The 144,179-nt window shown below is 50.3% G+C and overlaps 1 protein-coding gene across 2 annotated transcripts; it reads right to left on the reverse strand.

Annotated features, from left to right (window-relative positions):
* Positions 1-6,499: 6,499 nt before the first annotated feature.
* On the reverse strand, positions 6,500-110,737 carry Esrrb (estrogen related receptor beta). 2 transcript variants are annotated; one of them, XM_052739227.1, is made up of 8 exons: positions 110,415-110,518; positions 67,577-67,749; positions 57,710-58,113; positions 42,180-42,296; positions 22,545-22,655; positions 21,806-21,967; positions 13,491-13,760; positions 6,500-9,441 (listed from the first exon to the last, which is right to left on the reverse strand). In XM_052739227.1, exons 3-8 carry the CDS (start codon positions 58,098-58,100, stop codon positions 9,197-9,199), a joined length of 1,296 nt encoding a protein of 431 aa, XP_052595187.1. In that variant the 5' UTR covers positions 58,101-58,113; positions 67,577-67,749; positions 110,415-110,518; the 3' UTR covers positions 6,500-9,196. The 2 variants fall into 2 exon arrangements, with proteins under 2 accessions (XP_052595187.1, XP_052595186.1); XM_052739226.1 differs by lacking the exon at positions 67,577-67,749 and having other exon boundaries at positions 110,415-110,737.
* Between the last annotated feature and the right edge of the window lie 33,442 nt (positions 110,738-144,179).

The raw sequence follows: 144,179 nt of genomic DNA on the forward strand, positions 1-144,179 counted from the left end.
TTCACCGACACACGGCCTCACTTTTGCCCACATTCTCTCCAGCACTTGTTGTTACTCATTTTCTGCAGCGCTGCTGTTCCAACAAGGGCAAGATGGGATCTCAGTACAGCTTCAATGTTCATTTTTTGAGGTTTTTATTTGTTGTTATTTTATGTGTGTGAGTGGGTTTGCCTGAATGTATGTCTGTGAACCATATGTGTAGTGTGTACTGTGACAGTGAAGGCCAGAAGAAGGCACTGGATTCCCTGGGACTGGAGTAACAGATGGTTGTAAACTGCCATGTGCATACTGGAAACTGGACACAGGTCCTCTCAAAGAGCAGCCAGTGCTCTTAACTACTGAGTCATGTCCCCAGCCCTCCTGTATGTCATCTTTTGAGAATTATCTGTTCATTTCATTTGCCCATGTGTTGATTTGCTTGTTTGATTTCTTGGTGAGTTTTGCTGTTTTTGTTCTATGCGTGTTCTACACGTTAATCCTACAAAAGAAACAGCTGAGGTGGGCCACTCAGGAGAGGGCTGGCTGGCTGCATTCTATGTCAAGAACAGATGCATGGGAATGGAAGGAAGAGAGGGAAATGAGACCCTTCCAGGACGGAACAGTTAGACATGTGCAAAACCAAATGAGTACGTTCCAGAATCGGCAACTAGTGAAACCTGACCTTCAGATAAACCAAACATAAGCCCACGCAGCATAAGAGTACACTTTAGGAAAAATATACTCATGGTTTACCTGAAACGCAAAGTTAACTAGCCTCATCAGGTGTAGTGGCTCACGCCTGCAATCCTAGTTCTCGAGGAGAATGGCAAGTTCAAGGCTAATTTGTTGTGGACTGGCAAGACGGCTCAGGGGGTAAAGGTGCCTGCTGCTAAGCCTGGTGACCTACATTTTATCCCTGGGTTCCATATGGTGGAGAGAAGGAACAGATTCCCATAAGTTGCTCTCTGACCTCCACATGTATACAATGGCATGCGTGTGAGCGCACATGCAAACACATCTAATTAATTAAAAACAGTGAGTTGCAGGCAGTCTGGCTACAACAAGACCCTGTCTCAATAAACAAAAACAGGGCTGAAGAGATGGTTCAGCAGTTAAGGACCTCAGTTTGGTTCCCAGCACCCACCCTGGGCTGTGAGCAGCCAGTAGTTACAGCTCGGGGGAAGTCAGTACCTTCTTCTGGCCTCCAAGGTCACTGCACTCATATGGGTGTACCCCACTCCCCACAAACACAGTAATTAGAAATAAAGTGTCTTTAAAACAAAGTTAACTAGCCTTGTGTATTTCATCTGGAGAGGCTCCCAAGCTGACGTACACTTGTCTCTGAAGGTTGTAGCCTAAGGATCCGATGGTAGTAGGCTTGAGTGGAAGTGACCATTTCCCACAGCCAGGTCCTTAAATTCACCATTTTCCCTGGGCAGGTGGTCAGGGAAAGGGCATCCCCTGTACTCCCAGGGAAGGCTTCTGACTCACTGTCCCAGTCAGCAGCAGCTTATTTAGACCCTCACCTTTTAGTTGCCTACAATATCAGTTCCATCCTGTATCTAAGACCTAGAGGACCAGGGGTGCAAGTGACCACTGGGCATGGATGCAGACCTGCAGACCCATCCACCCAGGACAATCTCTCACTTTTTTTCCCTCCTTATCTAGTCTCTGGCTGTGGTAAGCTGTTGCCTGCCCTGCCCTATGCTGTTCCTTGTGCACACTGCTGTCACCCACACACACCTGATTAGGGGGATCGAGTGACTTACAGGGGCTTCTCTTCCCTAGGGTCGGAATTTGCATAGGGTGATGGATGCTGAGATGTCTTCTGAACACAGCTGTACTTTGCATATTAAACAAAGCAATTTCCAGGGGGAAGCTGGAGGAGCTTGGTCTCCTTCCAGGAATGTTTCCTCAGAGTCAAAGTCCCTCCCTTCCAGCCAACACTTTCCCCACTGGGGTCCCTCTCATCCATTAGCCTCCTACCCCTCCCCCATTGCAGGGACCCCAGTTTGGCCGCATAGGGCACAGAATGAAGAAGGACACAGGCCCCTGACCAGGGCCAGGCCAGGGTAATCCAGCTTTCCTCTGTACCTAATGCTAAGATCCCCTCCCCAGTCCCCACCTCACAGGAGCCCAATGACTAGAAAAGCAGGGGAGCCTTAGCTAGTGCCTGCTCCCAAGAGACCCGGCTCAAGGATCGCAAAATCTCTGCCATCTCCACCCCCATGCCGCAAGCCCAGGGCTGCCCTCTTGATCTGTCTGGGATGTCTGGAGACAGGTACTCCTGTCTGACCACTAAGCTTGGACGTTGCATAGTTGAGATCACTTTTGCTTTGAATGAATCTAAGCTTTTCCCCCCCAAGGACCTTTAGGATGATGGTTAAAAAAAAAAAAGTCACAATACCAACCACGAGGTTAGACTCAATGTTTTCTTTAAAGATGAACAGCAAAAAAATAAAATAAAATAAGGTTGAAAGTCTTGATATCTTTGTCCCATGAATGTGGGCTGAAGGCCACAACAGGGTTTGAACTTAGTTACTCCCATGGGGCATGGCTTAGGGTAGTCACTTAACCATCAAACCAGTATAGCAATGCCTCCTCCAGTGGCCCCACTGGTACACACAGGCTGTGTGGCACCTAGGGGTCCTCCAAGAAATGTTTAGAATCCTTCCCAGACACACTTGTCCTTATGGATATGCCTATGAGCTAGCCCTGGCAGGGTGTGAGCTGATATCTGTGGCTAGAGATGGCTTCTGTGGCTCCATCATAACCAAGGAAGATGTGAAGATGGAGGCATTTGTTGAGTGGCTACTATACACTCAATTCTTCAGTCACTAGCCAGATTTAGGATATGGGGGTTCAAGGGAGAGACTTGGTTCGGACTTCTACAATTCTGAGTGTGAAACTGTTCTCTGTAACCTTAAGGTTGCTGAAATCTTGTTCCCTATAAAGTAAAGGCTGTGGTCGCCGCATCAAACACATGTGGGATCCAGTGAGAATCCTGTCAACATTGGTCATGGTTGGCTGTGCCCAGTGTGAGGCTCCATTACCCAAGACTAAGGGGAGAAGGTATGCTGGCTCCTGGGATCCTGTCATCCTTGAACCAAAGGTCTTGCCTCGTTCCTGTAACCTGTGGTAGATCTGACCCATCACTCCATGCTCCGGAACTCGCCAATGTTTGCCGCTGTTCTTCCCACACTGCTGGACAGCCTCAAGGCTGACAAAGCCAGGACCCCTACCATATGTGGTCTTCTCTCTTTCCCATTCACCTGCTGCCATCAATCATCGAGATGGTTCAGCGGGCAAAGGCGCTTGCCGCCCAGTGATGAATGCCTCATGACCTGAGTTCAATCCCCACAGCCTATATGACGGTGGAAGGAGAGAGGTAATTCCATAAGGTTGCCTTCTGACCTCCATGTGCACGCCATAGCACGCACACCCACGCCCACATCTCACACCCACACACAAAATAATAACAATGCAATTTTTAAAAAATGAAGCTGGATATGGTGGCTCACACCTTTAATCCCAGCACTGGGGAGGCAGAGGCAGGTGGATCTCTATGAGTCCATAGCCAGCCTGGTTTATATAGTGAGTTCCAGGCCAGCCAGGGCTCTGTAGAGAGACCCTGTCTCAAAAAATAAAATAAAATAAAAACAAAATAAAAAAGCAATTAAAGGAAGTGAAAGTCAATGATAAAAAACAGAGTCTAGAGAGCTTCCGGGCACTCACACTGTTCCTGAGTCACAGCTCTGATTTTTCCCAGGAAAGATCTTTACTACAAGATGCCTTTGGGCTCATTTCTCTTGCTGGCAAATAATGATATACAAGGAGGCCACTGAGTCCTTACTTCTCTACAAAGCAGGGTTCAGAAGAGGAATTACCTTTATCACGGTCCTCTTGTAGCCAATGCAGACATGTTCCTCAATACTGTTTTTCTACACACACACACACACACACACACACACACACACACACACACACTCACATACACCCCTATGGTAAAGGTACAAGTAGTACTAATGAATACAACAATCAACAATACGATGCAGTAAAAGTTGTTTAAAATTGGGTGCATGCCTTTAGTCCCAGCACTCGGGAGGCAGAGGCAGGTGGACCTCTGAGTTCCAGGCTAGCCTGAGAAACCCTGTCTTCAACATACACACACACACACACACACACACACGCCCACACAGTTATTTAAAGCTTGCAAGCTGCTTATTGTTGGAATTTTCCATGTAAGGGTTTTCAGACTGGTAACTGGTAACTAACCTTGCAGCAGGTGGGGTTGGCAGAGTGGGCCCGTCTCTGCACAGTGGAGGTTGTGAGTCGGGCGGGGGTGAAAGGGAACCCACAGCCGGCAAAGGCTTTCATGCCGAATCTGTTATTGAGGAAGCTTGTGCCATTTCCTAGTTAGCTGGCACACCACTCTTTGCCCTGATGGTGTCTCCCTAGACAAGCAATAACACCTTCCACTTCTCATGGATTCCTCTACCTGGCCCTGAACCTCCCATCAAGTCTTCCCAACCTCAACAGATACCAGTCCCGCTCTTCCGCTCTTCCAGCTCGTGTGTGTGTGTGTGTGTGTGTGTGTGTGTGTGTGTGTGTGTGTGTGTGAAGAGAGAGAGAGAGAGAGAGAGAGAGAGAGAGAGAGAGAGAGAGAGAGAGAGAGTGAGTTATGGTCGATTCTTCTTCCTCCTCCACCCCCCTCCCCAAGGAAGCAGCATGGATATCTGTCGTGTGTGTCCCAGTGTGCTGGAATTAGAGGACAGACTGTGGTAGGAACCCTGTCGGTGGCTTTCGTAGTTCATTGAAGGCTGGCCATGCTCTGAGCTGTCCACAGGTATGGGGTCTGTTCCTCTGCAGTTGCTTAGTGGCATGCCCTTGAGTGGGATTCACTCACCCCCGGATGACTAGTGATTCCTCAAGGAAGGGGCCCCAAACCCTGGGGTTCAGGATGAGGCCCAGACACTTCCCACATTTGCAGTGAGATTCTCCCCACTCCCTCCCAGGGTATGAAATCAAAAACCCACAGCCTCTTGCTACCATGAAAGAGGTTAAAGAAGAAGACAGGATTGATTCAGAAAAGCTGAGCCACTCCCCAGGGGTCCTCCAGGCCATGCCAGCTTGGAACTGATGAGGCACCCAGCCTTGGGGACTGCAAAGTGACAGCGTCCTCTGTATGACAGCCCCTGTGTCATGTGAGCCAATCTAATAAACCTCCTTTAAAAAAAAAAAAAGTCGAACCGGAATTACATTGAATTTACAACTCTGGGTCAAACCTGATCCAATGTCCTGTCCCTCCTACTTCGGTGAGGGACACACACACACACACACACACACACACACACACACACACACACACATCTCCTCCCTCCCTCTGTAGAAATAATTCCCCATAAGCCAATTAAGATGGGATGTCTTTTACTTGTAACAAAAGGCATCCAGTTATAATCCTTCCAGGTTCTCCTGGTGTTGGCAGGCGAGCCTGGGGCTCTGCTTGGGTCAAGCCATCCACACTCCCCGCTCCCAACAAGCTGCAGATACATCCCATTTCAAACAAAGAAGTAAGCTGTTCCTTCCCTAGCAACCCCTTTGTGACTCCTCTTTTGTGGTCAGTGACTATTCAAACATATCCCAGGACCTATCTGGAAACTAGAGACCAAGCACCAATATAGGCTGAACCGGTTTTGAGTGCATACACCCTATTTACCATGTTATGCCTACGTACAGGTGAACATGCACATGATTAAAACCAGATGCATCACGGGCATATGAGCAGTGAGTGAAGTCTTACATAATCGATGTGTCAATGGAAACAGGGAACCACTCACCTCGTGCCCCTTAGCAACCATCTCCTCCTGCCCATAAAAGGAGGTCCTGAGCAGTCACCAGGGGCCTCTGAGTACTCAAGGAGCCTGCTGCAAAGCAGCCCTCTGCTCTGTACTATCACTTTGCTCCTGGGTGAAGTTCCTTCTGACTTTGCAGCTTGGGGGCACTTCAGTTCTTTGAACAAGGCACTGGGGACTTGGAAACATTCAGTCTAGGTCGTGACATGAAGCAGCCTAGGCAACTGCTGTGCTCCACGTGGGGCGGATACCCCACCTCTATGGTACCCGTGGAAAGGTGCCTCGCAGAGGGCAGTAGCGGGGCTTCCCTGACCAGCACAGATGTCTCAAGCCGTACTCCCGACTGCTGCCGATTACACTTTATGTCTTGCAATGCCAGGGATTGAATTGGTCTCTTGCATGCTAGGCTAAGTATTACTCACATTTACATTAGCCACGTTACCTGTCCCCCAGGCCCCCCAGGCCCAGGTACTTTGTACTTCTTCCCTGGCCTCTCCAGTTATCAACGCGAGTCCTAAGGGTGATGCTGTCCAGAGGGCAGTGTACTCCCACAGACAATGCATGAAAAACTCAACACACCTTTCCCTATTTATTAGATTCCAGATACATGGGACTGGATGGGAGAACCCCAGGGCATGTGATTTTACACGGGGGGGGGGGGGCGGCGGGGGCTGTGGGGGAACACATACAAGAATTACATACAGGAAGGTAAGGCGGCAGGAAGGACTGCCGGTTAAAAAATATATACATCTTAAGCCATTCCAGCCACGCTATCATTATCAGAAAATAAAGCAATCTCTCCACATAGTGCTTCTCTTTGGTGCTGTTCCACGGGCTTGGACTCTGGGCCCTCCGGTCTCCTCATCACAAGTCTGTCATCCTCGCCGGCCATCTGGCTCCCATGGGTAATGGAGTCTGGAGGAAGGACCAGGCAGATAGCATAGGCTCTGACCCTGCTGACCCCCAAACAAGAACCTCTTAATCCTTAGTTATGGCCCTGGAGTCATCAGTGTATGAAAAAAACCGGGAGGCATGACAAAACCATCCAGAACCTTCAGAAAGGGTAGGGGGGGACAAAGGAATGAAATCGATCCCAGCCAGTACCTCCTCCAAGATTGGTTTGATTTCTTGGTTTGAAGTAACCTGTATCTGAGGATACGGCTGTGAACGGTGATCTCTCTAAGCATTCCAGGAATGGTAGCCTGTGGTTTTGCTCTGAATAAGGGAGTTGGGCGATGGAGAGACGTCTCTCACTTTTCCCTGTCCTGAGCACCCTGGCCAAACAGATGTCACCCATCTGGCTAATCTTTGAACGAGTTGGCTCTCCCTTCTGACTCAGGTTCCCAGGTGACCCTGCTTTCCCACAGGGCACTCCACTGTCACTAGTATATTCTCTTTGCTTGTAAATACAGCTTCTATCTCGGGGCAGAGGGTCAGCAGCCCCCTCGGGTGAGAAGGGTTCCGTTTAGGGGGCAGTTGCATTAGTAGACCATGGACACAAAGCTGCCCACTTAACTGCTCCCAAGCAGTGTCCACTCAGCCAGCTGCAGGCATTTGTCCTACCTTGCTGGTATGGGAAGGAGGCCCAGCTGAAGTGCTGAGGACTAGGTGGGATCACTTTTGGGGTAACACCCTCTTTGCACAACTCTGGGACACAGCAGTGTGGCTGGGAGTGGCTGGGAGAGGCTAGGATCTCCAAGCCCAGCTCCTAAGGGTTAATCCAGTTCAGTACAAAAGTGTTATCTACCTTGGATCAGGGACTAGGAGAGCTCAGGCGGAGGCAGGGATGCCTGGACATCCACTCATCCAGTGGCTGTGAGATGCACTTCCTTGTAGGCAGAGGGACAGGGAGAGGGAGGCTGTCCTAAAAAAGTTTAGCATTAACTCTGGGAAGTGGCCAGCCTCTAATCTGGAGTCCCTGCAGCTCCTAGAGATGTCACCAGGGACGCAGAGCTGGTAGCAGTCGGAGGTGACAGAAAGCCTGAAAAAGGGGACTAATGCATTGCAGGAAGGGGTCAGAATAAGTGTGGCCTGGGGCATTCCCCAGAATGAACGCCTTCAGCTCTGCCAACCCCTAAACACCAGTGAGAGCTCAGGACTGCCCCTTGAGTGGGTGAATCAGAGGAAAACTTGGTCTATGTGCCCAGGACTAAGGGATTTATTAAGACAGAGCCTCTCAGGAAGAGTGGGATGGGTTGGTGGACCACCTTACACAACAACAGACCACCAGGTCTTGCCAGGCATTGACCCAGGAGGGCTACACCCAACAACCCCAGGTGTAAATGTCAACAGACTACCCTCCTGTGGCACAAAGCCTTGCCTTTCTGAGGTAAGGGAGGAGTCGGGAGGGGGGCCTTTAGAGCTCTTTCCTTTCCAAGATGTCATTCCATCTTCTTCCCTCTACTGATGGGCCTCTCTATCCTACACCCCAACCAAGGATGCTAACCTTGAGTGAGGGCCCCCGAGTGCCCTCTGATGGGGCCAGGTTCTGAACTTTCCACAGGTCTCTAGACTGGCCATGCCGAGGAAGAGGAGGAGGAGGAGGAGGAGGAGGAGGAGGAGGAGGAGGAGGAGAGGAGGAGGAGGAGGAGGAAGAGGCAACAGGAGCAGTGGGTACAGGACCCAGCTCTTTACTGAGCCAGTGAGTTCCCGGGTACATGTCCTGGAGTTACCTAGGCTGGCTGAGGTAGGGGCAGGAAGCAGGGGAGGGGCTTCTGGGGGGGGGCAGGTGGGATGTAGCCACTCGGGGCTGGCAGGAGCACCAACTGGACCCTAGGTGTAGCAGGACAAGGGGAAAGGTGGAAGGGGAGGGAGCCAGCTGGATCGAGGGGGTACAGAGCCTTAGGAGCAGCCACAGACCTCTACAGAAGCAGGGCCTTTGGAGACACTCCTGCCCCAAGGGACTTGCCCTCTCTGACACCAACACCTCCAGAAGAACCCACTCGAAGTCTTTTGGGTCCTGGACACTAAGCTCTGCTCATCCAGGTTACATCCAGGTCCTGAATGGGGAGGGGTCTGGAAATGGATGCGCTGCCTCTTGGGTTGTGGGGAAGGGTGCTTCCTCTGGTGGTCTCCAGCCCTAAGGGGAGTCAGCCCTGGCCCAAGCCTTAGCACTGCCCATGGAGAAGGAAAAAATACCAAAGAAAATGCGGGTGACAGATGAGCCCCCCGCCCCCGCCCTCCCATCCCCGTCTCCCCATCTGCTGTCCCCCAGGAGTCTGCACATGGCCAGGAAGCAGGAAACCTCTTCCTCTGGGACAGCTCAGAGCCCCCGATGCAGGTGTGGAAAGTCGAGGCTGGTGGCTGTGGAGGTCTCCACCATGGATCGTGTCCATCCATCCATCCATCCGTGTGCTGGTGGGCCATCACACCTTGGCCTCCAGCATCTCCAGGAAGAGTTTGTGCATGGGCACCTTGCCCTGCAGTTTCACGCTGTAGAAGTGCTGCACGGCTTTGGCCGCCGTCTGCCGCAGCAGGGGCAGCGTCAGCAGCAGCTTGCCCGTCCTCCGGGGCTCCTCATGGCGCTGGCTCAGCTCGTAGTCCTGCAGCGCCTCATGCAGCAGGTCCTGCAGCTTCTGCACAGCCTCTAGGTCCTCAATGTACATGGAATCTGCAGACACAGGAGAGGGTGTCAGCGTCAGCAAGGGTTTGGCTGCTCCAGGGCGGAAGGCACATCGGGAGTGGAAGCCAGACCAGCAGGCAGCAGCAGGTCTACCTTCAAAGACTGACTATTGAAGAATAAGGGTCTTCACTTTAGGGCTGAGTCAAGAGACCGATGATGGCACTGGGCTCGTCCCCAGAGAGACCACCAGGAGGGTACCGAAAGGGCTTGAACATGGGCAGATCTGTTGGATACCCTGGAGGTATCCAGGGGACCCTGGAACCTGGCCGGCAGGGTTAGAATCTTATGTCCCTCACTTCCAGGCTGTGAGACTTGGGGCGAGTTACTTAACTTCTCTATCTCCCATTTTCCTAGTCATACCTACCTCACAGCGTTAAGGGGGTTATACAGGCTAAGGGTTTGGAGCAAGCAAGTGCCCATGTCACAGGAGTCTCACCACCGTTACTACTGGCACCATCATGTCTTTATGATCTGCTGAGCCATGGGTATCACCCATCTGCGGTGTAGCCAACCTCACAACTCTGGCTGCAGAACATCTGATATAAAGGGGCAGAAATCAAGGTCAAGCTGCTTTGGGGGGGATGGTGGTGAAGGGAGTACAGGGTCATGGTGACAGAGGGCGCCAGTGGGAATACAACTCAGTGATGGGTGCTTGCCTAGCATGCTCAAGGCCTCGGGTCTGATCCCCAGCACTGCATTGGGTCAGAATGTAGCCCACGAACTCACCATCTGAAACACTGGGATAGAGTTGGGCTGGGTCTGAGCAGAACAAAGAGGATCTCCAAGAACCTGTCCTGTCGGGGAACTACCCAGCCACTTTCTGTTACCATCTTGTACGGCCCCCATGAACTGCAGCCCCAAAGCTTGTTGTATGGGCACAGGGAGCTGAGCCAACCTTGTGGATTCCTCAAAAGAGCAGGCAAGTCCAGAGCATGCTGGGTGGCCTGACACCAGACTGCTAAGGCAGCTGCACCAGTTGGCTGGTCCCAGTGATGCTCTGGATTCCCCTGGGTCTCCTTCCAGTCTGTACTCTCCAGAGTCCCTGCAGGGTTGGACCCTAGCCACCTCTGACCCCATTTCCCATCCTGTCACCCTCCCCACGGAGCCACAATTGGCAGGTGCTTTCAACCGAAAATGAAATAAAATAACACTGCAGGATCAATTTCTTCACAATCCATCAGCGAGTTTGTATCAATGGCATTGATAAACTGTTAATTACAAAATCAATAGCTATGAATTTTTTTTTCTGCTGTCAAAGAGCCCTAGAGATGGCGAGGATGCAGGTGAGTGACAGCGGGCATACTCTCAAGGGGCTGGGTCAGCCTCTGATGAGCTCTGTTCTTCTGCCAGGTCCCTGAGTCACCCCATCTACTTAGCCCCAGGGGCCCCTGTACTGATGCCAGGAAACCTCAGTGGTCTGGCTATCCCTTCTCCATCCAACATGCGCTGTAGGCTCCTGGGTGACTGTCCTGCCCTGAGGCTATAACCTGCAAGGTCCATGTCCAACAGCTCTTCCTTCCTGGACCACAAGGCACTAGGATCTTTGAAACCAATGGAAGATAGGAGTAAGGAGTCTCTGGGGGCAAGCAAGGGCCACTGCCTGGGTGGGTGGTATACACCTTCCAATATTAGAAGGCTGAGGCAGGAGGAGTCTTAGGCCAGCCTGGGATATACAGTCAGTCTCAGGCCAGCCTGGGCTTACAGAGTGAAATGGTCTCCAAACCCAGAGAGATGCCAATCATTATTGGCTTGCTAATTATAGCAAATTACCTAATGCAAGATATTAACAGTGGAAAGAGCATGCTGAGGGTGAGGAGAAGCGGGATGACATAGTTCTGATGCAGACTGCTGTGCTGTGCTGTGCGGAACCCACATTGGCTGACAATGCCTGGGGGGGTTGCAGGGGGGGAATTGATGACATCAGGAAAGGCACCAGAGGGGTAAGTCTGGGGAGCTAACAACAACAAAACCCACGTGGCTGAGGGTGAGAACGCTACGGAGTAACGTGGGTCTGAGCCATCAAGTGTCCCTGTATGTGCTCCAAAGCCACAGAGTGACCAATAGTCCCAGTTTGTCAGCCACTCAAGGAACTCCTCGGATATGAGACTTTCCAGGGAGAGCTTGGCACGCACAGAGAAGCAGCAGTCTGCCTGTGTGTATGTCTCTACCTGGGAGCCAGCTTTCCCTCATCTGTGTGCTGGGAACACTATTTCCTCTGACATTATAAGAGCAGTGACAATCGTCAATATTTACTGAACTTTCCTCTAGGCCAGGCACTGGGCTGCATTATCCTCGGCTGATCTTTAATATTCACAGGTGCTTGAAGGAGGTACTGGGAAGGCCTCCCACTCAAGGACAGAGCTAACCAAGGTCATGCTGTTAGTGTCAGGGATAGTGTATGTGTGTGTGTGTGTGTGTGTGTGTGTGTGTGTGTGTGTGTGTGCACATGTGTGTGTGTATGTGTGAATGTGTATGTGTGCATGTGTGCGTGTGTGTGTGTATGTACCACATGTGTGCAGTGCCAGTGGAGGCCAGAAGAGGGTGTTGGATCCTCTGGAGTGGAATTAGAAGTTTGTGAGCTGCCATGTGGGTGCTGAGAACTAAAACCAGGTCCTCTGCAAAAGCAGCCAGTGCTCTTAATTGCTAAGCCATCTCTTCAGCCCCAGAGATAGAATTTGAACTCAGGTCCATCTGGCCCAGGTCAGAGCAAGGAACTCTGCCACGTACTGCCCTACAGCAGGGTTGTGATTGTATATGCACATGTCTAGCACTATTCTCACCCAGACACCCTGTATTTCTCCCTGTCCCTAGCACCCAGCAAACGACCTCCAGTAGGACAGAGGCTCTAAGTGTGGACAGATCCACCCATTACCCAGTGCCTCGCCCAGGTAGTCTAGCTGAAGTTGTAGGAATTTTAGGAAACTGAATAATCTCAAAACTTTTTAATGCTAGACAACCATCCACATGGGAGGTTAGATGTCTGTGTACCCAGGTGATGTGATGGGAAGGTTCAAAGAGCAGTCTAAGACTGTGTTACCCGAGAATTCGATGACCTTGTCTTGGATCCTAACTCTGACACTTTTTTTTCTAATTTTTTAAAAAATATATTTTAGGACAGGGTCTCACTAATGTAGCCTGGAACTCACTATGTAGATCAGGCTGGCTTTAAACTCACAAGATCCTCCTGCCTCAGTCTTCTTAGTGCTGGGATTAAAGGCCTCTGCCACGACATCTGGACTAACTCTGACATCTTTAAACAGTGTGTGACTCTGGACAAATTCCCAGCCTCAATTTCCACATCTATAAAATGGGATTATAATAAGAATTAATGTGCATCATGTCATAGCCAACTTAGCAAGCTGAGCACTCACTACTGTGTGCTGGGTATGTGGTTAACATAATGATGCATAAATATGCTGTGGAGTGAGCACTGCTTATTTATGGTCACCTAGGCTCAGAAGGATGCAACATGCTCAAGGGGTAGGATGCAGACACAGCCCTTAGCGACGGACTCAGAATCTGCATCCTTTGGTTTCCGCCAGCAGAAGGCCTAGGAAACACAAAACCAGCACTGGCCTCCACGACGATCCTTTCAACTCCAGGCCACCCTTGCAGCGTGGGGTGGCTTAAATGAGAAATGTCCCCACAGGCTCATGTACGTGAATGTCCTGTCCCCCGGTGGTGGTGTATGGAACCTTCAGGAAGTGGAGCCTTGCCAGAGGAGCAGCTTTGAGGTTTATAGCCTCATTCCACTTCCTGTTCGCTCCCCCTGCTCCCTTGTGTGTGGATGAAATGCCGCCTCTCTGCTTCCTGCTGCCACACCAAGCCTTCTCTCCCCATTCCGGTGATGGACTCTATCCCTCTGGAGCCCTAAGCCCAAAAATAAACCCTTTCTTCTGTAGGCTGCTTTTTATCACAGGAAGAGAAAAGGACTAACGGGCAGTGTTCGCCAATGACAGCAATGTTCATCACCCCATACCCATCCCAGCCAGCCCCGCCCACAGCCTGAGCTTGCCAGGCTCCCAGGCCACCATTACCTGAGTTGGCTAGAGCCAGGGCCTTGAGCGTCACAAACTCCTCCTTCTCGACCTTGAGCTTCTTGTACCTGCGTACCAGCTGCAGGATGGCTCGGTAAAGCTCCAGCAGCCCCGCCAGTCGAGAGTGCTCCTCGTCCATGATATAGTCCTCCGCGTACACCAGCTTATCATCATAGGGCAGCGAGCGGTACACGATGCCCAGGATGAGGATCTCCATCCAGGCACTCTGCAGCAGGCTCATCTGGTCCCCGAGTGACAGATTCGAGAAGCCTACAGAATGGGGAGAAAGAGGACAATGATCAGAAGTGGGCCCAGGGTCTTCCCTGGGGCTTGCTAGAGGGCAGACTGGGGGAGGGGGTGAAGTGGGGAGACTGTGTCCTTGCATCTCCAGACCCTTCTCGGGGTGGGGGAACCATGTGATGCTGCTTCCACCCCCTGGGTAAATGAGTCACACCAGAATTCATGGGAAAGACCTTACATAATAAGACTGGGTCAATGTTGACAGTTACTATCACTATGCTTGTTGGTTCTAGGTCTTTCCCAGTATCTGGAGATTAATTAGGTGCATATGTCATGGAAGGAGCTGCTGAACTAATAGCAGGATTTGAGGGTGGCCTCCAACACTCTGCTCCCTCCCGGGAGTCTCTCTGTTTTAAAATAATTCTGATTCTAATGCAGTTTCCAGCCAAGAAGGAGGATTCAGTTGTCCATTGGCCTGGGCAGAAGCTCCTGTGACCAAAGGCAGAGGCTGCCGGGAGGGGAAAGCTCCATAGACAGACAACCTGTCAGCCCATGTGTCCAGACTGGCTGCCTAGACTGTCACTTAAGACTCAGCAGATACGCTCTGGAAGCTAGCACTCATGGACACTATGCACTCCCTCCAGTGAGGAGAAATGGGGGTTAAGAGGGCTCCACAATCATGACACTGCCTTGTCCAATGTGCTGTGGGAGATGATCTGGGCTTGACTCTGACTGCCCATGGTCAGCTGTGGGCTGACCATGAGGAGGCCATGCAACTTCTGCAAACCTTGACCTCCCCGATCTCTCGGTCCATGAAATGGGCCGGAGAGCAGAGGGCACTTCCGAGTGGCTATGAGCTACACGGATGGATGATGACAGATACGCGAGCTCTTATTAATGCTGAGACGAAGGCCTGCGTCTGCCAGATGACGGTGACATGCTGGGACTGCACTGTGTGTGGACTTGATTTAGGCAAAGTCAATTAACAGCCTGATTTACGAGAAGGCCACGGAGAAGAGTAAGCCTGCTAATTTCAAACATCATAACCACTAAACAGGAGGCAGTTAACTTCTCAGGGGGGCTCATCCAGAAACGGGGAGATTAGTCTTAACTCAAGCAAGCTAGATTTATTGAGAAGGAAATAGCTGGGCACCAGTACTTGGGAGGAGGATGTGGAGTTCAAAGCCAGCCTTGACTACACAGGACCCCCGTCTCAAAACAAACAAAACAGGGCGAGAAATACAGGGCAGTTGTGGAGTGCCTGCCCGGCATGTGTGACGCCCTAACTTTAACTCCCGGTGCCTGGGGTGGGGTGAGAGGAGAAGAGAATCCACAAGCCATCTGCACCATGTTCTGTGTGCAACTGAAATTAAGGAAATCTGTTTCTGGGCAATTCTGCTAATGAAAGAATTTGCTAACTTTGGACGAATCCCTGCCTACTCATTGCTTGTGATGTGTGGGTGTCGTGAGGATGAAAGGGCATGTATGAAGCAAGACCCCACACCACTTGTGGCGCACAGTGAGCCACCATCCCCCTGCCCAGGATGACTGAGGAAGCCGCCACTACCTTTATTAGTGCAGTCATTACTACTTCCTTCTCTTTGGACTTGCCCGGTTCCCGGATGGCCCATCTCTTAGGGCCAGTGGGGGTGACTTTCCTGCTACCCACCCAGGACAAATGCCTTTCCTCTTGGGGGGTACCCCTGAAGTTAAAGGCCAATGACCTCATCTTTATTTTCTAAGTCTCGCCATTATGAACCCTGAACCTGTCCATACATCCTGTGCCTTGGATCACACCACCTGGCTGCCAGACTCTAGAGGTGACCAATCACAGAGGAGGCTGTACCCACCACCTAGGGGGAACTTTGGTGACTGCGCCTCCTTGGGGGGACATGACAGGACACAAGGGTTAAGTTGTACGTCCGTTGCTACCCACGTCTCCAGTACCACAGAGGGTATGTGGCGGCCTGTGGGGGCCCAAGAAGCCGGAGGTAATAAAGGATAGATAGAAATGGACATTCAATTTCCCTTATCAGGTCCATGAGTAGGAGAGAGGCTTTGGTGACATTAATTAGCAGATACCAATCAGCCAGCATGGGAGGGTGTGGGTGGGGAGGAAACACACTGCACCGGGAGGGGATGGACGGGAACAGAAAGACCGAGGAGGATGGAGGCGGCACACGGGGAATTAACAGACAATGAATCGGAAGGCAGTGGAGAGGGTGTGCATGAGGCACAGCCAGGCTCTGGGGATACAAACAGCCTGCCAAGACTCATCCCTCAGGCACGATCTCTGGAAGAATGTCACAAGCAGGCTTCTGTCCCTCTCGGCGCCCCATGGAGACCGATGGTTTACTCAAACCATAACTCCCAGCCTCCGAGGAGTACCGTGGAGAAGATGTCACAGGTCACTAAATGTCATCAACCAACATGGTGGCGCACGCCTTTAATCCCACCACTTGGGAGGCAGAGGCAGGCGGAGCTCTGAGTTTGAGGCTAGCCTGGTCTGTAGTGTGAGTTCCAGGACAGCCAGGGCTACACAGAGAAGCCCTGTCTCAAAAAACAAGAAAGAAGGAAAGGAAGGAAGGAAGGAAGGAAGGAAGGAAGGAAGGAAGGAAGGAAGGAAGGAAGGAAGGAAGGAAGGAAGGAAGAAGGAAGAGAGAGAGAGACAGACAATGAGAGAAAGGAAGAAGAGCTGCAGTGACTGGAAGGTTCTGAGACCATGCAATGATAGAGTTGCTCAAGGACAGCCCAGGGAGACCCTGCACAGGTGACCTGGGGCCTGTGTTCTAAAGGGACACTCACCGGGCGTACAGACATGCTCCTGAGCCCTAATCTCCAAGAGCCTGGAATGTGCAGACACCAGACACGGGGCCGCTTGCCTTCCTGCCCAGGCTCTGCCCACCCAGCCTGATAAGTAGTCACAGCAGAGGACAGACAGACAGATGCCGTGGCCTGACCCTGGCACAGCAGGAAAACAACCTCAAACACTTGCTCAGAGTTTATACCCTGTCATGTAAGGGTCATGTAAGAGGCTGGCCTGCTCTAGGGGTTGGGGCGGGGCAGACAGCCACTTAGAAAATTCTTTGCTGCTGTGAGACAGCGCACTCAGAAGGCTAGCTTTCAACCTCTGGCCCAGCAGAGTGTGCCCTCTGAGCAGCGGGCTCACCTTCTGGGGAGAGAATGCCTTCTCCGTCCTGGACAGAGTTCTGAAACCATTTTAATGCTTTCTAATACTCGAGAAAAACACTAGAAGGGCAAACAGGAGTAGACATGATTAGCTCCAGGAGAGGACCGGGTGGCGGAGGAGAAACACGGCACTGTTAATCACATTCAGAAAGTATGCCAGGCAGAAAAAACGATGAAAATGCAATTTGTGATACATGTACTTATTACATAAACACAACAGTTAATAAACGAACCACCACAAAGTGTGAGGGGGAAACTATTTGTGTGGATGTGCACACACAGGCTGGAGGCACAGACTCCAGAGCCAACTGGTTACACCAGCCACTCTGCTGACCACTGGAGGTGACCCTAGGCAAGGCCGCCTCCGACCCGGTGTATCTACACTCCTCCGTAAAATGGGACCGAGGACACCACGTCACGGGGGCCGAGGTGAAAGGTGTGCACACACAGAACACTTCTTGATCTGCTTAGCACACAGGAAGTAGAGAAGTATTTAACGTCATCACATGATACAGTAGGGGAACAGAGTGTTAAAATGTGAGCCTGTGGGGGAGGGAACACACGGTGGCTGGCTGTACACACACAGGGAATTCCCGGAAGGCTCCCACACGGTGGGGCCGTGGAGGTTTTCATGTTCACTTCTGGTATTTGCACGAGAAGTAGATTCTCTGTCATTTAAAACCCAAGCAGCTGGTGCGCCCCTCCCCACCTTCGGGGAAAACACCCCCACTTGTATTTCCAATTGGGCTGGGCCTCCATCACCTGGGATCTGGGCCAGCAAGGCCCCTCCCTGCGGCAGACAGTCTGAGAGAGGCTCTGGCGGCCTGGGCTCCGGACCAGCAAGGCTGACCAGCTCTCCCTATAGCTCATCCTGGGAACACTGCCCAACCCAGGGCCCCTGGCTCACAGGTCTTCCTTCTAGGGCTCCAGGAAAACTGTGTTATCTACACCAGTGGGTCTAGTAACAGCTGGGCCCATCCCCCATGACACTATGCGCTCCTAGAATAAAAAAAAAAAAAAAAAAAAAAAAAAAAAAAAAAAAAAAAAAAAAAAAAAAAAGCAGGTAATTTGTGGCAAGTGGAGTTCATAATCTGCTAATTTATGATGGTCTCTGCCGACCTGGAGAGCCATTAGAGAGGTAATAAAGGGAGATGTAATTATAGGATCCGGGGCCACTTCAGACACAGCTGCTGTCACTCGGCAGCTCATCCTTCATCCAGCCAGACGGGCGGTTCCCCAGGAGCAGGCTGTCCAAAGAGCCTTCCTGAAGAGGCCTCTGGGGATCCCCTGCACACAGCACCCTGGGCTGGGCACTAGTGATGAGTCCCGTGAAGGCTCTCCTGGCCAGGGTGGAGCCCCAGCTGCCGGGGGGAGGCGAACAAGTGGCCAGTAACGCAGGGAGACCGCAACTCATGAGCACTACCAGCAGCCCGAGAGAGGCTGCTGCCAGCTGAGGCTCTAGTCTCTGGGTCACAGGGAGGAAGCGGTCGGTGCTGCCCGCGTGACTTCTAGGGCTTGCTCTCCAGGAAGCCCAGCACTTGGGAAATTCAACTCAAGCCCGAACTGCATTTCCAGCCCTGTAACCTCCAAGTGACCCAAGCCATAACTGAGCAAATTGCTATTCCGATGATCAGCCTGTGATCCCAGCACTGAAGAGGCGGAGGCAGAGGGTGCATTAGGATTCTGAAGCCAGCCAAGGCTGCTACACAGTAGCACCTTGTCTCCAAAACAGAAAATAAGCAGTAGTCCCTCTTCCGAGGTTTTAGTTATGCAAGGTCAACTAACCGGGTATGGAAATAGGAAGTAGAAGATTCCAGAATGAACGATTTTAAGTTTATCTGTGATCTGGTCCACCCTGCTCTACTCGGCTCCATACAGGAATCAGGCTGTTTTCTGGTGTATGGATGCTGTCTATGCTGCCCACCCGTCTGTCACGTGAAGCCACCTCAGTCGGGGTAATGCAGTACACCAATATGCTCAGGTGGTCCTCATTGCACTCACTAATGACCCCAGATACAGACACCAAGACATGAGTCACAGAAGGACAAATAAACTCCAGTGCAGTGATATTACGAAAATACAATATATATGGGTCTCAGACATAGCAACCTATTGGAGGTTTCAGGCTTCATGGGGTGGAGTCTTAGATCATCTCTGGTTAGTGGGCAGGGCACCCCTACAACTGTCTAAGCCACATACTGGGACAGACCCACTGTCCAGCGCTTATTCTGTAAGCATCAAGTACCCTCTGTGAGCCTGGTCATAGACCACAGACTGCAGACACTGTAGCCCGAGCCAATCCCCTGTCTAAAGACTGCTGCACAACTCTAGTCCTGGGCAGTCTGAAATCCTTCCTTCTGCGTGCCCCTGACCAGAATCGACACGACTCAACACGGTGTTGGTGCGGGCTCTAACATGTGAGCCCCCTAATCAATCTTCAAGTGCTTTCTTTCTCTCCGTAAGCCCGTCCTCAAATGAATTTTCCATCAGAAGTAGGATTAAGTCAATAATTTAAAAGTATCAGACACAAGGCTAGAGAGATGTTTCAGCGGTCACTTGCTGCTCCTACAGAGGGTGCAGGGTGGATTCCCAGTACCCACACAGAAGATCACAATCATTTGTGACTCCAGTTCCAGGAGATCTGACGCCCTCTTCTGGCTTCCTTGGGCACTGCATGCACATGGTGCACAGGTCTACATGCAGGCAAAACACCTAGTCATATACACATAAAAAAAAAAGGGGGGGACACTTGGTCTGTCCCTGCCCCTAGTGTGAGGTTTACAAATGGTGGCAGGAGACCCTTATTAATTACCCAAATGATTCAACATGCATATTTATGCAAAATAGTCAAGTCAGTGCATAAGACAAACAAGGGAGCCTCTGCTCACTTCACGTCCTCCTATTTATGGTTCTGGTTTCCTGAGACAGGGTCTCTTCTGCTAGGCAACCTGGCTGACCTAGAACTTACTATGCACAACAGACCGGCCTCAAACTGACGGCAAGCCCGCTGCCTCTGTTTTCGGAGTGCTGAGATTACAGGCATGAGCCGCCACGCTCACTCTGTTTCTCATGCACAGGAATCAGTCTTTGGAGAGGAAATGCTGGTGCAAAGTAGGCTTGTGTCACTACCGGTAACGGTGACAACCATGGCAGCTGTGGCAGTTTTGAGTGACGCCCTCCTGGGATTCCTAGTGGGGGCTTCTGGTATTCCCATTTTGAAGATGGGAACACTGAGGCTCAGAAAAACCTTACACAAGCCCCATAAGGCAGATCTGGGACAGCAGCCCTGCTGGTCTGGCTCCAAGCCTATGTCCCCAACAATCACCCTGCTTACCTGGCCCTCTAACTTGGCACAGATGTGAAAGAAAAATATACAAGCTAGGAGACTGAGTCTCCTGGACACTCCTTTCCCCCAGGTGTTATGAGGGCAAGGCCAACAAAAGGAAGATGTACTGATCCGGGAGACCACCAGGCGCCACTCCCGAGTTATCCCTCTGACACCGCACCTCTCTGACCCGGAACAGTAATCTGAGGGCTGGGCTGGGGTGGCTGTGCCCAATTTGGCTTGGGGTTAGTGGAGCAATCCAGGCTGAGGTGTCTTAAGCATCGGCCTGACGCCACATCTGTGCTGAGGCAGCACAGGGCAGATTTAAAAACTACTGAGTGTGTAATCCCAGGAGACTGAGCTCCTTACAAAGGACGCACTAGCCAGGTGCCTGGCCAACCCACCCAAGGCTCAAGAGTGCCAAGGGACCACCTCAGAATCCTCGAGGCGTGCCGCAGGTTAGTGTCGGCAACAGCATCTCCAACCCCTGTCCACAAGCCGGTGCCTTCCTGTGGGGCACACGTGAGTCTCACTCACACAGGGCTTGAATCACCTCGATCAACCGCTGGCACTCACAGGTTAGCACACCTCTGCTGTGGCGCCAGGTGTGTTATGGTCATCTTTTAGGGCCACGGCGGACAAAAAAAAAAAACATGTATAGACAGACAGACAAAGCCACGTATCATGTAGCTGGAAAGAGGAGGGGTTCACTGCCAGAGGTAGCAGTACGTCTCTGACTCAGTGAAGCCCAGTGCTGGAGCACAGGACAGGACCTTCAATTGTACAGAGAGAGGCCCCTGGCTGTGTGCTATATGGAATCAGACGGGCTCCCATTGTCCACCCAGACCAAGAGAGGCTCACAGTGGAGCAGAGTGAAGACTCCCTGAGGGCCTGAAATACACTGTGCATACACTTCCTGCCCCCGAAGCTTCGAGATCTCAACACTGAGACCAGGGAAAGCTCCAGCAGGTGACCATGGTGAGCTCACAGGTGACACTGGCCCACGATGGACTCCACACCTGGACCTCACAGCCTCATGTCACCCTGCTTAGTTTAACTACAAAGGTCGAGTTTCTCTCATACTCCCATGTCACAGGTCAAGTGGCAGGCTCAGGCCACACAGCTTCTGGGCCTAGAATCTGAACCTGACCCAACTCCCAAAGCCCTGCTCCTAACTAACCCCTTCTCTCTGCCCACAGCTACGGTAAAAGAAGGGAGCTGTTTTCCACTCTAATTCCAAAGAACTCTTCAGGAACAGCATGCTGATTTGACTTGTGGGTTCAAGGGACTTGTTCTTCAAATATTATCAATTCTCTACCCCTATTACAGGTCCTAATAAGGTGGCAGGTAATTCTGATGAGCCCCTGGCAGTTCATAAACATTACTGACCCTTCCGAATACTACTCCCCTCAATCCCATAGAAGAGAGAAGGGCCTTAAGTGGGGTGGCAAAGGTCTTCTAGGCCTCGTTGGGCCCGACACCAAACATCAAAGGCATATCTATGGGACTGGGGGAGCCTAGAGCCCCTTCCCACTCTTGCCCCCACCCCGCCATGACTCACCCGGGATGTGTTTGGCCCAGCCGATGATGACTACAAGCTCCCGGTCTGCCAAGTCACAGAGAGTGGTCAGGGCCTTGATATCTCCCTCAGGCATGCCAGGGGGAGGCATAGCGTACAGCTTGTCCGGTTCAGCCACCAGTAGATATGAGACGATCTTAGTCACTGTAATGAGCAAAGAGGGAGCACACAGTAAATGCCGGGGAAGAGGGGAAGGGTGAGGGTGAATGAAGCCCTGGGGGTCAAATGTGGCTGGCATCTGTCTGTCTCCTGACATCCCGAAGCTGCTGGCAGCAGTGATGAGGGCGCTGGGATGTCTCCTGCAATGGGAAGCCGCCCAGACGACCCTGGCATGGCAGTTCTAGAAGGGTGGGCCACGCATGGGGACAAGGTCTGGGTGCTGGGGCTCTTATTTCACATGGGGGCCAGCTCTGTGCCATTCCATACGGACGGGCCTTCTGATGAAGCCAGGCAATACCAGGCACCGTTGGCTGTCTTTAGATCCACACCACTCACCACCCACCAGAGGGAGGACAGAATAGCCCTAGAGGGTCGCCCACCAGCCCGGTGCTGCATCTGCCCAGGCCAGCGTGTTTCCCTGCATGTGCGGGATACCCTCAGGGGTGTCCCCCCCCCCCCCCCGCCAACTCCCCATAATAATTCATAACAGAGGATGCCAGGTATTCCAGGCTGAGAAGGGTAGGCGCGGCGGGGGGGTGGGGGGGCGCTGCCTGGTACACACTTGGCTTTTTAGCAGGTGGGGAAATCTGTAAGCTCAGGTAGGGTCCGTTCTCCGAGTCCAGCCGTCGCTTGTACTTCTGGCGCCCTCCACGCACTCGGTCAAGACGCACACCTGTCAGAGGAGAAAGATGTTGGTATCAAGAGCGGTTCCAAATCTCCAGGGGAGGAGGCATTGCTTTGGAACTGCAGCCCTGGCTGAGAGCTTCATGGCCATCCAGCCTCATGCCAGGAGGTGAGACATCATCTGAAGGAAGAGCCCATCTCCCATCCTGGTCCCGCCATCCTCCTAAAATCACCCCGAGACCTCTAGCCTCTGAGCCCTCACCTCTAAAAGCAAGGCACAATAAAGCCCTCTGCCAAGTGTCCTTATCTTGGTTCTGCTCTGTATCCAGGGAGGGCGGAGTTCACAAAGTTGGCAAAGAGGGGCTAGGGATGTAGGTCAGTTGGTACAGTGCAATGCCCAGCATATACAAAGCCCTGGGTTCGATCCCCAACACTTGCATAAAAAAAAAAAAAACACGAGTATAGTGGCATGTGCCTGTAATCCCAGCACTCAGGTGAAGACAGGGAGATCAGAAGTCCACGGTCAGCAACACAGGGAATCTACAGCTGGCCTAGGCTACATGGGATTGTCTCACAAGTAAAACGGCAGATGGAGAGAGAGAGAAAGCAGGGTGATTGCCTCGGCTTCTAAGTTCTTCTCAAGTTCAACCCCTGTTCTGTCCCCTAAAGGGAAGAGTACCCCCACCTCAAGGCCTGCCCTTCCCTTTCCCAGAAGACTTGCAGACCTGTTGGCAGTCTTGACCTGCCCACTCTACTCAGCCCATCCCAAGCTGCACGAGAGGAAGTCAAAATGGCCACTTGACAGACGGATGATTTCCATCCCATTCATACTCTTTGACAGTATGTACAACTAGTTACATCCAAACAGTCCTAGGGAAAAGAGGAAATTGCCTAGAGAATGATAGCAATTGAAAGTGACATGATTTTGTAGGTGGGACAATGCCTTTGGGGCACACCCACACCCAGTTTCAACAAAAGGCTACAGCTCACATCCTCTCCAGAGGGTGAAGTCCATACTGGAGCTTTGGAGGCAGGAGCCAAGCCCAACAAGAGGGAATTGATTCTTAGGGAGCTAGTTACTTCTCAGCCATGCCTAGTCCGTGGTCATCTCCAAAACTGGCCTTGAACTTGATCCTCCAGCTTCAGCCTCCAAGGGGAAGATTATAGGCCTGCGCCACCATACCCGGTCTACGCAGCTCAGGGGATGGACTGCAGGACCCCACACTCCTCTGTTCCAGGCCAACACACGCCAACACAGCTACATCTTCAGCTCATTAGCAGTCCTTTAATCTCACACTGGAACTTCTGTCACAAGCCTTGCTGCACAAGGCTGTGGGGAACACTACATGACGGGGGTGGGGTGGGGGGGGTGTGTGCTCAGCATCCCACCCCCGACTTCTACCTAATGGTTAATTCCCATTTGGAGGGGCGTCTTGTTGAGGTCCTGTGCTGCACTTCCCATGGTCTGGGTTCTTTATCCCCCTTAGAGGGGAAAGGATGAGCAGAGCCATCCCCTGGGAAGGAGAAAGGTACAGAATGCGTGGGCAGCCCTAACACAACATCCTGGTTACACAGGCGATGCTCCTGAGCACTTCCGGGATCTGCTGCTTTCTAAGCCTGGTCTGTGGACCTCTCGAGAAGCTGTCAACAATGCCCTACCTCTGATTAGATGGTCAAAGGGTCTGTGTCAGTTTCTCTAGGAACAGAACCTGAGCAAAGGATGTGCAGACAAGAAACTGTGAGGGAGAGAAGGAAGGAAGAAGGACTGTGTCAGCTCAACCTGCTGGTACTCCTCACACCCTGGAGGTCTGGTCTGGTTGATTTATCTCTCAGTCACTAGCAGAATGCTGCTCTGACGCTTTTGCTAGCCTGACTGGTGGGCCAGGGCTGACCCAGCTGGTGGCCAAAGCTCTGGGGCAGAACTGAAGTCACAGGATGTGACGAGTCACAGGATGTGACAAGCATGCGTAAGATGGCTGGTGATGGCAGAGGTGAGAGCGGTGGTCTTCTCAAAGTGCGGGTCCCAGACCAGTAGCATCACCATCATCTGGGACTTGTTAGAAGAGCAAATGAGCCTCTTCCTGCCTCCCTCTCCCCTCACCCCTCCACCCCACCCCCAGACAGTCTTATGTACCGCCAGCTGGCCTCCAAATCGCTGAGTAGCCAAGGAAGTTCCTGAGCTTCTGATTCTCCTGTCTCTTTTTCCTCAGTGTTGGGATTATAGGCATGCGACACCATGAGAAGTTTATGGGATACTGGGGTTTGAGCCCAGGACTTTGTGCACGCCAGACAAGAACTCTACTAACCAAGCTATATTCGCAGTCCCCAAATAAGCATCTTACCAAAATGAGCTATGAGATGCAGTCTGTGGACCTGCTCTGGATTCCACCTCCATCATCCTCCTGGCCCTTAGGGGACACAGGAGACAACTCAATCCCCCCAACACAGCCCTAACCCTTCAGGCTCAGACTGCAGCTCACATCTGTCCCTCACTCCTGAAATAGAAGCAGAGACACCCTAGACGGGAGACCCCTTGTTTACTGCTCTCCCAGCTGAACTAAGCTCAGGCTAACCCTTGAAATGCCAACACAACCTGGGGTGTAACCCTACTGCATTCCCAGAGGACAGTGAGGACCCATGGGCAGGCACCCTTATGTGCCAGAGGCTGATATGCGCTCTCATTCTTGAGTCCAAAAAGTGGGGGTTTCTTTTCCCCAGAAGTCCCTCCAAGGGACTCTCCTCTTTCCCTAGCCTACCTAACCCTAAGGCAGCTGTCAGCTAGAGAGACTTTTGAAACAGGAAGAAAAAAAAAAAAGGCAGTTGACGCCTCTGATGTCCCTTCTGAAATGTTCTCTGACTTGATTAAAGACCTTGGAGGGTGTTCAAGAAAGACATGATGAGTAAGAGCACACACGCCAGGTGTTTCTTCCCAACACCAGGGTCTTCCCTGCTGGCTTCATGTCCCTTAAGGTCAGGGGCTGCTTGTGGCCCGCACTGGGTTCTGGCACGGAGCCTGGTAGCCAGCAGGTGCTTAGGAAAACACTGTGTTCAACTTCCTGCTAAATCACCTCAGCTATGGTTAACAGCATGGTTCACAGAAGACTTTCTATATAGATTACCCCGTTTAACCCACAGCATATGGACTGGCTGCCATTCCCTCATTTAACAAACACGGTAAACAGGTTGAGGGGCTGGCTGGTTTGCCCGGGCAGAGTCAGTACCCAAGCTCCTTTGCCGTCCCAAGGAGTGACCTTCCAGGACACATCTCAAGTCCTCAAACTCTCCTCTGCATTTCCCCCTCCAGTCCTTCATAGCCAGGCATCAGGTGTCACGTCGGCTTCTCTGGTTGGAACTAATTAAGGACTGCACATCAAAGACTGGTTGTGAAACACATCTGTTCTCGGTGTTTCTAAGCTCTTGTTCAAATCCACACCCAGGAAGCCTCTGACCTGTGGCCCAGGGAACCCAGTGCTCATGTTCAGGCCGGTCTACTTCCTGACACTCGGAGGAGGTGGTTCAAAGCTTCAATGTCATCCTGGGGCTTGGGAGGAGACAATGGTCAGACCCACTCTGCTGGAGTCCGGGCTTTCCTGACATTTTAATGACCTTGAGGTGGGGGTGTGGCAAGAGGTTCCATCCATCGGGCCAGGAGCTGCACTTCACTTGCCGCTTCCAGAGCCACCCACCACAGGCGTGCTCCCATCATGCTTCTTGCTCTCCATGGCAGGAGGTTCAGTACTGCCTACAGCCCTGCCCCACACCGGTCACGATTTGTAATGATCATTTGGAGTGGAGGACGTGGGCCTGTGCATCTCACTCTGTGGAGCACAAATCCGGCACAGGGTCAGTGCCAACCTCCAAATCCAATGACCTCGCCCTCCCTGCCGACACCGCTCTGGAAAGAGTTACTTTTCTGGACCCTCCCCAGGAAGGCCTTCCCGGATCATGGTTTTTCCTGAGACCTGCCACGGAAGTCCAGACTTTTCTGGACTCCCTTTGCTCACTCCACGTGCCGCTCCGCTGCCTCCTGCTGAGTGTGCCCAGACAAGCCCAGGACTGAGCTGTGGTGGCCAACAGGGTGGCTGACGTGTTCATCTCAGACAGCTCCTCTCACGACATCCCTATGTCCCACCTGTCCACGGCAGGCCCTCCTCCCTCATGAAGTTCCTCCAGCTAATTCCTACTTCCTCACAACTCCCCAAGCTCCATCCCAGCCTTGCAGCCGACACTGACTTTCTCCAGGTCAGTCCTTCAGGCATCTGAACTTCTCCTGGACGCCCTTCTTCCAAGGCCAAGCAGTCTTTACCTTCTGCACCTTAACGCCATCTCTCCTGCCTCTTCTGTATCTTCCTGCCTTTTCTGCCTTTGCTTTTATTGCTACCGTCTGCTCTGGACTGAGAACTGTCAGTACCTCGAGGCCAAAGACAGTGGGTATCGGAAAGCCTCTGCACACTGCAGACAGTAGTCAACTGTGCTTATTCTCACTTCCCCATCGAGGTTTTATATTCACTCAGTAAGCTGCTTCTGTTTTTATTAAAACCAGACACAGTGGCACAGGCTGGCCCTCCTCCTAAGGGCTCCCACCACCAGACACTGAGTCGAAGAAGTACGTCACCTTGAGCGTGCAGGTGGGCCTTTCAGACCCATGTTCCATTCTGGGTTGTTTGCGGAAGCTACAGGTTCCAGCCAGTGCCAACAATTCCGCTACCTGTCCTGGCAGCTTCCCTGGTATTTGTGAGGACTACCTTGCAGTCAGCCATGAGGCAGCCACCCGAGGCCACTGAAAACACCGGAGAAAGAGGTGACACTTGATAACCTCAACTGCAAGGGAATACCTCTCTCAATTGTTACCCCAGGCTTCTTGCTGGGAAGAGAAAGCCAGTGCTTGGGAAGCAGAGGCAGGAAGATCAACACTTCAAGGTCATCCTTAACTATATAGCCAAGTTTAAGGCCAGTCTGGGCTACACGGGACAGAAAAAAATAGAAAGCAACTTCATTTGCTGATGCTTAAGCTACTGGCTACCAGAGGGTCTGGCAGTAAAAGTCATCTCCACTGATAAGAGGGATAATTATTCCTAAATTGAGATGTGACTTCCAAACACCAACTGGGGAGAGAGAGAAAAGGGAGTCTTGAAATAAGAATGCCTATGGTTTGTGTACTTATATTAGCAAAATACCCAAAAAAGCACAATCAGGAAATGCAATTAAAATACTAATTAACTTATATAGTTACTGTCTTGAGATTACGAGATCCTGTCGTTTCATGGAGACTTTCCAAACATAAAAAGGTATTAATAATGCTAATATGGAAATCATTGCAGATCTCTAAATACTAAAGAACACATGGCCCCTGTTTTAACTACTGTTGGATACTGTTTAACCCATCCACATGTACAGAGAAATCTAATGCGTCAATAGTATCTCATGAATATAAAAAGGATTGGTAATCAATGCAATTCACAACCCTGGGCAAAGAGAGTCCTTGAGTTTGGACCAGTGCTAGACACCCGGACAAGTGTGGGAACTCCTAGCATAAGCCGAAGGGATGAGCTGTGGCCTGGGGCAGAGCTGAGTAAACCAAACCACACCCAGCTACCGGAGTGGAACCGGGTAAGGGTCTTTACCTCTCTGTACCTCCACTTCTTGGGACTCTAAGACGGGGAAATGGTGCCTACCTCACAGGACTAACAGCTCATGTAATCCTATGTCAATTCATGTGAGCACTTGAAAAATCTTCGATGGCAAACAGTAAGTGTTAAATAAATGCTAACACCACTACAAAAAATACCTCATCCTTAAGGATGTTCTGTCACGCAACATCAGCATCTTGGCTGTATAGTGTATTATATTTTCAAGACACTGGAACAAGGGAACCGGGGGAAGGGTATGTGGAATCGTTCTGTATTTTCTCACAACTGTAACTCAGTGTTCTCAAAATGAAAAGTTTAAACACTTCTGTAAAATTCTGGTGACGGTATAGAATGCTGAAGTGTTGGTAGCTCAAAAAACCTACCCAGAATCACCACAAATTCTACTTCTAGGTTTTCACCCCAACTGAGAGCTGAAGGTGGAGACAGGCCAGTGTTCACTGCAGTACAGTCCATGGGAGCTAACTCACACCAGGGAGCAAGCTCAATGGCCATGAGAGGCTATGGGCGAACCAATGTGGCCTGGACACACACATTACTCAGTCATTCGGAGTGAAATGAGCCAGACACCAAAAGGCAGCTGTGGTCCAGCTCTACCTTTGAGGCTTCTGGAGTCCTCAAAGTCCCCAAGGTCAGACAACGAAGGCAGGCTGGATGCCATGGAGGGGGTGGGTAGGAATCCAGAATGAAGAGTTCGTATGCTCTAGGTCCCAATGTAGAGCAGGTTGTAGGAGCTTCCTGCTTGCAACCCTAGCGCTTGAAGGGTTGAGGCAGAAGGATTAACATGAGTTCCAGGTTAGCCTGGGCTTTAGAGTGAGTTTCAGGTTAGCCTTAGCTACAGTTTGAGACCCCATCTCGAAATAAAATAAAATGAATTTCAAATTGCTAGGCATGGCAGCAACAGAGGAACCCAGGGGCCACCTCCGTCCAGCCCAAGGACAGAGCTCTCGGCCTTGGCTAAGTCACACTTGCTGGACCCTTCTTCCACAGCCTTAGCATGCTAGCCTGGCCGACAAGGACTGGCAGGGGCCCTGCCTAGGGCCCAGGAGATGGTCCAGAAGCTTCATGGGGAGGAGGGGAGCGTCTCAAACCATGCCCCACCTGCTGGCCTCTGCTATCCACTGCAGGCACTTCAGGGCTCCCGATCAGGCACTGACTGAATGGTCACCATGATGCCAACGGGCCTCTTGCTCTTTCTTAATGGAAGAGCAGTACTTCCCACTTCTCGCCATCCCCCGCCTTGCCTCTCATTTGCAGCCCCTCCCCCAAGGCTGGACGGGATCCCAGTCTTTCAAAGCAAAAATAGCTGATTGTACTGGGGCGGCAGCCAGTTTAAGTTTCTTTCATTCGCACTAAAAATAACTAGCTAAAGCATGGTCCTGCACCTGGCCCCAAGCCTGTCCGGTGCTGACCTCCACTATCACGTGTCTCTCTGCCCCAAAGGGAGGTTTACCAAGGGCAGGGGGGAGGAAAAGCCTAGAAGCTAGGATCCTTCCTTCACTCCGGTCCCAGGCTAAAGCCAAGAAGGATCCCTTGTTGACCTTGCTAAGGTCATCAAGGTTGAGACTTTCCCTGTTCAAAACCCACCGGCAGCACCGACTCCACCACGCTCGGCCTCTTTATGAAGTGAGCAGGTCCTGGACTGAACAGGGCTCTGCTTACAAAGCTGAGCATGCTCATCTCACGTTTGAGTTGCATGACAGTTCTGAGGACAGAGAGAGTTCAGGGCTGTCATCAGGAGAAAACAGAGGGCAAGAGAAAGGTCAAGCGGGGTTGGGGATGTAGCTCAGATGGCAGAGGGCTGGCCTAGCGTGCATAAAGCCTTGAGTTCAATCCAAGGCCGCACAAACCTGTGTGGTGGTACCGGCCTGTAATCCCAGTACGCTGAAGGCGGAGGTAAGATGGTCAGAAATTCAAGGCTATTTCTAGGTTGCAGAGAAGTTCAAGGCCAGCCTGGTATACACAAGACCTGAGGTCACATAGCTAGAATGACAGAGGAAGGATCTGCATCTGGATTTGGGGTTGACCGAGTGTCATGCCATTTCAAAAGTTCTGCATGATGAGAACGGCCTGCCAGGAAGGGAACAGCTCAGAATGGAGGACTTGCTCCTTGAAGGCTCTGAGCCTGGGGTCTCTGGGGTCATACACTGTCTAGAACAGTGGTTCTCAATCTTCCTAATGCTGCCACCCTTTAATATAGTTCCCGTGTGGTGGTGACCCCTAGCCATGAAATTATTTTTGTTACTACTTCATAACTGTAATTGTGCTACTGTTGTGATCCATAACATAAATATCTGTGTTTTCTGATGGTCTTGGGCCACTCTTTTTATGGGCCACTCCATGAAAAGGTCGTTCAATTGCTGGGGGTCATGACCCACAGGTTGGGAATCTCTGGTCTAGATCCTTCTCTGTCTCTGTCTCTGTCTCTGTCTCCGTCTCTCTCTCTCTTTCTCTCTCTCTCTCTCTCTCTCTCTCTCTCTCTCTCTCTCTCTCTCTCTCACACACACACACACACACACACACACACACACACCAGGGTTTCTTTGTCTAGTCTTGGCTGTCTAGAACTAGCTCTGTAGACCAGACTGGCCTTGACTCACAGAGATCCACCTGCCTCTTCCTCCCAAGTGCTGGGATTAAAGGCGTGCGCCACCACCACCACCACCACCTGACAGATGAATATCTTATGACTATCTTTTCAAAGCTCTTCTTCGGTTATATGCTGGGTTTGGGTCTTTACGATATAGTTCTCTGTTCTGAGCATTCTTCCTGGGGGATTATGGGTTGGCGCTCACCCTGGTGTCCTAGTTTGTTTTCTTCTGCTGTGCTGAGCACTATGACTAATGAAGAAACTTCGGGAGGAGAGGGCTTATTTGGCTCACAGGTTATACAGTCCATCATTGGGGAGAAGCCAAGGAATGAACTCAAGGCAGAACTCTGATGCAGAGACCATGCAGGAGTGCTGCTTACTGGCTTGCTCCTCACAGATTGCTCAGCCTGCTTTCTTACAGCGCCCAGACCACTGCCCAGGGGTGGCACCACTCCCCGTGGGCTGAGTGCTTCTATATAAACAGTAAGACAATACATCCACAGGCTTGCCTACAGATCAATATGATGGAGACATTTTCTCGATGAAGATTCCCTCTTTCCAGCTATGTCCAGGTTTGTGTCAAGTTGACAAAAACCAACCAGTCCACCTGGTGATAGAGAGGGAGAGGATGGTGGGGGAGGAGGGATCTCCTATTGGATAAAAACAAAAACAAAAAAACCCACCTCTACCTTATAGTCTCAGGCTCCTGCCAACTGTTTATAGACTCGGGGTACCTGAATGCCTAGGGGACCCCAGTATTCTAGCTAATGAAGCAGGGTCCACTGTCACTCTTCCCCTCCTTGAGATCCTCCTGGCCCATGGCACCACACTACTAAGGACATTTCGCCTGTGTTACTCCTGTGTTCCCACGGCTGAGGTCTAAAACTACCCCCAACAGGGAAGAATCAGTCCAGCCAGGCCCTACTCGACTCCATTCTTGCTAGGGAAGGACCACAGACTTCTGCTGAGCAAGGAACCCATACTGAAGGCTGGACCGGCTTCCTACAAGGAGCCTAGAGTCCACCCAGCTCTGTCATGTCCTAGTTGGGTGGCCCTTGGAAAGTCACTGAAGCACAGCTGGGCCATATCAAGCATGGCAGGGTCCTGTCACCGGGGCCACCACTTTCCATTTCCTTGCCTGTGACAGACACGGCGAATCAATCATGCCACCACAGCCTGCTGGTCTCAGATACTCCACCGGGGCCTTTCAATCACGTGCTCTACCACAATACCACCCTGGAGCTGACAGTCCAATGGAGAGGCAGTGTGCCACCCTACTTCTTGAATTAAAAACCAGGGTGTCAGGCGATGGCACAGTACACAAAATAAGCCAAGCGCATAAATAAACAAACAAGGTCATTTCCCGGGTGGGAGAAGTTCGATGACAAGGTCTACAGGGGGCTCTGATAGCAAGTGATGGAGGAGATCACATCTACATCGGACCGAAAGGACGAGAAGCCTGTACTCAGAGAGAGAGGGCACTGTCTGGAATCCCTGAGGTGAGAATTAGGTCTGCCATGCTTGGAGACTGCAAGCAAGCTGATGAGGCTGGAGGTGAACGGATGGGAATGCAGACAGGAGAGGATGGCGGAGAGGATGGCGGAGAGGATGGCGGAGACGGGACGATGGCGGAGAGGATGGCAGAGACGGAGAGGATGGCGGAGTCTCAGAGCTGGCCTGAACCCGCAGTCAGATGTTCCAGGGTTTTTCTAAGTGCCACGGAGAACATCAAGAAGGTGGAAAACAAAACGACAAACTCTCATGGTGGCTTTTAAAAGACTTCTGAACTGGGCGAGGTGGCACACACCGATAAACCCAACTCTTAGAAGGCAGAGGCAGGTGGATGTCTGAGTTCCAGGCCAGCCTGGTCCACACATAAGAGTTTCAGGCCAGCCAGGGCTATAGTGAGAGCCTGCCTCAAACAAACAAACAAACAAATAAACAAGCAAACAACAAAGAGAGTTTTCTGGCTGCAGCAAGGCTGAGAAGGAACAGGGCCAGAGACATCTACTTAGGTCACTGTCCGGGTCCATAAAAAGATGACACTTCTTTGGACCAGTCTTGACTGTGGAGAAGGACGCAAGCATCACTCAACAGTGAGATCCTGCCTCAAGAAAATAAAGAAAAATGAAGCAGGTGTGGTGTTCCAAGCTTAAAACTCTGGGCAGTGGTGGCACACACCTTTAATCCCAGCACTTGGGAGGCAGAGGCAGAGGCAGGCGGATCTCTGTGAGTTCGAGGACAGTATGGTCTTATGGAGTGAGTTCCAAGACAGCCAGAGCTACACAGAGAAACCCTGTCTTGAAAAACTTAACCAAACAAACCAAAACACAGTACTCAGGGATAAGGCAGGAGGGAGGCCACAAGTTTGAGGCTACAAAGTAAGAACCTATCTTCAAAACCAAAACCAACCAACCAAACAAACATCTAAAAAGAGGAAGTCCAACATTAAACTCCCCAGGGATCAGGCTGCAGGGAAATGGCTCAGCCATTAAGAGTGCTTACTACTCTTCCAGAGGAACAGAGTTCGGTTCCCAGTACCCACGTCATAGTGGCTGACAACCTACCTGTAATTCCCGCTCCAGGGGATCCAATGCCACTTTCTGACCTCCAGGGCATCTGGGCTCACATGAACAGACCCTGCTCCTCCTACCTATACATAATTGAAACTAAAATACATATATCATTAAAATCTTCAAGTGATTGTCTGGTACATGTGAAGCCCTGGGTCCAACCTACAGGGCCATATAAAATCGCGTTTGGGGACTGGGGTGACAGCCCAGTGGTTAGGAGTACTATGCTGCATAGATGTGAGGACCCAGGTTCAAAAAAATATTCAGCGCCCTTGTAAAAAGCTAGTGTGTCTTCTAACATAGCACTGTGTGAGGCAGACAGACCACTGCAGCTTGCAGGGGTCTCCTAGAGCGATAGAGCAGGATAGCCAGTGGCCTCTTCTGGCTTGTGCACTGGCACCTATATACATACTACATACTACACACACACACACACACACACACACACACACACACACACACACACACACTGGTACCTATATACATACTACATACGACACACACACACACACACACACACACACACACTGGTACCTATATACATACTACATACTATACACACACACAGGTACCTATATACATACTACATACGACACACACACACACACACACACACACACACACACACTGAGCTGAAGACACGTATCCCAAACCCTTCTCCTGGGGTGCTAATAACTCTTGTGCATGTGCATCTGGGAAACAAGCATAAGCACGATGCTCCCTTGACAGCAAGAGCTCACAAGCCCCAAAGCCACCCATCAGTGGTAGAGAAGGAAAGGAATTAGTAGACTCCCATTCAAGGGCCAAGCCCAGCCTCTGACCTTTATGGAAACACAGCCCAACGTATCATTACATCAGTGGGGCTGAGTACTTATGGCCTGCAAAGCATAATGCTTACTGGCTTCTACGTTGAAGAAATGAAAAAATAAACTATGCAAGAAGCAGCAGCATCCACCTCAAAGCTACTACTGACTACAGCGGTCCAGAATCCTAGGTTTGGAGAGGTGCCTGAGCTGTTAGGAGCACCTGCTGCTCTTCCAGAGGACCCGAGTTCGGATCCCAGCGGCTGTGTCAGGGGGCTCACAGCGGCCTGAAATTCCAGCTCCAGGGAATCCAATGCCCTCTTCCGGCTTACAATGGCACCCAGGAACAGGTGGCACACAGACACACACACACACACACACACACACACACACACACAAATTGTTTTGTTTTTGAGGCAAGGTCTCAGGCTGACCAGGAACTCACTATGCAAACCAGACTGGCCTCACCAGTCTGCCTCTACCTCCCAAGTGTGGGATTAAAGGCCACGTGTCACTACACTTAGCACACATAAATAATTAAAAATTTAAAAAAAAACCCACCTCAAAAGCAGATTCCAGGGTAATTTCAGGGTAGCCAGAGCTACAAAATGAGACCCTGTATTAAAAAAACCAAACCCCTCCCACCAAACAACAACAACCCCCCCGCCAAAACCTCACAAGCATAATGTCATTAAAAACTGGAAAACAAAACAGCAGAATAAAACCAGAAGTTAAGTTTGACGGCTCCTCCCTGTAATTCCAGCCTTCAAGAAACCGAGGCAGGAAGAGGGTGAGAGCTCAGGTTATCCTGAGATACAAAATGAAACCCCGTCTCAACAAACCAACAAAAACCTCGATGATGAACCTACAGAGACAGGCAAAGAGAAAATAACACAAGAGCCAGGCAAATGGTTCCCTCCAAGAATGGAGGAAAAAAAAATGAAAGGGGGGAATGGCGCGGGGGCCTTGAAGAGTGCTTTCTGCCTTACTTCGGTGGAGGGGTCAATACTCCTGTTCCGCACAGGCTCTCAACCACACCTGCCCCGGGCTGCCGAGACGGCTCAGCAGGTAAACGTGTCTACTCTCCAACCTGACAACCCGAGTTCAGTCTCTGGGCCCCACATATGGGAAGGAAAGAACTGACTCCCAAAAGCTGACCTCTGACCTCCATGCACACGACGTGGCATTTGCACTCACACACTAAAGAAAGAAATGTTAAGAAAACATTTTTGGGTGGGCGGTGGTGGCGCACGCCTTTAATCCCAGCACTCGGGAGGCAGAGGCAGGCGGATCTCTGTGAGTTCGAGGCCAGCCTGGGCTACCAAGTGAGTTCCAGGAAAGGCGCAAAGCTACACGGAGAAACCCTGTCTCGAAAAACCAAAAAAAAAAGAAAAAAAGAAAAAGAAAAAGAAAACATTTTTGAAGATGTATATACTCTACACTCCCTTCTTGCATACCAACAGCGTTTTCTCCAAGCCCATCGCACCCCAGCTAAAAAAGAGCGACTCCCCCAGCCTCTTTCACTGAGTGGGGTACCCATGTGATTCGGCTCTACCGGAAGCCTGTGAATGAAAGGACCCCTTGTCCCAGCTAGCTGTGAGAACTGGGGTCGTGAGTCTAGTCGGTCACAGGCTGAGATGGTAGAGCTGCTACCCTATCCTAAACAGCCAGCGACCTTTGAACTACTACATTCTGAATAAAGAGAATCAAGAAATCGCCACAAGGGACTGAGGCAGAAGATGTACTCACCAACTGGAAGGAATAAAAACAACTTCTACTTGGCCCAGCCTGGTGGCATCCCTGCTACTCAAGAGGCCGGGGCAGAGAGCGTCAGAGTTCAAGGCCTGCCCAAGAGACTTAGTGAGACCCTGGCAGAGGACTGGGGTTCTAGCTCAGATAGGTAGAGCACTCATCTGGCATACGTGTGGCCCTGGGTTTGATCTCAGCCCTACAATTAATTAATTGAACATTTTCTATGTTACTGTTTTCATTTTCAAGACAATATGAAGCAAGACCATCAGCTAAGTATGGACAGACAGGTTATGGGGGACCCCACAGGGCTGCTTTCCGGGTCACAGAAGGGAAATCACCTTTAGGGGCTTTAGGAAAGGGGAGATGCTAATCAAAGAGAGCCCCATGAGCTAGGAAGGTTAAGTCTGTACCCCCCTGCACTGCCTGAGCTCCCACTGAACAAAAAGATGCACCACAGATGTCCAGACTAATACAGAATTGTAATTCTCACCACAGACCACCAAACAAACTGGTGATGTGGTATGTCCCGTTAACTTGACTGAATCTTCCTATAACATATAAAGCAAAGCACCACACTGTGCCCCATAAATGCAGTTACCGACCAGTTAAAAACAAAATGAAACAAACATCAATGCTATTACGTGAAGACTATCTCTAATCAATGATCAACATAAGACATGCCTGGAGATGGGGAGAACAAGATGACTATGGCCACTACTATGATTCGAGTTTTGCAGGAGGGAAGTGAAGTTTATGGAGGTTTAAGTAGCTTTCCCAGGGAGCTGCTAAATGGTCAAGCGGGGGTCTGACCAGATGGGCCGAACCTGTGATCCAATGTTCTGGTGTCGAATGCCTGGAGTGAACCGTAATAAGAATTCAACACAGCCAGAAGCAGCTGTCTGTCATTCAATCAACACTTGTCCAGGTAGGGGTCAGTGCACCTGAGTACTCAGGAGGCTTTGGGAAGATCTTGTGAGCTATCAAGAGGGGAGCGTGGGGCACACATGTGTATAGACTAGAAAGTAACTCAGTGCTGTCCTCTGACATGCTGGAGAGTTGGCTTGTTTCAAAACATTAATGTACTTTGGAAAAGCAAAAGAATTTCTCTTCCTTCATTCACAAGACCAGAAAAGTGGTATTTCTGGCATGGGCTAGAGGCAGAGCACTCTATAAATACAAAACCATTAGGTCCCATGCAGCAGGAACCTGATCAGGGCCTCCTTTTAATTTCCTGACGTGAGCTGGCCACTAACCCAATTACCCAGAATCCCTAGAGAAGCTTTCTGCTTTCCCAACATGCACGAAGAGAGTGAAAGCATATTGCATGGCCGTCAGCCCAGCTCCCGCTGAAATCAAGTATCTTTCAGAAAACACTTGGGAAAAGGCAGGCAGGGCTGAGGAGGGAGGGGACGGCAGGAGCGGCTGGAGGGAGGGTGAGTGAGGAGAGGAGAAGGTGGGGTGGGTAGGGGAAAGCTGGCTAGGGTGAAGTATTCAAGTCCCAGAGCTGAACTGAAGACTGGGGTCACTATATAGATGCAGCAAGCGGGTTTTCTGCTCTGGAGACCGAGTCAGTCCACACCTGAGATGCCAGGGACCATCTCATTCCATTCAGATTCCAGAACTCAGAGAGGATCAGCCTAGGGTAATGCCACCTCCTTGGAGTCCCACCACCAACTCCAGGAAGAAGATCAATGGGTCCAGGTTGCCTCACTCGACTCAGTGGGCAGCTGTAGAAAAGATGTGCGAACCTGAGTGAGTCTAACACGAGGTGAATGCTGCCATAGGGCTGCTGAGACCCTAAGGCAATGTCCCAGCTGTCCCATTGGGTCCTCACCTTTACCTGGTGATGAACAGCAGGTCTTGAAGGAGGTAAAGGAAGGAGGTCCAGGGAGCACTAAGTATGAGAACCACAAAGAGAATGCCAGTCGCCAGCTCTGAACCCACATCGGATTTTGAGTTCGATTTTGCACACAGAGAAAAGGACGCCTTTCCCTAAAAATGTGAGTTGTCATACAATGCATCTGCATAAAGACGCGGGGACACTGCCTTCAGCCACTGACTGCTCCCGTCATCCCAGCATAGACGGGACAAAGTCGAAGGGAGCCATGTGGAAAACAGGATCAGTCTCCAACCACTTGAGGCACCTGACATGCTTTGATCGTGAGTCGGAGGACACCACACATCTGACTTCATCCCTAGTCATGGCCGGAGCCCCTAAATCATGGATCAGCGGCATGGACCATTTTACTAAGAAACAGTTATTGGAGACATCTTGAGCCGCTAGGTAGAAGGGGGTAATGAGGTTCTGACACGTAGATGGTGGGGAGGAAAAGAGTGTTCACGCCCCCTGCTTCCCTGTAAGACTCAGGAACCCCTGTCGCCGCCCAGCCGACTGTGAGACCCTAACACAGGAAGCGGCACCAGGAAGTGTGAGATTTGTTTCCAGAATCAAGTCAGAGACTGAGGAAGATGGGAGGGGGGGCAGCCATGGAGTGGGCAGGGGGATGGGCGGGGCTGGCCCTGGGGACCAGACCTTGTACACATGGCAAGGGACACCCAAACAAAAGCAGGAGCCGGGACAGCCGCCAGGAGCTCTACCTGGCAGGGACCCAGACGCCTGCAGGCAGCCTGCTCCTCCCGGGAGGCTGGTCCCCATGGAGCTTCTGATGCCAGGTACCACAGAGCCCTGTGGGGATGCACACTGAGCCAGGAGCTCAGCTTCCCCCACACGCGGGAGGTTCCCTGTCCGTTTTTCCCTTTCAGATACAGGCTTGCCAGCACTGGAGGTAAGGTGGTGTGTGCCCTGATGACTTTCCCTTCCTCCTTCAGGCAAAGCTTCCCTAATGGCTGCATCAGGATCAGTACACCACCATCAGCCCAGGGGACACCTGGCTGACATGGGGGGAGCCAGTCCTGGAGGTGAGGCAACTCTGGGGATCACCGAGCAGGTCCTCCCTGTTGGACGGCGTGTATCCTTTGCTGCACCCTACTCCTGCCACTGGAGACGCCCATCACCTACTGGCTTCTCTTCCAGGAACCAGCCTAGGGATGTCCCACCACTGCCCTTCAGTGTGCTTAGTCATGCCTCTCCTGTCATGGGTGAGACCCTTTCTGGGGACCACTAGAAAGTGCCCTCCTCTTTCCCAGCGCTAGGTAACCCTGAAAGAGAATCCTGTGCATTGCGACTGTCTGGGGACTGAGTGGTAACCCCCCATCCCGTGCCTGTTATGGGGAGTGTGTGGGGGAGAGCATGCAACAGGAAGATCCAGATCTGGGCCCTGATCCTGTCAAGCTAGAGGGTGGCTGAAGGTGTGGCAGACACCTCGCTCCAGCCCCTGCAGGCCCCTTTTATCACCGTAAAGGGTTGCCTTTCCCTCTGATTCCCTGAGTTCGAGAAAGCAGGCAGAGAGGCATACTCCAGCCGGGGAGTCTCTGCACAGTGGGTTCCAGCCCGACCTGGTGTCTCCTCAGCTTCCAGAACAAGGCGGCAGCAGTTCCATCTCTGGGGCCTAGGAGGAAGGAGTCTCCTCGAAGCCCAGACACCCTCAGGTTCCCAGCACCGAGGACACTAAGGAGACCAAGCAGGCATACCTCTGTGGGCCTCCTCATCCAAAAACACCAAGAAGCTCGGCAACAGAAAGAGCCTGGTGTGGGAGGCAGGGGACCTAGTCCAACCTCTATTTTGGTCACGCCTACACACAACCGAGACCAAAACTGGACAGCAGAATGAAACACGGTTTTACATACAGCAGGCCCAACACAGCCCATTTCAAACCAAAAAGAGGCTGCTTCCTCCACAGAGCCCCTAAACAGCATCTGGCACATCCCCAAAGGGGTTAAGAACACACGAAAAAGGGATTTGTGTTGGACAGCTTGATGTCAAGTGGATACAAGCTAAAAGTGATCTTGTAAGGGTCCAAGGAAACGCTGAAGGAGACCCCAGGCCCCAATAGTATGTAAGAGCAAAGAACATTTATTAACATTCCAGCATGCAGGGGTCAACATCTGTACAAAATGGCTCCTTTTAAGCGCAGCTAAGGGGGGTTTTTAGGGACAGTTAAGTCATCTCATACATAATTGGTTACGCAAGCAGCGGTTATACTAGTATACTTATAATTGGCTGAGGTGGAGTCTTATCATTTTTGGACATCCCTGCACACGCTTGTGACTCGGAAGGGGGCTGCAGGGTTTGTCCTTGAGACACTGTGAGGCTGAGCTAGACCTTGTGTTTGTCCACCCCCTCATCCCAAATGTAGGGGCGTTGTGGACAAACAGCCCTCTGTGGGGAGAGACACCTGTTTTTGTCCTTCTCAGAGAACTGAAACCTAGACTCAGTTGAAAGAGTGGGAGAGTTGAACCCCTTCAATCTGAGAGGAGCGAACCTCAATTGAGAAAATGCCTCCATAAAATCGGGCTATAGGCAAGCCTGTAGGGCATTTTCTTAATTAGCGATGGGATGGGGGAGGGCTCAGCCCCTTGTAGGTGGTGCCACCCCTCGGCTGGTGGTTCTAGGTTCTGTAATAAGGCAGGCTGAGCAAGACATAGAGAGAGCAAGCCAGTCAGCAGCACCCCTCCGTGGCCTCAGCTCAGCTCCTGCTTCCAGGTTCCTGCCCTGTCTGAGTTCCTGTCCTGACTTCCCTCAGTGATGAGCAATAAACCCTTTCCTCCCCACATTGCTTTAGGGCCTGGTGCTTCATCAAGGCAACAGAACTGGAACCAAGACAGGACCTTACAGCCCAGGGCACTGCGGACCCAAGAGGCGGCTGGAGGCTGTCCTGATTGCGGCTTCCAGGTGCAGGTGCTAACTAAGCCCAGGTGAGGAGAGGAACCACCCAGAATGTTCCCTAGCTCTGTCCAAGCTCTCTCACAGGCACACAGCTCCGAGGTGGACACTTCCCCAGCAGGCACAGGGGAGGGAGGAGGGGGGAAGCTCCGGGCCTGCCAAAGGCTGAGCTAGGTTTGGGAGACCAGCCACCCCACCTTGCCCTTCCCCGGGAAGACGGCACCTCAAGCTGTCTTTGTCCTCTCCTTAGCTTGTCCTGCTCCTCATCCCCATAAACTTCCTGTTTCCTTCCACATCATCGGGAAGGATTAAGGCGCAGAAGCTGGTCTATTAAGAATTCGCACTGGCTCTCTGAGGGAGTCACAGGTGCAGACAGTGGTGTGTGTACGTGCAACTGTAACACTCATGCGCAAACCCACACACACACACACACACACACACACACACACACACACACACACCATTCCCAAAATGATACTGAACAAGATTCAAACCAGGCAGATCCAGGTAAGTGGTGAGGAAGGGCCCTGCCGCAGCCTTCCACACGATGAGCCCCGTCTCACATTTCCCAGTGGCCACTTTCCAAGTAAACAAGATGCACAAGATGCCACGATATTAATATCACCATGCTTTAGTCAATTCAATCTAGGACCGGGGTTCGGTTTCCAGCACCCACATGGCAACTTACAACTACTTCCCGGGCATCACATGCCTTTTTCTGACACCAGGTATACACATATACACATGTAGAAACTCACACACACATAAAAATTAAAAGCTAAATGGCCAACAGATTAAAAACAAAACAAAACACCTTTTGATGGAACTAAAAACAACCCAGTTGTCGCTTGTGACTTCTGACTGTTGCACCCAATGGAAACCTAATGCACCAAATGACTCTAGAGGAAAAAGCAACAGGGGGGAGAGCCAGAAGCCAAGACAGAAGAGAAACGGGGGTGGGTGGGGAAACACTTACCAGGCAAGAGACATGTCCTGAACTCCATCAGAAGCAAGGGTCACTCCTCATACTCCAGCCAGGAGTGTGCCATTACCCACCCCCAAACCCGAGGGAGCACCAAGAGTTCTAAGTCCTCCTGCCAAGATGGGGGAGGGGGACATCCTAGCCCAAATGAGGACTTCCCTGGGTGACAAGCTACCAGCTGAGACTCCGAATAGGATCCTTGGGACCTCCCGACTTCTACCTTACTAGCCCACATCTTTCCAAGAGAAGCCCAGCAGGCTACAGCATGGCAGCCATGATACAAGATAACACACACACACACACAAACACACACACACCCCTACACATACACTGACCTCAGGGAGGCCCTGGGCCTATAGGTATCCTCACACAGACCTAACACTCCCCACCATGACAAACCGAGCAGAGCCCTGGCCCTGGCAGTCGGCTGGGGGCCTCTTACCTTCCTTCAGCATCCCCACTTTGAGGCATTTCATGAAGCGGCAGGCCTGACAGGACTTCCGTCTCCGTTTGGTGATCTCACACTCGTTGGTGGCTGGACAGCTGTACTCGATGTTGCCTGTAACACAGAGAGGGTTGCCAGGTGCCTGCTGTCTGTCCATCCCGGACCCCAACCCCTTAGGCTGACTGGGGATTAGCTGGCCAGAGCTGATGTGCCCCACCCAGGGTTGCCAACGGAAGTACTGCTGGAAGCAGGGACTCGTAAGTGGCCCTCCCTCCGGGATGCGTCAATTCTCTCCCGTGCCGGTTCCAGCCTGGGAGCTGGGTGGCCCGAGCAGCCACCTGGGGAGGAAAAGATCATTCTCCTGAGAATGGTTCTCTAACAACCACCGGATGGGGGATGAGGGGGTGACATCAAAATATGCTGAGACAGCATCTGACGCCAGGAGAACCAGCAACGGTGCTGAGCTGGGCATCAGCACAGACCACCCCAGCTCTTCCAGCACCTGTCACTAGGAAAAGCCAGGGAAAACCTGGGCAGGGCGTGGACTCTGCCTCCCACTGGGGGCCGGGCCACCTAGCTCCCGACTTTGAGGAAATCTCTTTCCCATCACCTCGCCTTAGTTCTCTCAACTGCAAAACAGTTGTTAGTTCCTCAGGGAAGGGTTGAACAAAACCTTACGTGGAAAGTCACTTTAAAAAACTGTAGCCTAGGCTGGGTGAGGCGGTGCATGCTTTTAATCCCTACAGAGGCAGGCAGATCCCTGTGTGTTTGAGACCAGCCTGTTGTACACTGTGAGTTCCAGGACAGCCAGGGCTTCACAGAGAGACCTTGCCTCAAGATAGACAGAAAGATAGACAGACAGACAGAAATTAAAACAAACAAAAAAAGACCAGTTGTAGCCCAGGTTAGGCATCACAGTGCGCATTCCTATCACTTTATTTTTATTATGACTACAATTGTCTTTTCATTTATTTGTGTGTGCATGCATGTATACTGGGGGGTGAGGGAAGTATGAGTCCCCGTGTGTGGAGGTCATGGGACAACTTCCCGGGTGGGCGTCAGTTTTCTCCATCCACCATGAGGTTCATGGGATTGAACTTAGGTCATCAGGCTTGCCAGAAAACTGTCTGTAATCTTAGCACCTGGGAGGTGAGCTGGAGGCAGGAAGATCAGGGGGTTAATGTGGTGATATTGTGTTCCCCAAAATATTGTGCACCCTAATAAACTTATCTGGGGTCAGAGAACAGAACAGCCTCTAGATACAGAGGCCAGAAAATGGTGGCACTCACACCTTTAATCCTATCATTTGGGAGGCAGAGATCCACCTGGATCTCTGTGAGTTCAAAGCCACAGTGGAAACAGCCAGGCGTGGTAACAAGAGCCTTTAATCCCAGGAAGTGATGGCAGAAAGCAGTATGGTATATACGATGTGAGGACCAGAAACTAGAAGCTTTTGGCTGGTTAAACTTTTAGGCTTTTGAGCAGCACAGTTCAGCTGAGATTCATTCTGGATGAGGACTGAGAGGCTTCCAGTCTGAGGAAACAGGATCAGCTGAGGAACTGGCAAGGTGAGGTGGCTGTGGTTTGCTCTGCTTCTCTGGTCTTCCAGCATTCACCCCAATATCTGGCTCCGGGTTTATTCTTATTTAATAAGACTATTACATCTACAGGTTAAGGTCAGTCTTGTCCACAAATCCAGTTCAAGGCCAGCCTGGACCACATATCTTGGAAACAGAATGGGGCTGGAACGTAGCTCCATTGATATAGTGCTTGCTCGGTGTGCATGAAGTCCTGGGTGCTACACACAACAGCCCATAAACCCGGCCTGGTGGTGCACACCTGGGATCCTAACACCTGGAGGTAGAGGCAGGGGGATTAGAAGTCCAAGGTCATCTTTAGCTACAGAACAGTAATCAGAGGGCAGCCTGGGCCACAGGAACATAGTCTGTCTCAAAACACACAAATGCAGTGAAAGAAAATAAAGAAACTATCGCTTAAGGATGGCAACCCACTCAATTAGTCCCAGCACTGGAAATGCTGAAGCAAGATGCTCAACGGTTTAAGGGCAATGTGGGCTATGTGGCCAGACGGTCTCTAAAGATTAAGACGGAACAGCAAACCACTTCGGCACATGAGGGGCTTATTTTACAAAGCCATCGTCTCTGTGAAAACAGGGACAGTGTCCACCCTGAGTCCCCTCTCTTCATTTAACAAATGTGGACTGTGTGCCCACAAGCCTGGTATTAGAAAAACAAAAACAAAAACAGAAGGCACCAGGTCCTCATCTCACTCACAGTAGTAATAGCTAGGGTTTATTGTAAACCTACTATGTGCTGCCTCTGAGTCAGTTCTCGTGACTCTGAGCTGGCCTATCAGTGCCCAACTCAGAGACCAAGCAACGGAGACTCGGGAAGCCAAAAGGAACCACCTCATGCCCAGAGCCCCCTATGTGAGCTCCCCCGTACCTCACACGGAGCTTGAAGAAATCAGAAAGCGCCTCACTCACAAAGACAAGCTTCTGTTACTAACCCAGAAGGGGAGGTAAGTGTCCCAGGGCACCCATGCCACAGCCTCCCAGGGTGGGACATGGAAACGCTGCCAGGTCTCCTAGAGCAGAGCATGAACTGTGGGCCACCAATGATAAAGGGCTCTGAAGCAGTGTCACTGCTGGGCCCAAGTTACCACACTGCCACAGTCCCCAAGGCTCACACCAAGGGACCTCAGAGACCCTTGTGACCTCTCATTACACCTAATCAATCTTTTCTTTGTGCGTTTGTATTGCATTTGTGTGTGTGTGTGTGTGTGTGTGTGTGTGTGTGTGTGTGTGTGTGTGCATGTGTGAGTCCCGAGTGCCCACAGTGTATGTTCAGAGACCAGAGGACATCTCACTTTGTAGCCCAGGCTGGCCCCAAACTCGGGGATGCTCCTACCTTGGCCTCCTCAGTCTTGGATTACAGATGTCGTCCACTACACCTGGATGAACATGACAACATCAAAGATAAACAAGAGAGGGGCACACAGGCTTAGCGAGTGCATCTGTGCCCTGTGTGTGTTTTCTCAGAGGCTCTGTAACCTGTAACCTACCCCACCATCTTCACACCATCCACAGCCTGAGCCCCACAGCCTGAGCCCCTCCAACTCCCCAGTTCCTGGAACTGGCAAACACAGGCAAGTTCACCAAGTGCCCTCTGGGGAGGTGTTGCTTCTCTCTGCCAGCCACCCCATGCTGCCCTACCATCCATGTCCTGTCTAGTTCCTCCATGCAGGCCGGTTCCTCTTGACAGTCCAAATACCTGACGACCTGACTCACACACAGTAGGTTCCCGGAGCACACTAACCACTAAATAACCAAGCATTCAGTGATGCAGCTGCATGTCTGCTCAACGTAGATTAAGTCTTTAACTCAGCCAATTTCTCCCCATCTTACAGAGGAGAGCCAGGAATAATGGTGCATGCCTGTAATCCCAGCCACAAGGAGGCTGAGGCTTTAGGAAGATCAGAGACCAGAATGAGACGTGCTATACAGTGAAGGTTTGTTTGTTTGTTTGTTTGAAAGTTTTTACGAATGAGAAGGGATAGCACAACTCTGGCAGAAGCAGCCTGGGAATTGACGGCTGTGCTCTGCTCTCCGCTACCCTGCAGCCAGCCACCCCTTGAGTGAGGGTGAGCCACAGGTTATTCCTCAGAATGGAGGGGGGCGGGGTCACAGCATGGGTGGGTTTGGTCCTGCCATCTTCCTAAGCCAATTGGACAGGGCAAGAGTGCTTCCTGAGGCTAACAGTGAGTGTGGGACCATGCTCCTGACCTTTCAGGGTGTGCATGTGTGTGCGCCTGTGTGTATTTCTAATTTCACTTATTTATTTTGTTCCTTTCAATTTGTTTTATGGGCCTGGCGGCTGGCTGCCAGCAAAACCAGGCTGGTGGCCTCGCCTTGTAATTTCTGTAAGTGCCTCCTTGATAAAGTGATGAGATTAATTCATCACTGTTCCTGTGGTCTCAAGGGGAGTCCCGGAGATCTCAGCACAGGGAGCGGGCATCAGTGGTGTGCACACTCTCGATCGAGCAAGCGAGTGCGTGCTCCCCACCCCCCCACAAACAACACATACCCCATCAACTCAGGTGTGACCAAGTTAGTGAACAGGACATTAGACAAACAGCTAGCTCAGACTCAGGTCTCAACCCAGACGTTTGTCCACTGTAGACACAGGCAGACTCCACTTCTGGCAAGTTGAGTCACCTAATTTCTCTGAGCCTCCGTTTCCTCATCTATAAAATGGGTGCAGTTTCCATCTCAAAGTTGGGTGAATTCTGCACACCAGGACTGAGTGGAGCATAGACCTTGGCATCCAGGCAGTCAAGGCTGGCAAACTAAATCTTCCATCCAGGCAGATCCGCTGGGGTATCTGTAGAGGACGTAGCCTCCAGCCTGTCAGTGCCACACTGAAGGCTGTCCACCCAGGGACACTTGAGAGCACTATCACTTGTGGATGGTGGGACCTCAGCTTCTGTTCGTGCCTGAGGGAGAGGAAGGCACATCCAGAGTTGAGCTGGAATTGGGTGTGACCCTGAGGCAAAGAGGTCGTCTCTTTGATCCTAGGCCACCCTGAGAAGGGAATCCCAGAGGAAACCCCTCCAGCTGTCCGCAAGCAAGCCAGAAGCCCCAGCCAGGCTCAGGCACAGGCTGTTAGGCTAAAATAATTCCAAGGCTCCAGCTGACCTCAGAGGCCGTCGTGAGCAGCTGTGGTGAAGGCCTGGGCTCTTGTTTATCTCGGCCCTGGAGGACAGAGACATTCCCTTCCACTCTGTGGGGTCCAGTGTCCTCAAGCCTCTACCCTTCCCTCCTCATCCACTGCCAGATGATCTCACTGATGCCTCCGTAACTCCATCACACAACTGGCAGTGCCCTAGACTGGGCCAAATGGTCCATCCTGGGCCTGCTGCAGCTTCCTCCTGGAGGGTCTTTAGACTGCTCAGCTCTCTCAAACTGAAGCCATCCTCACGCGACATGCTCCTCTATACCCATTGTCATATCTAAGAGAATGATTTTCCAGCCTGCCACTTAGGTCAAAAACTAAGGAAGCGGTTGGATTCTTACACAACTTGTTTCCACGGCTCTTTCCAAAACAGGGCCTAGAGAGGGATGAACACACTAGTCCAGAAGAACCTCGGAAGGCTTCGGGCCCAGAAGATTCAAGATAATTCAAGAGATAGGGAGAGGTGTGGGCTAAAAATAGCTTTCCTGAAAGAGTATGTTAAGTGAGTGTGTCGCTGATTCAAACCTGCTCTGCAGCCCCCTGGCCACCAAGAACCCCTCCCTCTACGGTCTGCACAAGAGGAAGCTGACAGTCTGTGAAGAATGTGAGCAAATGATGTCCAGGGGCCCAGTCAGACAAGTGCAGCCGAGAAGCAGCAGCCCTCAAGATGAATGGACAAGTGGAACCACCCACCCCCTCCCTGAGCCAACTCCGAGGATACCCACACACACTAAGGAAGGAAGGGGTGAGTGTACGCACTGGCATACAGACCAAGATAACCAAGCGAGCACCCTTCCATACCTGTCTACATCCCCGCGCTGACACACTTAGACCCCCACACCAGTGAGATGGCAATCCGGAAATGGTTATCTGTAACCATTTCCAGGTTGTGCAAGAGCTGACACAGGTGAAGCTGGGCAAGGAACACGCCCAGTGCTCACTGTTAACTTTGCTCACAGCTTCATGGGATCTGTAATTATCTCAAAACAAATTAAAAAAAAAAAAGAATCACAACTCGGGTTAAATTAAGTCAGCTGAGAGCTCGTGGGAGGTCGCTGCAGGAGGATAGTGAAGGAGTTCACCACCAGCACAGGCCACATGGTGAGACCAAACCAACCTGAGCTGCATGAGACCTTGTCTCCAAAAAGAAGAAAAAGACGGGGAAGTCCTCTGGCCTCAACACAAGTATCTGGAACAGGCTTCCTGTCTGTAGCTCTCTACTTAGCAGCAGGTGTCCAGGTTAGACGGGGTGGGAGGTGATGGCTGTCAGCCAGAATTCCACGGAAGCCAAGGTGTGAAATAAAGTCCTTTCTGCACGCACGTACGCACGCACGCACGCACGCACGCACACACGCACGCAAGCACACACGCAGGACATCAGCAGCACTACCTCCCCAACATGCTCGTGCAGCCTGGGCTCCGACCCCAAGTGGAACAGGAGCACACCATGCGGAAGAGCCCAGAAGACAGGTAACTTAGATTAAACATAGAAGAGAAAATAGATTTAAACCAAATGTGTATATACTCTAAACATTTTTTTTAAGAGGGGATGAAGAGAGATGGATACAGGATAGGGACAGATAGTAATAATAACAACAACAACAATGGGTGTAATGTCACATACCTATAACTTCAGGGCTAAGGAAGGAGGCAGGAGTTCAAGGCCAGCCTGGACTACTGAGAGAACCCGTCTCTACCTCCAAAAAAAAGTGGGGGGAGGTTGTGGATTTAGCTCAGTGGTAGAGCGCTTGCCTAGCAAGCGCAAGGCCCTGGGTTCGGTCCTTGACTCGGGGGTGGGGTGGGGGGAGTCAAGATTGCTAAGCTGATAAGTACAGGTATGAAGTCATTAACATTAGTAACTAAGAATATGCTGGGTTTTGTTTTGGTGTGTGTGTGTGTGTGTGTGTGTGTGTGTGTGTGTGTGTGTGTGTGTGTGGTTAACTTTGGACTGGGGTCCAAGGAAAATGGGTAGGGCCAGAAGCTCTTACCTTTCCTTAGAAATTTTGCATTTCTAAGGCCAGTGAGATGGCTCAGTGGGTCGAGGTGTTGGTATCCAAGTCTGAGAACCTGAGGAGGACCCTAGGACCCACACGGTAGTTCTGACCTCTACACAGGTGCTGTCGTATAAGGGCTCAAACACAATGTACAAAGTGTAATACAAACTTTTAAAAAGAAAACCCATGTTTCTATTACAGTCTTTAAATTAGATGTATGCATTATTTTGATTTTAAAAAATTCTTAAAATTAGCTAGGCAATGGTAACACATGTCTTTAATCCTAGCACTGGAGAGCAGAGGCAGGTAGATCTCTGTGTTCAAGGCCAGCCTGGTCTACAGAGCAAGTTCCAGGACAGCCAAGGCTATACAGGGAAACCCTGTGCAAAAAAAAATACAACAAAAATTACTGAAATGATACCTTATTAAAATTTAAGAAATTCTGTGGGCCAGGGTGTAGCTCTAGGGTAGAAGCCTTGCCTTGCAGGCCCAAGGCCCTAGGTTTGATTCTCAGCAAACTCTTAGAAAGAGGACAGCACCTACCTCACCCTAAGTACCAAGAAAGAAATCCAACCTCCAGGGCAAGGCCCTTCAGGGCTGGGGTCTCTGGCCAGTGTAGCCAACTCTCCCACAGAGGCTCCAGTAAACCTGAATCACCAATACTGGCCCTGAGCCCATGAAACCCAGAACCATCAGCTCCCTCCATCCCAATCTCATCCTGTGAAACCCAGAACCCTAAGCTCCCTCCACCCCAAACTCCTCCTTTTGTCCTCCAGGCCATCTCCTCCCAGTTATGGGTCTGTCCACGTGGCCTGCTGGATGACACCTTCCTCCCTTGCATCCAACCCCACTGACAGCAACTGACAGTCTCTCAGTCAGAAGTCTGTTGCATTGTTTCCCCGTCTAAACTGTGTCCTTACTGAGGACAGACACCTTTGCATTATTCTGAGACAGAGTCTCACTTATTCCAAGCTGCCCTTGGAATCCCTGCAGCTGATGACCTTGAACTTCTGATCCTCCTGCCTCCACCTTCCAGATGCTGTGGTTACAAGTCTTCAGCACCACACACGGTGTATGTGAATACTGGGGTTCAAACACAGGGCCACTCTACCAAGCTGAGCTACATCCTTAGCCCATCTTCTCCCTGGTCACTCTGTAGCCAAAGTGGCCTCAAAGTCACTACATAGCCCAGGTTGGCCAGCAAGTCAATGCTACCCTTCTGCCTCTGCCTCCCCAAGTACTAGACTTTCAAGTGTGAGTCACCGTACCTGGCACTTCTTTCATTTACAAGTATAGTGCCTGGCACCTAAGTAAGTGTGTGTGTGTGTGTGTGTGTGTGTGTGTGTGTGTGTGTGTGTGTGTATGTGTGTGTGTGTGTATGTTGAGTTAAGGATGAAAATGTAAACGAACTGAAAGCTTGAAGAGCCCCACAGAGAATTCCCAAAGGATAACAGTGTCTGGCCAGTTGCCCTACACCGTGGTGTGCTCTTGGTCCTTCTCTGGGTTCTTCACGGGGGACCACACACCCATCACCACCAGCTTTAGTGAAGACTGATGATCACATTTCGTCTCCCTGCTCTCTCTGCAGAGGCTGTCAATCACTTCTACCTGGCAGGTGTACTTCATCATCTCTGAGAAAATTACATGCACAAGTGCATGTAAAAGAAAGAAAGAGAAGAGGAACCCCCACCCGCACCCCCAATTAAACTGCTACTTCAGATGGTGTGGTGGAGCACGCCTTTAATCCCAGCACTCTGGAGGCAGAGACAGGTGGATCTCAGGGAGTTCAAAGCCAGCCTGGGGGACACAAAAAGGACCGCCAGGACTATGTAGAGAGACCCTGACTTAAAAATAAATAAATAAATAAATAAATAAATCAATGCTGTTTTAGTATAACCAGTGTTTTCACATTTTTATTTAAAACTACTTTTAGATTTTAGTTAGATATAGACTTGATCACAGGGAATTCTGAGGTATGCAATATATATTTATATGTAAATGTGTGCATATATATAATGTATACACACACACACACACACATATATGTAAAGATTAGCTAAGAGATTCTGAAATGTTTTGTTGCCCTCTTCCTTCCTAACTTGGGAGCTAACAACCTGTTTCTTTACATGAGGAACCACGGCCATCTCAGGCTCCTCCTGGGCCACTGGCCCTGGCTCTCAAAGTTTTAATGTATGCACACGAGGCTTCTGACAACCACACCGTGCGGGCACCGTGCTGGTCAAGTGTGTGGGCACAGTCATAACCAGGGCAAATGTGCTTCAGAACTGATGGAATGGTGTTCTCACTTCCGTCCCTTCATCCCTCCGCATCCCAACCTGCCCAGGCTCTCACCTCCAGTGCTTTCCCCAGCCCTGCTCTCAACAATAGAGGCACCGAGCTGGGGGAGAGGGCAGGGTGTGGTAAACCAGACAGCTAAACTACCTGCCGGTCAGGAGTCTCTCACGTGCCGTTCCATCCAGGGGGAGGGCCCTAAATTTGCATTTCTAAGGAAATCAAGTAGGCTAGGTCACATTCTTGGAGATCTACAGCCACAGATCTCAGTTTACTTAAAACCCAGAGCCAGGTCCTGGACAACCAACATCTCTGAACTGATGAGATTCGGTGTGTCCAAAATTTCATCTACTTCAAAAATGTCCTCCCTCTTCCCCAGCCTGCTTCCACCATTCCACCCTGCATGTTTCCCCCACGCCCTTGCACCTAACTCCCACTAGTCACTGAGCTTTTAACACCCACCACCACCACACTCCTCCCTTCTAGACTAGATCTAACCAGATGGTACCCATTACCTAAGTCCACCCCACCTCTTTTCCCCCCCAGATACCCTTGGCTTCCAGATCCTTCCTTCCTATCATTGCCAAAATTCTTCTCTTAAGAGGGGAGCTACTTCCCGGCCCAGGAACCTTCAATGGCTTCTTTTGGTCAAGCATAAACAGCAATTAACTGTTTATTTCATGGCAATTATACCCCAGGCACTAAGTTACACACACAGTATGCGCATGGTTCAGTTTCCGCAAAACACTTGAGAGGAAAGAACTACTTATTAGCCACATTTTACTAAACGACTCAAAAAGACTCACTAGTTCAAAAGGATAGCTACCTACACCTACAAAACTGTCCAGGCATGATTCGATTCTGAATCAGCTTAAACAGGCCTCGGACTGCCACTGAGTCAGACCAATCATTTTCCGACTTCACCCACCCACCTTTGACGAGGTTTCAGGCGCCACTCTTCCCATTCTCCAGAGCATCCACTGTAACAGGCTCTGCTAACAGGGAAATCGAGGCCAGGGGACTCAAGTCCCTGCCCAAGGTCAGCCAGCTGGCTTGTCACTGGTCTACAACAAGGTCCTGACTCCTTCCTCTCCTGGGCTTTGTCCCCACAGCAGTCCTGGGTCCCCCAGGATTCACCAACCAGCCTCATTTCTCCAAGACAAAAGACCTGGAGGTGGTCCCAGACAGAACAACCCATCAGTCATGCCTCTGCCCTTCTCCTTGGGGACCTTCCCCCGACAAGCCTGCAGAAGGGCCTCTGGTGAGAGGGAACTCCATGCCAGGACTCCTCACTTGCTCCCTGTCACAAGTCACATATCAGGGAGGTGCTGGCAGGGTGTCTCCCACTTTCGCTAAATTGATCACCTCTCTAGGCAGTCAGGATGGGTACAGATTGACGTTCTTTTCCACACTGCCCTTCTTTTCTGTTCTGGGGACTGAACCCAGGCCTCACACCTGATAACTGTTTGTTCTAACACTGGGCTACATGCTGAGTTCCCTAACTACCACTCGTTATATATATGCAAATTGGCCGGACGTCTTTGGCTGGTCCTTACTGGGAAAATGAGGGACCACTTTTGTTTGGGGCCTGTCCCATGGTCAGACACTTTGAACTTCCTGCATGCCAGGAGCTTTGAGGGGCCTTGGGTTCGGGGAAAGGAAGCTTGTCCCTTCCAAGCTTATTGTCCTCTCAGGGATTTGAAGCTCTGCTAATAGTGTCCGTGACATCATAAGGGCTGGTGATGGATGAAGTCTACGAGCGTCATCACTGATAACTGTACCATCACCATTAAAAACAAGACAAAACAAAAACCACTGAGGAGGAGGGAATCAGGACCAGAGGGAGGTTTGAGGGGACTTTGTCTGAGGACTGGTGGCTCTTGATGGAAGGACCCACACCCAGTGGAAAGGTAGGTAGTCACTGTAAAGAGCGGCCAAGGTCAATGGACAAGACCCTGGAGTTTCTCCTCAGAAAACCTCACGCCTACCGCTTTCATTAGTGAGGAATCAGTATCACAGACTGGAAACCGACACTCAGCCCGAAGACCCCTAAAAGTCAGATACTGCCAGGCCCAGAAGAGGGCTGTCTGTGAGGGGCAGACCCCCTCCGCCCAAGTTCAAAGCCTGAAGCCCCAGAGATACCAAGGCAGAAAGAACGCCTGAAGAAATTGATCTGTCTACCCGACTGGCAAGTTCACAACGAGGTCATAATCAGAAAGCTATTAATCAGATCGGCTGGATGTTTAATCCCATCTCGCTGTCCCTTGCCTCAGCGTCCCTTTTCCTGGGCAGGTAGGCACCTTTGCCAGTTTCTCTGCTCCCAGGGCAGGCTTATCCTCCTGGAGAGTCCCAAGTCGCCCTTTAGATATGCTAAATAAATTCAATCAGATGGCTGTCTTCCCTGTGCCAGGAGCCTCCATGTCCGTCAGGAAGGTGCCTCTGTCTATCTCTGAGCTCATCTATTCTGGGCAAGGCCGCCACATCCCCCAGCTCTGCAAGCTCGCTCCACTAACAATGAATCCTGTCAGAGGCAGTGTAGACATCCCACTCACACCACTGCGGAAGCTGGGAGACTGATGGCGTATGGCTCTCTAAGGGGTGGGTAGGAAGTCTAGGATTTTGTGGCCCAACATCCAGCTGCCCTGGCTCAATCACGTGTTAGGAGCAGCCAGAGATGACAAGTACATGCTGGATTTGTCTGGGTCCCAGCCCTACTTGATTTACAAAATCTGGAGGCAGGCTGATTCGCCCAACACCTCACAACCCTCTCTTCTCCCCACCTGCTCGGCTAAGCTCAGAGAATGGACCTCCAGGGGTTGTCTCCAGACGACTGTCATGACATCCTAGTTTCTGCAAACTTCCTACATGAAGGAGCAGACAGCAATTTCTGACAGGAAGGGATGAACGCATTGGAAAAGCTGTGGCGCTCACAGCCTACAGAAGTTTGCCTGGGAATCGATCCACAGACTAAAAAACCTTTTCTGTGTAGCCCAGGCTGACCTGGAACTTGTTATGCAGACCAGGCTGGCCTCCCACTGCATCCCCAGTACTTCAATCACCACTCCACCCAGCCCACAAAACCAGATTTTTAAAAGATGGCCTGAGGCTGAGGTGTAGTTCAGGAGATTAGGTTCCAGTTTGGCCCAGAGGCAGAGGCTGGTGATCTGTGAATTCGAGGCCAGCCTGGACTACACAGCAAATTCTGGGCTAACTAGGTCTCAAAAGTTGAACAAACAAACAAACACACATTGCCTCATACCAAAAACACCCTCCCTGACCATACACATAAAGGAAAATGGCCCCATCTCCCTGGTTAGGAGAAAGATGCTCTGGTCTGGAGCCTACTGCCATGCCTGAAGACTACAGACCCCCTGAGCATTCAGCACCGAATTCAGCTTTTTTGAAGACATGATCTATATCCCCACCTCTCCCGTCTCCACTCTGCACCTTACACAGAGCAGGAACTTAACAAACCATTACTTCATTCTTTTGCTGTTTGACTGCATTTAGAAACAATGAAAACCAGGGTGGAGAATTCCTGTTACTCCAGTACTTGAGGGGTAGAGACCGGGGAACAGCTAGCCTGCTAGGGCTAGGCAATGATTGCAATCTTTGTGAGACAGAAACCCAAGAGTTACTAAGGAGAGCATCCGGCCAACTTCCGGCCTCAAGCTAGCTTTCCACTGTTCTGGAGAGAAGACTCTCCCACCAGGTAATGAGCTCAGACCTCTCCTGGAGATAAGGGCCACAGCATTCAGCCAACTTCTAGGAAGAGATCTGTATCCTTTTCATGGTAGCGCATAATTAGTACTGTTTACAGATCTTCCCGAAGACACTCCTGGCCACCTGGTGAGGGGGTGGCAGAGGCTCTGGGTCTGTACACACCAGCCTCAGCTTCCAGAAAATCTGATCTAGAACATTCCTACTCCGTTTAAAGACACCATTAAAAGAGGAGGGAAATGCTGTCTTCTAAAATCCCATTTTCAAAAAGCTGTGTCTAAAACAACGAGCCTGGAAGGCCACGTCCCAATTTAGGAAGAAAAACCTAGGGTTTCAGTAACATACGCTGATTTAAACATCTCTTCCGTGGCAAACATCCGCTGATCTGTAAGATTTCATTGAGCTGCTAGTTCTCTGCCATGGCTGAAGGAAGAGACAGAACTGTCTGCTACACAACGTATTTCATATAGAGCACAACGTATTTCATATACATCCCAGGTTCCTTCCATTTCATATAGAGCCCAGGTTCCTTCCACCCAAGGGCAGGGGGATAAAGCTGCAGACGCCCATATGCACCAGGTCCTGGGTTCCACCCCCAGCACCAAAGCAGGGAATAAAAAGCAGCCAGGCCTGGAGGCATTCATCTGTCTCAAAGCCTGATCTACAAGATGCTCAATACATTTGCAGCCGGGGAGGGGTGGTAGCGGTGGTGATAAGGGCTTACAAAAAAACGTGCCTTAACACTTTGGACACTCTCATTTTAACATGTTTTTAAAATGGGCTTGCTTAAAGTATTATTCACGGCCGGATATATCAGTGTATGCTTTTATTCCCAGTACTCCAGAAACAGACAGGTGGATCTCTTGAGTTTGGGGAGAGCCAAGGCTACATAGTAAGCCCCTGTCACAAAATACCAAATAAATATCATTATTCATGACTACTATAGGCTAATTACATTGTATTTACTTTGTGGGCATGAGTGTGGGCACGAGTGCCACAGTGCCCACGTGGAGGTCAGGAGTTACCCACCATGTGGGTTACGGGGACCGAGAGGTCATTAGGCTAGGCGGCAGACTCTTCCCACTGAGCAATCTCGGAGGCCCGAAAATAGTTTAGTCATCTAAATCTTATTAGATCAAAATAATTATACTACCTTATTGAAATATATGCTGATTAAAAAGTTTTTCCTATGTGATCCAAGAGATTACACTTGTTGTCACAGCAAAAGTGTGTATAGTAAAGGGACACTGTTCAAGTGAAAGTATAAGCTAGCAGCCAAGGCTGATGCCCGGAGTTCCATCCCAGGGACCCACATTGTAGGAGAGAAGCTGCTCCAGCAAGCTGTGCTCTGATTAGCAAGCACACACGTACACAATCAGTTCCTAGGTTCAATTTCCAATAGAGTATGGGGAAAAAAGAAAAAAAAGTGAGACACACACACACACACACACACACACACACACACACACATACACACGACACACACTAGCTGTGGTAGGGATAGAGCATGCCTCTAATCCCAGCAGGTGGACATCTGGGAGGAAGAAGCAGGAGGACCGGAGGTCAAGGCCAGCCTTGTTGACACACTGAATTGACCCTACGGAGGGCTGTCAAACCCCAAAGAGAAAACTCCGCCTCATACAGCGCACGAGGAAGCTGAGTTTGACCTCACAGGTAAGAAATAAATGGTTCAAGAGTCTGAGTCAGGAGCTTGGTGGGTTAGCCTGGGCTCTCAATGGATTAAGTAGAATTGTAAACATATCTAACCTTTAATGCCCTCAATTGGTCTACCAGATTGTTATCTGAGGAGATTAACAAATAAAAATCTGTTGAATCAATAGTTTCATCCTAGGGAAGCTTGGCCAGCTTCTTCCGAAGTGGTCAAGGGAGAACACTGGAACAGAACACCTTGGAGGCCGAAAGGCCGAGAACAGTCGGGGAGGGGCCAGACTGGGAGACACAGGCAACAACCCCCCGGGGTTTCCTCCAGCTGACTGGCGCTCTGTCCAGATGGGAATCAGCACTTTTCAATTACCTGTACAGACGGTGCTTCGTAGGCACTCAGTCAGGCTGACTGACTGAAGCGTGTTCTACACTTAACCTGACAGGATTAGAATCTCTCCCAGTCCCTCTGGGCCATGAAGGAGACTGCCCAGTGAGGGCTGGGCCACCATTATCCTCCACTTACCTACACAGCCGGAAGTAACAGGATTCCTGAACACCTTCATCAAGATGAAAGAGGTGTCTACCCCAGGGCTACCAGCAGGTGACCCAAGTGATATGCAAACGCACTGGAAAAACAGCCTAAGGTAAACAGAATAGCTGCCAGTTCCCGTCCACCGAGGACAGGCCTACCCTTTTACAATGAAGATAAGAACCAAGAGACCCTTTAGAGTTCTAGTTCACAAGTCTGGAACGGTGGGGCGAAGGATGCTAACACCTATCTTTTTCCCCACCAAAAAAATAAACTTTTGGAGGGAAGAGTCGAGCATTTGACAGTTCAGGACTGGGTATTGGCGTGGATTTTTCTTCGGTGTTTCAGGGGTGCAGCAGGGAGGTCCACGGTATATCTACAGTCTTACGGTTAGAACCCCCTGTCTAGAATCCCTGGGTGAGAAACATTGAGACACAAAACAGGAGTCCTCCAGAGCGCCTCTGCTCCCAGGGAACCCAGATTTGAATTTAAGAAAATAAAGCATGCTGGACCTTTCAGGACAGAGTCCCCACCCACAGCCTGAATCCAGGCCTTGCAGCGCCCACCACGCACCTTGGATGGTTCTCTTGAAGAATGCCTTGCAGGCCTCGCAGGAGGCCACGCCATAGTGGTAGCCAGAGGCAATGTCCCCGCACACGAGGCACAGACGCTTGGGGATGGCGTTGAGCACGTACTCGCACTTGATGTCGTCCACGATACCACTAGCACAGTCCTCGTAGCTCTTGCGGCACGGGGTGCCTCCCAGCCCCGCACCTGCGAACATAGGCGGCGAGTCCAGACCGTTGGCGTGGGTGCCCAGGGCCATGCCAAAGCCACCGCTGGCGTCCGAGGAGCCGCTGGGGCTGTGGTGGCTGAGGGCATCAATGCCCGAGGATGGGCTGGATGGCTCCGTCTTAATGAAGGAGCCGCAGCTGGAGCCCAGGTGCCGATCTTCGGAGGACATTCGGTTCAGCAGCCTGGGGACACAAAACGCGGGAGTCAGTCCCAAGCTAAGTGAGAAGGTGGGCGGGGCGCCGGCCTAGTGGGCGGGGCGCATGGGCGTGTCTACAGCTAAGGCGTTGGTGAGAGGTAAGGGTGGCCAGACCAGTGGCAGCCACCCAGAACAGCCTTCCGCGACTTCGGAGTGCTAAGAAACTTTTGCATTCGTATACTTCAAATCACACACCCTGTGCTTTGCAAATTGCTGGCCTAAAGGTGACAAGATGCTTTTAACCATCCCTCCTAAAATATCTGGCCAACCTTCCTACCTTGACAGTAAGTGGAGGCTGACAATGTACCTGTCCCAAGTATGCAGCCTCCCTCACCTCAGTAAAAGAGGCTTTTAGCCCCTTTCAGTCCCTCCAACCCTAATGAGTTGTGAAGTTCAAGCGTGGGATCCTCAGTTCTTCACCAAGACTGCCAAATCTTCTAACTGGAGCAAAGAGAGACAGTTTGACCAAAGGCACCAACCAGATAGACAGTTGTTGATTTTTTTACCTGAGGTCCAGGCTTGGTATTGGAGGCCCTATCTAAAGTGTGATTTCTGGACTCTCTATTTTCCCTTTTTTTGGGGGGGGGAGGGGAAGGGGTGGTCGGTTTTTTGAGACAGGGTTTCTCCCTGTCGCTCTGGCCATCCTAGAACTCACTCTATAGACCAGGCTGGCCTCAAACTCAGAGACTTCACCAGCGTAAGGAGTGCACCCCCCCCCCCACACACACACACACTGTTTCTATTTTCCCTTCTTAGCCCCTGAATAATCCAGCTTGCACCCGGCCCCCCAGTCCACCAAGGCAGTCTCCATTAGAACGCATGAAGGAACCGGGCAAACCCAATTCTACACAGCTCTCTCTTTTGCCTCCTACCTCCTCTCTTTTTGAGATGGAATCTGTGAGAGCAGCCCTGGCTGGTCCAGAATTCATTAGGTAGTTCAGTCTCACCTCAAGATCTGCACCCTACTGCCTCAGCTAAGGAAGGGCTGGGCTTACAGGCCTACACCACCACGTGACTTCACAGGGTTTCTCTGTGTAGTCGTCCTGGAACTCACTCTATAGACCAGGCTGGGCTCAAACTCACAGAAATCAGCTTGCCGCTGCTTGCCGCTGCCTCCCGCTGGGGATTAAAGGCCTGCACCACTAAGCCTTAACCAGAGTTGTTTTCTCTTTTAGAGAGCCTCATGTCAGCTAGGCAAGTGCTCTGCTTACCATATTCCTTTTGCCTGATTTTTTTTTTTTTTTTTAAGCCTGGACCAACCTCCAAGAACGCTTTGGAGTCTCACCAATATGGCAGACGGTTTGGGATCCCCAACAACTGTGAGATAATAGTGTATTTCTGGTTATTGGGAGCCCTGTCTCTCCAGCCAAGTTCACATGAAAGGGACTGGACTGATGGAGTGTTCAGGGCAGCCTGGTTGTTCACCAGGTTCAGTTAGGATCTGGTCTCAGGCTGGTGGCATGGGTAGATTGCCTCAAAAACTGTCCAGAGGTGCCAGGCATGGTGGCACACGCCTTTAATCTCAGCACTTTGGAGGCAGAGACAGGAAGATCTCTGAGTTTAAGGCCAGTCTGGTCTACATAAAGAGTTCCAGGACAGCTAGGACTACATAGGGACCTTGTCTCAAACAAACAAAGAAACAAAACTGTCTATAGAGACATGATTTCCAAAAGTGGCCTCATTCTCAGACCCGCCTCTGTGCAGGGAGAGAGTACGGAACAGCTTGTGCACCCAGAACAGGGAAAAGGCAAAGAGAAAAGTCTTGGGAAAACAACAGGAAGAGAATGACTCCTGGGCAGGAAGGAAGGAACCAGAGCCGGAGGGCTCACACCTCCAGTGTCACTTGAAGGTAACTTGTCAACTCTTTCCCCAAGGGGGCCTTTGTCATTACACCCACGTAACAATCCCTGGCCTAGTCGAACACCAAGGCCACGGAGTTGTTAATGTGACTGCCGAGGGGCTTTTGGTCCCACTGAAGCGCAATCACTTTCAGGACACCTCCTGGGGTTGTGACCCATCTGCACATAAACCTATCAAGAGAGAGGGAGCTGCAGGTACTGGATGAAAGACCCATGCAGTGGTCCTCAACCTTCCTAACGCTGTGACCCTTTAATACAGCTCCTCGAGCTGTGGTGACCCCCAACTATAACACTGTTTTCATTGCTACTTCACAACTGGAATCTTGTTACTGGGTGGTGTCTCAGTTCCTAACCATCGGAAAGACGGGTTTTTCCACGGTGGTGACCCACAGGTTGAGAACCGCTGCTAAAGGCTCTTGTTCTCCAGTCTCCAGGAATGTGGTTTGTAAAGACTGGGACCCTAGGTCCCCCTATGTTCCAAATGGAATGTTCCTTCAACCTGGAGATCCTCTCGTAAAGCTCCCTTCCCTCCCCCAACCCCCCCCCACTCCTCACCCCCAGCGGCTCTCTGTTCTTTGTAAGCAGAGAGTCCCTTGTTAAGGGGTCTCCTCCAGGCCCTTTCTACATCTCTGGCTGCTGTCCTGTCATCTTCCTGGGCACTGCTACTCAACACCAGCAAGGTATCCTGAGGAAATAGCAGGGTGCCTGCCGTCTGCAGGGGAGTTGGACTGAGCACATGGCCAAGAGCACCTCGAAACTCCTCCCCACATGCCCTTCCACACAGGAAAACAGCTGACTCCTTGAACTTATGATTCTTGCTAGCTCTTGGGCCCCACGTGACGCCCTGGGGGAGGACCAGAACTCCCAAATTCCCTAGTTCTACTCAGCCTTCCACAGACTCTGAGAGCACCAAAGACTTCCCAAGATACACTTGACGGGGCAGTGCCAACAGCCGCTTCTGTTGAGCATGGGCTGCAGGCCTCCTCCTTACCCTCTCTGTCTCTGGAGGCACAAGAAGCATTTACCCAGGAGGAGGCAGAGGGAGGCTGGAGCTTCTCGGGGAGGGTGTGGGCCACAGTTTTCCACTGCCCTCCCTGTCTTGAAGCTCAGCCTACCCTGGAAGACACTGGAGGTGTCTGGCTGTGCTCCTAACTGCTGGCTTCCTCTCCAGTCCTGTGTCTTGATTCAGAAGGCCCCAAGGCATCCTTCCGTGTCTGGGATCCCCCAGGGCTAAGAAACTGGATCCTGGTCTCAGTCAGATTTGGCTCGGAAGCAGCTAGTAATTTAGTATCTGAATCCCAGCCGAGGGGCATTTGGTTTAATGACGTTATTTCTTTCTCTCTCTCCCTCCACCTCTCCCTCCTCTTCCCTTCCTCCCTATCTCTCTTGAGCTCTTCTATTTCTTTATTTCTTCAGTGGTTTTTTTTTTTTGAGACAGGATCTATGTAGTCTTGTCTGTCTTGGAACTGATAATGCAGGCCAGGCTGGCCTCAAACTCACAGAGATCCTCTTGCCTCCGCTTCTGAGTGCTGGGATTAAAGGCTATTTTATTATTACTTTGTATGTGCATGTGAACGTAAGCACAGGTGCCCTTGGAAGGCAGCGGGGGTGGGGGGGGGTGGGGGGGGGGGGTGGGGGGGGTGGGGAGATCCCCTGGAGCTGGAGCTACAAGCAGTAGTGAGCAACCTGATGTGGGTTCTGGGGACTGAATTGAAATCCAAAGGAAGAGCAGTTAGTGCTCTTAACCTCTGAGCCATCTCTCCAGGCTGGACTTTAGCACACCATTTAGCACTGCCTTCGTCTCTCAAGTGCTGGGATTATAGGATTCTAAAGTGTTTACCCATTACCACATCTAATTTAGCTTCCTCATCTCTGGCTATTCCAGCCCTACCAGGATGCCTTCCCATGGACAGTCAGCATGTCTGGGTCCCTACTTCACACCAGCTACTGGCTGGTTCGGAAGAAGACAAGCATAACCCAGTCTCCGGGTCAGACCCCCCTCATGAAAATATCCCAGGCCCCAGGGGCAACGTGGTACACTACCTCAGGGGATACCCCTGTTTCTGGTCTTCTTTGGCTATATAAAGATGCCTGAGAGGCCTTGTTCCATTTCTTTTTCTTTTTCACTCTCAGTGAAAGCACCCTACCTGCCTGCTCCTCCACTCCAAGCTTGTTGACCCCAACTGCCATGCACCAAGATCCAGCTGTACTCTGGATCTTTGCTTTTGTGTGTGTGTTTGTTTGCTGGCTTGACTCTTGGTGTTTTGAGATGGGATCTTATTAGGTATCCTAGGGTGGCTTGGTTCTCACTATATAGCTCAAGCTACCCTTGGATTGACACCAGTCCAACCTCAGTCTTTGGGGGCTGAGATTATAGGCGGAAACCACCACACCCGGCTTTGGATCTTCGTCTGTACTGTTGTATTTAATCATCATAACCTATCTGCTAGGGACTGTCCCCCTACTTTACAGAATAGACAGCAGGGACTCCAAGCTCATTCAGTTTACCAGAGCAGTGGGAGAAGCCAGGGGCCCAGCTAGCGCTGTCTGCAGATCTGGTTCGTGTGTCAGAACCCCGTCTCCCTGATCCCAGGCATGAGGAAACCCACTCCACCCACTAACTTTGTCTTTACAGTCCCCCGAAATACAGATGGCATCTTACTGTCCCCAAGAGACCCGAAGTCCTCATTGTTATCTCTTGACCCCCAGAGTTAAGAGCAGAAAACTGGCAGGGCTACACCGTGACACTGTCTCAACCCCAGGAGAGGAAAAACAATGGAGAACTCTGAGGGAGGAGGGATGTCTTCTCTGGTCACCCTGGTTTCACACACTTGTCAAGGCAAAGAAAGTTACTGAAGACGCCAGACTCTCTGGGACGCTTGGCCACGGTCTCTGTCTGTCCCTGACTTCAGGCACTTATTCACAGAGAAGGAAGGACAGAGAGAAAGGAGCCCAAGAGGACAGCACCAAGCGAGGCGGCGCACAGCTGTAAACCCAGCAAAGGGGAAGCAGAGGCAAGGCGACTGCAGCAAGTTCAAGGCCAGCCTAGACTATATAGTGAGACCCTAAAGAAAGACAGGGGGAGAGGGAGGGATGGCCAGATGGAAGGCCAGAGGGATAGAGGGAAGACAGGGAGGAAGGAGCTTGGGGATGTGGCTCGGTCAGGAAAGTGCTTGTCAGCAACTGTGCAGACCGGAGTTCAGGTCCCCAGAACCCATGTAAAAAGCCAGGCACGGGAGCACGCATGCAATCCCAGCACTGGAAAGGCAGAGACAGAAGGGTCCCGGGATTTATCTGCCAGGGAGTCTTGTCAAATAGTGAGCTCCAGATTCACTGAGACACCCTGTCAAACAAACAAACAAACAAACAAATAAATAAATAAGGTGGTGTGGTGTGGTGGTACACGCCTTTAGTTCCAATGCTGGGGAGATAGAAACAGGTTATCTCTACGAGTTTGAGGCCAGCCTGGAATATGCACAGAATTCCAGGCCAGTCAGGGCTGCATAGTGGCAGACATTTTCATTCATTCATTCATATTCTCTCTCTCTCTGTCTCTCTCTGTCTCTCTCTCTCTCTCTCTCTGCAGGGTTTCTCTGTGTAGCCCTGGCTGTCTGGAACTTGCTATGTAGAAAGAACAGGCTGGCCTCAAACTCAAGAGATTTGCCTGCTTCTGCTTCCCAAGTGCTGGGATTAAAGGTGTGCGCCACCACACCCAGCTGAGACCCTGTCTCAAAAAAAAAAAAAAAAAAAAAAAAATGGAGCATGATTAAGACACCCAATGTCAACTCTGGCCTCTATATACATACAGGTGCTCCCTCCTGTATACATAAACATGCACATGCTTAAATCAAACACATGCACACTTAACTGAGGAGGAAATAGAAGTGAACTGAGGAGTTGAGAGAGTAAAAAGAGCCTGTCACAAATGTGATGATCAGAGCCATCTGGAAGGGAGGTGGATAGCAGATTAGACGCAGCCACCAAGTCAGATGAAGGAAGAAGGGGCCAGTGTCCACTGTCCTTAGTCATTAGGAGGTGGCGTGGCCCCAGAACAGGATGCGTTTATGGTGGGAATGGACACAACGTTGCAATGGCTGCAGGGGAAGTGAACAGTGACAATTCTTCCCGAAGTTTAGCTGCTGAGGTGGAGGTGGTCACAGCGGGCAAGAAGGTGTCCCGCCTGCCTCCTGTCAGCGCCATCTACAGGGCAGGCTCCCTTGGACTCAAGGATGTGGGTGTGGGGAAGGGACACACTTTCTACTGTCCTTGATCACAGGAGTATCTTTGATAAAGAGAGGCAAGTCGTTGAGAACGGAAGGTCTTTAAAAACAATCATCCACGCTTTCCCGTTTGCCCCAATCCATCCACACCTGCTGACCCACCGGGCACCACCAACTGCGCTCTTCATTTCTCTCCCCAACACAGACTGCGAATTAGAGACTGAGCAGTCCTCCACTGCAGTGCCTCAGACCAAAAGTATTTTGGATCCGAGAATTTGTTTTCAGATTCTGGACTATTTGCATAGCCATAGTGAGATCATGGAGGTGGGTCCAATCCTAAGCATGCAGTGCATTTGTTTTTCCCAAAGGTTACTAATCTACAGAGCCAGGGGGTCATTTTAAATTTTTTTTTTCAGTGCTGGGGATCAAACCGAGGGCCAGCCCCCCAAGTACAGAACTTTCAGAAAAATCACCCCAACACTACAGATCTGATGGTTTAATGACTACCAATTTTGAATTATTAGAGATATTTGCGTAGTACTGGGGATATGGGTCAGATGAAAAGCATGTATGATATCTTGGGTTCGATCCCAGCACTGAACCAAAAAATAACAAATTTGGGTTTTGGAGCGAATTTTGGATCTCACATTTTCAGAGTAGAGCACCCCACTTTACATCAGTTGCTGATGCTGGTTTTGTATGGAGGGTGATCGGGGCATCATAGCATAAACCCACAATTCCAGCTACTTAGGAAGCTGGGCTGACAGGGTCACAAGCCCCCCCCCCCCCCCCGCCCCCCCCGCCCCCCCCCCCCCCCCCCCCCCCCCCCCCCCCGCCACCACCCAGGCTACATAGTGGAACTCTGTTTCACAAACCAGTAAATAAATCATAAAGTGTAGGGATGGAAAGGGAAAGGCTAGGGTTGGAACATGTACAGTCCCTGGGTTCGGCCCCCAAGATCGAGACATTTTAAAATCCCGAGGAACTAAGTCAGGATGGGAAGGCAGGGCCTGGATGATGACCCACCAGGCAAAAGCCTGATGTGTGTTCGATCCTGGAACCCAGAACTTCAGAAAGCTGTCCTGTAACCTCCACATGCTCCCCAACCCTTCACAAACAAGCATGGAGGGCGTAAGCGGGGGATATAGGTCAGTTGGTAGAGTGATCACCCAGCTTGTACAAGGCCCTGGGTTTGATCCCCAATACTGCATAAACTCATTCCTGGTTGTGTATGCCAATAACTCCAGCGCTCAGGAGGTAGAGACAGGAAGAGCCAAAGTTCAAGGCTAGCCTCAGGTACAGGGCACAACGGTTGAGTTGGAGGCCAGCCAGGGCTACGTGCAACTCTGCCACAAAAAGGTGGTACACACACCTTTCATCCTAGCACTTGAGAGACAGAGGCAGGTGGATCTCTGAGAGTTAAAGGTCAGCCTGGACTACAGGCCAGTACCAGGCCAGCAAAGGCTACACAGTGAAAACCTTTCTCAAAAAAAAATAAATAAAACCATCATCTGGGGCCGGCTGGATCAATGACTATTGACTCTTTGTGGGAAGGGAACAGACATCCCCATCTCAGGGCCTTTGCAAGAGCAATCACTGGTGGTCGAAGCCCCTGAGGCATCATTTCTCTTTGATCTGTCTGGTAACTGGAGCTCAACAAGCCACCTTGGCCTCAATGTCACCACCATCTGACTAAAAGTAGCCTCCGTCTGGCTTCCACACAGCCCCAGCTCGACATCACTGCACAGAGCTGAAGACTCTTTAAACACAGAGCGACTGGGAGAACCTCAGAAGTTCTGAGTGAAACCCCAGTTTTGCCCCCAAACTCTGGGGGAAAACAATTCCTGGTGTCTCATAAATTCAGCAGGAATCCCAGGGGTCCCCATCGAGGTGACCTGCCAGCAGGTGGGCAGGCAGGTGTAGAACTGGCCCACCTACTTTCTACTGTGGGATGGGGTCTTTTCACCACTGAAAAGAATCTGGGTCACCAAAAACTGTTGTCCTCACTACAGCCATCTGGCTTTCTGCTCAAGCCATGCACCTGAGGGCAGGGCCAAACATCTGGGCCAAATAAGCCAGTTCTGCCTCACGGTACAGTTGGTTCTGAGTAGCCAGGTAGTGCCTTCTCTAGTGCTCATCAGTGGAATGGGCTCAACCACAAGGCTGTCTAGGTGACGGTGCTGAGGAGGGGACCAGCTCCAAACAGTGCTGGTCCCAAGCCATCTCTTAGTGGGTGCTGCTATTGTGATCATTTCCAAGGACAGCTTCCGGAGAAATCCAACATCGAGCTGACCTGGGGTGAACTGACAAACACCAGCCTCATCCAAAATCGAGGATAAAGTGCAAGGAATTTGCCAAATATTAGGAGGGGAAGGGGTTGACAAAGGAAGAGGATAGACAGGCCTGAACTGGGAATCCACTAAGGGGGGAAAAAGTCTGAAATACTGACCCACACATTTCCACAATCAGTGACCTAACCGGAAACCAGGGACCATTAGGTGAGGCAGACGGCTCCTCAGACCCTCAGGCACCCAGGGAACACACCTAAACTTGCTGGCAACCCAAACACTTGAGAAGCGGAGGAAGAGATCCGCGCCAGCCTTGGCTACATATGGAGTACCAGACCAGCCTCTACCACGAGAGTCCACCTTAACAAACAAAGCAACCGAAAGACTAGCACTTAAGGAAGGTTGGTCTTGTTGGTGCGTGCCTAAAATGCCAGCGCTAGGAAGATGGGAGCAGACGAATCAGAAATGCAGGGCCAGCCTCAGCAACCGAGAAAGTTCAAGGCCATGAGACTTGTCTAAAAAAAAAAAAGGCACACCTTAACAGGGCCCAGGGCAAGTCTGTGGCTCGATGTCAGAGTCTCAGCTGTCCTGGTGCTTACTACATTAGAGTAAGGGGAGGAAGGGGCAGAAGGAGAGGAGGAGGAGAGGGGTGGGCCAACGATGAGACATGTTAGGATTATGACAAATCAGGGTCTGTTCACTGAGGTCCATTAATTATAGATGCATTTTTTTCTTAAACGCAGAAATTTCATTAATTCAAACCTTTCCCCAGTAGCCTGAATTGCTCATTTCAATAGAAAACGTTTTTTATCATTCCTGTGGGGTTGACATCTTGCATACTTGTGTCTTTCAACCAGACACGCCCGCCCAGCTGAAGTCACTGACCCTCAGATTCTCAGGGGGCCTTCTGCCTAACTTGGCGACTTTTAGATTAGGGAACCATAGCCTGGGAAAATGATTTGCCCCAAGTCACTAGAGCACCAGACTGATTGGTGGACGGCATTCAGGAAGTACGTACTGGATCTAGACCCTGAGCTGGGGGGACTTGCCTGGGAGACCAACCTGATGGAAAAGCCACCCACCTGCCACCATCCCAGGTCACATTGCTCTTTCCTCTATGATGTCTGGGTTTTATCTGTATTTGTCTCTCTTGGGAATATCTTCGCTGGAACCCAGGACAAATGAGTGCTCAACAGTGTAACAGCCTCCTCGACAGCCTTCCTCCTCCTGCACGCTCCAGAGCTCAGGCAGAAATCTGTAATTAAGCACCATGTCGCTTGAAAGATTAGTCAAAACCAGGCTGATCCCAGACAACTGATGGAAATCTCATTGCACGCAAATTACGGCATGGAAAATAATGATAGGTAATTAGTGTCTTTCAATCGGGGCTTTTTATCCATCAGTTTTCAGGCTGCATACATGAGAGTGGGGAAAGGGAGAGGCTGTGCTGATGCTGGAAGACACCACTGGATGAAGAGCCGCTGCCTCGGGACAGCTGGGAAGTCCCAGTCTGGCCCACAGACGGCCACCACTAGCTTTATGAAACTTCAGCCCTGACCCAGAACTTCCTCAGTGAAGTCCCTCATTCCGGGGTCATCAGTACTAGTGGCTCTGATTTTAGTCCACTCTGCTGGCTCTGGGTTCCCCACACCCCAACAGAGGGTCGGGGAAACTGTCAAGAGTCCGAATAAACTGGGTGTGGTGGCACAAGCCTGTAATCCCATGACTTGGGAGGCTGAGGCAGGGGGATGACTGTGAGTTCAGAACAGCTTGTACTACTACATAGCAAGACCTTGACTCAAAAACAAGACCAAAAAAATAAAAATGACAACAACAACAAAATGAACAGGAGTAGAAAGATGGCTCAGAAATTAAGAGCACTGGCTACCCTCCCAGAGGACCAGGGTTTGATTCTCAACACCCACATGACAGCTCACATGATCTGTAACTCTAGTTCCACAGGGATCCAATGCCCTCTTTGCCCTCTGGGGACACCAGGCACACATTTGGTGCACAGACACACACGTGGGCAAAACACTCAGACACATAAAAGTAAAAATAATGAACAACAGACTTGAAGGAGCTAGCAAGACGAGTCAGTAGGCAAAGGTGCCTGCTTCCAAGCCTGATGGCCTGAGTTCTATGCCTGGGACCCACATGGTGGAAGAAGAGAGCTACGCACACTCACAGACGCGCGTGCGCGCGCGCACACACACGCGCGCGCACGCACACACACACGTAATGAAAGAAATGTAAAACCTCAGAACTTGTTTCTACCCCATCTCTCACATCCTACTGAAGGCGACATGACATTTGACTTTTGCCAATGATCACAACTGGTCTTGAGACTGTGTATTTCACCCTGTATCAGTCAGTCATGTGGCATAAATACCCCACAAACTGGTGCTGAGCACACTCAGCTGTCTCTGGACGGCACCCTGTTCTCACATGAGCCACAGGCACAGTCTTGGCACTTAGTCCACAGCTGGACCTCAGTTCTGCCACTCATGATCAGGGTTATTTCACCTCTAGATGCCTCTGCTTCCTCGTCTGTGGCACGGAGATGCCAATAAGAGTGCTCATCTCACAGGGCAGACTTGAGAATGAACACCTTGACACAGAAAAGGCCCTGGCACATAGTAAGTATTCATCCGTCCGAGTAACTGTTCTATCATCCTTGTTTGGCAATAAGGGGACGGCCTCTACTTAACCTCCACCCATGCATCTGTCCATCCACCCATTCAACTCACACACCTGCTACGTCCAGAGAAAGTTCCTGCTAGCAAAAGTTACCCTCATTCAGGTACTTTCCCTGGGAACGGACATCCAATCCCAACATACTTCTCTCTCACTCTCTTTCTCAGACAGGGGTGGGCATCTGACCCAAGACAGGCCATCAAGTCCCTCTCGGAAGATTTCTGGTGTTGGAGACGCCTCTCCTGGGCCAGGATCCGCAGGCTGCAGAGCTCCAGTGCTGAACAAGGTCATGCACCTCTCTAATGTGCCACGGAAGAGAAGAATATCGAAGCTGGCAGCAACATAGAGCGAGGGTCAGGGGCAGAGGATTCTGGGAGGCTCTGCTGGGGCAGTGGCCAGAAGCATCTCTGCTCAAGTCATTGAGCATGGCTGCTTCCCCGATGCCCGTGTCCACACAGAGGGCTTCAGGCACTTGAAGGCACGACTCAAGCGCCATCCCCATCACGCCCTCACACATTCATTCACTGGCTGTCCTTTGAAAGTCTTCAGTGCGATCTACTGTTCCCCTAGACAACGAAGTGGACAGGCCTCTGCCCTGAAGGAGACATAGTACTGTATCATGTTCATTCTGGGCAGCACACCTTTGCCCCTACATTTTGTCTATGCAATCCGAATGCATCTGAAATTGATCACAAGTGGTAGTTTAAATAGTAGTTTAGGAAATAATGGGGCCTTAACTCGAAGGTATCACCAATGCAATGAAACATCACCAGCAAGTACAGCTGAGACAGCCAGGAGTTCACCAGAGGCCGTTGCTTTCCAGCTGCCCCTGCAGTCAGGTGTGACCATGTGACTAGTGTCAGGTCCAAAGGAAACTCCAATTCCTCAAACTCCAAAAGGCAGTCCAAACATCCAGAAGTGAGCTCCGTCTGGACTCCAGGAGGATTTCCAGTGGGCAGATAAAAGCCAAGCATTTCTCAGGAATTTGTGGTGCCGGTTCCCCTCTACCAAAAGGAGTCATTGTCCTTACCTCCAGCAGAAGGGACATATGGCTATCCGTGGCCCCTACTAGCATGTTAAAACCCATGCGGGCCTCCAGGCTCCTTCTGATCACAAGCACTGTTACACATTTCAAAGTCCATGTTAGCATCCTAGACTTCTCACCTCCCCCCTCCCCTAAACGCCCTCCAGCTTCCTCCTCCCAGCCATTCTCTTCCTAACTCTGTTATTTCCCCTTAACCATACCATGGAGAGATCATGTCATTGGTTTATATAATCAGCCAATGGAATAAGAACAAGTAGATGTAAGCCACTCTCCTACAGGCTCACAAAAATCTCCCATAGCACTCCTTTCTTCACTCCTCTCTGTCTCTGCCCCTGCAGCACCATCTGCAGGACATAGGCAGAGGATCCAGAAGGGGACTCAGGAGATACGAGAGTCACAATGTGGAAGGAGCCTGGGACCCAGATCATCTGGTAAAGCCTCCCTGTCAAACACAATCTCTAGAGTGGTAGAGGGACAAGATGAGCTTCTTGTGGAGTTAGCCAATGCTGCCCCCTAACTAATACCAGGAGTAAGGCTCCATATGGTGCAAATTTAGTCAGTGATGAGGACCCTGCATAGCAGGGGACAATCTGAAACAGTGGGATGGGTGTGCCCTGATAGGAGACTTCTCAGATGAGGCCTTATTCAGGGAAAGCTCTGCTGGAGGAGGAGCAGGGAGACCTGTGGCTGAGAAAGAGGTGAGGTGGGAGAGCTCTCCCTGTTAGCTCGGACCAGTGCTGAACAAAGCAGCAATGGATGACAGACACCTTCTTCATCCTGGGCATTGTGCTTCTGTCTGTGCAATCCAGGGAGAATTGGCATTTAAGGTGCTTGGTCCACACTGCTGACCTCCACTCTCCTCTCAGCCAGGTGCCCATCACAAACCCAGCGCTCCTACCAGCTTATGCATATCAACAAAGAGCACCGCGTGGGAGCCCAGTGAGAGGACAATTCTACCCACTCTCTGGTTATCGAAGTGGCCCTTTCTATGTGGCCTTGATGCACAGCACAGGTGACACAGGCTGTTTGTGGCACTCAGCATCCTTTTCTTATCCTTGCTCCATTTTCCAGCTTTGTGTTATCTAGGCAGATGACAGGGCCATTTTCATTCAGTGAGATGGATGGGGACCAGGCCATCTGCAGTCAACTAGCACAGCTCTGATCTTGGTAGTGACATTGGCAATGTTACAAGGGGTTTGCTCTATGTCAGACATGGAACAAGTAGGTATGAGGTCGCTGATTCACTAAAATTTGCTGAGCTGGGCCCGATCATTCCCCTGCTGTGCCTTGTCCCCCCCATCCTAGGCTTTTTACAACTTTGGGACAAGATCTCACTCTATAGCCAAAGCTGGCCTAGAACTCACTTTGTAGAACCAGACTGGCCTGGAATGCATAGCAGTCCTCTAGTCTCAGCCTTATCAACTAGTGGGATTATAAGCACGTGCCTCTGTGCCTACCTCTTGTTTCCCCATTTTTCAGATGAAGACATTGAGGCCCAGAAGGGAAAGAGTCAGTATCTCGGCAAGGGTCACACAGTCAGAAAACGCTGTCGTGAGTTACTGTGTGAAAGGTACTGTCCTACACTCAGAAAGCAGGAATTCTACCTAGCCTGGGGCCTTCCAGGATCAGCCCACCACCTCTGCTGTTTCCTGCCCACTTTCCTCCAGGGTTGCACCATCACAGCCTACACAACTTCTGTTGTGAAACAAAACTTGTCCTGGGGAGACATGGCACGTGTCTTCTGACCCCAGACAGGGATCCCCACCAGACCAATGTGCAGATACCCTCTAAGTCCAACTTGGTAACCAGTTAGTTTTATCGGGGTTACTTACAGGCACAGGGATGACTCAAAGACAGCTGCATCGGCAAGGCCCACCCCAGCAGAGGGGTGACAGCTCATAAAAGCTGGGAACCCGGAGCACACGGCACAGTCTGCAGGCAGTTCAACAGGTTGGAGGATGTCATTTCCAGGAGGCTGTTGGTCTACACCTCTTCCAGGCAGCTGCTCTGGTCACCGAGTCCTCTCTGCAGCTTTTTCTCCTCCCGGAGTCTTCTTAAGAGCATCTCAGCTCGGCTGGGAACCTTCCTGGCAGTTTAGCTTTTGCTTTCTCACGAGCAGCTCTCAGCTTTTATTGTTTACTGGGGCAGGGCGGGGCCTAGTGAATCTGGTCAGTTTCGGGGAGTTCCTGGAGCTGTTTTACAGTTGTTTACCTCCTGCTTAAGGAGCTCCCCTGCAGGATGGAATGTTTTTTTACCTCAGAGGGAAACTTCAGACCACACCTCCTCCCTCACCTGTGTTGGGGGTTGGGGTCAAGGGCCTGCAGAATGCCAGTTGCTGGCTGCACCACTGCCCCAGCCGTCTGCCTGGCGGTTCCTTAACTACATTGATCCTCCATGTTACCAGGAATTCCATCTGGCTTCTCTCTTGCTTTCTGCCAGTGCCTACAACACCAGCAGGCTGTGCTGGCTAGTTTTGTATCAACTTGAGATAAACTGGAGTCATTTGGGAAGGGAAAACCCCAGTTGAGAAAAGTGGCCTCTGCAAGCCTCAGGTGCATTTTTAAAATTGGTGGATGGAGGTGGAAGAAGGGCCCAGCCCATTGTGGAGAGTGCCACCTCTGTGCTGGGGGTCCTGGAGTGTATAAGAAAGCAAACTGAGCAAGCCGTGAGGGGCAAGGCAATGAGCAGCCCTCCTCCATGGCCGTTGCATCAATTACTAGTCATCCTTCCAGAATCCTGCCTTGAGTTCCCGCCCTGACTTCCCTGGATGATGGACTGCAAGTTGTAAGAAGAAACAAACCCTTTCCTTCCTGAGTTGCTTCAGGTCACGGTGGGGGTAAGGGGGGGTTGTTTTGTTGTGTTTTGTTTTTGTTTTTTTTTGTTTTTAATTTATTTATTTTACATCCCAATTACAATTTCCTCTCCCTCCTCTTCTCCCATTCCCTCCTTCCTATTCCCCCCCCCCCGCCCGCCTCCCCCCCCCAACCCATCCACTCCTCCTAAGTTTCTGTTCAGAAAGGGGCAGGCCTCCCATGGATATCAACAAAACATGGTATATCAAGTTGCAGTAAGACTATGCATCCCACTCCCCCCACCCCCCCACCCCCGCCCTTGTATTGAGGCTGGGCAAGGGCAACCTAGTATGAGGAATTGGGTTCCAAAAGTCAGCAAGAGAGTCAAAGACAGCCAGCCTCTCTGCCCCCACTGTTAGGAGTCCCACAAGAAGACCAAGCTACACAACTGTAACATGTATGCAGAGGGCCTAGGTCAGCCCTGGTTGTCAGTTCAGACTCTGTGAGCTCCTATGATCCCAGGTTAGTTGATTATGTGCGTTTTCCCTTGATGTCCTTGACCCCTCTGGCTCCTACAATCCTTCCTCTTCAGCAGGATTCCCCAAGCTGTGGGTGTCTGGGCCTATTTCCATCAGTTGTTGGATGAAGCCTCTCTGATGACAACCGGGCTAGGCATCAATCTATGAGTATAGCAGAATGTCATTAGACATCATTATATTGACGTTTTTCTTTTCTCCAGTCATATTTGGTTCTATCCCAGGTCTCTGGGCCATCTACTGTGGGTCCTGGCACTCCAGGCAGTGTCCGGGGTGGGTTACTCTTATGGCGTGGGTCTCAGGCTGGACCAGTCATTGGTTGGCTACCCTTACCCCAGCACATGGAGTAGGCAGGACAGACTGTAGGACAAAGGCTATGTGGCTGGGTTGGCGTCCCAATTCCTCCACTGGAAGTCCTGCCTGGTCACAGGAGATGGCCAGTACAGGGTACATAGCCACTATTGCTAGGAGTCTTAGCTGGGGCCATCCTTGTAGATCCCTGGGAGTTTCCCTTGTGCCAAGCTTCTCCCTGACCCTGAAACGCCCCTGTCCCCCATTTCCAGCCATGTCTTTCCTGGTGTTTCATCACAGCAATAGAAACCCTGACTAAAACACAGACAAGTATCTGTTGAATAATGAAACAAAAAGGAAAAGCTGAGAGCTGGTTGTGTCAAACTGGCCTCAGATGGTCCCCGGGGCCATAACAGGACGGGGAAGTCACAGCCTGAGTGGCACTACAGAACCAGGGTCTGAAAAGGGAGGCAACCAGAGCTCTAAGAAGAGTCTGGACCAACGTCATCTGAGAGTGACTTCGGCATCGACCTCTCCATCATTCCATCAGGTTCCCAGTAATCTTGGTTTAGATGCTTAACGTGTGAAGGATATGTGTTTTTCTTTCTCAATTCTTTACTAACGTTTAGTGTGTGTGTGTGTGTGTGTGTGTGTGTGTGTGTGTGTGTGTGTACACAACTCAAGTCTCCTTCTATCATCAAGGAGACTGAATTCAAAACGTCCTGGTGGACATCATGGGACATCATGTGCCTTTACCTGCTGAACCATCTGTCTCCCCAGTTCCTGACTTTATTTTTTATACTACAGAGCCCAAGCTGACCTTGAACTCACAATGCCCTGTCTCTGCTCTTCCCTGAGTACTGGGATTATAGGTCTACTCCATAATTGCCTGGCTTCTTTAAAAGCAAGCAAGCAAGCAAACAAAAGCCCCTAAAGTTGGAGAGATGGTTCAGTGGCTAAGAATGGGTTTTCCTCTTGCAGAGAACCTGAGCTCAGTTCCCAGCGTTCACCTCCCAGGTGGATCCTAATTGGTTATGGCTCCAACTCTAGGGAACCTGATGCCCCCTTTTAGCCTCTCCAGGCATCTGCACTCATGTGCACACATACACCCAATTAAAAATAACTTTAAAAAACCCTGGAAACCATGACATGTATTTAGCGAGTATATTAACCAAGAGCTTGAGGTCTGCTTATGGAGAAATCTGGTTCCCAAATGCTATAAAGGAAGCTGGAGTTACAGGAGGTTGTGGCCACCTGACACCAGAGTTTGTTTGTTTTTGAGGTGAGTTGTAACTATGCACCTCTGACTAACCTGGAGCTAACTATGCAGTTATGTAGACCAGGCTAGCCTCCAACAGAGATGTTCCTGCCTCTGCCTCCCAAGTACTAAGGCTAAAGCTGTACACCACCACACACAGGCTTAAAAAGGCTAGTGTGTATGTGTGTGTGTGTGTGTTAGGTTTTTTTGTTTGTTTGTTTGTTTGTTTTGTTTTTTGAGATAGGGTTTCTCTGTGTAGCCCTGGCTATCCTGGAACTCACTTTGTAGACCAGGCTGGCTTTGAACTCATAGCCATCCACCTGCTTCTGCCTCCTGAGTGCTGTGATTAAAGACATGCACCACCACCACCACCACCACCACCACCCCACCCCTGGCAAAAGACTATTTTTAAAAAAAGAGATTTGTTTTTATTTTTAAGTGTGAGTGAGTGTGTGTGTGCGCGCGCGCGCGTGCACACGCACATGTAAGTACAAATGCCCAAGGGAGCCAAAGGAGTCAGATCCCAGTGGAGCTGGAGTGACAGGTAGTTGTGAGCCAGCCAACAGGGATGCTGGGATTTACATTCAGGTCCACTGCAATAACGGTATGTGCTCTTAACCACTGAGCCACCTCTCCAGCCCAAAGAAGGTTAGGCTATTTTAACGTGACATCATTGTGACTCATGGAAAATAGTGGGCAGTGGCTTAGAAAAGGGCCATATGACTTCTGGGACAGCAAGCATGTGTAAGAAAAAATGACCCACAAGGCTGCTGCTCCTGAGACTGGAACCCACAGCATGAAGGCAGACATCACCTGGTTCTGAATCCCAGCTTTGGTACTTGCTCACTCTGCAATCCCTTGCTTAACCTCTCCATGCCTCAGTTTTCTTATCTGCGAAATGATAATACCCAGCTCATGGAACTTCTTAGGATTAAATGTCAATAAGCAGAATGTATTAAGAGCAGCACATGCATATAGTAAATGCTCAGTAAACCTGAGCTGTTCTGATCTCCAGGCCCCATGGGTGCTGGGTGCATGTTCTATGACTATGTTAAGGCCCTCCCTGACAGAGGACCTCATCACTCCATCTTGTGAACCAGATGCAAGAAGAAAATGAGGAAAGAGTGTGCATACATGTGCACCATACTTGTCATTTTTATTTTTTGACACGGGAGCTCATGTAGCCCAGGCTGGCCTTGATCTATGCTATGCATGCTGTCTATTTGAGGATAACCTTGAACTTCTGCTCTTCTAGCCTTCACCTCCTGAGAGTTTGGATTTCAAGCTTGTGCCGCGATACCCATGTGACGCAGTGCTGGAGTTTGAACCCGGGCTTTGTGTGTGCTAGGCAGGCACTCTACCCACTAAGTTGATCCCCAGCCCCTGCTTTGTCATTTAGAAAAGGGAGGCAGAGGTGGAATCACCCTCAGCTTTTGGCCTCTCTAATCTATTCTACTGTGGGATGGGCTGGAACACCACTGACTGACCCCAGGCTTTGACTATTGATCTGATAAATTAACAGCTGGTTGGCTCCATCCAAGTGGTATTCTGCAATTCAGTTACTGCTCAGGACTGCAGCCTTCATCCAACCGGGATGCGCTGCCCCGGAGCTGGGGAGGTAGAGTTATCCTCAGGCAGCACTGAAGAAAAAGACTGTGGCTCTGTTTCCTGGGGAGTCAGCATGATGGGGAGGAAGGAGCGTGCCAGCCACGCCAGCAAGGATAGGACCTCTGAGCTTCAGGGAACTGGGGGTCCAGCCTCCGCTCCCAGCTTTGCAGAGAGACTTCAGATACCATCACACTCCACTGAGCCTTAGCTGCTGCACCGGTTAACTGGGTCCCAAGAAAAAACTTAATGGCATTGGGCCGTTGTAAGGACACCAGAAAAACAACAACCAACCAACCAACCAAACAAACAAACAAACAAAACAACCAGACCAGAAGCTCTCAAAAAAAGAAAAAAAAGAGGCTGGAGAGGAGTACCAAGCTTCCTCTTGAGCACCTGCCACCTGCACAGTGCTCTGTATACCCGAGCTTCTCATCTTCAGAATGACTCTGGGGACTGGAGAGATTCTCCACAGTTAAGAGCACTGGCTGTTCTTGCAGAGGACCTGGGTTCGGTTCCCAGCACCCACATGATGTCTCACAACAATTCCTAACTCCACTACCAAGGGACCCAATGTAGGGTTAGAAAGTCCAAGCTCACTTCAGGGTTTTGAAAACCCACCAATCCCTGAGCTCAAAAACCCATCAATCCCATGGCTTGACCCAAGCTCAGGACTTGAAATCCCATCAATCCCCATCCTGGAGATCTCTGCCATAGAAAACTCCGCCCCTAAGAAACCCTGTATGGGCCTGCCTTCCACTCAGCTCTTGGCTGTTTCTCCCCATGTAGAGGCAGCTACCCTTTGGTACCTTTCCCAATAAATCTCCTGTGTGAAGTTTGTTGTGCAGTGTGATTTTATGATAGTTCTTGACTCCTGACTGCCAAGATGCCTTTCCCTTCAGAGCTGCAATACTTGCTGGGGAAACCTTTCCCCCCCTCAGAGCAGTAACGTTGACATACAATGCCCTCTTACGAACTCCAGGGACCCAAGGCACACTTGTGACGTACATAATTCACGCAGGCAAAATATCCATATACATAAAATAATATAAAACAAAAAATCCGAACAAATACCTCTGCTATTTTTCTACCTGGCACTTGCCTCGCCGCCAGCGCTAGAGAAGCATCTGGAAGGTAAGGCTGGAAGGAGCTAGGTAAGGAAGACAGAACTCTGTCTGCTGGTAGATCCAGGCAGAAGAGCTGTCACGTAGTACCAAATTAGTATTCTGGGTGGCCGGCAAGCCCCGAAGTTAGAGAGCTCAGTGTGGGTGGGGTGGGAACTTCCAGTGTCAAGGCATGGCTAGTCTGGCCTGGTGGTGTAATTCCAGTTTCTAGGCTGCCCCACGGCGGGAGGATCTCAAATTCCAGGCCTGTCTCGTCCATAGAAGAGTGGGCGGCCTCGGGGCCCAGGAGCTTCCAATCCAAACCCATGTGACTTGGTTGATTTAATGGCACACTAGGCTATTCGGCCTGAGTCCAAAATTACTTCACAATGCATTGACCTAATCTCTCTCCCCTCACCTCCCTCCCTTCCTCTCTCCCTCCCTCCCTCCCTCCCTCCCTCCCTCCTTCCCTCCTCACACACTTAGATGGTAGCCTCCTAGCTCCCGTCATCTTGAAGCCTTACATCTCAGGCTTGAAGAAATCATCAACAGCACAGTCCTCTGAGCCTGGTGGGACGAGCCCAGATGCTGACCTGGCTTCTCTTGGCTCCAAGACTGGCCTGCCCTGCCATTCTACATCCCTTTCTAGAAAAGGGAGGCAACCCTGGCCATCTGCTAGTGGGGGCTGAAGGACGCAGGCAGCAGGAAGTGAGGTGCTCCACCCTGGAAGAGAGCTAGACCCCTGGACCTAGAGCTGACCTCAGAGGCTGACACTAGGTAGGAGCTTTTTGCTTATTGGCTCAGGATAATTTCACAGGGGATGTCAGGGTTAAAAAATGAAATCCCAGAGAGGTCGTGGAAATCCACGTAACAGCATAAAACACTGCCTGAATACAGTGGTTGGAGACCAATATGACAGACAGAGACTGGGAATCCATATCCATTGTCTTCTATCCCTGTGTCTGGCCAGTCAAACTCCCATGGCAGACATCCTGCATCCCAGGAGCTTGGGGCCAGGAAACCACGGGCTGAGAACCAAAGGCAGGACTTCCCCACTCACAACACCAAGGGACCTGCGCATGGGAAAGGAGGAGTACCAGAGTCCCCAGGCCAGGGGTTCAAATCCCAGCCCACCCCTTCTCCCTCTGTGACCTCCAGAAAGTTCTTGACCTTTTCCAAGCCCAGCTCTTCATTTCAAGCAGGAATAACCCATTTACTTAGCGCGGAATACGTATTCTGAGGATTGAATTATGATGTTATCTTCCAAAGCCATGCACAGTGACAGCTTCCCTTAGAGCTGCCCCACCCTCCCTGCCTTCCTCCTTCTGCATTTCAAAACCCCAGCTCCTGAGAGAGGCAAAGAACATCTCCAATGATTGCTCCCGGGACCCACAGAAGACACGGGAGGAGCCAATTCCACGTCGTACCCACAGCTCAGCCCCACCAGACCCCCAGTGAGGCAGAGAAGGCACCCTAATTTGTGTGACTCAGTGGTAGAAGGGTACCTGAAGCCAGTCCCCAAGCACCCCATTTCTGAACTCAACTTTGGCAGTTCACAGCTTTTCAACATCACAACTCCAAAAGAGAGTTGAAAAGGGGCTTGGCCTGCGTACCTCGAAACTATCGGTGTCACCAAAACTAAGAACTCGGGAAAGAATGTCACAGACCAGGGATTGACTCAAGAGGTGTGACAGCTAAACGTGGAAGGACGCTAAATTACATCCGAGAAGGGTGAGGAGTTTAGGCAGTTCACCGTGATGCGTCGAGGTCGGTGTCTTAGCTGTGACAAGTCTGATATTTACTATGGTGACGCCAGGCATAAAGAAACCCATGAGGGGTCCACAGGGGTTCGGTGCTATGTTGAGAACTGGTCTGTAATGCAAAACCTATTCCGATAAAATGCTTTTAAAGGACACTATAAAGACCAGGAGGGGGTGGCACCCACCTGTAATGTCAGTATTTGAGAGGTGGATCCAAGAGGGTCAGGAGTTCAAGGCCAGCCTGGGCTATATGAGACTTCATCGAAAGGAAAAAGAAAGGAAGGGAGGGAGGGGAGGAGGGATGGAAGGAGAGAGGCCAGTCTGGGTTCCACCCTGAGTCAAAAGCCAGCCTGGACAGCTTAGTGAGACCCTATCTCACTATAATAAAACAAGGCTCAGAGATACAGCCCCATGCTAGGGCGCTTCTCTTCCATAGCATGTTCAAGACTCTGGGTTTGATTCTCAGTGTAGGGAGGGTGTGCTAGATGAAAGCAAAAAGAAAAAAGTTACATTGGGGGGTCAGAACCATGAGCACCGGCTTTGTAGATGGGGGGACTCAGGGATAGGATTCCATAGGGGTTACACCTACCGGAGCAGAGCCTGGGTTCGCTTGGCCTTATGGGAGCCAAAGCAAGGTTCTCCCCCAGCATGCCTTGTGCTTCTCAGGGTACAGCATGTCCCTTCCACACGTAGGGAAACATACTTCCCTCCTGCGAATTGTAGATACTATGCATCTATCTATCTATCTATCTATCTATCTATCTATCTATCTATCTATCTATCTATCTATTATATAATTTGATGTACCAAACACCATTGAGTCAAATACATCAGACTCTGTACGTAAAGATATTCAGGGCAGCCAGGCATAGTGGCTCATGACTATAATCCTACTGCTTCAGCAGAGGCTGGAGGATTGCCTTGAGTTTGAACCCAAGCAATGTAGCCACTTAGTGAGTTCCAAGACAACCACAGCTACTTAGTTAGGCCCTATCTTCAAAAAAACCACCAGGTAACAAGGTGTCAATAAAGCCACTGGGTGGTAAAGTGTCCTAAAGTATCCGATTGGGTCACAAAGGCAGTCATGTTCACAGAGAAGCATCGACTTGCACTCCTGAGAAGTGGGTCGGGGAGACTTCCTGGAGGAGGTGAGGCCAGGCTTGAAGGATAAGAAGGTATCCATCCTTAGGTAGTAGGCCTAGCTGGTGATTGCTGCCTCCTCTCCTGAGGAGAGGGAGGCTCCAGAAGCCTATGGCTGCTCTGCAGGCCCCCCTTTTCTCTCCAGCCCCACCTTCCTCCTCCCACACCAATGCTTCAGCAAAGCTAGCTATTTAAAGGAACCCGACGCTAATCCTCATGCAAAGGGAACATCTTTAAGTAAAGCTAATAATCGCTCCATAACGCAGCTGTTACGTAATTCTGGATTTTACAGTACAGCCTGGGGGCTGAGGGGTTCCGGTCCCCACAAACCTTTCTTTGCAGGGGAGGATGGGTTCTGGGTAAAGGGTGGTAAAATGTGCAGTTTGGGGGAGCGGGTTGCGGGGGGGGGGGGGGGGGGGGGCTGTGGGTTACAGTAGGGTAGGGGCAGAGTGGGAAGCGTATGTTCCCGCAGGTCTATAAGCAAGCCGGCGGCGCCTACAGGCTCACAGGGACAGGGAATGGGGAGGAGACGGGAGGGGCTGGTGCTACTTGGTGGGAAGAACACTGGCTCGGTGCTTCCGGCCCCCACAAGACAGAAATTGTATCAGGCAAGTGGTTCCACATCTTCCAAATTCAAGGGACAAGAAAAGGACTCTGTTCCTCTTCTCAGAACGGAATACTGAGATACACAGCACAAACCCGCAACGTTCATTCTGTACTGCCCCTCCCCAGGCCCCCAAACCCAATCCCGCCCCTGCTGTTCCCCACAGGCCGACAGCTCCTCTTGGCACGCTCAGACTTTCCAGGGTAAGGTGCACTCAGGGACTGTTCAGTCTCGCGGCCCCACCACACAGCCTGACGCCGAGTAAACAGCAAGTGCTCAATTCTTGTGTTGAGAAGAAACTAAAATCAGCTCATTTTATGGGAAATTAGGTTTAGAATGAAAAGGAAAATTAGTTCCTATGTATTTATTTGTTGGTTTGTTTGTTTTTGAGACACAGTCTTACTGTGGAGCCTTGGTTGTCCTGGATCTCGCTCTGTAGACCAGGCTGGCCTCAAACTCACAGAGATCTGCCTGCCTCTGCCTTCTGAGTGCTGGGGTTAAGGTGTGCACCATGACCATCCAGTCTCTTAATTTGAAGCTGGTTAGGGAAGAGAACACAGGTGTGATCACTTACTGAATCTCTCCTACACCTTGGCATTATGCTAATTTTATTTAAAGTGATACTGTTTTATTCTGTAAACATTATTATTTTTTAAACATAAGCTATCAAAAGTAGAGTAATATAAAAACAATCTTAGGGCCAGGAGGTGATGGCTCACGCCTTTGATCCCAGCACTTGAGAGGAAGAGGCAGGCGGATCTCCATGAGTTCGAGGCCAGTCTGGTCTACAGAGTAAGTTCCAGGACAGCCAAGGCTACATAGAGAAACCCTGTCTCAAAAGGGTTGGAGAGAGAAAGTCTATTCTTCGTTTAGGATGATACAATCAGCACAGAGTAGGAAAGTAACGTACCCCCTAGCTGGCCTAGAACTCACAAAGATCTGCTTGCCTCTGTCTCCTAATGCTAGGATGGTAGCCCCGCACCACCCGGCCTGGCTTGCTGCTTTCTTTTATTTTGTTTACTGGAAACAAGGTTTCGTGTGCTCAGTAGCCAAGGTTGGCCTGGAACTTAGGATTCTCTTGCACTTTGCTGTTGTTTTTGGTTTTTTAGTTATCTCATGTATGTGTGTATGAGGTAGGTGTGCGTGTGTGTGTGTGGGGGGGTGGTACAGGGATGGCCACAACCCTAAGTGGGGTGTACTGAGGGCAGAGCGTGATTAAAATGATTGTGGCTTCAGAAACTAGGATCAGAGCATGGCTTCACTGCAGTCAAGAAGAAAAGCAACCTCCTAAGGTTCTTGGGAAGTCTAAAAAGCATGGTGGCAGGTCTGGCATGCTAGCTCACAGTGTTAGTGATTACTAGTGTGTGTGTGTGTGTGTGTGTGTGTGCGTGTGTGTGTGCGCGTGCACATGCATGTGCCATGGTGCATGACGGAAGTCAGAGGACAACTTGCAGGAGTAAGTTCTTTCCTTCTACCTTTCCAAGGGCTCCAGGGATCCAACCCCGGTCACCAGGCTCAGCTGCAAGCATTTTTACCTGCAGCGCCATCTTGTTGGCCCGGAACTGCCGATCTTCCTGTCTCGACTCCATATGGCTTCTAGCAGGGAAGCGGACAGATGTAGATAAAGCTGGCAAAACTCATCCAACTAACCTCCCCTCCTCCATGGATGCCCTCATCAAGGGCAGCTCCCCAAGAGGAGACCCTGAAAAAGAAGCCCTTGAAAGTTTCCGTCCTGTCACTGGGGAGCCTAGTCCAAGTCAACAAAGTGATAGCAAAGAGATGAACAGGAAGAGTCCAAGACGTGACAGCCAGGAGCCTCCGCCTGTGTACAGCAGAGGGGACATTATATCACAGAAAGATCCCAAGACCCAAAGCCACACCATCAAAATCTGGGCTCCCGGCACTGCTCCTAAGCAATTTTCCTAACCAACTTGAGTCTGCACTCCTCTCATCTGCAAAATGGGAACAGCGAAGGTTCCCTGATAAATTTACTTGGGAGACATTTTTAAACAGTTTTATTTTTAAAATATTTATTTATTTATTTATTTGTGTGTGTGTGTGTGTGTGTGTGTGTGTGTGTGTGTGTGTGTGTGTGTGTTTGCATATACACGAAGGTGCCCGCAGAGACTAGAAGATCTGGATCTGCAGTTACAGGTGATTTGTAAGGCACCCGCCATGGATGCTGGGAATCAAACTCGGGTCCTTTGGAAGAGCAGTGTCCTACTTGGCTTCTCTGTCGCTGTGGTAAAACACTGGCCAAAAGCAACTTGAGGAAGAACAGGTTTATTTCCTCTTATAGCTCCCAGGTCACAACCCAGCACTGAGGGAAGTCAGGGCAGGGACTCAAGGCAGGAACCTGGAGGTAATAACTGAAGAGAGACTGTGAACTAAGGCGGCATGTTCTCTTAGACAACCCAAGACCGTCTGCCTGGGGGTGGCAGTGCCCGTAGCGGGCTGGACCTTTCTACATCAACCATGAAGGAAGATACTGCCCCCACAGACAAGTCTCTAGGCCCATCTGATGGAGGCAATTCCTTAATGAAGCCTCCCCTTTACTGGTCACGTGACTCTGACAAAAAACTGATTAAGTATAAGCAGCAAAAGCTCTTAACTGCTGAGCCATCTCTCCAGCCCTTATTGAAGAGATCTACAAAGCTGCCAATGAATGCCTTCACACACACACACATACACACACACACACACACACACACACACACACACACACACACACACACGAGTACTGGGGGAATTACGGGTGCAAGCCACTGTGCCTGATTTTATGGGATGTTGGGTACTGAACCCAGGGCATTGTGCCATCGAGGCATGCACTCTACCAACGGAACCACAACCCTAGCCCTGTATTCTTTTCTTTCTTTCTTCCTTCCTTTCTTTCTTCCTTCCTTCCTTCCTTCCTTCCTTCCTTCCTTTCTTTCTTTCTTTCTTTCTTTCTTTCTTTTTTTGGTTTTTTGAGACAAGGTTTCTCTGTGTAGCCCTGTCTTTCCTGGAATTCACCTTGTAGACCAGGCTGGCCTGGAACTCACAGAGATCCACCTGCCTCTGCCTTCTGAGTGCTGGGATTAAAGGCGTGTGCCACCACCATCCAGCAAAAGATTTTACTGTATTGTTATGGGTATGGGTGTTTTGTTTGCATGTACCTCTGTTCATCACGTGCATTCAAGAGCCTTTGGAGGCCAGAAGAGGGCATTGGATCCCCCGGGACAGGAGTTACAGATGTTTGTGAGCTGTGTGGGAGTGAGCTGGGAGCTGAACCCAGGTCCTCTGGAAGAGCAACAAGTGCGTCACCTCTCTGGGCCCCAATATCACTTTATTATTATCTTTTAATGGAAAATGATAGACAGGAGAGTGCACAAAGGGGTCACTAGATGGAAAGCAATAAGCAAACGCCTCCTTCTATGATTGCTCCATTCTTCCGCACGGGGCCCCGCCTTCAGAAATACCGGGACAATGTGCGGCAGAGTTGGCCCCTCAAGACTAGAGCCACAGTCCCTTCTCTCCTTCGGGTGTGTGTGTGTGTGTGTGTATGTGTGTGTGTGTGTGTGTGTGTGTGTGTGTGTGTGCTTTGTTCCCACCCTCCCCAAATCCACTCACCTAAGGAGCTCCCTCAGCTAATGTATTCGCAAACCAAATTAGGGGACCCTGGCTCCAGGAGGCCCCCAGTCCGGTGGTTGCTCTATGCAGGGAATTAGATATCATCTAGTGCTCAAATGTGATTAGGCCCGCAGCCCGACCCCACATGCAAAAGCCCACTTTCTAATCAGGTTTATGAAGGGCCTCTGCAGATAGACACTAATGGTATTGAGCTGAGATCTTTACAGGGAGCCTGCCTGAGTGAAGTCTGTGGAGATAAACGGTCCATGTTGGATTAAGGCAAAAGGCTGTCGCCAGCCTTGGGTCCTTCCCCTTGCTATCCCCACTCCAGGAACATTAGTTACACCTTCTCTTCCTCCTTCCTCTCACCTCACCCACACCTAACTCCTGTCCCACCCTGTCTCTGGTCAGTAAACTGTTACCCACCAGAGACCCAGGAAGTGATCCAGTAACCATATATTTTTTGGTCTCATGATTATACCTGATGGCTATTTGCTGCCTGCGTGGCCTCAGATAAGAACTTGACTTTTCTGGCCTTGAAGCCGTGGAGCTGAAAACTGGGAATGTGGACAACAGTGTGTGGAGATGGAATGTGCTGGAACAACCCCTCTCCGCCAAAGTGACCTCACTCCTCTCCCCTACACCACAGGTTACAACGGAACTCCTTCTCACTTCCTGATGGCTACACCACAGGTTACAACGGAACTCCTTCTCACTTCCTGATGGCTCCTCAAAGCTGTCTGGTAACTGGGACTCAGGCACTCTGGAGATGTAAACAGCTGCAGTCTGGTGCTGCATCGTTGAAGATGGGCCCTGTCGTTGACATGATTGACAGGGCCTGAGCTGCTCCATGAGCTGTTAGCACCTGTCTGAGAACTGGACTGCCCGGAGCCTGTGGTCCTGCACCCACAGTCACTCACGCTGTGGCTAGGCCAGGCGGAGTCAGAGGTTGCTTACACAGACTAAGGAAGCTTCCAGGAGCTGTATTGCTTCTGACACCTGCTTGCAAGGTGGTCGGGAGATCAAGAAGAACCTCTGCCCTCCTAGAAGCCCCACTTCCAGAACAGCACAGTCCCTATCCATGTCAACTGCAAGGGTTTCAGACCAAGTATGAACTGGTGCCATGGTCCTACTGACCCAACAGGACCCGACTTTTGTACTGAACAGCCTGTGTGAATGGAAGTTTATGGACTAACAAACAATGCAGGTCATGTTCCACTCTCCTAAGCTGCTGATCTGTCTGGAGAACATTAATGGCTTCCTTTTTGTTACCTGTTTTTTTTTTTTTTTTTCCATCTGAGTGTCCTATAGGCCAGGATAACTTTAAACTTGCTGAAGATGACCTTGAACTCCTAATTCTCCTGTCTCAGTTTCCCAAGTGTCTAGGATTACAGATATGTGTTCTATATCAGGCTTCCACCCCCACCCCCCGTAAACAAGGGCTAAGGTACCCCAGGGTGAATTCAAACTTGATATGAAGGCTAGTCTTGAACTTCTGATCCTCCTGCCTCTACCTCCCAAGCTTAGGCTGAGTCACCACATTCAACTTAACATTGCATTTTAAAAAATTATGTAGATACGTTCGTGTCCACATATTATGTAGCTAGGTGGACATGCATGTGAGTAAAATTCCCTGAAGAGACCAGAGGCATCAATCAGACCACCTGGCGCAGGAGTCACAGGCAGTTGTGAGTTGTCAGACATGGGTGCTGGGGACTGAACTTGGGTTTTCTGCAAGAGCAGTAATTAATTTCTCTCCAATCCATACTGCACCCCACGTCAGAAAAGGCGGTGGGGGGAGGGGCGCGGGGTACGGTTTTATCAGGGTGTTCCTTGAGGAGCGTTTGGAATAAAGAGAAGAAGCTGTGTGAGAGCATGTGAGGTTGGGAGAGGCACTGGGGCAGCGGGAACACACGGTTCAAAGCCTTCCATGAACTCAGTGAACTGAACATCAGAGAGCAGAGGGAACTCAGTCCAGCTGCCTGGCCCCAGCCTCTCCAGCCACCTAGGTGCCCCAGAGACTCTAGGCTCCTCCAGCCAATCTCCCCTCTGGTTTCTCCACTTCCAACCCAGCGCCTCCCCAGGGAGAAGCAGGAGCAGTTTGTATACTCGGCCCTCCTGGTCCAGAGTCTCTGGCCTAGGGATTTCTCTAAGGACTGTACCATGCTAGAAACATGCAACAAGATATGCTTAATCCTTAAATGTGAAAAGAAAAAAAATGTAAAGATGTTTTTCATTTCTTTTTCTTGGTTTTGTTTTTTGAGATAAAAAAAAAAAAACCTCTCACTCTGCAGCTCCAGTTGGTCCCAAACTCAGCAACTCTGCTGCCTCAGCCTCCCAAGGTGCTGGGATTATATATGTGTGCTACAACCTCTGGCCTCTGAGATTCTTCCTAAGAAAATTTAAGCTACAAATGGCACTTTGGTAGAAGGAGATGTTTATACCTGTGTCATCATCCAAAACCTGTCTCAAAACAAAACAAAAATCAAACAAATGACAGTCTAGGAGGAGGGACTCAGAAGGCCCCGCCTTCCACGAGTGAGGTTAACGGTTGACGGTTTCGGGGGAGGGAGAGACATTTTCTTCAATGGGGTAGTCATTAGTAAGGTGCCATACTGTTGTAAATAACCCCCAACCCATGCTCCTGTAAGCAACTCTAATAAAACTGAAACAATAAATAAATCTGGTCCTGGTGTTGATCACCTGTAGCTCCATACCAGGGAAGAAGAGGAAGGAGGATCAGGAATTCAAGGTCATCCTTGGCTACTCGGTGAATTCAAGGCCAGCCTGATTCATGAGATTCTGCCTTTAATGTCCATTAAAAAAAAAAAAAAAGTTTTAGGATGTCCATGGTGACATGAAAAAGCCAGAGAGGCAGCTGGTAGGGAAGACGGCTAAACTCTATATGTAGCTTACATCCTGTCTACAATAAGCCTCCTGCACACACTGGGATTTCTTACTCTCTGTCATAAGAGTATGCTGCTCATAGAGGCCCTGTACCTCTTCATTTTATTTTACTTATTTTTTTATTTTTATTTTTAATTATGTGTATAGGGAATAGTGCACACATGTGAGTTGGGTGCTTGCAGAGGCTGGAGGCATTGGATCCCCTGGAACTGGAGTTACAGGCGATTATGAACCGACAGACAGACATAGGTGCTGAGGACTGATCTTGGTCCTCCTCGAGGGCAGTACATGCTTTTAATCTCTGAGGCATCTCTCCAGACCCATATACCTCTTTTGATCAGCCTGTAGACTCATAGGCCCAAGATAAAGTCCCATTCCTGCCCCAAGAGGAAACTGACATGAGACACTCCTTGTACTTATCCTAGGGTTGACCCAGCCTGGAGCACCCAATCCTACTACCTCCCTTCTGCCTCCCACTGCCAGACAACTTAAGCTCTCCTTAATGCTTCCCTCGCTTAGCTTGTTTTGGAGAACAGCGCCCCTGAGTGTCCACACCTGTTGGTATGTCCTCCTAAAGGCTTCCAGGAGTCCCAGGTTCCCTTCTGCCCTCATGCTAGGTCATACACGTACACACACAACTTGGCTACACATACTAACACACACAGGCTCACATACATAACAAGCTCACACGCACACACAATTGCACACATTCATGTGCACATGCATGCTCACACACATGCTCCCACGCACACCTGTACACACATGATGGAATGTTCTCATGCAAATCAGAGTCTTCAGCATCTAAGCAGAGAATGTGTTGGGTACTAGAGAGTAGCCAGACTTCTCTGAATTACTTACATCTATTACGAGATCAAAAGTTCCTGCTCCTAATTAGCTAGTCTTTCTGCTCATTGCCATGTTCACCTGACTGACACCATGAGGACTACCTTCAAGAGCACTGGGCCCTCACATGGCTAATGAAACCAGGACTGAGTGAGATCCTTCACCAGCAAGGCAGCAAGCTCAGGGCCACTCTGTGCCCGTGTTCTTCTGACAGTCCCCCTAGATGTGGGAACATTGGGCCAGCCAGCACACAGCCTCTCCTCCCCAGCAGCCCTGGGCTCACACAGCCTCTCCTCCCCAGCAGCCCTGGGCTTACACAGCCCTGACCTCCTCTCCTGTCTCCCTTCTGCTCTCAACAAAGGGCTTTCAGATGAACTGAGCCACCCAAAGAGTATGACTGGGGAGGCTCCTTGTTCTGCAGGGCTGTCCTTATACAGTAAGACCAGGGCAAGAGCGCGGTCCCATCACTGTTCTGCACTCACATGGGTCAGGATCCAAAGACTGACTCGCTACAAAATCCCACAGCCTGTCTGGGCCTGTTTATCTGTCAAATGGGACACTCTTTCTGACCTCAAAGGGTGATTGGAAAGATGAGAGAGATTGTGTGCGCCAGGCTGAGAACTCGCCCTGAGTGAGTACCTGGCAAGGGCCGGTAGGAGCTCATCTCTGCGATTGCAGCAGCTGGAAGATGGAGGTGGGAGGCTGTGGAGAGGGAGCTGCTGAAAGTTCTAGGCCAACCTGGACTCCTCTGTGAGACTGTTACAAAACCATAACCAACTCTTAGTTCTCGCTGAGTCCTTTGACTTCTAGATGTCCTTTGGTCATGAGGCGACCTGGAAAGCTTCAGTTGCGCGGTGGCCCTGATCATGGATTGGCACAGCAGAGCAGAGAGAAGAGGATTGGCATGGAGGAGAGAGGTCAGAGGCCAAAGCCGGGTATTACAGACAGAGAAGGTTCTGAGCAACAGCTAGTACACACATTGCCTGAGTTAGTGGTCCCAGTATTTTGTGCCTTAGACTTAGCAACATGGGAATTTAACACGCCCCTTTCCCCAAAACACACCATGGTCAAATAAATAAACAATTTGGAGTGAATGAATCAAATAGGTTTCTTTACTGCAGAATTTTTCAAAACCTTTAATGTACTACTAGGGCCTGGAAGACACAAGACTGAGTTGTGGTGTGTAGTGTATAGGGTTTTCCAAATGCATTTAACTGCTGATATGTTTTTTCCTGTGTCAATTCAACTGGTCCATAGGGTGCTAAAAATACTTGTCCAGGCGTTGTTCTAGACATTTCTTTGAAGGTTTTATTGGAGGAGAATAATTCAAATGAAAGCAGGCTGTCCTCTCTAGGGTTGGTGGGCCTTGCCCAGTCAGCCGAAGGCCCAGCCCAGAAAGGGAGATGCCAGTCTGAATACCAGATAGGCCAGAGCCCTGCCAGAGGAGCTGGGCCTTCAAGGACACCAGACACAGGTACGCATGCCTACATCCTTGCTTTCTATTTCCAGGCTCCCTACAGAGCCTAGAGATCTGGCTTGCAACTGCCTAGCTTCTGCTTGCTGAGCTTGGGTCAGGGGACACACACACACACACACACACACACACACACACACACACACACACAAACACACATCTTTCAATCTCACAGGGCATAACCTACTCCATCCACTGTCGACCAGCTTGGCCCCTACTACAGGGATGACACTGCATCAAATAACAACATTAGAGGTGAAAAGGTGTCAACGCAGCCATCCTTCACGACATGTGCAAATAAGGAAGATGCTTGCTCAATTAGCTTTAATTATCAACTTGGCATAGCAGAGCCTCAGATGAGGACTCACCTAGATCAGACTGGTCTGTTGGCATGTCTGTGGGGGACTGTCTTGATTATTAGTTGATGCAAGAGGGCCCAGCCCACTGTGGGTGGTACCATACCTAGGCAGGTGGTCCTGGGTTGTAATATCTTCCAAGCTCCTACCTTGAGTTCCTGTCCTGACTTTCCTTAGAGATGTGATTAGACCCGGAAGTATAAGCCAAATAAAACCCTTCCTTCCCCAGGTTGTTTTTGGCCGGTCAGTGTTTCTTCGCATCCACAGAATGCAACCAGAACCGTGGGCATCCCAGCTGAAGTGAGTTCTAGAAGATTCACCGGCTTCGACATTCTTTCTCTGTTCTCGAATCTGCAGGCTGGGATTGGAGGTCATCCCCAGGCTTGCTACATTCTCATTCCAAACTCTACCAAACAATTTTTCTAGGTTTTCCAGAAGGATAATGTCAGCATACGGTAGCATGAGAAAAAGGGAGAGAGTTGCCCACTCAGGGGCTCCACTGCTCGGCTAATTCTCAAGGGCAGAGGGTGGGCCTGGAGCAGGAGAGCCTGTGCACGCTGAGCCCTCCTTCCCTCCATCTTCAGCGAGGTTCCTGCAAGCTCTGGCTCGTTTGGACCTCCAGGGCCAAAGCCGCATGGGTTCTGCCGGGCAATTTGCAAGCATGGCGGCGAAGATGAGAAAGTTAGAGCTAGCTTGCTAGGCCATCGCCTATTCCGTATGGAACTGGATGGAACCTGACCCGGTGGCTGCCATAGTTACCCAAGTGCCCTCGGAGACTTCCATGAACTCCCACCAAGTTCACAACACAGAGCGGGGGACAGCTGGTCTGGGGCATGGGGCTGTGACTGTGAAGTCAGGAGACCCATTGTGACCAGTGATATTTATATACCTGGAGCGTGCAGTCCCCTTCAAAATGGTCACCTTGGACATCTCTGTTCCAGGCAATGCTGCCTTTGGTCATAGTCTTGACGCTTCTTTGGGGAACTGCCTGTAAGGGTCAGATCCTCTGAGAAAGAGTCACGGCCTCACGTTCTTTGTCGTCAAAAATCGCTTTGCTCAGCCTGGTCACCCACCTAATCCCCCAGCCTCCCTTCTAAATGACCTTGGCTACATTGTTTCCCCCCCTCCAAAGAAAGGAGTGAAATGCTGACTGTGGGTGGAGCCTGGTGGGTGGGAGGGAGGAGGAACCCGAGTCCTGGGCTAAGGACACCTTACCCACGCCACGCTTTGTCTCTTTGGCTCTAGTATGAACCGGCTGCTGTACCCACTCCACAGAAGAGACTAAAATACTCAGAGTGAAGACCTAAGAACCCAGAGCTCCCAGAAGGCCCTGTAACCCCCATCCCAGGACACTTCACTTTCTTTGCATTGCCCAAAGCCAGTCACCTGTTTACACAAAGGTTTCACACTGAATTGAGGGACAACCGAGCAAGGCACATACATGGTCCCTGCCTGGAATTCCAACGCTTGAGAAGATTAGGGGGATTGGCTAAAATTTCAATGCCAGCCTGGGCTACACAGCAAGACTTGTTTCAAAAACCAACCAAGCCGGGCGGTGGTGGCGCACGCCTTTAATCCCAGCACTCGGGAGGCAGAGCCAGGCGGATCTCTGTGAGTTCGAGGCCAGCCTGGGCTACCAAGTGAGTCCCAGGAAAGGCGCAAAGCTACACAGAGAAACCCTGTCTCGAAAAACCAAAAAAAAAAAAAAAAAAAAACCAACCAAAATATCAACCAATCCACCCATGAACTGTCCCGTCCTGTACCTTTAAATGCCACCACGGTGACTAGTCCCTTCCACAGCATTGACATCTGCCTTTTAGAAACACCTGGAAAGAGGCAAACCGAGGCCAGAGGCCTATACCAAAACACAGGAACATCTAATAAACCCGATTCAAGCTTGCGTCTCACTCCGTGGTATAATGTTGAGCAACCAGGCAAAGAAACTTTCCAGGCTTTAGTTGCAACATCTTAAAACAAAGATCAGAGGACTTTCTGTCCCATGGGGTCATTGCAAGGGCCCCACGTGTACATTTATCTGGCACCCAGGGCAGCTGCCATGAAGGTGATGGCCAAGGCTGTCACTCCCTGGACCTTGCTAGGAGAAGGCGCTGTCCCCTGCCTAGGGAGACAAGAGTGAAAAGGTAACAAGGCTATAAGCAGCAGACAGAGACCTCCTCCCAATCTCTGGTTGGCCTCTGAACTCTGGTGGGGGAAAGATCAACAAAGGAGGCGAGATGCAGCTCAGGTGGCAGCGTGCTCAGGTGGCAGCGTGCTCAGCTGGCAGCGTGCTCAGGTGGCAGCGTGCATGAGGCACAAAGCATGCCCCAGAACCTCATCGACTAGGTGTGGTGGCACATGCCTACAATCGTCATATGTGGGAGGTGGAAGTAGGGGGATCCGAGGTCAGAGTCTACCTAGGCTACCCAGAGTGTGTGTGAGGAGAGCCCGGGATACACAAAAGCCTGACTAATAAAAGAAAGAGAAAAGGCTGTTGAGACGGCTCAGTTGGTGAAAGCCCTTGCTACCAAACCTGGTGATCCAAGTTCCATGCCTGACTTCCACCCACGGACTGAGGCATGTGTGCCCTACACACAAATAAATGAGTATAATAAAAAAAAAAAGGGGGGGATACAAGGAGTTATGTCATCCACAGGGGCACCCAGCATGGCGGACTACAGACCTAGGTTCAGAACCTTACTTTGACATTTAAAATTTAAAGCATTATTTTTACTTTGTGTGTGTGTGTGTGTGTGTGTGTGTGTGTGTGTGTGTGTGTGTGCTTGCGCACGCACATGTGTAAGTACAGAAGCCAGAAGAGGGCAGTTGTGAACAGCCAGTGCTTGGAGCAAAACTCAGATCCTCTGGAGGAGCAACAAGGATTCTTTAACCCCAGAGCCATCTCTCCGGCGCCGCCGACGCTGCCGTGACTTTTCTCGGCTCTGTACCTCTGGGGCCACTACCGCGTCTCTCAAGCCCTCTTCTCGAGGAGGAAAACGTGTGTGCTCAGCAGAGAGAGAGTGAGGACAGAAAGTGGCCAAGTGTGCTGCGGTGTGCCTGGCACAGAGTGAAATACAGACCTGCGCTGCCGGGATCCCAGGGTTCCAGAGACAATTTTCCAACAACAAGCGCAGGCTGGCCGAGGAGGTACGGCCCACATTTCAAAGACCAGGAGTGAAAAGTGAGAAAAGGTGCCACGGACAAATGAGCCCCCTCAAACAGTCCCCATTGGCCTGAATGGCCAGGTTATTTCACAGGGTCAAGCGCACAGGCACGAGCTGTTTGTTTATTCATTTATTTCTCCTTGGAGACAGGGTCTCACATACCCCAGGCTATCCTCCAACTCGATGTGTCCCAGAAAATGACCTTGAACTTCTGACCCTCTTGTCTCCACCTCCCAAGTGCTGGGACTTGAGGCACGTGTTACCTTGCCTAGCTTGGAGGTCCTTCTCTGAACACCGAGCACCCAGCTGAATCTAAGACCCTCTATTGGCCTCCAGTTATTTTCTTTCATTTTTTCTTCCCCACAACTTGTCCCAGGGCCTCTCTTCTGGGATTGTCCTAAGGCTAGGGAACCATCATGGGTTGTTTGGCTGTTGTTTTGTTTGTTTTCAAGACAAGGTCCTACTGGTTAACCCAGGCTGGCTTTGAACTCTCCTCAGACCTCCTACCGTAGGGTGCTGAGTGCTAGGATTCTAGGGATGCATCATTAGCATGCCCAGATAACTTTGGTTTTCTTTGAGATTTTTCACAGCCAGGGTCAGACTCCATTTATTGGGCACCCAGGTGGCTTGTGGCCTGCACTTGGTCAGTCTGTGGGGGAAGGGTGAGCTAGACGAGGAAATCTAGAATGGGAGATTAGGATCCCTGCTGCCCAGTGTGCAAGCTGGCCAGCTAGATGCAGTGACTGAGTCTTGGGCTCCAGGCCACCCTCTAAAAGCCCCTTGGGGGGCCCACACATAGTTTTGGAGGTGCCTATATAGCCATGACCTTACTGCCAAGGTCTTGTCAAGAGAGTAACAATGGCATTTCACCAGCCAGGGCTCTCCTTGATGTATCCTCACCTGGGGAATTGATGTCAGAAGACAAGAAAAGGCAGATGGTCTTTCCCAGGGTCCTGGCCTACCATGGAGAGGCATCCAGGGTCTCATTCATGTCCTTCCCTGCCACAGTCGGTGCCGGGAGGCTCGCGTAGGACGACAAGAGCCCGCAGAGACACAAGATTAATGGCGTTTGAGGCAGGTGATCTGCTGTCCCTTGCCAGCTCCCATGGCCCAGCCAGGTTCTGTGAGGCATTTAGTGTAACAGGAGCCTGGTGGGGAGGCCAGCCCTCACCAAGCAGACAGACCCAGTCCCTGTACCCCTCTGCTGTCAACGCCCTGCCCCAAGACCTGAGCCTTTGATTCAGCCCCCACCCCACCAGGCTTTGTCAGGAGGCACGCAGAAGGACCAACTTGGAAAGCCGAGACCGCCATGGAGCAAGGACAGACGGAGCTTCTGCGGCTCTGCTCTCCCAGTCCTGGCCACATGGACCAGCTTGAGATCGCGCCCGTGACCCTTCCAGGTGCCCCAATCCTCTGAACAGGCACAGGCCTTCTCAGGGGTTCCACGTCCCCTTCCTGCTCAGTTTGTTCATATGCAGGGAGCAGGTGAGGGCTGGCCCATGCTGGACCACCATGAGATGTGATCGACAGGCTGGCTTCCAGGCCTATGGACTTCAGAGCTATTGCAGGAAATGGCTTGGTTTTGGACCTCATTCTACGGATCCTGTGTCACCTGAGGAAACCCTTCCTCCTCTGTACTCCGTAAAGCAGGGCAGGGTTGCCCACTTAGAGTCACTATCAGGACCTAAGGGCAAGTTCTATGGCCACACAGAAGTTTCCTCCCTTCCAGCAGCAGAGTGACTGCACTCAGGCATGCCCCCAAACCTGTTCATCAAGACCTCAGAGCCTGAAGATCCCAATACCTCTCCAGAAGATGTCTGCCAGCCAGTGGATACCAGCTCAGGGCCCCAGCATGGTTCTTAGCCCTGAGCACTGGGATTCTCAACAGGAAGAACAAGCTAGTAGGAGCAAGCTGGGGTCCCCTTTCCCTTTCCCTCCCAGTAGATTGACAGCTGCAGGGACCCGTTAACTAGTACAAGAGCAGAAAGCACACCAAGCTCTGAACTTGAATGGCAGGGAGGGCACCTGATGAAGCAGTCACAGCAGCCTTCAAGGGATCTGGGCACATGTTAGTGCTGGGGCTGCTCGCGTCGAACGAACAGGCCCTGGTTCCTCAGCCTCTCAACACCCTCAAGGCCTCAGATGCTCAACCCCCCTCTTCTCCCTGTTACACCTGTCTCCTGATGGAGGAACAATGAGCCTTGGATCATAATCAGGCCCTCCTGGTCAGTGAACAACCTGTACAGCTCTATGGTAGACCACCAGCAGTTCATCCTAAGGAAGCATCCTTAAACGGATTCTATTTATCGGCAGCTCCTCCAATCCTGATCCTGTGCTTTGATTCACATATAATTCAGACCCAGGCAAGCCCCAGAGCTGCTCAAGGAAAGACAAGACTCCTGTGAGAAGTGGGAAGTCGGGATAGATTTTTTTTTTCCAAGGCTGCCCAATCTAGACAGTCACTTCCAAGGGCAGGAGTCCAGAGTTAAAAAACAGAATGAGATCATAACAAGCAGCAAGATGCGCCTTCGGGCCTGTGCATAGAGGTGCTGGAACCATCACTAGGAGTCCATAGGCTCCCAGTTAGCCGACTATTGGAAGTGGGCTGAGCTGAGCCTGGTTAGGGGACCATCTGGGAGTGACCTAGCAATGTCAGATAACTTCAGAGCAAATGACCCTTTAGGGCCAGAGCTGGCTGGGGCCTGAGGAGCCCCATGACCAAGAGCCAAGGGGCCCTTGCCCCTTTGGCCTCTGCTCAGCATCTGCTGCCTGAGTGACTGCAGCCTTGGTCCTTCAACTTCCCTCTCTGCCGTGACATCCTAAGAAACAAGAACACAGTCAACACAGTCCAGCCCAGGACACTCACTGCCCATGCTCACTCGGAATAGCCTGGGACATATCTTCTCTTCCCGACACCAGAGGAGCCCCTGCCTGCCTGCCTGCCGTGGCAGGGCTTCTGTGTCCCACACTCACAGAGAAGACAGGGGTCGTTTTGCCCAGCTTCAGTGTACCAACAGCCATCTGCCGACCTTCCCTGCTCATGCAGGTTGGCTATGTTTGACGGCAGCTCCACTCTGCCCCGGCCTCCTCTGTGCCTCCTCACCTGCTCCCCAATCTGTTGCAGCCCTAACCTCAAAGCCTCATAGGCCCTGGGGCACAATCCTCTAGTCCACCAGGGCTATTCCCCTGGGCCACCCAGTATTTTCTGCTCCCTGCTCCGAGCTACTCAAGCTCAACACCGTGGGCAGGGGGGCAGGAGGGGAAAAGCAATGAACCTTGGATTCCAGGCATAAAAATGCACATTCCTCTATCTGGGAAGTCTTCTGTCGTTGTGGGATTTGGATTCGTCCAGAACAACGAGGGGCATTAGTATGATGAGTCAATGCTTATTGAGCCCTTACTGTGGACCAGTCTCTGCTCAAGCTCTTTATGTTGGCCAGGTTTTATTTGTGCTGGTACAACAAGGAGGCTCACCACAGATAAGGAATCTGAGGCTCAGAGAGGTCAAGCCATTTATCCAGAGCCACAGAGCAGGATGCAAGGGAGCCAGGTAGTGTATTTATTGGTAGCGAATGTTGAACCTCTGTAGGAGAGGAAGCAATGACTGATTTACAGTATTTTCCAGTTTTCACGGTGTCCCATTTCAAGCTATGGGTGTGACGACAATTCTGAGGCGTTGAGAGGGACGGGCCACAAATGGCCACCTGTACAGTATGTCCCTTGACAGGCTCAGGGATGGCTACCTGCTTCAAACACTGAAAGAAAGCAGTGTCTCACAGCCTCGGGAAATGATGAGCTTTGTGTATTATGATCTTTGGTTTTTACTACGATGTATTGAGTTACACATTTATATTACTTCCTGTTCAATAGTGATTGTGTTTAACAATCAGCTTTAAAAAAAAAAAATGAAAATTTAACAACAGACTCTCCCGGGGGGCCTCGGCCCCTAGAGCTGGGTTTCCTCCCAGCCAGGGCACTCGCTGCTTCCCAGAGGGTGTGCACACTCTCAGCCATGCCTTCATGCTAGGTTGTTCCTTGCTCGGCTTGAGCAGCAGGTGTGGAGCAGCAGGTGAGCCAGTCCCGGTCAGCACTGTCTGCATGGCTCTGGTCCCCTCACTTCCTGTCTCCTTATCATCCTCACAGCGCTCTTATTAATCACCTACTCTATGTGACCCAGGGCCAGAGGGCAGCTTCCAGGAGAGAGATTCAGTCCCCTCGGGGGGTGTTAGAGATGGTGTCACAAAGAGGGGGACCCCTGGGCAGGGTTTCACAGGATACGGCCACCACGAAGAAGCTCTCAGGAAAGGGGAAAGGCCCTCTAGGAAGGAACAGATCTCAAGTGTGTATTTGGATGAGATTCTTTCAGGTGGGCATTAGCTGGTGAATGGAGACTGAGACGAACTGGAGATGCTCTCAGTGTCTTGCTGGGAATCCCTGGGTTACTGGACAGAGAGGGGGAAGGCACATAGTCTGCGGGGCGGAGCAGGCCATTGCTGTACTGGGTCTGTGCACTCCCTGGGAGGCCCAAGCAGGATTCAAATCAGGTCCCGGGGTCACATACAGATTCTGATCTGGGACCTGATGGAGAAAGGGGGAAGCAGAAATGACGGTGGGAGGCCCGAGAAGGGAGAAACACAAGGCCACAAAGAGAGGAGTCCGTCTGGAATGCCCTTATGAAGTCCGAGGAAGGGCAGCGTGCGAGGGTTGAAACAGTGACTTAGCGTCCGTTTATCTAGCTGTGAAATAAGATTCCCGGGGCTGTTATGAGGAAGCAGTGAGTTAATGCACAAAATATTTTTAGGAAAATGCTGTCACGTAGTGAGCACCCAATAAATGTCAGGTATTGTGACTGTTGCTATTATTATTAAGATCATCCACAGAGGCTCTGAATCCACCGTCAAGCTCTGCACCTGGCTGTGATACTTCTGCATATTCAGCAGCCAGAGGGCATTCCTCAGAATAAGTGGGGCTGGAACACTTGCCAGGCTGTCTGAAGGTCAGGCAAGCCGCAGAGGCAGTGAGTGTGTCCTGCGGGGTGTGTGTGTGTGTGCGCGCGCGCATGTGTGTGCGCGTGCTAGGGGAAGGCACTCCACAGCTGTAGTGCTACAGAGCCTGCACCACGGCTCAAAAGGAGAACTAGAAACCAGCACTGTGCTGTGATCCTGGCTTCTGAGGCGTCCATGCACCTCTCCTTTCAGCTCTAGAAGGGCCCGCTGTCTACGAGGTGCAGAGTCGGAGAAGGCCTGTAGGGGGCTCTAGAGCCCTTTAGTTCCCGGCATCCGGGCGGCAAGGAGACCCCATGTAAAACAATGGGGTGCTTACTAGCTCTGGGAGGTGAGTGGGGAGCAGCTGGGGTTCGCAGGTATCCTGCTACCGGATCCTAGTTTATCTGCTGCACCCCGCCCCGAGCTGGCCCTGTCCAGATTTGATCCCTGGTCTCCTTCTGCTCCCACTGATGCCAGCGGGCTTCCCACAGCCGCTTACCAGTGTTCTCCATAGGGATCAGGGGACAGCATCTTTCTTGGCCGTTTAGGTAGAGCAAGGGTCCTTTCTCATTGCCTGAGCGTCAGGTTCTTGCTGTAATTGTCCGACATTTTTGGGGGTGGGGAGGAGACACCAAGCAAATAGGGGTCCCCAAAGGGATTTTTGCCTCTGCTTCTCCCTAAAGCAAAACTCAACAGCCGTGGGTGCTGCAGGTCCCAAGGACTTATTTACACAATCGCAATTCTATCGACGCATACCAGAGAGCAGAGCTCACTTCTACCTGCTAACCCCTGAGGCTACGGCCAGCCTACCCAGTTAATATTGGCAAAATGGTGAAGGTGGTCACTTAACACTTGGAGGGGCCAGAAAGATGGCTCAGCCATTAAGGGTGCCTGCTGCCAAACTGGTGGACCTGAGTTTGTTCCCCGCAGACCCACAGGGCAGAAGGAGAGAACCAACTCATACATGTTGTCTTCTGATCACATGGTGCCATGGCCCACGCAGGCTCACATATATACACATACATACTGAAACGCAAAATAAACGAATAAAAACGTAATTAAAAATAATTTGAGCTGAGTGTAGTATTGCATGCCTGTAATGTAGTATTGCATGCCTGTAATAATCCAAGCACGGAGGTAGGAGGATGAAGAGTTCAAAATCATCATTGACTACATAGTGAGTTCCAGGCCAACCTGGGCTATGTGAGACTCTGTCACACAACACCAAAAAATAAATTAAATCAATAAATTGGAAAAAGAAAATGGAACCTCTTCCCCAACACCCCTCCTCTTTGTCCCCCAAACCCTAAACATACACCTGCTTTTTGGGGCTTTGCCAAAGCAACAACGACAATAACAATAATGATAGGGGGAATATAATAATGTGTTACTTAATCAGGCAAATTTCAGATGTAGCAAACATTACAGGAGATTTACACTAAAAAGAAAAAAATTGTTCATCTAAAATCGGTCATTCTCTAGTTCATCAAGCAACTCTACCCAGGAAGCTGAGAATATACACGCTCATTCAAGGGAAAATTTCCTATCCATCATCCCCACCCCCTTTGATAATCCCTTCTTTAATCCTCTGTGTTACACATACAGAAATCCAAGCCACAGTGATTACATTAAGCCACGTCCAGCTCAGGCACCCTGCTTTCATTAACACCGACCATTTGTGGCCCGCCTACTACATGCCTGCTAAATGCCTGCCACTTGTCAATGACTTGGTATGATGGGGTAGATATTGTTTGTGGAAAGAATGAATAAAATTTCTGCAAAAATCATGAGTCATGGGTGTGGTGGTGCACGCCTTTAATCCCAGCACTCTGAAGGCAGAGGCAGGTGGGTCTCTGTGAGTTTGAGGCCAGTCTGGTCTACGCAGCAGGTTCCAGGCCAACTAGTGAGACCTGTCTCAAAGGAAACAAATAAAAACTCATACATAAACCCCCACCGAAATCCCTGAACCTGATTGCCAAAGGCAGGTCCATTTCCAGTGAGTTACTTCCTGAGGAAGAGAAGAGAAAACCCAGAGAGATTCTGCATCATCAATAAACAGGAAATGCTGCAGCCTTGGCCATTCGTGTACATGCTATCTATATAGGAAAACATCCTCATTTTAACCAGTTGCCTCTGGAATCAGCACAGGATTGTGACATACGAAGAGAGAAGCCCCGAGAGTCAACAGGAAGTTGGCTTTATACCTGCCGGAGACAGTGTTACACCTCTCTATAATGAACAGCTAGCTCATTTGTTCCGAAGGCAGGCAGGCAGGCAGGCAGCCTCGCTCAGGCCACCCCTAAACACTCGGTGATAACGACACACAGATTCCGAACGTTCTCTGGAAGAAAAGCAAAACAAAACAGAACACCCTTTCTCCTAATCCTTTTTAAACTCAGCAACACTGATTGGTTTTTATTATTCATGAATTAATTTAAAAAAAAAAAAAAAACTCCGAGTCCAACAAGGGAATTACAGCTATAGACTGTCTCACTGAGTGAGAAGCAGCTTTAAACCCGAATGGCACAGCTACCCTTGCTTGCATTTCCAGAGGGGGATGTTTTGTTTGCTAAATCAGTTACTAATCAATTCGTAATCCAAAGCTTCGATTTTCTTTTCTTTTTTTTTGGGGGGGGGGGGCGCTGAGTAAGAAGCTGAGTAATAATGATGCTAAGATATTCAAAAGAATGCAGACACCAGGATCCCCGGCACAGGGGGGGGGGAGGTAGAGCTGTGCCTTATTTTCCAAACTCCGTGCACGAGCCAACACAAAAGTGAATGAGAGAGAACATAACCATGGGCATTGTTGGATACAGAAGTAACTCAGAGGCACCCGGAGAGGTCAGCTCCCTGCTAGCTGGGACAAGAGCCTGGCAGAAATGGAATGGCCAGTAAGGTGACCCCGACTAGAGAGGTAACTTTGCTCACTTCATGACGTTCTCCGAGATGCTCCATATGAAAGCACCACCCCCTTGTCCTCCAAAGGCCCCCAACCTGCAAATATCTGAGAATGTAGCCAGAAGAACATCCGGTGGCAACATGAGAGGGGGCACCACACAGGGGCTGCCGGTACAGTGGAGTCAGTGAACCAGCATCCTTAGTGAGAGACACGTCTCCCTTCTGCACTTCTCTGGAACTGGGGACATGCGGTTAATATACCAGATTCTCCTCCACCTGCCTGTTCATATCCGGACACCGGGTTGTTTTTGCTCCTGGATGAATTCAAATACGCCAGCCTGAAGCCTTTGAGTATTTACCTTCCCACAAATATATTTACGTTCTGAGGCAAAATGTGACCACCCTTATCCAGATACTGTGAGCAAACTGGTCATGAGAATTGCTTGGCACTCTGAGGGGAGGAAAAGGTGAAAGCTGTTATTACCATTCTCATAGTCACCACAACCACCACCTTATTGCTATTATTTCTGTAAAAGCAGTGCTCTTTCTGACAGAGCTTGTTAGCTTTACAGTTTAGGTAGACGGCGTCAACAGACCCAGGAGACGGCTGACAAAGAGTCAGGCTGAAACGAAGATGCTAACTACTGTTCCATGCACGCTGAAGGGCCGGCCGGTTTACTACTAAAAATGTTCTCTGCAGATGGATTAGGAAATCTGAGAAACAGGAGTGCAGACGAGCTTGCTTACTCTGTTTCACCGGGACCCCAAACGAGGGCACCCAGGACTACGCAGTGAGATGGGGGGCAAATTTGAAAACTGAAGAGTTTTCTCTGAAGAGTTTGCCGTTTCCTGCTCCCTCTATTCATACCCTATCACCTGGTTTCCCAGGTAACAGACACAGCCAGCTTGAATGGCATATGAATGCTGGGTCTTTTTTCACTCTTCTTGCTGGTGAGCAGGTAGAGGACAGTAGATAAAGGGAAGGATGGCTGACTCAGAGTGGAGTGCCTGGCTGATGATACTTTGCATCGCTCTTTCCCTATTCACCCCCTGGGCAACTCAGACACACTCCTGCACGCACTGAGACCTGTGTGCATGGTCAGATCCACATCCCTCCAGTCTCCCTCCAAAACTGAAACAGGCTAGCGGACACGGACACGCTGTGCCAAGGTGGAATGAAAACCCAGAGGGAGGAAGAGTGTAGGCAGGAGATGAGGCTGAACCGTATAAGGCCTGAGAAAAAGGCCAGCCAGGACACCCGCATCCATCCCACCCCTCCCCAGAAATGCGTCCTTAGGACTGCAGAGCCTTGTTCTCTGCCCTTGGGAAGCCAAGAGCAGAAGGAAAGGCTGATGATGTTCAAAACCACCTTTCCAGGTCTTTCTTCCTCTCTCTTTCTTTTTAATGAAGATCTCCTTCCCTGTCTTTTTTTTTTTTGGTTTTTTGAGACAGGGTTTCTCTGTGTAGCTTTGCGCCTTTCCTGGGACTCACTTGGTAGCCCAGGCTGGCCTCGAACTCACAGAGATCCGCCTGGCTCTGCCTCCCGAGTGCTGGGATTAAAGGCGTGCGCCACCACCGCCCGGCCTCCTTCCCTGTCTTTTTAATGTAGGATCTCACAGAGCCCAGGCTAGCCTCTAACTTGATATTGTAGCTGAGGATAACCTTGAACCCGCAATCCTCCTTCCACTGCAAGTGTTGGGACTTCAGATACACACTGTCATAGCCAGCTTTAGGGATCTACTTTAGAGCACAGTCAGGTTAAAAAAAAAATAGAAAGAAAAAAAATACTCAAACCAGAAACCTAAACAAAGTGAATTAGCAAAAAAAAACGGTAATTCTAAAAAGCTGTGTGTAAACTCTGGTTAATTTGGACAATTGACACTTAAAGAACACTTTGTATTTCAGATCTGAAACTCTGGGACGGCGGCGGCGTCCAGGAAGATTTTGGTTTGTCACCTTCGCTCGGTTTGTGGTAAGACATTGGTCATCGGGCAGCCAGCTAGCTGCTGCTGTCATTGGCCAGAGAGGAACGCGCACGCTATACTGCTAAACAGAAAACTGATCTCACTTGAAGCCAAATGATAAAGACAAAACCCAGTCAAGAGTTTGTGCAACTGCCCTTTGACCCTTGAATAAGATGACGTTGAGGAATAAACTAGCATTTTCTAGAAAACCATTCCCTGAAATGGCTCCATCCCGGGCAGTGCCGAACAGCAGCAGGAAACAGAAAAGGCTCCACCCTGGGCGAGGCCGGATGACAGCGCGGAATAGAAAATTTGGGGGTCTTAAAGAACAAAGGAGAGAAATGAATATTTAAGATAAAAAATCTATACAGGTTTAAAAACACAACAAAAATGAACACGTACATATGCGTACACACACTCACACACACATATATTCACCTTCAGAAAAACTTTAGATTTAACTAATTTTAATTCACATTGGGATGATCTTAATTTTAAGATATTCAGCTGACAACCCACCCACCCACCCCAGCCCCGGCCCCGACACACACACCTTATCAGATCCCATATAGAAAGGGCAGATAAACCACACTTAATTTTCCTCGACTTAAGAAACCATCTGACCCTTTAAACTCCAGCTTGATGATGTGGCTGTCCAGGGACAGCGGAGGACATGGGAAGCCTGGAGCAGAATGGCCCAAGTACTCAAGTGTTCCTCCAAATGTGGCCATCTGTTAGAGGAGGAGGCTGTCTTCACACTCTCTCCCCGGGTCTGCCCCAGTCCAGCCCAGGCTGAAAAATGGAAAAGAGGCCTTTGAGAAAAACTAAAATCCTTTGAGCCACAAGATCACCAGCCAGTGGGTCCCTCTGTGATCCCTCTGCTACTCTGGATCAACTTCAAGGTGAAAGTTTCTACTGGAATGTCGCCAGGCCTGATCTCAGCTCAGGGAAGAGACAGGCAGGCAGGCAGGCAGCCTTTTGTATACTGTCACTCATTTTAGGGGCGGAGGGTGGGGGGGGGGGTCTGCCCATGGTGCAGGCTTGCACACACCAGTACACATAGACTCTCCAGCGCAGAATGACCCAGGGCTGGATGTAGCTCCTGATGGTATCACGAAAAGGCCTGACGCTTCTTTACCCCAGTACTTATAAATTAAAATCCCCTCAAGATCCTCTCTGATTTTAATCCTGACCGAGGCAGAAAGGCAAAAACAGAGAGGCACTCACAGGAGGGAGAAAAAAAGCCCAGGTCTCTCCATGTGTCCACACTTGTATCATGTTTGGCGTCGATTTTTGGATGATGAACTGGGGGTCTCTGCTCTCAATGACAAGCTCTCCACAAATCTCCAAGCAGGACAGCCAGAAGCTGGGCTGCCTTGCAGAGCACACACTCCCTCAGAGCTCAGACTCCAGGGAAGCACTCACTTCCTGCAAGCTGGCTGCGGGAAGAGACTGGATGAGATGGGTGAAGACAAGCCCCTGACCCTGAGCCCCCAGTGCTTTGGGCGGAAGTCATCATGAGCTCTTTTTAGAGCTTTGCTTCCCCCCCTGCATGACTCCCAGAGCCACAGGATCAACCAGCCTGCAGTCAAAGGTTCCCATCACACTGTCCCAGTGTGGCCAGGAGATGAGGAAGGAAATGCCCCAGCAGACAAGAACTGAGGGTCACTAACCCAGCGTTCTAGGGAAGGAAAATCTCCAAGTACCAACCTTGCCTATTCATTGCCTTGCGAGCCTCTCCAGAGGAAGGGGTCTGGTCCCAGCACACCTCTGCAGTTGTCAGCGAAAGATCAGTGGGCCTCACTGGTGGCAAGAGACAGGCTGGTCCTTCGAGGGTTAACCTGCCGGGCCAGCTTATCACAGAGGTCACTGAGATGTGCAGAGAAGTTGAGCATCCCAGTCCCTCATGGCTGGTCTGCTAATTACATTTGCAATTATAAGCACCACAACCTCCCTACACAGGGACCAGACCACATTGGGCCAATGGGACAACCAGATGTAACCCGGCCCCAGGCCACTGTGGTTCCACCAGGAGACACTAGGGCCAGCTGAAGCCTGTGGGCCCCACCTCTAAGGAATGGTCCTCTTCGCAAGCAAGCATTCCACAGAGATGGATGAGTGTGTTGGGATAGAGACGGCAGACTCGGCACATGTGAAGGCGGCTCTGTCAGGGGTCATGGATGTATACCACCAAAAAAAAATTTTTTTTTCTTCAGCCCGAGAAGCAGCAGGGAGTCTCAAGGGCACACAAGCAGAATGTTCAGGATGCTTCCCAACTGGCTGACGGATTTGGCTCCAGCCCATCCTTAACTCCACCCTCCCAGCTTTCCAGGAGCAATCTGCAGACCCTGCACTTGTAGCCCACTCGTGCCCCACTCGTGCCCCACTCGTGCCCCCTCCCCGCCCCGTGTGTGTCTGCAGGACTACGGAGACTGAGAAGGACACTAGAAGCTAAGCATTCCAGCCAAGCTGGAACATTGCAGTAACACTGAGTCAAGAGTCACCAGAATCCAAGACAGACATTCTCAGAGGTCACCAGCAGCGCTGGCTAAGGCTGAGCAGAGCTCCTATCTAAGGTGAGCATCCCAGTCCCCCAGGGCTGGTCTGCTTTGAGGGGTCTCCTGCTGAGAGAGGCCGGTAGACCTGATGAGAGCTGGCAGGTAAGGGAGGGCATCAGGATTAGGGCATTCAGGGTATGGCTCAGGCTTTATTTGAAAAGGTAAATCATGGCCTAACTACCTACCATTCTTTCCTTTAAATTTGGACCATGGCTTAATCATCTTGAGATGACAAATTCTGCAGCCAAGTTCTAGGGGGCCAGGGCAATAGCACCCTGCCTCTGGTCTGTCAAACGCCCGCCCTCCTCCTGCAGCCTGCCTGCTCCCTAGGCTTCCCCCACCACATCCTTGGGCACTACCATAGCCTGGAAATCATAGAGACCTCTGCTCCAAAGAAGCAAGGCATTCTGCGGAAGACCAAGGAAGGAGAGAAACTTTTCAATGACTTTCAGCTCTCTTCAAAAACCATTTGACAAAATGTCCAGTTACAGGAAGAAGAATGAAGTACAAAGGTATGAGGGCACTCTGAGAGGGCGAGTGCAACATCAAGTCACCATCACAGCGCCTACCCCTCCCACACACACTGCCTTCCCCCAAAGTCCCCTCTGTCCCTTTTCTCTTGGACTAAATGGGATATTTATTGATTACTCCCAATCAATAGAATGAAAATGTTCCTGTTTGGGGGATCAAGTTGTTTCTCTTGGGTATGCTCTTATAAAAGGAAAAAAGAAGTCTTTTTGTAATTTATTGGCAAAATAGAGGATTGTTTCTGAAGAAAAGGAATTGGTAAAATAATCAGCTCCAAGAGGAAATTTCCAAGGATATCGGGCTGTCACGGACCAGGAAAGGCCTTCGCACTGACTGGGCCCTGTGACACCGACCTAATGTTTTTTCTATTTATTGCCCCGGGGCTGAACAACTCTGTCTAGCTGTCCTATCATCCTCTACCACCTAGCTATACCTTCAGAGGAGTGGCAGACAGATAAAGGTTTATTTTCTGGGGCCCCTCCCCTGGAAAACCACAACTAATGCCTTCACTCTGATTTATTTTTGAATGTACCATTAAAAATTAATTTCCCCCTTTGTTTTTCTCCAGGTCACTGATTTTGAATTACCATGTGGCATTTTTTTCCTGCGTGTGAACCCACATATTTTACCTTTGGGACAGTTTGTTCTTTGTTTCTTTCACATCAACATAGTGGTCCTCCTCCTCCTCCTCCTCCTCCTCCTCCTCCTCCTCCTCCTCCTCCTCGGAAGGTGGCAACCCCACCCCCGCCCCACCCCAGACACACAATTGGGTTTTGTGCCTCGGGGTCCCCAGCGAGTGCGTCATTGACTCATTCACACACAGGGCACTGGGGGAGAGCACATTCACCCTGGCTCCGGCAGGTCATTCCATGTACATAAAACACTGATTAGGAAGGGTGAGGGAGTCACCTCCAGGATGGACTATGGGAGAATGAAAAGGAAGGGCAGAAGGGTAGGCAGGTGCACATGTGTGTGTTAATTTCTTACCTGGGACAGTGAGGATGACAGAGAGAGGGAGACACATGCCTTCTGTGTGTTAGGAGGCAGGAGGAGAGCTTCAGGCTTCCCCCTCTCTAAACTCACACACCCTGTGTGTGTGTGTGTGTGTGTGTGTGTGTGTGTGTGTGTGTGTGTGCCCTTGGGCTTTGGGCTTTCTCAAGTCTGGGAATGCCAATTACCACGTGGGGGTAAAGACCATATGTAGAGAGCACATGACCCCCCACACACACACACCTCAGGTTCTCTGAGAAACACCAGCCAGTGGTAAATGCACTCAGGCCGCCATTCTCCCAACATACCAACGTGTGCAGCTCCCTGGCTTGTTACTTGGCTAGAGGTGGCCCCAAAGCTTTCTGCCTCCTCCAAACACCACCCTCGGTCCTTGCCAGGCTCATCCTTGAGCAAATGCGAACCCCAGCTTCTGCATACACCTGTGTGTGAACTGCTGGTTATAGCTTGGGGCTGCTGCCTGGAAGGTCCTCGGTTTAAAAAAAAAAAAAAAAAAAAAAAGACAGCATTTCACGACTGTTTGAGTCCTCAGTAACAGCAGGCATACTTTGACTTTTGGTATGGCTCATGGATGGAGAAGCTATTGTTATTGCTATTACTATTTTGAAAAAGAAAGAAAGAAAAGAGCCAGAAAGGGGAGAGAATCCACACCACTGCCATGTTTAGTTTATAAATGATTTCCGATTCACACCTTCCTCAGACCGCCAAGTCCTTGGCTCCATCGTCCTGTTTGTTGTCTCCCTGACATTCCTCTTAGTTCACATTTCTCCCCAAACTGAAATCAGTCTCTCCGCCGGTTCTGGGAAGAGCTCAGCTCTTCGCCCTGGAGCTGTCCCGGCTCACTTGGTCAACACTACCAAAGCACACATTTGGGCCCTCCACATACGTGCACACACATTTTCATATTGATTCATGATGACTTGACCCGGGGACAAACACAGAGATATTTCCAGCTCAAGGGAAGAAGTCACCTCCGGAGAAAAGGAGCCTAAATAATTTAAAGATCCAATATTTGTCGTACTTGGTAATTTTATGTGAGGAAATGCCCAACAAGCATCACACTGTCCATACCCTCAACCTATTCTTTCCCCGGGGTTCTCCCGGTTCTCATAATCCCTTGGGGAGGAGCCTGAAAGCCAAGACCCTCCACTCCCACCCGGCAGCCCCAGGAGCTGTGAGCAGTATAACCTTGAAAGAGAATGAAAAGCCACTTTTCAAGCTGATGGAAATCAGAATCCATTATAATTAAGGATCCGCTTTCCTCTCCCAGCTCAACATCTCCTTCTAACCCCCAGTTTAAATTCTGCAGGTATCTAAAGGACTCTTTGCCCTGGGGGAAATCCTAAAACTAGGAGCAAAATGGTCAGTGTGGGGGTTCCCGGGACAGCCTGGCTATCAACACGGCGGCGGTGCTGCGAAGTTGCCTCCTCGTGCCTGCCTGCCGCAAGTAGAGTGGTCTCCGAGGTGAGGTGGAGGGTTCGAAACTTCACCGAACCAGATGTGGTCCACAGCCTTTATCTTAGAGCTGTCTCCCCACTTCTCTGGCGGGATGGTGCAGGGAAAGGATCAGTGGTGTGTAAAGGAAAGGACCGTGGTAGGGAAGAAAACCTGACTCGGTAAGTTTCTTTCAGAAGAAAAAGGAGGATGGGGGTAGAGGAAAAAACACAAAGTTAGTTAGGAAAGCTGCCCGCGAGAAGCTAGAGTTTTCATTTAATTCGTTTTGTCTTCATTATGAAGCCTGCGGAGGACCATTTTCAGGCCCGCACAACGGGTCCGAGCACTCCGGGTCCCATCCAAGCGCGGTGGGACACGGAGCGCCAGAGGGGAGACCCTAGCAGGTGCTTGCGCAGGCGGCACGGCCACCTTGGAGAGCGCGGGTGGCCTTGGTTGAACCGACATAGCCCGGGCAGGACCAGCGGGGCAGCCACTCACGGTTTAGGGTCCGTTCTTTCCTTCCCACCTAGGATGCTCGGGAAAACTCTCCCAAGACCCCGGAGCTACCAAGAGTCGCGCCCAGCCGCCGCAGCCGCAGTCACAGCCACCCACGTCGCTCGCATCACCCACGTTCTGGCGCTACTCAGCCCGCGGCGGGGGAAATAGCGCCCGACACGCTGCCCAGAACCTCCAACTGACTTCACCTCCACCTCAGCGCCCAGCGGGCCACCCGGGCTCCCGGCGGGACACGGGCTCCCCAAGCAGGGCGTGCGGAGCGCAGCGCTCCGGGCCCCGCCGAACCCCAGGGGCTCCTGGGACCCGCACACCGAGTGAGCGCGTCCCGCTGGGACCCCGGTGCCCGCGCGACACTGGCCGCCTGCAGTTCCCGACTGGACCCAGCATGCTTGGTGTTCTGCCCCTGGCTGAAATCATTCTGGGTACCCAGGATGGAAATCAAAACACCCGCGGGGAGGCTTCCTAGGACGGGACAGAACACCCTTGCAGCCACGTTCCCGCACCTGTTCTGGGCTTCCGCCTTCCCCTCGCGGAAATGGAGATATTTTGTCACCGTGGAGCAAATTCAGAGTGAATGAGAAGGCGCCACTGTTGTCTAAAAGTGAGGGCTCACGAAAGAGGATGCGGGAAAAGTTAAGAGGAGGGTTTAAGCCCGAGAGAGAAACCCAGCAAGTGTGTGGCTTCTCCTCTACTAAGTCCCCGAGTGCCCTCCCACCCCCAAGTCCGTGCCACTTCAGGAATGTGTAGAAGAGGAACTGCGACATCCAGGACAGAGACACTTGGATGGGCAGAAGGACGGACGGACGGACGGACGGACAGACAGACAGACGGGAAAGTGAGGCACCTACTGGTTGTGGTAGCCGAGGGGGTCCGGGATGCAGAGTTCGGACACGTCCATCAGTCCCGTTTTAGCATTCCCAGTTGGAAGAGACCGGCAGCGGGGGAAATCACGAGGAAGACGAGTGAAGGGCACCGGCGAGGTGCGAGTCCCGGCAGGGCACGGTGAGCGCGAGAAGGAGGAGTGGGGGGGACGCGGCCGCGGCGGGGGAGCCCGAGGCAGAGAGCCGCGCGCAGCCCCCGCGCTCCCACTCATCCGCGCGCTCAGCGAACGGACAGAGGGGACGCGAAGCCGTGGAGGAGGAGGCTGGGGCGCCCGACACTTGGAGCCCACTAACCCTACTGTAGCTTTAAGGCTGGGAGACTGATGTATGATTTGGCTCCTATTGGCTATCTCTCAGGGGCTGGACTTAAAGTGACAGGATCGAGCTGGGGTGGGGGGGAGGGGGGCCAGCCCAGGAGACTTAAATGGAATAGGACACTCCCGCGGACAAGCAAGGTCTCCATCTCCTGCGGAGTAGGAAGGCTGGATTTTTAGAGTCCTAAAGCTTGCTCATGCAGCTCAAAAGCGGGGGGGGGGGGGGGGGGGGGGGGGGGGGGGGGGGGGGGGGGGGGGGGGGGGTCGCGGGGGGGGGGGCAGTCCAACTGCCTGGTGGGACTGTTGGGGGGAGGGTGTTAACATACGCGCCCCCACCCACCCACCCAGGAACCAGTAGGCTTGGCAAACCCCTTCTCAGCCCCTCAGAATGGGTTTGTTCTCCAAATTAAAAACTAGTCACATTCCGCATCATCACCAGCCACCGTGGAGAAGCGGCCAGGGGCTTAGAAATTCGTGATTAGGTGTGCAAACGCCCAGAGTCAGGCCAGCAGGTGTGGTGCGGCCAGCCAGAGGAGACAGATCCCCTTCCCTGCTCCTATCACCTGGGGTCTGCTCAGAACCGCTGGCAAACGGCTAGATGCAGGGTGTGTATCCACAAAATGCCTCTAGACTACAAAGTCAGGCTTTGCCCATTGGCAAATCTCAATAGTGTCCCCAGGACACAGGCCCTGGGCGTAAATCTCTGTCTGCTTGGGAAAACACAGTTGTGCCTTTTAAACCTCCAACTTACTTGTCACAGCTTCTCTGGGGCACAAGTTGACACTTTCGAACTGCACACCTGAATTTCCAGCTATCAACACACCTGCATCCCCGTCTCCCTCTCCCTCCGTGAACCAGAATATTATGGGCTGCCACCGTACCAAAATAAGCCATAAGTCAAGTCCCAACTCTTCTTGTGGGGCTTTTTGTCTTTGGGGATGTGCCTGCCACAGGGATAATAATCAATTTGATGACTCAAATGAGTATGTGTGCTGGTGTGGATACAGAATTATTTAAACGGGGGAGAAAAGGCCCTCAGGAGAGACTATCACCTTATTCTCTCATATTCTACAAAAGACAATGAACGGTGATGTTGGGGGGGGGAGACATAATTTTATTACCAAAATAATGTATAAGTGGAGTGTACCTGTAAGCGGTGCCATGTTTTTAGGATAAAGCAGGGAGGGAGGTGGGGGAAGCCGAAGGAGGGGCCAGCCACTCTGGGGGGGGGGGGGTCTGGGGAATAGACACTGGCTTCAGGGGTAGTATTTGGCTTGGATTAAATGCACTAGTCAGGGCTGGGAAGGGCAACTGATAGGGTTCACATGTGAGTAAGCGGAAGAAAGCATAGGGCGATATCAAGAAATGGATAGGGATGTTTGCTCTATCAGCAGACCCCCAGCATACTTGCATTGTTTAAAAAAAAATAGGTATTTTATTAGAGACAAAGAGATCCGGAGATGCTGTCCTTGACCTTGGTTTCTATATGACCCCATCTCTGTGCAGGCCTCAGTGCCCGGCTTCTCTGAATTCTTTCTCTCTCCAGTCCGTTCTCCAAGCACACACAGGCTTGACAGTGGTTTGAAAATACACAGTTAACGACTCTTGTTACAATGAGGAATGAAGCCTGATCTTTGGCCAATAGGGACATCTTCACATGACAGGATTCTGTGGGTCCCTCTGTACCCCCTCCACAGCCCAATCACTGTAGCTGCCATCTAGAAGACCCCTCTCTCCCTCCCAGACAGCACCCGAATCTTCAGCCATTCACACTGTTTCAAGTTGCTTAACACAGTTAGCAGTCACATGTATACTGGTGTGAGGTCCTGCCCCTCCTCGCTAGATTGGAAGTCCCATAAGAGGAGTGACTGGTGTCTGTGCTATTCACTGGAGAATCCATCCCAGCATCTGGTACCCAGCAGTACCTGGTGCAGAGCAGCTGATGGACAGAGATCACACAACAAAACATCTTTAAAAATCCTCGGTTATAGCCGGGTGGTGGTGGCGCACACCTTTAATCCCAGCACTCGGGAGGCAGAGCCAGGCGGATCTCTGTGAGTTCGAGGCCAGCCTGGTCTCCAAAGCGAGTACCAGGAAAGGCGCAAAGCTGCACAGAGAAACCCTGTCTCGAAAAACCAAAAAAAAAAAAAAAAAAAAAAATCCTCGGTTATAGACGTGTGCCATACTGCCTTGATGTGCCAGGCCACGACAGCTACAGCCTTCACTCAGCCCCGACTCACAGGAGCGCCAGCCACAGTGTGCTGTGTAGGCAGGCTACCAAGTTCACTAGGCTGGGTACGTACAGTCAATGCCCTTCCAACCTACGATCATTTCAACTCACGATAGGTTGCTGGGGATGCAGCCCCATCCTGAGCCGAGAAGTGGCACCTGCATTTAGAGCTCTCATCAGGTTTGATGAATGGAGAGATTCGTACATTTCTATGTGTGCTGAAATGTCCTTCCCCAGGTCACACAACCAAGACTGGCAAAGCATGTCAGGCGAGGTCTGAATTTCTGCTCGAACCACTCCTTAATGTTCGCAGGCAAGCCTCTCTCCTTGCCCTGCCTCCTTCTTCCCTGAATGCAAGTTCTTTCAGAGGCTATGGGGGATCAGTAGCATGAGCCTCTGGATGTATTCCATACGTAGGTCCACGGGGGATGTGAACATCTGTGTCCACCTCTTACCGCCTGATGGACTCCTGGGAGGGCAAGAGGAATTGCTAGTTGGTGGGGGCCAATTTCATGACCTAAGCCATGCCCTAAGTCATGATCTGGTGACAGAATATCTACAACCATGGTCATTCAACATGGTCTACTCTGCTCCAAAGACCCATGCTTCCCTTGGGACAAAAAGCACAAATCAGGCCATCCACACCAAGCCACCCTCTGCTAGGTTCCATCATAGCTGGCCTCGGTCCTTAATGTCGTCACAACGTCTGCACCGGGGTCTTCTGCCATCCTCGAAGCACCTTGCAGCTGCCCGGCAATCCTTGTCTGTGGTTTGGTACAAATTAAACCTTTGCTCCTTCAGAACCCGGTCTTGATTTTATCCTCCCTCCCTTGGGACAGACTCCTCACACCAGTGTTATTTTGTCTTTCCCCACAAATAAGGTGATAGTTAAGAAATGCCTCTCGAGTTCCATAAGTTCCTCCTTCTACATGCTCTAGGACCAACCACAAGAGGAAGCTGTTTGTATCTCTCAAGCCGCGAAACTCAACCGAACTGGTAGTCTCCCAAGAGGACTTGACCCCTGGCCTCATCACTAAATAGGACCCACCAGGCAGTGTTAGAGAGTCTACCCTCTGGTCACTAAGTCCAGTGGATGTGAGAGCTCATAGTTTGGTTATGCCGTCTCTGTCCCTCATCCATTCCCACAGCTCCTGAAATCAAGGGTGTGGGTGAGAACAAGACCATGGGGGAAACACCCAAAGGATAGATACATTTCTTACCACCAGACCAGGAAGAAGAAGCTGACTCCATGGAGTTGTTTGGATCATAAGCCAACCCTGATTCTGCTCCAGCTCACAGTGAGGACTAGGGAAGGTGGGTCCTGGAATGGCATCCATTGACAGTCCACAGTAACTAAGGCAGGCTCGACCAAGTCAGTGACCTTAACCTGAGCATCTCTGAGGACAGTGTGTCATGGGCTCCAGGCCAGGGGAACGTCCCTGCAGATCTGCTGCCTTCTCACATGCTTGAATCTGGGTACGGAGTTATATCTCCCAGTGGGGGCCAGCAGACTGCCAGTCCATTGGCTGGCACTTGTGCCAAGGATCATAAGGAACTGATAACACTAATACAATGTGAGTTTGTGCTCTGTAATAGTCTCCTGCTGACAGATAAATGCTACAGAAATATGACGGCTTTTCCTGAAGCTCTAATAGGTCATTATTGGGGCTAGAAAGCCTGTGTTCTATTAATACTGCCACCATGACACCAGGAACCACGTTGGGGCATCTTGAGTGGATAAATGCGAGGGTCCTTGCCTCACACCACTGTCTGAAATTCATACCAGGGGTCTCGGGAGAATGTCTAGATGTTTCAAAACTCTGTTACCTGTCCCCCTCATCACACACCCCAAAGATCCCATGCTCCCCAACACAGCTGAATAGTATATGAAAGCTTCCTGCTTAGCCTGCACACAGATTGGTTCTTCCTCTAGGTCCCGTGCAGAAGACAACCAAAGCCAGCAGGGAGAAGGAAGGACCAGGACATTGGGAAACGAAGGCCTTCCTTTCTCCCTATCACCAGGAGAATCAGAGGGCATCACGGCTGTGACAGCATTGTTGACGAAGTTTTGGGGGAGGAAAAGAAATGTCGGTGGACACAAAGAGAGAAGAGAAAGTGGAGTGAGAGAGAAGAGAAGAACAAGAAAGAAAACCCTGCCTTGACAGTACCTAAGCTACGAGGCACTGGACAACGAGCTATTGACTGGATGAATGATCTAATTAAGTATTTTCCATTACAGTGCATTGTGGGTTTTTTCTTATAACAAAGAAACTTGACCTTATTTTTGTCTGTGTCACATATTAATTTATCATCCAATTTCTTGTGACTCTGGCATCAATTTAAGCATAAAACATCCTTGACTTGAAATGATAGTATAAGCAATTCATCTCGAGTCTTATTGGTAAAGAAAAAACTTCTCAACCGATGATAGTTTAACTACAAATGTCCCACTGTCAAAACCCTCTGGCCACAGGAAAAAGATAAATAAATAAATAAAGAGAGAGAGAGAGAGAAAGAAAGAAAAGAAAGAAAGGAAATTTGCTTTCAAACTTACAGATTAGACAGGCATTTACATTTCTTTTTTAACTGCCTGTGTGTGTGTGTGTGTGTGTGTGTGTGTGTGTGTGTGTGTGTGTGTGTGTGTGTGTATGCATACATATGTGCCATGGGGGATGTGTGGAGGTCAGTGGACAAGTCAGGGTTAGGTAGGAGTCAGTTTTTGTCTCTTGCTGTGTGAGACCCAGGAATTGAACTCAAGTCACAGCACGGCAGGTGCCTTTACCCACTGAGTTGCTTCACACACATGTGCTCTTCCCCCATTTATATTTCTATATAAATTTCCCTCAACTATTTTAGGGAAAACATTAAAATACATGAAACTTTGGGGAAATTAATTCTAACACGTAGGTGTTATTATTAAGTGGGAACAAAGAATCACATCTCAAGAGTCTGTCTCAGCATTGGCACCAGATTCAAAACCGGGATGGTGAGCTCAAGGCCAGGTAGGGCGACATACCAAGAAAAAAAAAATCAAAATTGGAGCCTTGGAGCTGGGTACACTAGCATGTGCTTACAGTCCCAGCAGAGGGGCAACTGAGGCAAGAGGATTGTGAATTTTGAGCCAAAACAAATCTAAACAAATCAACGAGACACAATGGAAACACAAACCAACAAAATCCCCACGATCAACTGGGGATCATCTAACATGTTTTGATTTCCTAATGATGCAGTTAAATAAAATGCGTTTTACTTTTGCTCTCATGGAATGTTTTATAGAGAGCGATATAAAGTGACAGCTTCCAGGCTTTAGGGGGAAAAAAAAAATCAAATGCAAAGGTTTCGTGAAGTGTAACCTACTACACCTAAGCAAGACGTGATAAAGACGGTAGCTTTCAGTTGAGCTCTTCCAGGAGCGAACTCGGGCCCACCACTGCCTTCCCAGATGTATGATGTAATTAAACCGATCCCCTTGGTGAGCTCCCCCACTGCTCTGAATGATGCAATTATGAATGGGTCAGTAGCAACTCCAGATGCAGGCTCCAGCTTTGCAGCAGGGCCATCCACAGCATCTTTATTCTTCATAAGCAACCGGAAACTCGAGGCCACAATAGATTCCTGACTTAGAAGGAAAAGACAAACTGGAAAGCGAGCCAAGGCTGCAGGGGAACCAAAGCGAGTTTCAGAAAAATGGGTAAAAGGCCGTCAACCGGTCCAAGATTTAATATGGATAAACACCAGTAATACACTTGTCAGGGATGACCCTCCAAGCCACAGACTGTAGGATGGCTTCGGGGAGAGCAGCGAAGCAGAGAGACACCTGGGGTCAGAGTAGATAGCACATTAAACATGGGCACAAGGTTCAATGGCATGATAAACACGGCTTTGGGGTAATTCCACCCGGCCCAGCAGAGCAGGGCACAGCAGTAATTCCTCTTTACACCTGCTGACTGAAGGGGCTGGTGAGGTTTATACTCAACCCCGGGGGAATAGGGGGGGACTAGCTGTGAACGACAATGGCAAGGGTGACAGGGAAGGACTGGGAGAAAGGAGATGTCAGCAGCCTTCTGGAGAAAGAGGAACAAACCCAGGCCAAGGAAGGCTGGGCTCTCTGGCCTATGGAAGGACAGATGTTTGGGTCTCAGACTCCCTGACTGGCCCTTGCTTTCTCTCTCTCACCTGCAGCTGTCTCGGGAGCACCCCGAATTTTGTTCTTCTCTCCTCCCTCCACGGATTGCTTTGAAGCAGGGTTTCTTTTCTTTTGTTCTAGTTGTTTGTTTGTTTTAGACAAGGTCTCACCGCACAGTTCTGGCTGGCCATGTAGACCAGGTTGGTCTTCAAGCTTGTGGTGATCTTCCTGCTTCCTGCTCCTGAGTGCTGGAATTACAAGTGTGAACCACCCCCTAAGGAACCAGGACTAAGACCAAAACAAAACAAAAAGCCAAAAACCCCTGCCGGGGTCAGCGACTTCTCACTTAACTCTCCTGTTATTCATTGGCCCTCTTTGGGTAGGGAGGGGCCATCATTGAAGGGTGGTTCTTTTGGTCCTGTATCACTTCTTTGTTCAGCTGTGTAGAATCTAAGGAAGGACTGAGTGTGTGTGTGTGTGTGTGTGTGTGTGTGTGTGTGTGTTGTTGTTGTTGTTGCTGGTGGTGGTGGTTTGATTTGCATTTGGTCCAGAGGGAAATCTTTCCCAGTGCTCTCCCATTCCTACCCCAGAAGATTTATCTTCATGTTTGTGTTTCAGGGGATGGAACTGAACTCAGGGTCTTGCACACCAGACAAGCACTCCATCACTATGGTAGACTTCAGCTCTTGTCCTTTTGAGACAGGGTCTTACAATGTAGCCCCGGCTGGCCCGGAACTATTGGCTGGCCTCCACTTTCTTAGTGCCTGGATGACAAGCATATGCTACCACACTGGTATGCTCACTCCTTAGCAGCCGGAATTCAGTCACATGCTCCTCCCCCCCCCCCCCCAATCAATCACTGTCAAAGGAGAAACAGCCCATCCTGGCTGCCTTAAGATTTGTTTACTCACAGGAGGCAGAGGCTTGGTTTCCTTGAACACACAAATGTTTAAAACAAACAAAGGTCTTCAATTCTGTTAAAGAAAGAAGTAGAGGCAGCTCTTGGGTGGGCAATCACAGAGCCTCCTAGAAGCTGGTGATGGGGTCAGACCACCCTGTCAACAAGAGCAAATAGGGTCCTAGTCTATATGGAATATAGAAACAAAAATAAAACTGGTTAAAAGTTGGGTTGCTTTTTTTTTTTTTATTAGCATCTTGTTCTAAGAAATCAAAACTGTCAATTAAAGCTGGGCGGTGGTGGTGCACACCTTTAATCCCAGCACTCAGGAGGCAGAGCCAGGCAGATCTCTGTGAGTTTGAGGCCAGCCTGGTCTACAGAGTGAGTTCCAGGAAAGGCACAAAGCTACACAGAGAAACCCTGTCTCCAAAAAACCAACCAACCAACCAACCAAACAAACAAACCCAAAAAACTTTCAGTTAAAAAATGTTCCTCCCAAGAAAGTCTTTTGTTGGCCAAAGTCCTAAGCAGTCGCTGCATTTTCTGGAACACGCACATGCTACAACTTGCATGCAGAGGTCAAAGAACAGCTTTGGGGAACTGGTTCTTTCCTTCCACCGTGTGGGTTCCAGGGACTGGACTAGCATTTCCAGACATGGTGGCAAGAGCCTCTAGCGACTGGGCCGTTTGCTTGGCTCTCACCTTGAACTCCTGATCATCCTGCCTCCACTCCACGTACTGGGATTCCACCAGGAGCTATCGGAGTGAGTTCTGAGAACATGTTCCCATTGATGAATAACAACCATCTCCAGGGCACTGCAAGAGTCCAGATGTGCTCTCAGAACTGACCTGATCTGCCCCCTAACCATGTTTTCCTGACTGAATAATTCTGCCTTTTATCATATATCACCAGTGAAGACATTCTATTTTCTTCCTTCCTTCCCTCCTCCCTCCCTCCCTTCTTTGACTACTCAGCCCCACAACTGGTCTCATGTAGCCTAAACTGGACTTGAACTCCTTAGATAGCCAAGAATGGCCTTGAACTCCTCCTGATCCTTCTACTTCCACCCTGCAAAATACTTGACTTAAGACAGTCTATTTCTTATTTTATCCTGTGGTGAAATTTCTGTTTTGTCCAGTGTCTTAGCTACTGTTCTATTGTTGTGAAGAGACACCATGACCAAGGCAGCTCCTATAAAAGAAAGCGTTTAATTGGGGCCTGGCTTACAGTTTCAGAGGGTTAGTTCATGATCATCATGGCAGGAAGCAGATAGGCACGGTGCTGGAGCAGTAGCTGAGAGGTTTACATCCTGATCCACAGGCAGCAGTTAGAGAGAGAGAGAGAGAGAGAGAGAGAGAGAGAGAGAGAGAGAGAGAGAGAGAGAAAACTGGGCCTGGCATGGGCTTTAGAAACTTCAAAGAACACCCCCAATGACACCTACTTCAGCAAGGTTACCTTCTAATCCTTCCCAAACAGTTCCACTAACTGGTGACATTCAAATATATGAGACATGGGGGCCATTCTCATTCAGACCACAGCAGTTCATCATTAAAATCACATTATTCAGCCTGGCGTGGTGGAAAAGGCCTTTAATACCAGCATTGGGAGGCAGAGGCAGGCGGATCTCTGTGAATTCAAGGCCAGCCTGGTCTACAAAGAGAGTTCCAGGACAGGTAGGACTGTTACACAGGGAAATCCTGTTTTTAAACCCACCTCTCCCCCCAAAAAAGCAGCATTTTTATTTTCTATCCCTTTTCAAGCCACACAAGTAGTATACTAATTATCCTGTGCTTTCAGGCTCAGTGAGCTGGAAGTGTGCAAGCTAGCATTTTGGAGTGCCTACTCAGTACTGGCCCCTAGACACTGCTCTGCTGTTTATTCTTACCATAGGGTAAGCAAGGCAACCCACAGCTGGGGTGCATACCACTGCCCTGGTCTTACTGCATGAGGAGGAAATTAAAAGTCTGAAGGTACATTGCTAAAGAAAATTTGCACCTAAAACCAAGTCAAATTCTCCCCCAAATTACTCTCTGTCCATTCTACTCTGTTACCTTCAACAGACTCAATGCCAGTGGCCTTTGGGCTAGCCTGGGAATCTAATCACAATCTATAACAGGGAAATCCATGCTTAGTGCAGCCAACAAATAAATGTTAGAACTCTAGAAAAAGAGCCTGTTGGGAGGCCCTTGCGGACCAGACCTATCCCCATGGCACATGGGTTTATCAAAAACACGACCAGTTCTAACAGAAGAGTTCTTTCAAATCGGATTGAGGTATGCTATCAGCAGGGAAGGGAGAGAAATCTGAGAAGGAATGTGATGCAGGGGAGGAAACTAACCAGTTATGGATGGAAGCCAGAGGGTATATTTTAACTTTCCGTGACTTGGAGAAAGTGACGGGCTGCTGGAAGAAGAAGGAGTTGATGAAAAGGAAGAGGACCTACTGCCATGCAAAATCTCCCCATCAGGGCCAATTTGCTTGGTTGGGGCAGGCTCAGATGGGCGGCACTTCCAAAGTCAGCTGGATACAGCTTTCTGCACAGATACCCAAGAAATGGGGAGCCCCCTGAAGCTAGGATAGGTACTCTGATAACATAAGGAAGCTCATGACCTCATGCTTCTCTCTTTTCCAACTTGAAAGGCTAACAAGTATGAACAGGTAGCTTTATTTTCCGGTTTCTTCCAACGCGAACCCATGTTCATTTCCCCTTTAGTTCTATGGATCCTTAGCCAACTTAGCGATGCCGGTATGGAGACTCCCTTCTCGTTCCCAATATCAAAAGCTAGTCCAGAGTGTAGAATTTTGTGGTGGCTTGATTCCTTCACAACTCTTGATCTCGTCAATTCATGGGAGAGAGACTCGTCATTAGCAGACCTGTTTTTGCCTATGGGACTGAAGAAGCACCATTTGAAAGCACTGGGTTTGAGACTTTAAAAGAAAACCCAAAATAGTATTTCCCACTGAAACTGAACCTTGGACTCTGATACAGAAAGCAGCCATAAAGTAGTTATAGGAGTTCAGACAAGAGGGAAAGATATCCCCCCCCACCCCCGCCTTTACTCTGTCCCTCTATGTTTGGGAACATCCTCAGCATTGTGGCTTACATCAATGCTCTTTGCCATCTATTCAGCATCCAATTAACACCATCTTGTGGCAGGGTTACTAGCACACTCATGCTAAGTACCAGGCTCATCCAGTGGGTATTGAGTTGTTCTCTATTGGTTGATCCTTATTCACGTCATGATGTCCACGTGGATTCAAGTCCGCCATGGAGCCTGTTACTGGGAATGTTATAATTGGCCAAGAACACTGGCATTGGAGACTTGCACAGTTGAGTTCAAGTTTTGGCTGTGTCCTTTGTTAACAATGTGATCCTGGGGCAATAGACACCCCTGTGGTGTGACCTCAGTGTTTAAGGTGGTTTGTCAAAGGCTGACAGCATATGCCTTTAATTCTAGCATTCAGAGGCAAAGGCAGAGGTAGATGCAGGCAAATCTCTGTGTTCAAGGCTAGCCCAGACCACATGGTGAGTTCTTGGCCATCTAGGACTAGATAGTGAGAACATATCTCAGAATAACTAACTAACTAACTAACATAAAGTGGTTTGCTGCAGGGTGAGTAGGCCCAAAGCATTTTGCACATGCCTAGCATACATTAGGCATTAACATTGGCTGGTTTTACCCCTTTCTTTCCTAAATGGAGATTCTGACCTCAATTCTGGGGACAGGGATCCTGATCTTTCACCATAATATTATGCCCAATGTCCACATTGCATTTCAGCCTAATAAGGCTCAGCACCCATAGAGCAAAGAACAACAGAGGCATCGGCTAGTATCTGCTCTTACTAATAATGAGTAACTATTAGATGCTTCCAACTGTCCCATCCTATTTCCAACCCTCAAAGAGTCTAATTCATCTCCAAGATGTACCTGGAGCATGATCATCCCACTGTTCAACTTCTTGTGAGCATCCAATCCAATAGCCCAATGCCTAGCTCATCACAGTGAGTCATAGACTCCCACACAATGGCAGAGATGAGACCACATAGGCAAGACCATCTTGAGAGATGCTGTGGGTCTATTATGAGTCTTTATTGTGATTCATGACGACTCATCCCCCACAAGTACCTAATCTTTTAACAGATATAAAAAGAACTGCCGTTCCTGAGTCTCAGGATTTAGCCATGGAGGCAAATCCTGCCCAGACAAGGTGTTACTCTCAACTGTGTGTGTGTGTGTGTGTGTGTGTGTGTGTGTGTGTGTGTGTGTGTGTGTGCATTCTTGTGTGTGTGTGTCGGGGGGTTTGAGACAGGGTGTCTCTGTATAACAGCCCTGGCTGTCCTGGAGCTCACTTGGTTGGCCTCGAACTCACTGAGATCCACCTGCCTCTGCCTCCTAAGTGCTGGGTTTAAAGGCGTGCGCCACCATACCTGGCTACTCTCAGCTCTTACTCTTAGAAGAAGCATCATCACTATGCAAAAGTCTAAGCTTTAGCCATTTCTGTTTCCAAGGATCCTGGGAGAGAATAGAGAGGGAAGGCCTGGTCCTGTCCCTACTGCCCACTCACTGCTGCAGCCGATGGAAGCTGACGGCACCTCAGTCTCCATGTCAATGGACTGCCCGGTGCATGCCCACGAGTGGATCCGACAACAGTGACTGGGTCAGACGGCCAGCAGCCGAGATGCTCGTGGCTTGTTAACCTCACTTGTCTGGACACTAGGCAAGCCAAACTGTGCCACCTCTTCCAAGTGCAATTGTCTGAACAAGAGGACACAAGGACAGCTTCTTAGGCCACCTATAATGTGAGAGAAGCCCTGCCCAACTTTTGCAGGAGGAACTGAGAAGGAACACCTCCAGGCAGGGTGGGGGCCATGTGTGAGGTGTGTGCTAGCCACTTTTCTGTTGCTGTGATCAAACACCATGACCAAGGCAACTTGAAGATGAAAGCCAGTGACGAGTGGAGTGTCCTGGGACAGGATGGAGTAACATAGAAAGGTCAGGACCCTGGGAGGTACCCCAACAGATACAATGAGTGCTAAGCAGGAATGAGGAAACTCAGCCTTCTCCCCACAGAATGCATCCCCCCCCCCCCCCCCCCCCCCCCCCGGCCACTAGAGGGGGAGGGGCTGTTGGTCTGATTGGTCAGCTCCCAGGACCTTCTCAGGGTCACATTCCAATGGTGCTCAGGCCACTGTGAATTATTTAAAGATCATACAACTGTCAAGGCTTTCTCTTGTTCATTTGATCTGCGGGGACTTCCAGGAGCCGCCTCCAAGGTCAGTATTTCTGCCTTGTCTCTACCATGGTTTGAATGTGTTCCTCCAAGTTCATATGCGGACAACTTAATCCTCATTGCAATGGTGTTGGGGGCGGGGGATGGGAGAGGTGACCAGGTCATGTTCTCTTGTTCCTCTGCTTTCTGCCATTGGATGACACAGCTGGAAGACCCTTGCCCCACGCAAGTCCTTGACCTCCGACTTCCCACCTCCCAGAGCACATCTCTGTTCTCTCTGAAGAGCTCAGTCTCTATTTTTTTTCTACCTCCTCACTCTGCAGCTTAGACACCAGACTCTGCCCCAGAGACCTTGGGAGTGTGCTGCACAAGACAGGATGGTGAACCCCGATTAGAACAGTGGTGCCGTGAAAGCAGGCTTTTAGAACCAAGCCTTCTACCCGCCACACTCACCCAGGGAAGGGAGGATGCCAAGTCATACACATCCCCATTGCAGGTCTGGAAGCACTTCAGCCTTATCCTCGGGCAGCTGAAAACTGGGACCCGGCAGCCTGACGTTAGCTTTCTCATTTGTCCCTTCTTTGCCTACTGTGTCCCTTTAGAAAAGGCATGACACAGCAGGACAGTGGTGGTGCACGCCTTTAGTCCCAGCACCCAGGAGGCGGAGGCAGGAGGATCCCTGTGAGTTCGAGGCCAGCCTGGTCTACAAAGCAAGTTCCAGGACAGCCAGGGCTGTTACACAGAGAAACCTTGTCTCAAAAAAACAAAACAAGAAAGAGAGAGAGAGAGAGAGAGAGAGAGAGAGAGAGAGGAAAGAAGGAAGGAAGGGAGAAAGAAAGAAAGAGAAAAGGCATGTCATGAGCAGTAGACTCCTGATAGTTAGTTCATGGATCCAGCTATTCCTGATGATGGACTCTGCCTTAGACATTGTAGTAGTTTGAATGTAATTGGCCCCATAAGCCCATAGGGAGTGGCACTATTAGGAGGTGTGGCCTTGTTGAAGTAGGTGTGGCCTTGTTGAAGTAGGTGTGGCCTTGTTGAAGGAAGTGTGTTACTGTGGAGGTGGGCTTTGAGTTCTCCTATGCTCAAGCTATGCCTAGTTCAGTTGACTTCCTGTTGTCTTTGGATCAAGATGTAGGACTCTCAGCTCCTTCTCCAGCACCATGTCTGCCTGCATGCTGTCATGTCCTGCCATGATGATAATGGACTATAATGAATTGAACCTCTGAAACTTTAAGCCAGCCCCAATTAAATGTTTTCCCTTTATAAGAGTTGCTATGGTCATGGTGTCTCTTCACAGCAATAGAAACCCTACCTAAGACAGACATAGAAGAAGCATGAGCTTTAAGGATGTTTGTCCTGGGACTTGACATCTTTTACTCCCAAGAGTCCTAGCAAATATGGGCCACATCGGGACACATTGTCTGGATCTTTCCTTCCTGTTGCCTGCCCCCATCAACATGCCTGCCTCCGCTAGAGCCTTGCACCAAGCAATCGCTCAACAAAAGTTTATCTTTTCACTCCTAAAAAGACACACTTGTGCTCAAATATATAATTCCAAACATTTAAATTTGTGCATTGCCTTGTCCTTAAACAAGTGTGCCTCCACGTCCTTTTTGTATCCTGCAATACCAATGCAGGTGTAGATCTCTTACTGGAAATGCTTGCTACCTGAGCTATTTGAGATTTCTGATTGGGGCATATCTGCATACAGAAAAGGAGAGAGCGAAGGGGTGGGATCCATATCTACATTTGAAATTCATGTCTATCTCATAGTCACCTCATGCACACAGCCTGAAGGCAATTCTACACAATTTTTAGTGTGCCTCTTTGCCCAAGGTGGATGACGTGGGGTCAGGTGTGGGTTTTCCACTTGCACTGCCACACTGGTGCCCTGAAAAAATGATCAGATTTGGAGATGAAGGATCCTCAAACCCTGAGTAGCAGCTTAGGCTAGAGTTTTTGGAAAGCATCGGGAATAAGAGCATCTAAAATAAATTAATCCTGCCCTGCATAGCCCAGGTAATCACCGGCGCCGCTCTGTCGGCCTCTTTCTGTTTGTTTGTTTTGCATTGGAGTCTTACTATGTGGCCCAAACTGTCCTGGAACTCACTCTGTAGACCAGGCTGGCCTCAAACTCATAGAGATCCTCCTGCCTCTGCCTCTGAGTGCTGGAATTAAGGGCGTGCACCACCACATCCAGTCATCGGCAGCTTCTTGAACAGGGGACACTCCTGTCACCAAAACCTGGTGGCAGTTCTAGTCTTGGAGGAGGAGGCACATGCTTTGATACGAACCAGCAATGTCCTCCCCACCAGGGATGCAAGATGGTTATGGTGGTGTCTTCTCTCTTTCTCTTGTCACTCTTTCTGCTTTTTGAGGCAGGATCTCATCTAGCCCAGGCTGACCTCAAACTCGCTCTGTAGCAGAGGGTAAACTTGAACTTCTGATCCCTCTGCAGGGTAATGGTCCTTAAGAGAGTTCTGTAGAGCTGGGCATAGCAGTTCATGCTTGTAATCCCAGCACTGGGGAGGCAGAGGCAGGAGGATCTCTGAATATGAGGCCAGCCTAGTCTGCATAGTGAGTTTCAGGACAGCTAGGATTACCAGAGAAACCCTGTCTCAAAAAAAAAAAAAAAAGGTTCCGCAGGACCAGCAGTTCAACATCACCAGGTCCACATCTGCCAGGCGAGCCCTGCCGTCTGTGTTTGAACCCACCTTGAAGACATCTGAATTTCTTCAACGTTGGAACCATGAATCTAATTTTCAGAAATATTAAGTATTTTAAGTCTTTAAGACTGTTTTCTTATAGCCAATGCTGAAGTCTTCAGATTCAATGAACCCTGGAGAAAACATCTTTTTATAGCAGCCATTAGCAATTTATTTTTAAAAAAAGCAAACCAACAAACATTTCAGACAGGTTCTCACTAGGTAGCCCAGGGTGGCCTCAAATTCATAACCTTTCTGCCTCAGCTTCTTTTTTTTTTTTTTTTTTTTTGGTTTTTCGAGACAGGGTTTCTCTGTGTAGCTTTGCGCCTTTTCCTGGAACTCACTTGGTAGCCCAGGCTAGCCTCGAACTCACAGAGATCCGCCTGGCTCTGCCTCCCGAGGGCTGGGATTAAAGGCGTGCGCCACCACCGCCCGGCCCTGCCTCAGCTTCTTAAATGCTAGGATTAAAGGTACACACTACACATCTAGCTCAGTGTTAATTTTTAAATTTATGTTATTATTATGATTATTGTGTGTGGGTAGTGCCATGGCATGTATGTCGAGGTCGAAGGACAGCTTTATAGAATTGGTTCTCTCTCTCTGCCTTTACATGGAGTCACCAGGCTCATACAGCAAGCACTTTACCCTATTAGCCACCTCAACCTTGTTACTAATATTTATTTACCTATTTATCGTCCTAGATTTATTTCTTTAAGATTTATTTTTATTACACATACGCATATGTGTCTGTGTGGGTACGTGCATGTGAGTGCAGATACCCTTGATGGCCAGAAGAGGGCATTAGATTCCCCGGAATTATAGGTGTTCGTAGTCCACCCAACATGGGTGCTAGAAATGGAACTCCGGTCCTGTGCAAGAGCAGTTTGTGCTCGTTATTTAACTTTCTTTCCTTCTTTTTTGATGCAGAGTCTCATGCAGCACAGACTAGCCTCAACAAGTCATGTATCGGTGGCTGTCCTTTAGTTCTTTATCTTCCTGCCTCTATTCTCCACGTGCAGGAGTCACGAGTGTACACCACCATGCTCAGCTTGTTTCCTAACTTTTTATTTAAGAACAAGTTATGTTCAGAAATGTCCATCTGTGCTGGCTACGCAATGAACTCAGTTTTCATGAAACAAACACAACTATGGCCCTCAAGAAATCAAATATTGTCAGCATCTCCAGTGTTCCCCTTGGGTCCAACAGCCATGGAATAGAGCTGGCCTGAGTCTAGGAGACACGCTGTGTGTACTGCCGAGGGCAGAGCCAGAGAAGTAGCCCAGACACCCTGGGATTACACGTGTAACTCCAGAGAAGTAGCCTCAGAGGATCATGAGTGGGTCCCAGACCTCAAGCACTGTATCTTTTCACTGCTGGTCTTTGGGTTTGCTTTGATTTGAATGTGATAAAGTCCTGGTTTTTCTCTCTTAGGGTAAGAAAATTTTGCAGATATTTTAAATATTTTAGAGAAACTTTAAACTTTGAAAGAGTCTTTGAATGTTTTAAAGAGACTAAACTTTTAAAGTGTTTGAGTTTTTAAAGATGGACTTTTACAAGTTGGTATGTTTTATAAGTCTTTTTGTTTTGTTTTGTTTCTCAAGACAGGGTTTCTCTGTGTAACAACAGCCTTGGCTGTCTTGGAACTCTCTTTGTAGACCAGGCTGGCCTCAAACTCATGGAGAGCCACCTGCCTCTGCCTCCCAAGTGCTGGAATTAATGGCGTGTGCCACCATGCCCAGTGGGAATGTTTTATTATGTGATATTAATATTAACATACCATTGCGGGGGGCAAATGAGAAAGGAAAGGTTCTAGTTGCATAGTAAATGGATTTGTGTGTCAAGTTGATAAGGGTTCAATTGTGCTGGTTTTATATCAATTTGATACAAGCTAGAACCATTTGGGAAGAGGGGACCTCAACTGAGAAAATGCCCCCACTGGATTGTTTATGAGCAAGCCTGTGGACATTTTAAAAAATTTTATTTATATGGGAGGGCCCAGCTCATTCTAGGCAGTGCTACTCCTGGGCTGGTGGTCCTGGGTGCTATAAGAAACCAGGCTGAGCAAACCATGAGGAGCAAGTATTCCTCCAATTCCTCCACAGGCCCTCATTCAGTGCCTGCCTCCAGGTTCCTGCCTTGAGTTCCTGGCCTGACTCCCTTTGATGGTGACCCAAAATGAAATAAATCCTTTCCTCCTCAAGTTTCTTTTGATTAGCATTTTACCACAGCAATGGAAATCTTAACTAAGCCAGGCCCGAACATTCCCTTGCCCAATTCACTTCCATTTTCTAAATCTAAGGAATATTTTACAAAAGGTCAGTTAAAGCAGGGCAGTTACCCCCAGAATCGCTTCCCTTACTCTCAGGCCGATTTCATGTTGCCCTTTTCCTTTGGCACACAGGAGCATCACAGGTTTTGTGTTTTCTCTGGCTTCACCCACAGTTCCTTGTCACATGCTCTCCATAAGCATCAATTAAAATGAGCCCACATGACACCCACACAGGTATGTCAATCATTTCCTCGTTCTTCCTCAGTCAGGTTCTTTCTATTATGCACCAACCCCTCCCGGCTTCCTGCTCCAGTTCCCTCTCTGCAGTTACTGAGATCAGCTCTGTAAAGCAGATGAAGGAATTGAAAACCCTGAGTATTTTATTAGAGTTCTCCAATATTTACAGTTTTACTACACACACACACACACACACACACACACACATTTAATTTTTAAATTCAAAGATCATTTGGATAATACTCTGGTGGTTTCCTGGTCTCCACTTAGCATCTTAGAATTTTGGGTGTAGATACTTGGGTCAACTCATCTTATGAATTTAGAAAAATATTTTTGGAAACATAGGAAAGGGATGGGAGATATCAGCTAGGCATCGGTGTGGCAGGAACCCCAGGCAGAGGCCTGGACAACCCTCTTGCTGGTGCACCTGCTGGGCAAGCTGACTCAAGCCACAGCAGTCACCACTGCTGGTCACCACTGCTGGTGGTGACTGCGGGGGCTGAGTTTTCACTGTCCCTTTGATGTGGTCTGGGATCATCTGGGAAGAGAGCCTCAGTGAGGGAGTGTCTGGACCAGGTTGGTGCGTGACCATGTCTGTGGCGGGGTTGTCTTGTTTATGTTAATTGATAAGGGAAGACTCACTTATCACAGGATACTTCACTACCTGGGTTTGGGTCCTGAGTTGTATAAGAGTAGAGAAAGATACCTGAGCACTGAGCATGCGTGCGTGCCTTTCTCCCTGCTCTTGGCTGTGGTAGTGATATGATTAGCTGTAGATCATAAACAACCCAGGGACCACCCCAGGGTCTCGCCTATTGGGCTGGATGAAGTGACTTCTATTTGTATGCTACTTGCTCCCTGTCCCCAGGGGACTTTCCTCTCACTCTTTAAAGGGGAGCAGTGCCCAGAGTAGAAGGTCTACATGGGGCCAAGTGAAACAGACTGGCTAACGTAGCCTTCTGCCGAAAGGCAGGCTCCGACATAAAATCAGGCCGTAGAATTTAAGTTATATTATCACCCAGGAGAGAGCATAGCATAGTGGTGGCCAACACAGCCTTAGAGTGGAACTGTCTATGGTACTTGCATAATCTGATCATGTCTGTTTGCTTCTCTGTGGTTCAGTTTTTCCAGTTTCTATCAAAAGCAGCATCTGCTCCCTAGGATGAAGCATCAATGAAACTCTCCCTGCATAGGCCAGGAGGAGCCAGAGCCTTATGGAGATCCAATTGGGCAGAGAGAGTATAAGAAAGGTTGTGGTGGAATATTATTTTAAGTGTGTTACTTTTGTTTATGTTGCATTTGTTTAACTCTGTGAAGCTGTGTTACTGTGCCTGCCTAAAACACCTGATGGTCTAATAAAGGACTGAACGGCCAATAGCAAGGCAGGAGAAAGGATAGGCGGGGCTGGCAGGCAGAGAGAATGTACAGAGGGAGAAATCTGAAGGAAAGGAGAGGAAGTAGACAGAGGAGGAGGAGGGCTCCAGGGGCCAGCCACTCAGCTACACAGCCAGCCACAGAGTAAGAGTAAGATTTACAGAAGTAAGAGAACGGGAAAAGCCCAGAGGCAAAAGGTAGACAGGATAAGTTGGGTTAAGTTAAGAAAAGCCAGCAAGAAACAAGCTAAGCTAAGGCCAGGCATTTATTTATAAGTAAGAATAAGCCTCCATCTATGATTTATTTGGGAGCTGGGTGGCGGGCCCTCCAAAAGAGCAAAAAAAAAAAAAAAAAAAAAAAAAAAAAAAAAAAAAAAACCAACAATAACAAAAGGTTATCTCGCATCCCCTGCATAGCAATCACTAACCCCACCCAGGCATTGCTATTTAGGTAGGAAGTGCTAAGGGGCCCCTGAGCACGTCAGGCTGGCAACAGCTACTGTTAAACTTCTACCTTAAGCTCCTGCTGGGCATTGTGGGAAATAAGCAAAACCCACTTCCACTCTGCCCGAGCTCAATGAGTCCCTGCTCTTTCTCTCTATCCCATACTCAGTCCTTGAGGTGGAGAGGCTGGGAGAAAGACCGAAAAACCCCAGACACCGGGGACCCATGGACGGCCAGAGAGCACTATCCGCTATTCCTTCCCTGGTGGGAGAGGAAGTTGGGGGTTCATCAGGAAATGGTTAGTGGGAAAGATGGGAAATAAGAACGGAACAGCTTCCCACTGCGTGCCGGGTGCAAAGAATGCCAATAGCTTCAGTTGCTGGCAACTTCAGCATCCCCCAGCAAAAGTGGAAGGGTCACAAAGAGGACAGACTCCTGCAGAGATTGAGGGGAGTGCAGAGTCTGGGGATGGGGGTGGGGGTTGGGGGGGAGTGGGAAAGGGGCCCATCAGGCTTGTTAAGCAGGGAGGGGCATTGTAGATGGAGAGGTGGGGGTAACATCTTCAGGGGCCGATGAGCAGGAGAGCGCAGAGGACAGTGTTCAGTATGGCGGCTGCAGGACATGGGGCTGACATCAGCCTAGAGCCCGACTTTCAGGATAAAAATTTCCATCTGAACACACTTCTAACTTCTCTGTGCCTGGGTTTCCCCGTAGGTGCTAATGTACCCACGGATCTCACTGTTTGAGACAAAACGGGCTACACACACAGTACTCAGCACAGCACCTGACCTAGCGATGATCATGGTGAAAGCATGGGGCTGGGTGGTCTCACCAGGTCTACACATTAGCTGCGTGTCTGCCTCCCTGTCCCAAAGGGATCAAAACGGCCGGTTTGCTTAGCACACAAGGGCGGATTTGCAGACACCAGATCCTTTCAGCTGTCAGTGGCGTTTCCACACCACAGTAAAGGAAAGAAGGCAAGGTGTCTGGGGCTCTGAAGAGAGCTTCCCTCAGCTGTGCTTGCTCTTTGGTGCGGGAGGCCCGGAGCTGAGGATGAAGGGTATTGTCCTTCCCTTCCTGAGCTCTTTCCCGCCTGGGTCCCACCCGCTTGTGCTCGGGATAGAGCGAGGGAGGTTTTTCACCAAGGTGGAAATCCAAGGTCAAGGATGCCCAGCCTCGGAAAGCAGGAAGCATCGGAGTCAGACCACTGGGTGACAAGCAGGGCTGCAGGAGCGCGCCAGGGGCCTCGCAGCGCCGGTCCGGGACCGTGCGCCACCAGAGGGCGCGCTGGGTCTCAGAGTGCGCGCAAGGTCGGCGGAGGCTCCGCGGGTGGGCAAGCGCTGCAATCCGGTGAGCACCCGGGAGTGCACCCGGTGAGTGCTCGGGAGCCTGGAGGAGCCGGGGATGAGAAGCGGCAGCCTCAGAGTCAGCCCAGGGTTCGAGGGTCAGGATTTTCTGATGATCTAGCTCCGAGCGAGCGTAAGACAGAAAACTGATTCCAAGAAAACAAAGCTAACTGGACACACACGTGTGTCAGTCCCTGTGGACCAATCTCCAAAGGCACATTACTCTTGTCTCCTGTTTCTTGGAGGGTTCGTCCTGATCACTAGTTAAGACAGCCCAGTCAGTCCCTGAAGCAAAGAAAGTGAGCCCCAACTCCTTGGGCTGGTTACCCCCCCCCACACACACACACACCGCACAGCAGAATCTGACTGAGCACAGTTCACACACCTCCGTGGGTTCTCGTGGATATCCCACCCATCATATATACACTGTGTGTCTCTTTTGTTTTTCAGATAGGCTCTTGCTACGCAGCCGGTCTGGATCTGGAACTCACTTTGTAGCTCAGCTTGACCTCAAACTCAAGATCCTCCTGCCTCAGCCTCCCAAGTGCTACTGCTACAGACATGCTGTGAGCTCATTTTCATTCCCATTTTACAAAGGAGGAAGCAAAGTCAGGGAGGGAAGTGGTTTTCTTTGGGTCGCACAGTGAAGACCTCTTACTCTCTGGAGATGTCAGCCCTGCGGTCCTTCATTATTCCCTCAACAAACACTGAGCACCCTGGCTGTACCAGGCACTGCCGAGACTCCACAGTGAGCGGGACCGATAAAATCCCTGCTTTCTTGGAGTTCCCCACCTAACAAGCCATAGGGAATGCCCATGATGTTGTCCTGGTTTGCGTTTCTTAAGGGTTGGTGAAGTTAGGACATGCGCAGTGAACAGGAGAGGAACTAGCCTTTTGCTCACAGTTGCGTTTATGATACAATGTTACTGACTTTCCTCCAGAAGGTAGAGGATTGACAGCTGTTCCAAGTTCATGTGCCCCCAAGGCATAGACTGACATCCTAACCCGTGGTACCCAAAGAGGGGACCTTATTTGGAAATATAATGGCTGCAATGTAATCAAGTGAAGACAAACGTTTGGGAAGAGGAGGCCTAATCTACTAATTAGGGTCCTTGGAAGAGAAGAGGCCAGAGCACTTGCCTGTCAGAAACCAAAGAATGCCATCGACCACTAAAGAATGCCATTGACCACTAAAGAATGTCATCAACCACCAGCCAGTGGCAGAAGTGGAGGGGCACAGAAGACCATCCCTCTAGTTTTAGAGGGAGCATGGCCTGCCCACACCTTGGTTTTGGATGTCTAACCTGGAACTCTAAGGTCACTGGCCACAATGGCCTCAAGCCCAAGCCAGTGACCTCAGGGTCACAGTCCCTCGGCTTCTCTCTGACAGAACAGTTCCCAGCCTGGCTGACAAAGGTGTATTCAGTTGGCAGAGGCAGGATAGACAGCAGGCAGGTGCACCCAGGGCAACCGCACCTCACCTGCCAACCCCAGCTCTGACAGCTTCCCTCAGCATTGCCAAAGCCTCACGGCAGTGATGTATTGCCTATTTGGTTCCTGGGGAAGGACGAGGACAAAGGGAGAGATAGTGTCATGTTAGTCCACCCAGCTGTGTCCAGGTGGCAAGAAGAGGCCATTCCTACGGTGAGCCATGCCTATCTGTGTCTCTGACCCAGCGGTGTCCCCAAAGAGAGCCTCGATAGAGCCGTCACCGTAGCCGGGTCAGCTGAGGGATACAGATTTAGGGAGGCAGGGTGCCGCTTGGCTTGGTTTAGGACATTCTGGCTGGGAAGGAACCAAGTGTCAACTCTGAAAGCTGGGGGAGCACCCAGGCCTTCTTGTGAAACTGCAAACCGGATAGACGGAGTGGTTCCTGCTGTCCAGGAGCCCAGACATCCCAGAATGGCTGGCTGCTCTCTATCTCAGAGGCAGCATTACATCACTTCTCCGACCCTTCTGCCCAGTATTCCACTGGACACAAAGATGTGTTCACATGCTTGTCTCCCCCAGGAAGTCAGCAAACTTCACCAGGCAGGGCTCTTCTGAGCCATCCTGCATCTAACCCCGTACCTTTCAACACCCAGAGGCAGCACTGGCCCCACCCACGGCACCTGCTGGCTGGAGAAGGATGCACTTCTGGAAGCCAGAGAGGCCTTCTGAAGTGCCTCACCATGTTTGTTGGGGTAGGGGTGGGATGGGGTGAGCAGGGATTCAGGAAGGACCCTGTGTAGGACAGGAGAGAACGGTTGGCTGGGACACTGGGCATGATGGAGGAACACTTCCAAGGTGGGTGGCCTCAGGGTGTGGAGAAAGAGAAGAATTCTCTAACGTTCTCTGGGACTTGTCTTCCCTAGGAACAGGTACCCGAGAAATGGGGTGACAGATGGCAGAGAAGATGCTGTCACTGGCATCAGACGTCCTCAAGTTCTGTTCACAGGCCCCTGCCTCTCTAGATGTACAACAGGATTTTCCTGGGTGCCAAGCCACTTTCCTTTTCCAGCACTGCCCATTTCTCCTTCCTTCCTCCTCTCTGTTCTGTCCATCCATTACCAGACAAACCTTTAAGGAACATCTACCTAGAGCTGAGTACTGTTCTAGGGCCAAGTACATCGACTTTTTGACATTACGGGATGACATTGTCCTGTGCAGAGTTCACACTCGAGAACCCTGCAATCAAGTTAGTTTGTAAAAACCCCACTCAGTGATCACAATGTTTAAGTAAGTTTCCAAATTTATGTTGAGCTGCATGCAGAGCTGTCCTCGTCCATGTGTGGTAGCATATGGCCCATGGGCTGTGGGTTGGCTCCACCTGTGGACCTTTGCAAAACTGACGTCCTAGTGAGTAAGTACATCTCTTTCTTTCAATTCATTTTTTTTTTTTTTTCGTTTTTCGAGACAGGGTTTCTCTGTGTAGCTTTACGCCTTTCCTGGGACTCGCTTGGTAGCCCAGGCTGGCCTCGAACCCACAGAGATCCGCCTGGCTCTGCCTCCCGAGTGCTGGGATTAAAGGCGTGCGCCACCACCGCCCGGCTCAATTCATTTTTTATCCCATTTCCGCACCCCCACCCCCCGCTTACCACCCACCGATCAAGCGGCTGGCCGCTCAACTATGCATCAGTTTGAGGATCTATACCCATTCATTCCTTCTCGAGCTGTCTATGATGTATCCACTGGGCACCACTCCACAGTTGGACAGCTTAGGCATCTATCATCCATTAGGTGACACCTTCTTGGGTCAACAGCCTTCTAAGGGAATGACTTCTTCCCTCCTCCCTTCTGTCTCCCTCGGTCCCCTCCAGGCACAGAAAAATCCCAGGAAACTCCTGGTTATTCTTAGATACTGCGGTTGGAATCCAAAGGAAGCACTAAGAGCGGCAATTAGCCGCCGTCGTACTGAGCGATTTCGGAGCGTCACCGAGGCCCTGACCTCCCCTCTTCATTTCCTCCCCAGACTCTGGTTACTCCTGTGATGCTGGCCTCCTTTGCACTTGTGGAGCCCAGCTGACCATAGAGGGAGTCCTGTTCCCCAAAGAGCCATCCCTGCCCTGCCTCAAACAACTGGAGCCATCCCTGCCTCGCGGCAGACCACAGAGGGAGCCCCATTCCCATCAGGACCAGCCCCTGCCTCTAGGCTCAGCGCTCTAGACTCCAGCTGCCCCGCCAGCCCTCACTGCTTTAATTAACTCTGCCCGGATGCGCTGACTCACTCATTGGCTCTGTGACCCGCCTGGTGGCAAAGGACACCTCCTCAGACACAATTACATTTGAGGATGAAGCATTTCCTCTGGGCAAAGAACAAGGCTGTGAAAGCCTGTTGTGGGAGAGGGGATACGGGGGGGGGGGGGGGGGGCAGAGGGGGGGTTGTCTCTTTGGAGATGACTCATGGGACAAACCTGGAGGTCTGTGACTTCCCACCAACCTTGTATAGACCTCTTCCTTGGCCAGAGTTCTCTCTTTGAGGGGAAGGAAGAAAATGTGTCTACTTCCTAGGCAAATAGGATTAATATATTCATCACCATGGGGTGTTCCAGGCCCTGGCAGAAACAGCCACACTGCACTCAGAATCCGTTAAGCCTTGGCATCGCTTCAAAGCTCCACAATCCATCACCTATATTTATTGGAGACCATCGATGTCCCTGGCCAGACACGGAAGAAATAAAGTGTGAGCTTCCACCCTGGGTTTGAGGACAGAATCAAAGGCTCCTCCACAGCCTCCTGTGACGCAGGGACCCTCAGTTTCTTTTGATGCATCTGGAAGTTGAAGTTTAGAGGCTGGCTGCTCTTCTAGAGGACCCAGGTTCAATTCCCAGCACCCACATGGCAGCTCGAGACCATTTGTAATTCTAGAACCCAGAGATCCAGTACCTGCTTCTAGCTTCCACGGCCACTAGGCACACAAGTGGTACCTAGACAAACATATAGGCAGAACCCACATACACATAAATTTTTAAAAAAAATTAAAGAAAGAAAAAGAAGTGATTGTGCCTGGGTGGATCGAGAAGTGTAGCACAAATGACTGGCAGGGAGAACAGCCCAGAGTAATGGAATCCCTTTCTTGACTTACAATCTAAAGGCACAGAGAAGACAGTAAGAACGGCGTGCTATGTTTGTGATGGAAATGGGCTTCGAGGATGGTGATGTCCCATCATTCTCTAACTGTGGCCTTCTGCGCCTCACGGGCCAACTGTGTCACGCTCAAGGTGCTAGGTTCACCCTGAGCTTGAGAGAAAAACTAGCTATGTTTCCTTTGCTAACATCGAAGCAATGGCATTTGCATTTTAATGACAGTTGTCCCAGGTTTGTGACACCTTGAATTGTTGTTATTAAGGGATACTGAACAAGAGAGAGATGGTGGGAGCCATGGCAGGTGTTTACTTTAAAACTGCATCCTATGACACTTAGGGACATCATCCGTCCGTCCATCCATCCATCCATCCATCCATCCACCCACACACCTATCATGTATCCAAATACTTCCTGAAAGATGTAGGGACAGCAGTGGGCCAGACATGTATGGTCTATACCTACAGGAAACTCACCCATGAGGTCTAATGCATAGGACCTAAGAGATAAGAGACTCCAACAGCCACTTTGCTAGGCCAGCATAAGCAACTCCTTACCACAGTCTAAATCTCATCCTTCTACCCACAGGTAAGGGGAGCTACCATCCCTTATCAAAGAAGTTCCTCTTTGTGTCCAATGGAGACCATCACAGAAACCACAACTGGACAGTGTAGAGATCAATGAACTGTGTGGATCCTCGCCTCAGTGGCTCCATCCTACAGCACAGCTCCTGCATGGACGGCTCAGGGAACGTGTCGGAAGAGGGGACAGAACGACCGTAAGAGCCCAAATACCAGGGAGTCTGCTGTGAGTCTGTCTCTCCTAGAAATGGCTGCATAAACCGACCAGAGCGATGGCAATATCAAAAGGCATGGTAGTGTGAAGGAGGGGAATTTCATGGGGCCTCACCCCTACACAAAGAGTTACAGGCAGCTAATGACTGTTGGGAGAGGGAGAGGTAGTTCCTTTTCCCAGGGATGAGCCTCTTTACTGACTATTCAACACAAAACGGTCATCCCTGGGACCATAAACACACATACCAAAAACAGACTCAGCAGGTTATACTTAGGTGTTCATGCACACAGATACATATGTGTGTGTGTGTGTGTGTGTGTGTGTGTGTGTATGTGTGTGTGTATGTGTGTAATAATATTAGCCAAATAAAAAGAGGTTATCAATTTTTTTAATTTAACTTTATTTTTTTATGTGCATTGGTGTGAAGGCATCAGGTCCCCTGCAACTGGAGTTACAGACAGTTGTGAGCTGTCGTGTGGGTGCTGGGAATTGAACCTGGGTCCTCTGGAAGAGCAGCCAGTTCACCCAACTGATGGCTGAGCCATCTCTCCAGCCCTGAGGTTATCAGTTTGAGATGGGGGCGTGGGAGGGCTTGGAGGGAGGAAAGCAAAGGGGGAAAGGGATGTAATTCTATTTTAATTAAAATGTATTAAAAACTTAAAGAGACTCCAGCTGAAGAAGCAAATATCTAATAAGCCCCGAATAAGAAAATTGGGTTGAGATTTCAGGAAGAGGATAAAAAAAATCCATCCTCAAGGCTCCTACATGGACTAGGAATTGTTTGATCATGATCCTTGACTTTCAGGCAAGTTGATTCTCAAAGTTCTGGACAGTTAGGCCAGGCAGAGCTGGCTCTGAGTTACTGCTCCATCATGTACTACATGTTCACACAGTGCTGGACAAATTGTTTAATCCTTCTGAGCCCCGAGCTGGTTCCCTAGATACAAAATGGATGACACAAAACAGAAATAGTTCAGTCTGTAAGTATTTGTTGTACAAGCCTGAAGGCCTGAGTTCAAATCCCCCAGCAGCCACATTGGCATGCATCTCTAATCTCAGTGCTTGGGGAGGCAGAGACAGATAGATCCCTTGAGCTCACTGGACAGTCGCCTAGCCCACTTGGGGAACCCTGGGCTCAGTGAGAGACACTGTCTCAAAAAAATAAGGTGAGAGCAAGTGAGAAGGACATTTGATTTTGACCTCTGGCCTGCACATGCAGGGGCGCTCACCCACGTGAACACATATGGGAGAGCACACACACACACACACACACACACACACACACACACACACACACGAATGATACCAGTTTGGAAGCATTGTTGGGCAAGTTAAGTGAGCTAGCTCAATATGATGGCTGTCTGTCACTATAACAACTGCATGAGATAAATCAGCTTACTAGTTGAAATGGCTTGTTTTGGCCTATAGTTTTAGAGGCGTCGCTCCGTGACACACTGGTCCTTTTGCTCTGGGCCCTGTAGTGAAACAACATGTCCTGGCAGATATGTGTGGCAGAAGAAATGTGCAAACTTCATAGGCAGGAAGCAAAAAAAACAAGAGGCAGGGATCCCATAAACCTTTTCAAGGGTACATTCAAGTGACCTGAAGACCTCCCAGTAGGCCCTACCTCTTAAGGGTTCCAGTACCATGCATTAGCTCTAACCTGAGGACCAAACGTTTCATCTGAGAAACACTGGAAAACATTTCAGATCCAAATGACAGTACACAGTGCACACACGATACTCCGGACTGGCTGTTATTTCTGCTTTCACGGTGACAGCTGACAGGTCTGGGCCTGCAAACGGAGCCTAGTGTCTCACCTGAATTCCCATTTCATGTGCACTCTTTCTCCACCCTGCCTCTGCAAACTGATATTACTATCATCCCATTTTACAGATGTGGAAACTAAGACCCAGAGGATATATAGCTAGCACAGGCTTGCATGGGTAGTAAGGCCTTCTGGGATTTGAATACAAAATATGAATCGATTTCCACTGCCCACTTCCATTGGCAGTAGTGAACTGGCAGAAGCCACCCTAAGTTTGATGGGAGAAGAACGGAGCCGTCAACCTCGGGGCAAGGCTGTGGTGCAGTGACCAACCCCTCGCTGGCTCCAGTACTCTGAGGCAAGGAGAAAGCGGCAGGGAGTCTCCTCCCTGAGCTCCCCAGAGGTGTCTGGGGGTTAGCTGCCTAGGTAGTGTCCTTGTGAGCGTGTGCCTGTGAGTGTGTGCTGGGGCTGGATTATTCACGCACAGATGCTGGCCACAGTAAATAAGCCGGCGGGGCTTGATTCATGAGCTCTGACAGGAAATCTATAGCAAGTGGTGTCTATAATCCACACGCTGCGTCGCGGCAAAATGAAAGAACAACAGAACAATTACGGGTCCCCGTCGTCGATCCCAGGCATCCTCCTCAGCCCTTCAAGGCCTCAGCTGGGCTGGTCAGAGCCAGCCATCAGGATTAGCTGGAGTGGGCCCCCCTGTGGCCTGGCCCCAAGGAGCACAGTCCCCAGACCAACCACCAAAGGAAGTGCCTGGGTTGAGCAGAGGTCCCACAGTCTGAGGGATAGAAAGACGGGCAGGGACACCACACGCGCAGCTCCACCAAGCTCCTGTCAGCTGTGCCAGCTCCGAGCTCTGGGCCCCTGAAAGCCCAGTCCCAGGTAGACAGAAGAACTCTGTGAACCCCCATTCTCTGTGGCTTATTTTCTTTTCAAACAGAGGTGCTGCCTCCAGAGAGTCAGGGAAAGGCACCCTGGGGTGTTTGCTTCTAGGCCTGACTTTCTGGATTTAGCAAAGGACGGAGCTCTAGGTGACTCAGTAATTAGGGATGTCAATGGCCCCTGCTCAGGACTCTCATAAGCCCCATTCCAGATAGTTCGGGAATAATTTGGAGAGGGGGATGTGGGATCTTCAAACTATTCCTGTTAGATCCGGTAACAGCCTGATCGTGTTTAAAAGTATCCTAACAAAATTCATGTGCACTCTCCGACTACCATCACTAGGACCAGCCTTTGCAGACGTTATCACTGAGTCCCTGATGGATCAGAGAGGGGCTTGTAAGAAGAGGACTTTTTTTTCCCTTCATTTTTTTTTTTTTTTTTTTTTTTTTTTTGGTTTTTCGAGACAGGGTTTCTCTGTGTAGCTTTGTGCCTTTCCTGGAACTCACTTGGTAGCCCAGGCTGGCCTCGAACTCACAGAGATCTGCCTGGCTCTGCCTCCCGAGTGCTGGGATTAAAGGCGTGCGCCACCACCGCCCGGCCCTTTCCCTTCATTTTTGAGACAGGATCTTACTCTATACCCCAGAGCCCAAGCTGCTCTGAAATGATGTAGCTCAGGCTGGGCTCAAACTCCCAGCAATCCTCTTCTCTACTGCTATGATTAGAGGCACCTGCCATACACACAGCCAGAAGAGGAGGCTTTGGACAGAGACCCAGGCACGTGGGAGAAGGCGTGGGAGGCAGACGCATAGACGGGAGAGACCTCCAAGGATTGCTGGCAACTGCCAGATGCGGGAGGGAGGCTTGGAAGCTTTCTCACAGAACCTTCCAGAGCTCTGAGAAAATACATTCCTCCTGGTTGAAGCAACCCAGGTTGTGGCTGCTTGCGGTGTGTTAGTATCAATTGACGACTTGATGGGATCTAGAATGGCCGAGCAGCCAGACCTCTGGGCACGGCTGTGAGAGTTTCTAGACTGGGCTAATTGGGGTAAGAAGATCCACCGGAAGTGTGGGCAGCATCGTGCCATGGGCTGGGGTCTTGGGCTGGATAAAAAGGAGAAAGTGAGCTGAACACCGACAGTCATGACTCTCCGCTTCCTGACTGTGTTTAAAGGCGCACTCCCGCTACCGCGCCTTTCCTGCCATGATGGACTGTACCTGCAAACTGAGAGCCAAAAGAAACTCCTAGGTTGCTTTTGTCAGGTGTTTTGTTACAGGAAAAAAAAAATGTCACAGCAAAGCAATGCGCACCCTGTGAGAGCTGCACACAACAACAGGTAGAAAAGAAGGTGAATCGAGTGAGTGGGACCCGAGTTCACATTTCTGGCCCTGTCAGCTAAGCCTCCCTGACCCTGTTCAAGCCACTCTTCATAGCGGCCGTGACAAGGGTTTAAATGCAAGCCTTTAAGGCTGGCACAGTCGGTAAGGCACGTGCGTACAAGTAGGAGGACCTGAGTTCAAATCCCCAGAAGTCATGTAAAGCCAGCCATGGTAGCGCACAACTGTGACCTCAGTACTCTGTGGAAAGATGGAATGTGGAGATGGATGACCCCCTGGAATCTCATGGGCCAGCTAGCTCAGCATAGGCAGCAGCAAACAACAAGAGACCCTGTCTCAAACAAGGAGGAAGTGGAGGATTGACACGGGATTGTCCTCTGATCTCCATAGTGTTCCACGGCAGGTATTCTCTCTCTCTCTCTCTCTCTCTCTCTCTCTCTCTCTCTCTCTCACACACACACACACACACACACACACACACCCCAATAAATAAATGCAAACCTTTAACAACCACAATGAACTTTGAACATGTAAGGCATGCCAGGTACTGCTATGTCCTTCACAAAAATTGAGTAAGTTCCATCCTTAGACCAAAACCTCCGAAGTAGGTCCTGTTACCAATCCCATTTTATAGATAGGAAAATTGAGCTCAGAAAAGTTGTGGAACATGTCCAAACCACATAGCTAGTGAGCAGTGCAGGCATCATTCAGATCTCAGCCATCAAATCCCCAAACTCATCCCCACTTTGACTGTTCTTAAAGCCATTCATGAAGCTGGGGGTGGAAGGACATGCCTATAATCCCACCACACAGGAGGCAGAGGTAGGGAGATTGCTGGGAGTTTAAGATCAGCCTGTTCTATACTGTGAGTTACAGGCTAGTCAGGACTGTAAAGGGGGAACCTGCTTTAATAAAACAGACAAAGACCACCAAAACCCCAAAACACTAAAGAATCATTAATGACCTCACACGGACCATCAAAGTAAATGAAAACTCCTTACTGTGACCTACAAGATCTTGCCTAGTTTTTTGCTGACCAAACTGTTGGCATGTCCAATCTTCAGCCCATGGGCCACATACAATCATATGAGTACAGCCTAACATACAATCACACACTAAGGGCTGGGCATGGTGGCACACGCTCTTAATCCCAGCACTCAGGAGGCAGAGGCAGGTGGATCTCTGTGAGTTCAAGGCCAGTCTGCTCTACAGAGTGAGTTTCAGGACAGCCAGAGCTACATAGAATGTCCAGAAAAAAAAAAAAAAAACAAATAAAAACAAAACAAACAAAAATACCCCACCACTAACAAAAACGAAGTTAAAACATCATGAGACTTGTTTGGATGCCTTTTTAAAACAATTTGATTGCGTCGTTCTCAAGTGCACGTGACAATGCCATGTCACAATGTCAAAAGGTGGAACATGCCTGTAAGTACACAGCTGTACTTGTGTATTTTTATGGAGAAACAGAGTATAATTCCTGTCCCCTCGAATGTGGACTAGCCTTAGTGACAGCTCAGTCAGCTGACTCGCGGGGAGGCCCTGCGCACAACCTCCAAGATCTGGTCAGAAGAAATCATGCAGATGACAACACCAGATGCTGGAACAACCACCACGGCCTGGGGAGAAGCCCAGGCAGAGAACAGGGGCTCCCCGGTGAGTCTCCTCGCCTGAGCCTCTGGTCCATGACTAGCATCATACGGGTGAGCCCTGAGGTAGCCCTGGCCAAGCCACCCAGACAGATGCCATGGCTAACAGCTGAGTCTAACCCTCACAGAACCCTGTTGATAATTCCGTTTTTAATAAGTGATTTTTGTTGTCTTAAGACATCACATTTTGGAGGGAGTTGGTCACATTTGTTGGATTAGAATCCAGACAGCCTGGCTTCATCCACTTGGCAATGACCTCACGGCCTCATCTCTGGCTTCCTCAGTCACTGCCTGCTGGAACATATGTGCTTTGAGAGCAGGAAGGGAGCTGCCAAGCTCTGGGATCCCAGAATGTGGAAGAAGCATTTTTCTTGATGAATAAATAAAGAAATCAATAACCAAGGCAGTTACTGTTTGCTAAGATTCTACCAGGAACCCTACCAGGAAATACGCTGAGCGATAGTCATACACCCAAAACACTCTGGGGCACGATACAGTTCCCATTTCATGGACAAGAAAAACAAGGCTTACGTGGGCAGACTCCAGGCTCCACTCCAGCTCCACAGATCACATGCCCTGTGCAGCTGCCCTTCACCTTGCTCTGCTCTGTCTGAAGGCCTCCTCTGGAGCAGAGGAGCCGAACCCACAGCAGCTTCAAGGGAAGGTTTTATATGCGACAATTCTCAGGTGGGGGGCCACTCTCACTGGTCACCTGTGTTCCCCTTGTCTGGGAGTGGTCAGGGACTCAGCAGGCGTTGCTCACGGGCTTTCTCAGGACTCTTGTTGAGTCTACGCTGACCTCTGGCCATCATGCATGTTATTCCTGCCTCCCGAACAACCGTCATCTGTCCGGAAAGCTGTGTCTGATTTAGACAGCCAGAGGGGAGAGGGTGGCCCCTTCCAGGAAGGCCGGCTGACTCTAGGGCCTGCCGTCACTCCTGCCTTCCTGCAGACACTCACTGACGGAGCACTCCACTGCCTCTAGTAAAGTCTGCGGGACAGCTCCATGTCCTCATACACACTAGATGTCTCTGAGGTGGGACAGCTCCTCACCAACACTGCATCGTGTCCCCATGTGGTTGGCACTCTGAAACTCTACCTAGGGGTTGCCATCACTCCAAGTCCAGGCCCACCAGGCCAGACTTCCCTGGGTAATCTCCCGGACACATGACCTCTTGTCTCGCAGAGCTGCCCTATAATAGTGCCCTCAACTTTTTCAGCACAGAATGCAAGCACCCACTGCTTGCAGAAAGATTCAGCCTCCTAAAGCTGAATTCTGAGAATTCTCCTGCAGGGACACCCCTAGGTGTTCCTCAGCCCGTGGTGCCCTGCCTTACTCTTGTCTCTGTCTGGTAGTCTAATCCACAGTGATGTTAGCCCTCCCCAGCACCACCCTGAGCTGGCTTCTAATACTGGCTCTAGCGGTGTTTTAAGTGTTCCGTGTGAGAAGTGAGTTCTCTGTCCATTGCGCCAAGAGCCAGAGCTGACGGTTGCTTCTCCCCACGGAGAGCCACAGAGCCCACTGGCATGAGACCCTGGAGGCCAGTGCA

The sequence above is a fragment of the Peromyscus californicus genome, unplaced genomic scaffold (genome assembly GCF_007827085.1).
Source record: "Peromyscus californicus insignis strain IS unplaced genomic scaffold, ASM782708v3 Scaffold_15__1_contigs__length_86483966, whole genome shotgun sequence".
Lineage (NCBI taxonomy): Eukaryota > Metazoa > Chordata > Mammalia > Rodentia > Cricetidae > Peromyscus > Peromyscus californicus.

What these genes read in the sequence shown, in the direction of transcription:
- Esrrb (XM_052739226.1), bottom strand. Translation starts at nt 110,659, where the DNA reads ATGAGTGGGAGCGCGGGGGCTGCGCGCGGCTCTCTGCCTCGGGCTCCC. An exon ending in CTGGGCCAAACACATCCCGG is followed by an intron (nt 13,761 to 21,805) that starts GTGAGTCATGGC and finishes CCCATTCTGTAG; the next exon opens with GCTTCTCGAATCTGTCACTC. An exon ending in CCTGGCTCTAGCCAACTCAG is followed by an intron (nt 9,442 to 13,490) that starts GTAATGGTGGCC and finishes CTGTGTCTGCAG; the next exon opens with ATTCCATGTACATTGAGGAC.